The 124,471-nt window shown below is 44.1% G+C and overlaps 2 protein-coding genes and 1 long non-coding RNA gene across 12 annotated transcripts; 2 read left to right on the plus strand and 1 right to left on the minus strand.

Moving 5' to 3' along the window:
- Window positions 1–4,792: 4,792 nt before the first annotated feature.
- Window positions 4,793–28,191, minus strand: TMEM217 (transmembrane protein 217). The gene is made up of 2 exons (XM_086371514.1): window positions 28,112–28,191; window positions 4,793–5,935 (listed from the first exon to the last, which is right to left on the minus strand). The coding sequence occupies exon 2, from the start codon at window positions 5,922–5,924 to the stop codon at window positions 5,346–5,348; it is 579 nt and encodes a 192-aa protein (XP_086227640.1). The 5' UTR covers window positions 5,925–5,935; window positions 28,112–28,191; the 3' UTR covers window positions 4,793–5,345.
- A 125-nt stretch (window positions 28,192–28,316) lies between these two features.
- TBC1D22B (TBC1 domain family member 22B) lies at window positions 28,317–102,357 on the plus strand. 10 transcript variants are annotated; one of them, XM_086371489.1, is made up of 15 exons: window positions 28,317–28,518; window positions 43,753–43,809; window positions 54,926–55,233; window positions 57,474–57,653; window positions 58,203–58,273; window positions 59,636–59,764; window positions 61,353–61,418; window positions 66,176–66,290; window positions 67,860–67,933; window position 68,502; window positions 83,911–84,017; window positions 84,617–84,692; window positions 87,205–87,332; window positions 87,607–87,702; window positions 100,346–101,398. In XM_086371489.1, exons 1-15 carry the CDS (start codon window positions 28,463–28,465, stop codon window positions 100,472–100,474), a joined length of 1,593 nt encoding a protein of 530 aa, XP_086227615.1. In that variant the 5' UTR covers window positions 28,317–28,462; the 3' UTR covers window positions 100,475–101,398. The 10 variants fall into 10 exon arrangements, 9 of the variants coding, with proteins under 9 accessions (XP_086227615.1, XP_086227613.1, XP_086227607.1 ...); XM_086371487.1 differs by lacking the exons at window positions 67,860–67,933; window position 68,502 and adding an exon at window positions 32,578–32,631 and having other exon boundaries at window positions 100,346–102,357; XR_015153139.1 differs by lacking the exons at window positions 67,860–67,933; window position 68,502 and having other exon boundaries at window positions 66,176–66,225; window positions 100,346–102,357.
- A 1,756-nt stretch (window positions 102,358–104,113) lies between these two features.
- Window positions 104,114–111,170, plus strand: LOC147346713 (uncharacterized). The gene is made up of 2 exons (XR_015153151.1): window positions 104,114–104,207; window positions 110,517–111,170. It is a non-coding gene; the product is annotated as an uncharacterized LOC147346713 (long non-coding RNA).
- The last annotated feature ends 13,301 nt before the right edge of the window (window positions 111,171–124,471 follow it).

A 124,471-nucleotide genomic window follows, 5' to 3' on the forward strand; every position in this document is an offset into this window, starting at 1 on the left:
AATAAAAAAAATGAGCAAAAATTTGAACAGACCCTTACCAAAATAGATATAAGGATGTTAAATAAGCACACAAAAAGATGCTCAACATTATTTGTTATTAGAGAGATGCAAGTTAAAAGCACAATGAAATTCCTATTAGAATGGCTAAAATGAAAATCTTACTGTCTGTATCAAGTACTGGCAAGAATGTGGAGAAACTGGAATTCTCATACGCAACCAATGGAAATTTATTAGTAAAACGGTACAACCCCTCTGAAAAAAGAGTGCTAGTTTCTTAAAAAGTTAAAATGATATTTGTGTGCATGCTAAAAAAGATGTCCTTTTCAATATAGAGGAGTGGAATGCAAAAGTAGAAAGTCAAGAAATACCTGGAGTAACAGGCAAATTTGGCCTTGGAGTACAGAATGAAGCAGGGCAAAGGCTAACAGAGTTTTGCCAGAGAACACACTGGTCATAGCAAACACCCTCTTCCAACAACACAAAAGACTCTACACATGGACATCACCAGATGGTCGACACCGAAATCAGATTGATTATATTCTTTGCACCCAAAGATGGGGAAGTTCTATACAGTCAGCCAAAACAAGACTGGGAGCTGACTGTGGCTCAGATCATGAACTCCTTATTGCCAAATTCAGACTTAAATTGAAGAAAGTGGGGAAACCACTAGACCATTCAGGTATGACCTAAATCAAATCCCTTACGATTATACAGTGGAAGTGAGAAATAGATTCAAGGGATTAGATCTGATAGACAGAGTGCCTGAAGAACTATGGATGGAGGTTCATGATATTGTACAGGAGGCAATGATCAAGACCATCCCCAAGAAAAAGAAATGCAAAGAGGCAAAATGGTTATCTGAGGAGGCCTTACAAATAGCTATGAAAAGAAGAGAAGCAAAAGGAAAAGGAGAAAAGGAAAGATACACCTATTTGAATGCAGAGTTCCAAAGAATAGCAAGGACAGATAAGAAAGCCTTCCTCAGTGATCAATGCAAAGAAATAGAGGAAAACAATAGAATGGGAAGGACTAGAGATCTCCTCAAGAAAATTAGAGATACCAAGGAAACTTTTCATGCAAAAATGGGCACAATAAAGGACAGAAATGGTATGAACCTAACAGAAGCAGAAGACATTAAGAATAGGTGGCAAGAATACACAGAACTATACAAAAAAGATCTTCACGACCCAGATTATCATGATGGTGTGATCACTCACCTAGAGCCAGACATCCTGGAATGCAAAGTCAAGTGGGCCTTAGGAAGCATCACTATGAACAAAGCTAGTGGAGGTGATGGAATTCCAGTTGAGCTATTTCACATCCTGAAAGATGATACTGTGAAAGTGCTGCACTCAATACGCCAGCAAATTTGGAAAATTTAGCAGTGGCCACAGGACTGGAAAAGGTCAGTTTTCATTTGATTCCCAAAGAAAGGCAATGCCAAAGAATGCTCAAACTACTGCACAATTCCACTCATCTCACACGCTAGCAGAGTAATGCTCAAAATTCTCCAAGCCAGGCTTCAACAGTACATGAACTGTGAACTTCCAGATGTTCAAGCTGGACTTAGAAAAGGCAGAGGAACCAGAGATCATATTGCCAACATCCACTGGATCATCGAAAAAGCAAAAGAGTTCCAGAAAAACATCTACTTCTGCTTTATTGACTATGCCAAAACCTTTGACTGTGTGGATCACAACTTTGACTGTGGAAAATTCTGAAAAAGATGGGAATATCAGACTACCTAGCCTGCCTCCTGAGAAATCTATGCAGGTCAAGAAGCAACAGTTAGAACTAGACATGGAACAACAGACTGGTTCCAAATCAGGAAAGGAGTATGTCAAGGCTATATACTGTCACCCTGCTTATTTAACTTATATGCAGAGTACATCATGAGAAACGCTGGACTGGATGAAGCACAGCTGGAATCAAGATTGCCGGGAGAAATATCAATAACCTCAGATATGCAGATGACACCACCCTTATGGCAGAAAGTGAAGAAGAACTAAAGAGCCTCTTGATGAAAGTGAAAAAGGAGAGTGAAAAAGTTGGCTTAAAGCTCAACATTCAGAAAATGAAGATCATAGCAGCTGGTCCGATCACTTCATGACAAATAAATTGGGAAACAGTGGAAACAGTGACAGACTTTATTTTTATGAGCTCCAAAATCACTGCAGATGGTGATTGCAGCCATGAAATTAAAAGACACTTGCTTCTTGGAAGAAAAGTTATGACCAACCTAGATAGCATATTCAAAAGCAGAGACATTACTTTGGCAACAAAGGTCCGTCTAGTCAAGGCTATAGTTTTTCCAGTGGTCATGTATGGATGTGAGAGTTGGACTGTGAAGAAGGCTGAGCACCAAAGAATTGATGCTTTGGAACTGTGGTGTTGGAGAAGACTCTTGAGAGTCCCTTGGACTGCAAGGAAATCCAACCAGTCCATCCTAAAGAAGATCAGTCATGAGTGTTCATTGGAAGGACTGATGTTGAAGCTGAAACTCCAATACTTTGGCCACCTGATGGAAAGAACTGACTCATTTGAAAATACCCTGATGCTGGGAAAGATTAAAGGTGGGAGAATGGGACGACAGAGGATGAGATGGTTGGATGGCATCACCAACTCAATGGACATGAGTCTGAGTAAGCTCCGGGAGTTGGTGATGGATAGGGAGGCCTGGTGTGTTGCAGTCCATGGGGTTGCAAACAGTCGGACTTGACTGAGCGACTGAACTGAAGTTGCTTCAGTCTCATCTGACTCCTTGCTACCCTATGGACTGTAACCTGCCAGGCTCCTCTGTCCATGGGATTCTCCAGGCAAGAATACTGGAGTGAGTTGCCATGCCCTCCTCCAGGGGATCTTTTGGACCCAGGGATTGAACCCTCGTCTCTAATATCTCCTGCACCGCCAGAGGGTTCTTTACCACTAGCACCACCTTTACTCAAGATGAACGAAATTTTTAAGTCCACACAAAGTTTTATACACAAGTGTTTATACTGTTCTTATTCTTAATTGCCCCAAATTACAAACCATTCTATGTCCTCCAGTGAGCAAATGGATTAACTGTGGTACATTCTTGCCATGGCATACTACTCAGCAATAAAGAAAGAGCTATAGGGACTTCTCCAGTGGTTCCGGGGCTAAGACTCCAAGCTCCCAATGCTGGGGGCCTGGGTTCCATCCCTGGTCAGGGAATTAGATCCCATATACAGCATCTAAGAGTTCATATGACATAATTAAAGATCCCATATGCCACAACCAAGACTCAGGGCAGCCAAATAAATATTAAAAAAAATAATGAACTAGCAATACACATAATGACATGAACGAATCTTCAAGGGCTTAGGCTGAGCAAAAGAAGTCAGGCAAAAAAGATTATATACTCTATGATTCCATTTATGTAAAGTTCTAGAAAATACAAACTAACATATACAGAAAATCAGCAAATCAGTGCTTTGTGGTGGCAGGGTGGGGGGTGGTAGTACAAGAAGGGGCAGGAGATAAGGATAAAGAGGAAACTTTTGGGGGTGATACACATGTTCATGTATTCAATTATGGTGATGGTTTCACTGGGATATACTTACGCCTAAGCTTATTAAATTGCATTCTTTAAACATGTATTTGTTGTGGTTGCGGTTTAGTCGCTCGGTTGCGTCCGACTCTTTGCGACCCCATGGATTGCAGCCCTCCAGGCTCCTCTGTCCATGGGGATTCTCCAGGCAAGAATACTGGAATGGGTTACCACTTCCTTTTCCAGGGGATCTTCCCAAATCAGGGACTGAACCCAGGTCTCCTGCCCTGCAGGCAGATTCTTTACCATCTAAGCCACCAGGGAAGCCTGTGCTATATATTGTATATCAATTATACCTCAAGAAAGCTATTCAGTTCAGTTCAGTTCAGTTGCTCAGTTGTGTCCAACTCTTTGAGACCCCATGAACTGCAGCACGCCAGGCCTCCCTGTCCATCACCAACTCCCGGAGTCTACCCAAACCCATGTCCATTGAGTCGGTGATGCCATCCAACCATCTCATCTTCTGTCGTCCTCTCTCCTCCTGCTTTCAATCTTTCCCAGCATCAGGGTCTTTTCCAGTGAGTCAGCTCTTCGCATCAGGTGGCCAAGTATTGGAGTTTCAGCTTCAACATCAGTCCTTCCAAGAAAGCTATTAGTAAACCTCTAACATAATGTCAGAGAAGGCGATGGCACCCCACTCCAGTCCTCTTGCCTGAAAAATCCCATGGACAGAGGAGCCTGGTAGGCTGCGGTCCATGGGGTCGCTAAGAGTCAGACATGACTGAGTGATTTCCATTTCAGTTTTAACTTTCACGCATTGGAGAAGGCAATGGCAACCCACTCCAGTGTTCTTGCGTGGAGAATCCCAGGGATGGGGGAGCCTGGTGGGCTGCCATCTTTGGGGTTGCATAGAGTCAGACACGACTGAAGCGACTTAGCAGCAGCAGCAACATAATGTCTATAATGTTTGAAGTAGAGGTTTCCTCAGTGCGTCTTCCATTCTGGCTTAAACTGCTTCTGACATTTCCTGACCCCTGAACTCAAAGTGAAGTTTGTTGATATGTGATCATGTGTAATCTTATACCATCTTATGTGGTTGGCTAATCAATTCATAAACATAAACATGATTTAATCTCTCCCACTAAACTGCAAAATCCTCAAGGTCAGGAATTATATCCTATACTTTTTTGTATCCTCCTGCAGTGGAGAAATACACAGTGTGTCCTGCACAGTGACCGACAGAAGAGTTTAACAAATAGCCTTTGATTAATCACAAGTGCATTTGTGCTCCTTGACAGTTTTTATTGGGGGAGAGGATGGAAGGGTCAAGACAGAAAATAAAGTATGATTTCTCTCTATTTTTATTCTTTTACTTATCTGGAATATAGTATAGATGACACAGGGAGAAAAAGCAGCAAAAAACCACCTCAAGACCCCAATGATATATTTTTTGCTACAACAATCTGAGATATAAATACAGGTTTGCCTATTCTAGGGTTACATCAGAGAGCTGTGAGTTGAAGGCTGATGAAGACACACTAAGATGAAAGGATTGCCAGACAGCAATTCAGCTTCATTTCATCCCTGCCTGTCTTCATTTTGACCAATAAGGTGGTACTGACAGGAAAAGGAAAGAGGAAGTCAAGGAGAACTTGATAAATAACAATGTCCTCTAATTAAACATCCTCTATGAGCAAGGTGTTCCAGAGGCGATGGTAATCCGTTTTCTCACCGTATCTCTCCCAAAAGGGTGGCAGTAGAGTCTCTGCTTGCTGAAAAGTGAATGAGATGGAAAATGAACTACCATGAGACCCTACCGTGGAACAGGGCCATGTTACTCACTGTAGCGGCGGGAAAAGTTGATTATCTTGGATTTCCGTGGCAGGAAGTCTCCATTGCTGGTAGAAATACGTCTGTTGTAGGAGATGATATTGCCCTGGCTTTTATTTTTGTAGATCATGTAGGCGTAAGTGATGACAAAGAACATCCAGAAAGAGTGCATGCATATACGGGACACCAGACCAAACCAGCGCATGACTCTGACCTCCGCAGCGGAAGAATTGTCATTGGTGAGGCACTGTACCACAATGTTTACAGTTTCGTAGAAAAAGATCCAGACGATGTATATCAGCAGGCCCCTGTGCATGTGGGCGTACACTGAGTATAGGAGCAAGCAGCTGACGAGGATGGTGATGAAAGATAGGAGGAAGACGATAGTCAGGCTCCAGCAGATGATGAACACTTTTATCAGGATACTTGTGTTCTTGATCTGTGACATTTGCTCAGTGCAATTGTTTCTCCTTAAGTACTTCTGTTCGAAGATGAGGTACAAGTCCACGGCCGTGATGGTAAAGACCCCTGACAACAGGGAGCCCATTTTGGCGGTCATGCCACACCAGTGCTGCTGCTTCATGCTGAGACTTCCTGTGAAGACAGACAATAGCGGGGCCGGGGATAATTCTGATTCCTGCCAATGTGGTAAATTACCCAGGGCTTCTGCCTCCCTCCCCCAATTCAACTGGAGAAACAATAGAGAGAAATGTGGGCAACCAGGCAGTAACAGTTTAGAGAAGACAGAAGGCTGTTTAAAAGTGTTTGGGAGTTTGAGTGGGGAGGAAGGAAGAGGCAGTCCCAGGCTGGTGGCAGTGAGCAGGTAAATGGAGGAGTGGTCCTCAACCCTGGCTTCCCATTATAATCATTGACAGTCCCCACCCCACACCAGCTAGAACATTCTCTGGGTATGACCCAGATATCAGTATTTTTAAAAACTTCCTAGTGATTTTCATCTGTAGCCAGAATTGGAAAATACTGAATAAGAAAGAAAGAAAGAAAGAATCAGGAGGGTTCAGGATGGGGAACACGTGTATACCTGTGGCGGATTCATTTTGATATTTGGCAAAACTAATACAATTATGTAAAGTTTAAAAATAAAATAAAATTTAAAAAAAGAAAGAAAGAAGAATCAGTCACGTCCAACTCTTTGCAACCCCATGGACTGTACCTGACCAGGCTCCTCCATCCATGGGATTTTCCAGACAAGAATACTGGAGTGGGTTGCCATTTCCTTCTCCAGGGGATCTTCCCGATCCTGGGATCAAATCTGGGTCTCCCGCACTGCAGGCAGACTCTTTACCATCTGAGCCACCAGGGAAGCCTAAAATACTGAATAAAGAAAGTGAAATTGTGCTCTTTCTCTCTTCCGGTTTTGCCCTGGGTTATCATTGCTGCCCCTGAAGGGGAAAATTGGTGCATTGTCCAGACCTTCTGTGCAGGTATCTCAGGAGAAAAGTCAGGGTAGCAGCACAACAGGCTTGCTGGGTGAGTGGATGAAAACAATAGGTTTTGAGTAATCACTCCTCCACTATGTATCAAAACTTGAGGAATACAATGAAAGGTGTACTTTAAGGGAAATTTAAAACCTTAAAATAGAATAGCCTTATCATGGAAAAAGAAAAGACAATAATGAGCTAAGCATTCAACTCAGGGAGTTAGGGGGAAAAAAATCCAACCAATGATAAGAATAAAAAAAGACAGGAGGAAGAAAGCAAATCAATAAAAAGAAAGAAAAGATAAAGTAGAAGGACTTCTGATTGCTAAGGTTAGTGGAGCCAACTTGCTGATTAAAAAAAAACAACCCTAAAAATTGCTGGATCAAATAGTTTTTAAATATTCTTAAAAGTACAGAAGTGCTGACAAGATAGGAAGTAGGAGACAAAAGACTATAGGACTTCAGGAACTGGGACAGGTAAGCAAGCATGAAAGTCAAATTTGCTCTGAGGGTATTTGTCTATCTGTGTGTGCGTGCTTAGTCGCTTCAGTCCTGTCCAACTCTTTGTGATCCCAGGCTTCTCTGTCCATGGAATTCTCCAGACAAGAATACTGGAGTGGGTTTTTATGCCCTCCTCCAGGGATCTTCCCCACCCAGGCATCAAACCCACATCTCTTAAGTCTCATGCATTGGTAGGCAGGTTCTTTACCACTAGCGCCACTTGGGAAGCCCCTTTGCCAATCTGGGCAAACTTGAATTTCATTATGAGAACTCTGCATGGTAACGTGGGATGAAATTAAAGCTCAGGGTCCACCAAGGTGGGGAGTCTATTAGAAGGCCTTCCCGATATTAGTCATGGCCCCAAAGGGTTATGATTACAATAAAGGGGAATCAGAAGTAAACTTGCCCCCATCTTCTCCCAGGAGACTCCAAGGAAAGTTAACTTAGTACTAACTGAACATTTCAGGAGAAAATGCTCCTTGAGACACTGTCGTGTAACTAACTTTTTACAGATTTGTAGCCCAAATTACATGAAGTACTTAAAAAAAACTTTTAAGCAATAAATCTAGTTTAAACTAGTCCTAGGACTTCACTGGTGGTCCAGTGGTTAAGAATTCGCCTGCCAATGCAGGGCATGCAGTTTCAGTCCCTGGTCTGGTAAGATCCCACATGCGGCAGGGCAACTGAGCCCTGCACCACGGCTACTGAGCCAGGGCTCTATGAACCACAAGCGCTGAAGCCTGCGTGTCCCAGAGCCCGTGCTCTGCAACAAGAGAAGCCACTGCAATGAGAAGGCCCCTCTCGCCACAGCTAGAGAAAGCCCGTTCACAGCAACGAAGACCCAGCGCAGCCAAAAATAAAATAAAAAATAAAGCAGTCCTAAACTGGAAGTGTCGCTAAGTGCCTGGGAGAAACGAGCTCACATCCTCTCGGGAGGGATACATCTTTGTGCTGGTCCTTAAAGAATCACCTTAGTAATTCTCCAGGGACAATGACTAGTACATAGTGAAAAATACCTGAGCGTGTAAGGAACGAGGCACTGGGAGAACCAGCAGGAGCAACAGAACTACAAAAATACCACATTATGAAACAAGCATGGTTAGGACATTTTCTGGAATTATTTAATTATTTAAATGTTTAAATTTTATCTGTGGTAAAATACACATAACATAAAACTCACCAGCTTACCCATTTTAAAGTATAAGCTGTTGTTTAGTGGCCAAATCCTGTCTGACTCTTTTGATTCCACGGACTGTAGCCTGCCAGGCTTCTCTGTCTATGGGATTTCCCAGGCACGAATATTGTTATTTCTGCTTAGCTTCTCCATTTACTGCATACTTATCCTTGCCAGGCCTTGGCTTCCACATCTGTTTTGTTTTTGTTTTTTTTTGACTTGCTGCACAACTTGTGGGATCTTAGTTCCCCAACTACAGGGATGGAACCTGTACCCCCTGCAATAGAAGCATGGAGTCCTAACCACTGGACCACCAGGGAATTCCCTCCACATTTTCTTTTTCTTCAGCTGTGGCACACAGCCTGTAGGATCCTAGTTCCCTAACCAGGGATTGAACCCATGCCCCCTGCAATGGGAGCTCAGAGTCTCACCTACTGGATCACCAAAGGAAGTCCCCACATCTTTAAAATTGGGTATACTGGTTACTTTTTTCTCTTTCTGTAATTTTACTAGTTATTACAACAAATTATGGGCTGTCCTGGTGGCTCAGCGGTAGAGAACCTGCCTGCCAATGCAGGAGATGAGGGTTGGACCCCTAGATTGGAAAGGTCCCCTGGAGAAGGAAATGGCAACCCACTCTGGTATCATTGTCTGGGAAATACCATGGACAGAGGAGCCTGGTGGGCTACAGTCCATGGGGTCGCCAAAGCGTCGGACACGACTCAGCAACCAAACAACAACAGCATAACAAATTACTCCAAAACTTAGTAGCATAAGACACATAAGACAACTATTTATTATGCATGTGGATTCTGTCGTGGAGGACTCTGGAGGTTAGCTTAACACTGTACATGATGAGGAATTTGGACGGGACACATCCAGGAGATCTTGTCACCACTCATGAATTTGGGGGACCTCTCTTTGAAGACCCATTCACGTACATGTCTGGCGATTGCTGCCAGCTGTCAGTTGGGGGTCTCTCTGTGTGGATGCATTTGGGTTTCTTCACCTCTTGCTGACTGGCTTCTCCAGAGTGCATGTCCCCAGAAGAGTGAACTAGGGGCAGCTGTATCACCTTGTTTCAGCTTGGCCTTGGAAGTTGCACAGGGTTGCTTCTACTGGACTCTGTTCTTTACTCTTTTTTTGAAGTATAGTTAATTTACAATGTTGTGTTAGTTTCTGGTGTACAGCAAAGTGATTCAGTTATGTGTGTGTGTGTGTATACATTCTCTTTCATATTCTTTTCCATTTTGGTTTATTACAGGATATTGAATAGAGTTCCCTCTGCTATACAGTAGGACCTTGCTTATCCATCCTATATAGAATAATTTATACTGCTCATCCCAAACTCTCAATCCCACTCTCCTCCTCGGCAACCACAAATCTGTTCTCTATGTTCCTGAGTCTGTTTCTGTTTTGTGGCTAGGGTCATTTGTGTCATATTTTAGATTCTACACGTAAGTGATATCAAATGGTATTGTCTTTCTCTGTCTGATAATCTCTAGGTCTATTCATGTAGCTGCAAATGGCATAATTTCATTCTTTTTTATGGCTGAATAGTATTCCATTATATATATATGATATGCATGCATATATCATATATATATATATATATCACATTTTCCTTAGTCAACTGTTGATGGGCATTTAGGTTGTTTCCATGTCTTGGCTATTGTAAATAATGCTGTACTTTATTCTTGTGAATCACCAAGGCTGGGCCATTTTCAGAGGGAGGGGAAATGGATTCTACCTTCTGCGTCAGGAGTGTTAGGGAATTTTCTGAGGTGCAGGGGATTCTTGTTATCTCAGTGGTCAAAATCCAAACTTCCACATTTGCCAGGCTGACCAGGGAAGGAAAAGTGATCATAACAAAGAAATATTCACCAATGAACTGATGTTCCCCTTTTTCCCTTATCACCACAACATTCCTCTAGGCTGAAACTAAGGGCTCTATGTGTACACCAAGCCCATCAAATCAAGTCTTTATTGTTCAGCCTCTCTCTGAGAGCCCAATGTAAATAACTGATGACACAAAGCAAATAATTTGCAAAGCATCATTGCGAGTCTTGCAAGATCTCATGCAGCGATTAAAAATGATGAAGAAAACTGCTCAAATTACATGAAGCCTTTAGCAATCCTGGATATGATAGTTAGTCCAGTGGATAACCAGAAAAGGAAAAAAATCACTAAGAACATAATAGGTACTTCAGTAAAGAACTGTTTGAAGATGAATAAATTGCTACATATTCACACGATGGCATGTTAAGCAGTCATCAAAATGAATTACTGTAGCAACACAGAACAATTGGAATGAATCTTAGTAATGTAATAGCAAATGAAAAAAGTACCAAAAGAAGATATACAGTTAAAAGCAACTATAGGTATGTTATACACACACATACACAATTTTTGGACTCTATATATATATGCGATAAAACTACAAAACTATATAAGGAAAATAAAGGAATGATGAACTTAGGATTCTAAATGACCATCACCTCGGGCCAGGGGAGGAAGTGAAATGGGTTGGGGAGATCATATAGTCAGATCTGATTTACTGACAAGATCCTAATTTTACTTTGGGTAGAGGATTTGAGGGTAAATGTTACTTTACTAAAAATAACTAATATTTTTAAAGTAAATAAAGGAGTTTTGCATGGATCAGTTAGGGCTATGTCATGCACCAAAGATTATGATAAGTCTAACCATGAGCATATGAAGTATGATAAAAAAAAACACTAAATAAAACAAGGATAATAACTGTTTACCTCATAAGGTTGCTGTGAGGCTTAAACGAATTAATATATTTAAAACATTCAGAACAGTGCTTGGAACGTGGTAAGCATTGTACTATGTAAGAGTTTTTGCTATTGTCATTTTTGCTTTATGCCAAGGGGTAACTACTATTTATTATCTATGTAAAACTACTATTTATTATCTATGTAAAACTACTGTTTATTAAGTTGTGTTGCAGAAGATATCATCAGCTTCCTTCCCAATACCCATTTCCTCTTCTTTGCTAACAGAAGTCTATTTTAGGTCAACTAAAGCTTGGACTCTGTCAACCTTGGCCCCAATTCTATGCTGAATTCTCCTCTGCTCAAGCCCTCTTATGAATATGCATGTACCTCCGAGCTTAAAACTTCCCCAATCCACTGTTCAGGGAGACATTGCTTTGGAAAAGATCCCCATTGTTCTTATTTGCTGCCAGTAATAATAAATCCTTCCTTCTCCCTATCTTTGGCTTGGTTGTGTCTATTGGCACCTACCAAGAAGTAAACCCAGTTTTTAGGTAACACTATCTCTACATTTTCTTTCTTCTTAGCTTGAATGTGATATGATGCCTAGAACCTCAGCAGCTATTTTGTTACCATGAGGCAACAGGCATAGGGACAAAAGCAAATATGCTAAGGATGTCAACATTGAGAGAGCATCTTTTTGTATTTTATTGATTACTTCTAAAGTTGAATATTTTTATAGATATCAATATGTGATTTAAAAATCTCTGTCTAGGGACTTCCCTGGTGGCTCAGTGGATAAGAATCTACCTGCCAACCCAGGGGACATGGGTTCAATCCCTGGCCCAGGAAGATTCCACATGCCACGGAGCAATTAAGGCTGTGCTCCACAATTACAAGCCCAAATTCTAGAGCCTGTGAGCCACAGATACTGAAGCCCATGCACCTAGAGCCTGGGCTCTGCATCAAGAGAAACGTTTGCATTGAGAAGCCTGTGCATGACAATGAAGAGTAGCCCCCACTCGCCAAAACTGGAGAAAGCCCTTGCAAAGCAACAAAGACCCAGTGCAGCCAAAAATAAATAAATAAACAAAAAATACAAAAAATCTACATCTAAATAAGTCTAAAACTATCTTCCCTGGCAGTCCATTAGTTAAGACTCTGCATTCCCAATATAGGGGGCATGGGTTTGATCCCTGGTCAAGAAACTAAGACCTTTCATGCAGGTCTTTGGTGCAGCCAAAATAAATAAAAGATAAACAAGTCTAGAATCATTTTGATAAGTAGAAAATAAAAAATACAAAGTGGCAAGAAAGCATGAAGGCATAATTTAATTAATAGTATTTTTCTGTCAGTGATATCTGAAATATTAATGCATCTTGCATTTGATAGTATCTTAGACTTACACAATCATGGTAAGAACTTTAGTTCTTAGTTGGGGAATCTTAGTTCTTAGTTCCCAATTAGGGATTGAACGTTTACCCTTAGCAGTGAAAGCGCAGAGTCCTAACCACTGGGCAGCCAAGGAATTCCCTCAATATTTTTAGTTCTTTTCACAATTCGACTTGTGGTTCCAACAGAGGATGTTGCTACCAGCTCCCATCAGCTGGATCTCTGGCATTATTGAGTTGAGGCAGGGAAATAACTAATAGCAATGAGCACATTATAAAGTGGACTTCCCTGGCAGTCCAGTGGCTAAGACTCTGTGCTCCCAATGCAGGGGGCCCAGGTTTCATCCCTGGCCGGGGAACTAGATCCCACATGCTGCAACTAGGACCCAGTGCAGCCAAATAAATAAAAAAGAAAAAGAAGAGCCCAAGTCACCAACGTCAGTTAAAAGGTTTTGTTTTGTTTTTGATGTGAACCATTAAAAAATATATTTGTTTATTTATTTAGCTGCATCAGATCTTAGCTGCGGCATCTGGAATCTTCGTTGTGTCTTTCAGGGTCCTTTACTGAGACACACGGCCCCAAGAGTTGTGGTGTTCAGGCTCAGCTGCTCCGAAGCACGTGGGATCCTAGCTCCCCGACCAGGGACTGAACCTGAGTCCCCAGCACTGCAAGGATCACCAGGAAGTCCCGGCGGACCATTTTTTTAAAAGTCTTTATTGAACTTGTTACAATAATGCTTCTGTTTTAGGTTTTGGTTTTTTTGGCATGAGTCATTGGGATCTTAGCTCTCTGACCAGGGCCCAAATCTGCACACTCTGTATAGGAAGGGAAGTCCCAGACAGATAGATAGATAGATAGGATAATTGTAAAAATACTAGATATAAGCAAAACACCAAATGCTTGTTACAAATTCACTCTCCCACCAAAAGTAAATGTACATCCCTGGTTTAGAACATATGTGTCATATAATTTTTTTTTTTTGGTTGGCCGTGCCATGCGGCTTGTGGGATCTTAGTTCCCCAATCAGGGATTGGGGAACCTTTACCCTTAGCAGTGAAAGTGCAGAGTCCTAACCACTGGCAGCCAAGGAATTCCTTCAAGAAATTTTTTTTTTTAACACCTCAGTAAAAATGCCTACACCTTATGTGGGGTTTAAAACAGGGGCTGGTGGGTTCAAGTCTCTGTTCTGTGGGCTGTACAAGGCAGCCGCCCACAGCCCCATGATGGCCGTGGGTAAGAGCTTGGCCCCCGTTTCTGGCACCAGGTTCCACCTCTGGATTCTGAGGCATCCCTGAGGGCCAGAGGAGCTCTGGTCATAATGGAGGTTGGATTTCCTCCTAGCCTGGCAGTATCAGGCCAATTTAATTGGATTTTTAAAAAATGAAAATGGATAATTCGCATATATAGGAGCTTGAGTTCTTTGAGATACATCTTATACATTCTCTTGAAAAGAAATCTATCAACTTAAAGGAAAAAAAAGAACTGCTGAGATAGTTTATTAACCCTTCTCACTCCCTCTCCTTTGGCTTTGTATATAAACCACAGGAGGAATTTGTACCATAATCGGACACTCTAGTGCGAGAAAGCAGTTTTATTATTATTATTTTTAAATTATTTACTTGCTTATTTTTGGCTATGCTGGATCTTCATTGCTGTGTGGGCTTTTCTCTAGTCGCGCCAAGCAGGGGCTACTCTCCAGTTGCAGAGCACAGGCTTCTGATTGTGGTGGCTTCTTTTGTTGCGGACGGGCTCTAGGGCTCACAGGCTCAGCAGTTGTCGTTCCCAGGCCCTAGAGCACAGGCTCAATATTTGTGGCGCACAGGCTTAGCTGCTCTGCAGCATGTGGGATCCTCCTGGACCAGGGATCAAACTCATGTCTCTTGCATTGGCAGGCAAATTCTTTACCACTGAACCACCAGGGAAGCCCCCTCTTCTATCTTTTATTTTTTAAAAAATAATATAAAATCGGACTCAGTCGTCTTCCTCAAGGAGTTAGGGGAAAATTCTAACTCCAAGTGTTTTTCTCTCTCCCCTTGATGGAGTCACATTGAATTCCCAGGTTCACCCAATTCTAGAATCTCATGGAAGGGCTCTGGACTTCAGGCTGTGCGGTCAGTCATGTGAGAGTGTGAGAGGCTGGATGCCCTAGCCTCAGTGGTCCGACTGCTCATAGCCCCAAAGGCTGTGGCTCACAACTCAGTCCCCAGCCTGGGGTCCACGCAGCCAACCCATCAATCATCCTGTTGCTACGGGGTCAAACACGGGTCCCAAGGCGGGCAGAACTAGGCACTTCTCCATTCCCCCAGGGTAGGGAAACCCCATTCACAGTAGGAGTCGGAAGTGATTCCCTGCTCGCTCATCTTTTCAGATCTATACCCCGACCCATCCACATAATCAAGATCTTTGCCTTTGAGAGCCTAGATTTTCCAAAACAAAAGTATTTTAACTCTCTAATAGGGGAAGAGATGGGCAGTCCTCTTAAACCTACAAAAGGAAGATGCCTGTCATGCTTTGTGGTAAATCAGTCAACAAACAGGAAACCAGTCCCAGCTATGAATGAGGCGATTCGGACAATAAATCACATTGCTGCTTACAAAGTCCTTACCATCTGACTCCAATCCAATTTTCCAGGAACATCTCTGTGCATTCCTTCCTGTGTATATAATACTCTCATTTCCTCCAATGTCTTTCCTCCCCTTCTCCACCTGGCTCTCTCATACTCATCTCTCAAGGTCATGTGAATCCTCAAGAAGGTGCCAGGGCTCTAGTTTGGCATTTGTGATTCTCTTGACCTTTCTTTTGTGGTAAGAAGTCTCACATCAGTACCACAAGCAGGAGAACGCCAAACTCTCCTCTGCATTTGTCTCTTTCCTAGGAAGGAAACCACTTCCCAGAACCCCCCAGCAGCCTTCTTTTCCTGGCTCACTGGCCAGAGCTGGGTCACATGGTCACCCAACACTGCAGGGGAGGCTGTGGAAATCAGTTTCTGACAAGCTCAGTAGGATTGCCATAACTGGTTAAGAGATATCATGATTCATGCCAACTGGGAACACAGTTGCTCAACCTTTCCAAAAACAATGAATCCCCTTCCCAAGGAAGGAGGAAGGAAATGGCTAATAAAGTCAACCACAGAGATCCTGTTACATTAATTATCCCTTTTTCCTCATTGACATGGGAAGAACTATTATTATTTGTTTTCCCCTTCTTCCACAGAAGCAGGAATTTACACACGGTTGGCCAGAATAAGGTTTGCCTTTCCTGGCCTTCCTGGCAGCTGAGTGTGGCCATATGACCAATTCCTGAGAATAGGCTGAAAGGGGGAGAAATGAATGGGACCAGCTTCCCTGGTGGCTCAGGGGTGAAGAATCCGCCTGCAATGCAGGAGACACAGGTTTGATCCCTGGGTCAGCAAGATCCCCTGGAGGAGGGCATGGCAACCCAGGATTCTTGCCTGGAGAATCCCACAGACAGAGGAGCCTGGAGGGCTACGGTCCATTGAGTGGTGAAGAGTCAAACATAACTAAGCATGCACACACCATGTATTAAGGAGAAAATCTTTTCTTTCCCTCTTCCCAACAGCTGAAATGTGGATGGAGTAGGGGGAGTACAGGGTGACCTTGGGCCAACTGGACAAGGACATGATAAACACAGAAGGGTCTAGGCCTCTGAAGATTCACAGAGCAGGGCTGCCACTCTTACTCAGGCTCCTACGTGACCAAGGGAAACTATAAACTTCTATCATGGTGATGTGTGTGTGTGCACACGTGCACACTCAGTTGTGTCCAACTCTTTGCAACCCCATGGACTGTAGCCTGTCAGGCTCCTCTGTCCATGGAATTCTGCAGGCAAGAATATTGGAGTGGGTAACCATGCCCTCCTCCAGGGGATCTTCCCAACCCAGGGGACGAACCCTTGTCTCTTGCGTCTCCTTCATTGGCAGGTAGGTTCTTTACCAGCTGAGCCACCAGGGAAGCCCTCTGTCATGGTTAAAGCACTGTTAATTTTGCACCCAAACTCATGTCCTAACAAACACAACTGCCTCCAATCCTTTGCCTGTAAGCATGCCAAAGTCTCTTCCAGCTCAAACAATCTCTCCTTTGACCCTGTGTTTCTCTCTCATTTACATTCAGTCTTGGTGTCAGGGCAAGCAACAAATACTGGCTCTTGAGGCTGATTTAAGCAGAAAAGTCATAGCTCATAGATGTGTGCAAAGGGTCAGTTATTTATTGCCACAACAATGCTACATAAATAACCACAAAACCTCAGCGGCTTGTTAACAATGAACAATACTTAGTTCACAAGTCTGTGGGGTTCAGCTTCTCTGGGGCTGGGCTGAGCTGGGCTGATTTCAGCTGGACTTACTTGACATCTGGGGTCAACTGTTGGTTGACTAGACAGTTTTGTTGATTTTGGCTGAGTTCATTCATATGCCTGAGGGTCAACTGGCTGTTGGCTGACTTAGGAAGGCCTCAGCTGGGATAACTCAGAGAGACTTGGCCTAGGTCCATGTGATTCTCATCATCCAACAGGCTAGCCTAGACATGTTGCAATGGCAGAGGCCAGCAGTGAGACTGCTACAGACCGAATGCTTTTGTCCTCCCCAAATTCATATGTTGAAAACCTAATGCCCATTGAGATGGTAATAGATGGTAGGGCCTTTGGGAATTGATTAGGTCAGGAGGGTGGAGCCTTCCTGAATGAACAAGTAGCAGAGAGATCCCTTGCTCCTTCCTCTGTGTGAGAACATGGCAAGAAGTTGGCAGTTTGCAACCTAGAAGACAGCCTTTGCCAAAACCAGGCCATGCTGGCACTCTGATCTTAGACTTCCAGCCTCCAGAAATGTGAGAAATAAATATCTCTTGTTTACAAGCCACTCAGTCTGGAGAATTTTGCTATATAATCGCACACAGACTAAGACAGAGAGCAAGTGCAGCCACATGAATGTCTTCCAAGCTTCTGCTTGTATGCCTGCATGCATGCTAAGTCACTTCAGTCGAGTTCGACTCTTTGCAACCCTATGGACTATAGCCCACCAGGCTCCACTGTCCATGGGAATCTTCAAGCAAAAATACTGGAGTGGATTGCCATTTCCTCCTGCAGGGGATCTTACTGACCCCGGAACTGAACCCAAGTCTCTTACGTCTCCTGCACTGGCCTGCAGGTTCTTTACCACTAGTGCCACATGGGAAGCCCTCTGCTTCTTTAATGCTTGCTAAAATCCCTTGATCACAGCAAGTCACAAGACTCAGTCAAGAGTTAGAATAAGAAGGTCCCACAAGATAACACAGATGCAGGGAAAGGTGAAGAATTGGGGCATTGATACCATCATCTATCGCACCACATTCGGAGGTTTTGCTTACAGGATGGCAGCCAATATCATGCCACAGAGCTGGGCCACTGAAGACTCTGCTGCTGCCAATGATGAGCATCTGATGCTGAAGTTACACTGAGAGGCCTTCTGGCACAAGACTCTAGGTATTGCCGCTGCCAGAGCTTTTCCCTTTAGTTGGATGTTGCTGTCACAACTGGTACTGCTCACCAAGAATGAATTCTCTTGTTCTCGTTTTCCTTTGCATCATAAGCTCCTGATGATTCAAAGTACACTTTGGGAAAATTTCATCAGCAGAGCCTATGACATGTGCACTTGACTTAGTTCACAAGAAAGGATGGGAAAGTAAGTAGCTGCCATTTTACTGGTAGGTGGGCTCTGCTTCCCACAAGGTTTCATAGAGTGAAAAATTCTCCATACATGGGAAAGGTGTTTATATTATAGGCATCTAAAGAACTACAACAGAACAGCAATGATGGCAGGGAGGAAGAGGAGGAAACTAGCCTCTCAATCTCCTCACAGCTAAGCTGTTTTTCATTTGTTTGTTTGTTTTTGCCATACTGCATTGCTTATGGGACCTTAGTTTCTCAACTAGGGACTGAACAAAGTCCCTAGCACTGAGAGTGCTGAGCCCTAACCAGGGGACTGCCAAGGAATTCCCCACAGCTAAGCTTCTTGAAAGGGTACTCCTAGCTCTCTTTCCCCTGCTACTTTTTTTCCATTTCACTCTGTACTAATCAGTTATAGTCACCCTAATGATGCAAAATCCAGTGGTTTACAACCACAAGCATCTATTTTTCTCACTATGCTTCAGGCTGCAGGTCGACCTGGAACAGTTAAATACTCACTGGTAGTAACATAGGTCAGATCAGATCAGTCACTCAGTCGTGTCCGACTCTTTGTGACCCCATGAATCGCAGCACACCAGGCCTCCCTGTCCATCACCAACTCCTGGAGTTCACTCAGACTCACGTCCATCGAGTCAGTGATGCTATCCAGCCATCTCATCCTCTGTCATCCCCTTCTCCTCTTGCCCCCAATCCCTCCCAGCATCAGAGTCTTTTCCAATGAGTCAACTCTTTGCATGAGGTGGCCAAAGTACTGGAGTTTCAGCTTCAGCATCATTCCCTCCAAAGAAATCCCAGGGCTGATCTCCTTCAGAATGGACTGGTTGGATCTCCTTGCAGTCCAAGGGACTCTCAAGAGTCTTCTCCATCACCACAGTTCAAAAGCATCAATTCTTCGGCACTCAGCCTTCTTCACAGTCCAACTCTCATATCCATACATGACCACAGGAAAAACCATAGCCTTGACTAGATGAACCTTTGTTGGCAAAGTAATGTCTCTGCTTTTCAATATGCTATCTAGGTTGGTCATAACTTTTCTTCCAGGGAGTAAGCGTCTTTTAATTTCATGGCTGCAGTCACCATCTGTAGTGATTTTGGAGCCCAGAAAAATAAAGTCTGACACTGTTTTCCCATCTATTTCCCATGAAGTGATGGGACCAGATGCCATGATCTTCGTTTTCTGAATGTTGAGCTTTAAGCCAACTTTTTCACTCTCCACTTTCACTTTCATCAAGAGGCTTTTTAGTTCCTCTTCACTTTCTGCCATAAGGGTGGTGTCATCTGCATATCTGAGGTTATTGATATTTCTCCCAGCAATCTTGATTCCAGTTTGTGTTTCTTCCAGTCCAGCGTTTCTCATGATGTTCTCTGCATATAAGTTAAATAAGCAGGGTGACAATATACAGCCTTGACGAACTCCTTTTCCTATTTGGAACCAGTCTGTTGTTCCATGTCCAGTTCTAACTGTTGCTTCCTGACCTGCATACAAATTTCTCAAGAGGCAGGTCAGGTGGTCTGGTATTCCCATCTCTTTCAGAATTTTCCAGTTTATTGTGATCCACACAGTCAAAGGCTTTGGCATAGTCAATAAAGCAGAAATAGATGTTTTTCTGGAACTCTCTTGCTTTTTCCATGATCCAGCGGATGTTGGCAATTTGATCTCTGGTTCCTCTGCCTTTTCTAAAACCAGCTTGAACATCATGAAGTTCACGGTTCACATATTGCTGAAGCCTGGCTTGGAGAATTTTGAGCATTACTTTAAGAGTGTGTAAGATGAGTGCAACTGTGCGGTAGTTTGAGTATTCTTTGGCATTGCCTTTCTTTGGGAATCAAATGAAAACTGACCTTTTCCAGTCCTGTGGCAACTGCTGAGTTTTCCAAATTTGCTGGCATATTGAGTGCAGCACTTTCACAGCATCATCTTTCAGGATTTGGAATAGCTCAACTGGAATTCCATCACCTCCATTAGCTTTGTTCGTAGTGATGCTTTCTAAGGCCCACTTGACTTCACATTCCAGGATGTCTGGCTCTAGGTCAGTGATCACACCATTGTGATCGTCGTGAAGATCTTTTTTGTACAGTTCTTCTGTGTATTCTTACCATCTCTTCTTAATATGTTCTGCTTCTGTTAGGTCCCTACCATTTCTGTCCTTTATCGAGCCCATCTTTGCATGAAATGTTCCTTTGGTATCTCTAATTTTCTTGAAGAGATCTCTAGTCTTTCCCATTCTGTTGTTTTCCTCCATTTCTTTGCATTGATCGCTGAAGAAGGCTTTCTTATCTCTTCTTGCTATTCTTTGGAGCTCTACATTCAGATGCTTAGATCTTTCCTTTCCTCCTTTGCTTTTCGCTTCTCTTCTTTTCACAGCTATTTGTAAGGCCTCCCCAGACAGCCATTTTGCTTTTTTGCATTTCTTTTCCATGGGGATGGTCTTGATCCCTGTCTCCTGTACAATGTCACGAACCTCAGTCCATAGTTCATCAGGCACTCTATCTATCAGATCTAGGCCCTTAAATCTATTTCTCACTTCCACTGTATAATCATCAGGGATTTGATTTAGGTCATACCTGAATGGTCTAGTGGTTTTCCCTACTTTCTTCAATTTAAGTCTGAATTTGGCAATAAGGAGTTCATGGTCTGAGTCACAGTCAGCTCCTGGTGTTGTTTTTGCTGACTGTATAGAGCTTCTCCATCTTTGGGTGCAAAGAATATAATCAATCTGATTTCGGTGTTGACCATCTGGTGATGTCCATGTATAGAGTCTTCTCTTGTGTTGTTGGAAGAGGGTGTTTGTTATGTCCAGTGCATTTTCTTGGCAAAACTCTATTAGTCTTTGCCCTGCTTCATTCCGTATTCCAAGGCCAAATTTGCCTGTTACTCCAGGTGTTTCTTGACTTCCTACTTTTGCATTCCAGTCCCCTATAGTGAAAAGGACATCTTTTTTGGGTGTTAGTTCTAAAAGGTCTTGTAGGTCTTCATAGCATCATTCAACTTCAGCTTCTTCAGCATTACTGGTTGGGGCATAGACTTGGATTACTGTGATATTGAATGCTTTGCCTTGGAAACGAACAGAGATCATTCTGTCGTTTTTGAGATTGCATCCAAATACTGCATTTCGGACTCTCTTGTTGACCATGATGGCCACTCCATTTCTTCTGAGGGATTCCTGCCTGCAGTAGTAGATATAATGGTCATCTGAGTTAAATTCACCCATTCCAGTCCATTTCAGTTCGCTGATTCCTAGAATGTCGACATTCACTCTTGCCATCTCTTGTTTGACCACTTCCAATTTGCCTTGATTCATGGACCTGACATAGGTAAGTGGAGCTATTTATAAAATGGAATATTATACAGCAGTGAAAATGAGTGAATTACAGCTATAATCTATCAACATGGATAAATCTCAAAACCATCCTGTTGCCTAAAAGAAGCAAGCAACAGGAGAATGAATACCATACAATATCATTAAATCATTAATACAAACAATGCATTATTTAAGGTTACAAAAACAGGTGAAAAATATACATATACAGAGGATGTTTAATACAAAATTCTGCACAGTGGTTACACTTGAAGGCAGGGGAATGCCCAGAGGAAGGGACTCCCAAGAGGTATCTAAGGTACTGGTTATGTCCTGTTGCATAGTGTGGGGAGTGGGGGACGTTCAGGGAAATGTTACCATTATTCATCAAACTATACATATTAGTGTTATACAATCTTTTGTGTATGTGGTATATTTAATATCCCATGAGAAAAACCTACTACTGGTGAGGATGTGAAGCAATGGTAACTCTTACCCATTGCCGTGAGGACCAGTGTAAATTGGAAAAACCATTTTGGAGAGCATTTTTCAGTATCCAGTTAAGTAGAAATTGTGCACATTCTATGATCCAGCATGTTTTTCCTGGGTATCCCTCAGCACCTTAAAGCAGCGGGTTTTCAAACTTTGTGACAACAATCTCTTACTGAGATATATGTTTTACATTACAATCGAGTACACATATACACACATGTGTGTAAGTGTGTAAAAAGTGGAAATAAAAATTTTGCACAGTAATGCCTTTTCCTATTACATGTAACTCTCTGATCTTTTCTAATCCTGTCTATTCTTTTTCTTTTTTCATTGAGATATAATTGACACAACATTGTCAATTTTGTGTATCAGGTATAAATGTCCCCATTTATTCTATTTCATTAAAAGTTCCAACTTCTAAATGTATTTCAATTCACTGTAACAGTTGACAAACTGTCCTTTGAAAAACACCACAGGAGAGAAAATTGTGCACATGGTAATGTGTAGAAGAATGTTAATTGAGCACAGCTCAAAATAGAAATAACTGGCGATGGCAATCGAGGAATATTTACATTATGGAACACAATAGGGCAGTTAAGATGAGCAAACTAGAGCTCCTTGTATCAACAGAATGCACAGTGAAAAAAGCCAGTTGCTGAAGCATATGTACAGTGTGTTGCTATTTATAAAGTTTCAAAACATGAAAAACATGTTGTTTATAGACAGGCTCATATATAGTGAAAGTGTATAACATGGAAGAGAGCGGATTGTGGTTCCCATTGGAGAGAGGGAGGGGGATGGGATCGAGGAGGGGCAAAATGGGGACTTGGAAGGTTTTTTTGTTTCTTAATCTTATTCTTAAATGTTACTTATTCTTTATTCTTTACTGCAAGGTTGGCCAACTGCATCCATAGCCAAATCTGGTACAGTATTTTTGCATGGTCTGTGAACTAAGAATGGTTTTTACAGATTTTAATATTTGGAAAAAATTGAAAGAAGAATATTTTTTAACTTGGGAAAATCAGATAGAATTCCAATTTTTGTAATTACAAATGAAGTTTTATTGGAACACAGCCTTGATAATTTTGCAAAGCTGAAAACTGTTTACAGCCTGGCCCTTTATAGAAAAAGTCTGCTACCCTCTAACGTATTTATTTACTTACTTATATTTTTTTGGCCCACTATGTGGGATGTGGGATCTTAGTTCCTTGACCAGGGATCAAACCCGTACCCACTGCAGTGGAAGCACAGAGCCTTAACCACCGGACTTAACCACTGCCAAGGAAGTCTCAACACCCCCTAATTTATTATATGACGTATATTTTATAATGATAAAAATATGGTAGCATTAGAGAAGAATTCTAGAAAGAAAAAGATGTATAATTCTACTAACAAAAGTTGCTAAAATTTTCCATGTTTTCTTCTACTCTTTGATAAGAGTCAAATGTATTTTTATTGAAATCAGGCAAAGATTTTTTGCATTCTGCCTTTTCCCTGCTGGACATCACTTCATAAACTTTTCTGATGCGCTATGTAGCATGCAAATTTGCACGATTTAATGACATAGCCTGGTTCAAGTCTACAAACCACATGCCATAATTTGTATAACCATCTTCTCATGTTTAAACCTTTGTAATCTTTTGATTTACCCCGTTTGTTATTGGTTACAAGGCAAATAACACCTTTGTGTACAGAGCTTTTCCCCTCCCTCTTTTTAACTGACTTTCTTAGAATAAATTCCTAGGAAAGAAATGTTTTATCTTTCTTCCACCCCTTCAAAGTCTACTCTCTCTTTCTTTACTCCTACAACCTCTTGCTTCTTCAGTCTTTTTGCTTAGCCTTTTGCCTTCCCTGACATAACTGATCTCAGTTGACTCTCTCAGTGGTTGTTTAGGTGCTGAAAAAGCCCTTTTGCTGTTGGATCCCAGTCTGACCTCACCATTCCTTTGGTGGTCCAACTTTCTGCAGTGCTTTGTGAAGTCTGCTTCTTGCTCTCATTTCTTAATTCTCTCAGCACAGGGTCCACTCCACTCCTACACCGAGATTAAAGTCTGCTAGTGATCTCTGGGATTCCCTGGTGGCTCAGATGGTAAAGAGTCTACCTGCAATGTGTGAGACCTGAGTTTGATCCCTGGGTTGGGAAGATCCCCTGGAGAAGGAAATGGCAACCTACTCCAGCATTCTTGCCTGGAAAAATCCCATGGACGGAGGAGCCTGGCAGGCTACTCCATGGGGGACACAAGAGTCAGATCCTTCACTTTCACTTTTTAGTGATCTCTTTGGAACTTAGTCCAAAGGCTTTTTTTTTCTTGATTTTTATCTCCCTATGTAGCTGTTACTCTGAAAGGTCCTTCGGGTCTTTTTCTTTCCCTTCATGTCTCCATTCTCGGTTTAACTCTTCCATGGAACTTCCTCTAAGGATTGAGATAGAATCACCTCTTTTGAGTCCACATGCAACCCAGACATAGCTCATTCCCTTTGCTCCAAACTCTTCTTTGCTCCAATCTAAGTTGTTTTACTCTCTTCTGAATGAAGATGAAGTTAAAGAGGGAACAGTTAAAAACTTGTAGCCAGACAACATTGAGAGTTTTCTACTTACAGTTTCAAAATAATGAATAAATTTTGAAATAAATTTAAGGATCATAGGTCACCCTGTTCCACGAACAAAAGGTCTCCAAAGTGAGGTCTACAAGCATCAGGGTCACCTGGAGGCGGCTGTTGCTGTTGTTCAGCCACTCAGTCATATTCGACTCTTTGCAAACCCATGCACTGCAGCATGCCAGGCTTCCCTGTCTGTCACCATCTCCCAGAGTTTGCTCAAACTCATGTCCATTGAGTCAGTGATGCCATTCAACCGTCTCATCCTCTATCACGTAAGTTCCACCCCAGACCTACTAAATCAGAATCTAGACTTATAACATGATCTCCAGGTGACTCACATGTATATTAAAGTATGAGAGGGACTTCCCTGGTGGTCCAGTGGTTAAGAACCCACCCGCTAATACAGGGGACACAGGTCTGGGAGGATCTTACATGCCATGGGACAGCTAAACCCTTGGGCCACATCTACTGAGCCCGGGCACTCCGGAGCCTGTGCTCTGTAGCAAGAGAAACTACTGCAATGAGAAGCATACACACTGCAACAAAGAGTAGCCCCTGCTGTGCAGCAACGAAGACTCAGCACAACCAAAAATAAATAAATTTTTTAAAAGTATAAGAAGCACCAGTATAACGGACCAGTCAGTGCGTATCACTAAGGGTCTCTACCAAGTGCTCCATGCACCCCTTGGGAACCTCAAACCAATGATTTTCACCTTAAGTTTGGTGTGAGGGTGGTCTTGCTGCCACAGCTATCATCTTTTGATGGACAGGTGGCTAGGTAGATGACCTCCGTCCCTCATCATTTTAGGTACAAGTTCATCCCTCTGAAGCTGCAAAAGGGTTTGAAGAGGACATTCTTTCCCAGGAAAGGAAGGCTGTTTTTCAACAAAGAGCATAAATAAGCTTATAGGCTCTTTGGTAAGGTGGACACACCTGCCAGGGATTGGAAAAATGGTTTCTATCATCTTTTCCAACAAAAAACGCACGTGAACAACATAGAACCAAAAGACAAGAATAGTTTATACTCTTCATTCTCTCATTCAGCAAATATTATGTACCTACTGTGTGCCAAGCACTATTCTAGGCAAGAAGAGCAGAGACAGAACTGACAAAATCCTTGCCTTACATTTACATTCTGGAAATGTGGAATTTACATTCTAGGGGATGGAGATGGACAAGAAACAGGTATAAAATATGGCAGGTAGGGGTAACACTTTAAAGAAAAATAGATATTTGAGAGGAAAGAATCCCAAGCAGAGGCATTGGCTAATGCAAAAGTCTTGAGGTAGGAACATGCTTGGAGTGTTCAACGAACAGCAAAAGCCAGTAAGTGTGGTTGGAGCAGATTAAGCGAGGAAGAGAGTGGAACCAAATCACAGAGAGTCTTTAAGGAGCTGGAATGTTATGCCAAGTGAGACAGAGCCATTGCAGGGTATTGAGCAGAGGAGTGACATAACCTGACTGACCTTCTAACAGGCGCGCTCTCTCCTCCTCTGCTGTGTGGGGAATAGACTCTAAGGGGACGAGAGTGGAAGAGGCCTCCTAGCAGGCTGCTGTAAGGATGTGGTTGGTTTAGATTTGGTTGGTCACAGTGGTGGTGGTGGTGAAAAAAGGCTCAAGGATTTCAGCTTCTTTAACAAAGACAATTTTAAAAGTTATCACTAGACAACTTTTTTTTTTTTTTTAAATCTTGGATGGGAAACTGGCTTAGAAGTAGAAAATAAAAAGTAGGAATATTAATGGCTTCTCAGGGTTGAACAATGTTAATAGCATCCTCTGGGAATCAGTGTTATTTAACATTTCATAAATGATTAAGAAAAAGGAATACTTTGAGACTTTTCTAGGTACACAAATTATACTCTGCTTTCCACATAGTGAAATGTCAAGTCAATTGGGAGTGCCTCTTGGAACATTTCTAAAGCTATATGAGTAGGCTGGAAAGTGGTAGATGACTTGCCATGTGGACAAGTCTAAGGCAGTTCACACAGAAGACAATTCAGGTGACATCTTTAAGACAATGAACTCTGAACTGCCAGCTGCCCCAAGGAAAGGGATCAGAAGCTGCTGTAGGTTATTCCTTCAAGACATCAGTTCTTGAAAAATTCAAAATGCCAGTAAAAGTTCTGGTGGTTTCAGAATAATGACAAAAACATCAGCTTAAACCAAAACCTCAGGAACTCCCTTATGGATCTCAGTATGCAGTGCTAGTCACTGCATCCTGTGAAAAATAACAGCCAAGGAAAAGCCACTAAAATGATTAAAAGGGTAGAGGGACTTTTGTTTGATGGAAGATACGTCTATAAATATGAATAAATATGAATAATGACAAAATAAGATGAACGTCTACATAAACATGAGACGTTCAGAGAAAATTAAAATAGTCCTTTTAATGCAATTTCATGATTGTGAAATTAGGGGACAAAAACAACTTAAAAACGGGGGTAATGTCTATGTAGGAAGAGGCCATTGGCAGGCCTATTTAAAAAGGTCCTTTAGAGGGAGGTGGGAGGGGGGTTTAGGATGGGGAACACATGTACAACTGTTGGGGATCCATGTCAATTATGGCAAAACCACTACAATATTGTAAAGTAATTAGCCTCCAATTAAAATAAATAAATTTATATTTTTTTAAAAAGAGGTCCTTTAGACCTTCCAATATGTGGAAGGACTGTGCTAGCAATAACCAGGAGTGAGGGGTAAGGAACAATCAGCCCACTTCAAGAGTCCTTTGATGGGACAGAAATTATGTGGACTGGGGTGTGCTTCCTGCCCTCCCCGGCCCCTCATCACTGTGGTATACAAGCACAGAAACTCAAAAAGGGCAAAAAACACTGACAAAACTTTCAAAGGATTCAAAATGCTAATTTAAATCTCATTCTGAGTCAAAACTCGATAGAAAATATAATCAAGGGTGAAGATTTATAGTAGATTAGTAAGGGATTAAAGATGTCCATTGGCGGTCTGAATTGGATAGATAAAAGAAGAATATTTCCTGAACAGTTTGTCCACATCTAGGTTCTCTTGGTCAGAAAGTGACGGTTATTGCTTGAAACAGAGATTTGATCATCTGAATTTCAGGCACGGCACAAGTCCTTTCACAGGGATCAATTATCTGAGGAGAGAGAGGCTCTTATGAACCAACCGTTAGTCACGTGTTGTGTTGAACAGTTAGCAACTCTGGACCGTCGGGTCAGTTACTGATTTTCCTCCACCGATTGAAAAAATGGGAGTCCGAACGGAACGAGGGGAGTGGTGGGAAGGATAATAACCAGAGTGTCATTGAATTGGGAGATGTTAAAAACGGGCAGCAACCAATACATGGGCCCTTATATTTAGGTCAAAGATTTATATACATAAATATATATATAAATACATAAAAAATATTTGACTCAAGAACCTCTTTACCCCCAAAGAAAACAGCACCTTCTCCTTCTTCCCATAGGTCCCTTTCTTTACCTGCTTCTTCCCCGGCCCAGGAGAAGGAACTTTCAGCCCCGCCTCCCAGCTCGTCCAAGCTCCGCCTTCTCGGTTCACCTGTGTGCCCAGCCCCTGACGTCACCGTTCGGCTTCAGCGGCCTGCAGGATTCTGGCTCCCGATTGGTCCGTCTCCCACAGCCTGCGCAGCCCACCAATGGCAGCGGCGCTGGGTTGGGGGGTGCCCACATCCAAGATGGCGTCCCCGGGAGCTGGGAGCGGGTGACCGGCAGCAGGGAAGCGGCCTGAGCTGGCCCTGCGATTGCGGGGTCCTGGGGGCATTTCTCTGGGTAGCCCCTGGCCCGCCTACAAGGCCTTCCCCGGGCCGGAGCAATGGCGGCCGAGAATAGCAAGCAGTTTTGGAAGAGGAGCGCCAAGCTGCCGGGGAGGTGAGCCCAGGACGCTGAGAGGAAGAGGAGATTGGACCAAACCCTTCTAAATCCTAAACCCTAAATCCCGCGGGCCTGGGGCGCCAGCGATCCAAGAATGCTGGTTTGGAGAACCTGGGCGTAGGGCGGGGGGCGGGGAGCTGGGACTGCCTGGTGGTGGCAGGACGGCTGTCAGGCAAAGGAGTGGGCGGCGAGCTTTGGAGATGGTTGGGTGTGGGAGCAGACCCGGGTCCGGGGGCGTCGGGCCCTTGAGGGGCTTCCCTCAGCCGGGAGGTGGCCGGAGTTCGCGCATAGGGGACAGTGGAGTTGGGTGAGTAATTAGTGTCGGTTCTGGGTTTGGAAGGCTATCCTCAGAGCTGCTTCTCACTTTACGAAGAACTCCTTCTTGAGGGGGCGGGGGTCTTCATCAAGCACAGGTGGTTGTTTGCACGAGGATGGCCCCTTCACTTGCCCCCCCCCCCCGCACCTCGTACGAATATTCCTCCTGGACTCCTAGAAGGGTTCTGGTGGGAGCTTGAGACCGTCTGCGTGGCGGGGGTGGGGACAAGAAAAGTGAGGGAAATTCTTCAACTCGACCTCACTTTAAGATATCTTGAGTTGGTCCTTTCCCATTAGGAATTATTACAGGGTAACAGAATCGAGATGATTTCTTTAGCATCTTCTAAAGATTTGTCATACCCCAGTGGCCTCTTCTCCTCTGCCTGGTAATGTACTTCTTGTGCAAATGCATTAAATTCTTTCATTCTAGAGTTGTTTAGGTGGAGAACAGATTATTTCTAAGATAATCTCCACTCTCGCCCCACCCCTTTTTGGTATACGTTGAGACTCTTAACAATTGTCCATTCATCAGTCTAGTGTTGGTTTATAGTTTCAATTTGTTTGGGGGTAGTGCTGAGAAGTAAAAGGAGGAGTGTATGTTTCAATCTTAAATTTAAGATTTCGGCCAGCCACAGTCTGTTTGACGATGAAATTCATGATTGATTGTACCCCATGTGCTACCCTTCCTAGTTGATTGATAAGGGGAATAATCCTTTAAACCTGTAGCTTTTTTGGTTTGTTTTATCAGTAGCAAGAGAGAAATCAGGGACAGTGGTGGCTATATAGTGGACTTACTTATTGATAGGATCCTGTTAGACAGTCGGGGATCAGTTTTTCTTAATATAGTAAAAAGTAGGTTAAGGGAATTCATAAATAACTTCAGATTGAAATGTTGTGGAATAACAGTGTTAATGCTAAAGACTTATATGTTTTTAGATAGGCACCACTTCCTGCCTACTGATTCCTTTTCCTTCCTGGTCTAGGGAGCTCTCCAATCTCGCTAACTGCTGTTCTCTGGGGTTTTCCATGGTGAGATCATTAAATTTTGACATCAAAAGTTATAATCAGAATCTATAGAAAAACTGTTAAATCAGGAAGCAGTATTTGATATGTGGGATATGGCATAATCTTTTTGTGCCTACCAACTGCTGGTTGTTACTAACAGTTTTTATTTTCTATATTTCCTCTTTTGGAATGTAGAAGCAGTCATATTTTTTGCAGAGCACTATTTTTTTTGTGAGATAGGAAGAGAAATCTTTTTAGTTTCTTTAAGTTTGTGGCTTCCTTTTTCATTTTGAAGAGGAATACAAAAGGATAGAGGAAAGAACATTTGAATTCTGAAAGCTTTGGATTATTATTGGAGTGTTATCTGTGTGATCAAGGACAATTAATCTCTTTAAGCCTCAGTTTCCTTATCTGTGAAAAGAGGATAAAAATACTTTCTTCAAGATTCCAGTGTGGATTGAATTAAACATCTATTTGTAAAGAACCTAAAACAATGTTTATTTATAGTTGCTCAATAAATACTAATTATTAATATTTCTGTTTATTATTAGAGAAAGTATGCATTTAAAAGAATATTTCTCTGATCCTTATTCCAGTAAGAGGTATTTATGTTCATTGTTTATCTTAAGACATTAAAATGTTGCCATGATTCATAATGGTGTTTAGTACCTTGCTTGTTGAAGAGAAATATTGTTCAACTGTGCGCTTTTAGCAAGGAAGCCCTAGGAGCCCTTGGTTATGGGAGAAAATAAAAATTCTTTTAGAGAGAAAGTCCTTTGATGTAAGGAAAATATTAGTACATTTTTCTCAAGAATAGAACTTTTGCATTTGTACTCTTTCGGTCATAGTGAAGAAAAACTTTGTCTGGGTGGAGAAATGACACAGATAACTGTCTAGGTCCATGGCAACTTAGAAGTGAGACTAGCTTCCTCTTTGCAAATTGAAAGGTAAAAATTCAAAACGATAGCAGATGACTTTCAGTTTCTTTGATCATGATCCAGCAACCTTAATTACAGCAAATAATAGGAATTTTATGTAGTAAAATAGCCTCAAGTTCAAAACGAATTAAACATCCTTTTGTAAAATAACAGCTTTATTGAGATAATTCACATATTATAAAAATTCACCCTTTTGAAGTGTATAATTTGGTGGTATTTAGTACATTCATCTAGAGTATAAATGGTTTTGTGCAACCATCAACACTAATTTCAGAGTATTTTCATCACCCCGAAAAGAAGCCTCATATCCATTAGTAGTCACTCCCCCTTCCCCCCCGCCCACCGCTCTCTGGCCCTTGGCAACCACTGATCTTTTTATTTGTATGGATTTATGTATTCTGAACATTTTGTATAAATGGAATAATATAGTAAGAGGCCTTTTGTGACTGGTTTCTTTTAGATGTAGTGTTTTCAAGGCTTATTCTTGTGGCATGTATCAGTATTTCATTCCTTTTACGGCTGAACAATATTCCTTGTATGTATGTACCTCACTTTGTTTATCCATTCATTAGGTGATGGACGTTAGAGTTGTTTCCACTTTTGGGCTCTTATGAATAAAACTGTGAAATCCGTGTGCAGGTTTTTTGTGTGAAAGTATGTTTTCCACTCCTTTGATTATATGCAGAAGTGGAATTGCTTCATATAGTAATTTTATGGAATTAAACGTCTTTATAAGTGCTCTCAGTTATTCATAAGAGCCCCATGTGCTTAATATTTCAAATGGTCCTTGTGTGGATGCCTAGGAAGACAGGAGGCAGTACGTACCATGTGGTTAAAAATACAGGCTCTGGAAACTTGAAACTAGTAGATAAATAAGTTCTGGAGAGATAATGGACAGCATAGTGATTATAGTCAACAACACTGTATTATAATCTTCAAAGTTGCTAGGATACTAGATCTTAATTGTTCTTACCACAAAGAAGAAATGTTAATTATGTGACATGATAGAAGTGTTAGCCAATGCGACAGTAGTAATCATGTTGCAGTAGAGTTGTCCCTCTGTGTCTGGGGGGAATTGGTTCCAGGACCCCCTTGGATACCAAGATCTGCAGATGTTCAAGTCCTTTATATGAGGTGGTGGTACAGTTGGCCCTCCATATCTATGGATTTTGTATCCATCCACAAATTCAACCAACTGTGGACCAAACTTCAGAGAGAGACTGTAAGTGTACTGAACCAACAGAATGTACATCTTAAACTTACAGAAGATTATGTGTCAATGATATCTCCGAAAAGGGAGAAAAAATGAAAAAGAGTGCAAGCTCTGCAACCTGGTTTCAAATCTCAGCTCTGCCACTTTCTGTGTGACCTTGGGCAAGTTACTTAACCTCTTGGTGCCTTAGTTTCCTCCTGTAAAATGAGGACAGAGTGTCTACCTTATAAGGCTGTTAATGAGAATTAAATGAGGTAATGCATGGCTTCCCTGGTGGCTCAGACGGTAAAGCGTCTGCCTGCAATGCGGAAGACCCGGGTTCTATCCCTGGGTTGGGAAGATCCTCTGGAGAAGGAAACAGCAACCCACTCCAGTATTCTTGCCTGGAAAAATCTCATGGATGGAGCCTGGTAGGCTACAGTCCATGGAGTCGCAAAGAGTTGGGCACAACTGAGCAACTTCACTTCACTTCACTTCAATGCATGGAAAGTACATAGAAGGTACTCAATAACATTAGCCATTATGAAAATGCTAGTTGTGATTACAGTAGCTTCTATTTTTATTTGTTTCTTCTCCTTGCTCTAGTTTCAGAAACTCGAATTGAAGAACTCTGATCAGTGGTGTGTCTGGAGCCCCACAGTGAGTCCTGGGTGGAAAAAATACTGCCTGTTGTTGATTAGGCGGACAGTTTACGGGAGCACGAAAGAGCCTAATGCAGGATCACTGCGACTGTCAGGGGTTCATTAGCAATGAGGAGTATGGTTTTGAGCAGTGCTTCTCAAACTTTAATGAATCACCTGGAAGGGCTTGTTAAAACATAGATTGCCAAGCCCCACTTCCGAGTTTCTAATTCCGTCCATTACAATTGTGCTCATCTCACACGCTAGTAAAGTAATGCTCAAAATTCTCCAAGCCAGGCTTCAGTAATATGTGAACCGTGAACTTCCTGATGTTCAAGCTGTTTTAGAAAAGGCAGAGGAACCAGAGATCAAATTGCCAACATCCACTGGATCATGGAAAAAGCAAGAGAGTTCCAGAAAACCATCTATTTCTACTTTATTGACTATGCCAAAGCCTTTGACTGTGTAGATCACAATAAACTGTGGAAAGTTCTGAAAGAGATGGGAATACCAGACCACCTGACCTGCCTCTTGAGAAATCTGTATGCAGGTCAAGAAGCAACAGTTAGAACTGGACATGGAACAACAGACTGGTTCCAAATAGGAAAAGGAGTTCATCAAGGCTGTATATTGTCACCGTGCTTATTTAACTTCTATGCAGAGTACATCATGAGAAACGCTGGACTGGAAGAAGCACAAGCTGGAATCAAGATTGCTGGGAGAAATATCAGTAACCTCAGATATGCAGATGACACCCCCTTATGGCAGAAAGTGAAGAGGAACTAAAAAGCCTCTTGATGAAAGTGAAAGTGGAGAGTGAAAAAGCTGGCTTAAAGCTCAACATTCAGAAAATGAAGATCATTGGCATCTGGTCCCATCACTTCATGGGAAATAGATTGGGAAATAGTGGAAACAGTGTCAGACTTTATTTTTTGGGCTCCAAAATCACTGCAGATGGTGACTGCAGCCATGAAATTAAAAGACGCTTACTCCTTGGAAGAAAAGTTATGACCAACCTAGATAGCATATTCAAAAGCAGAGACATTACTTTGCCAACTAAGGTCTGTCTAGTCAAGGCTGTGGTTTTTCCTGTAGTCATGTATGGATGTGAGAGTTGGACTGTGAAGAAGGCTGAGCGCCGAAGAATTGATGCTTTTGAAGTGTGGTGTTGGAGAAGACTCTTGAGAGTCCCTTGGACTGCAAGGAGATCCAACCAGTCCATTCTGAAGGAGATTAGCCCTGGGATTTCTTTGGAAGGACTGATGCTAAAGCTGAAATTCCAGTACTTTGGCCACCTCATGTGAAGAGTTGACTCATTGGAAAAGACTCTGATGCTGGGAGGGATTGGGGGCAGGAGGAGAAGGGGACGACAGAGGATGAGATGGCTGGTTGGCATCACTGACTCGATAGACGTGAGTCTGAGTGAACTCCGGGAGTTGGTGATGGACAGGGAGGCCTGGCATGCTGCGATTCATGGGGTTGCAAAGAGTCGGACACGACTGAGCGACTGAACTGAACTGAGGTGGAGCACCAGAAGTGAAGTTTCTGAGGAGTTCCTAAAGGGTACCACTCCTGCTAAGCTGGGAGCTGCACTTTGAGAACCACTGAATAGAGAGCCTTAAATTAGATTGAAAGAAATCTGATTTCTGATGCTGGATGCTTTTCCCCAGTGGATACTGAAAATTTTTTTTTGGCCATACTGTGCGGCCTGTGGGATCAGGGATCAAACTTGTGCCCTCTGCAGTGAAAGCACGGAGTCTTAACCACTGGACTGCCAGGGAAGTCCCTGGATACTGAACAATTAATGCATCTCTGTTTTGCTAATAGCATCTCTCACGTAACACATCCAAGCAGAACTCTTGGATTTCCACATTTGCCCACTCCTGCAAATCTACTCTGTCCAGTCTCACGTAAATAGTCCAGCCATTCACCAAGTCCCTCAGACCAAAAATCCTAATGTCTTTCATTCTCTTTCTCTTCCTGCTACATCCAGTTCATTAGCAGGTTCTGTGTTGGCTTGTCAGAAATATATCCTGAACATGAGCAGTTCTCATCACTTCCACTCCCTACTTTCAGGATCAAACTGAGTCCTCTCTTTCCTGGGCCACTGCTGTACCTTCCTCATTGGTCTCCGTGCTGTGAGTGGGGGCTTCCCTTGTGGCTCAGCTGGTAAAGAATCCACCTGCAATGCGGGAGACCTGGGTTCCATCCCTGGGTTGGGCTGTGAGTGGAGTCGGTGCCCCTTACCCCCGTTGTTCAAATCAGCTGTAGTTAAGAGTCTGCTGCAGTTAGTACAGGGACAGGCCATGAGGTCTTCAACTAGTGTAATGACAATAAAGGACAAGTTTGGGAATATCTATAGGACTTGGTAAATCACTGGATTTGGGGAGTAAGGGAGAAAGGTGGGCTGAAGGGATGTCACCCTCAGGTTTCTGGCGTAGGTGGTCAGGTAAGATTGTGGTATCCTATCCTCAGAAAGAGCCACAGTTTAGGACAACATACTAACTACTCCATGCTCAATTTCCTTATCTATGAAATGATATTTGGATTGAAGGAGCTCTGAGGCTTTTACTGGTTCTGAAGTTGAGTGTTAAACTTGGCAACTCCAACTCCTGTCACTGGATGTTTCTCTTCTGCTCTGTCAGGCACAGAGGTATGATTGATAGGTAAGAATAGCTCAGGGGTGGGCGGGGAGCACTGAAGGTAAGTTTTTCTATCTTGTGCTTTGGAAAGTGGTGAATTTCTGGCCCCACCGCACGTCTGAGTGTCACGAAATTATAGAATGTTATAATTCGACCCTGAGAACACTGCTGACTGAGGAAACTGAGGCCAGAGAGGGAAAGTAGCCCTAAATCACACTGCAAATTTCTTGACCCCTGGTCCGCACTCTGCTGCTGCCTCTCCCTTCCCTCAGTCTCTGCTAAGATTGAAATAACCCTCTGCCCAAGCACCTCATCTGGTTCAAGGATGTAGATGCTTCCAGTGAAAGTATGGATGAGACTTGGAATAGGAGAGACAAATGTGAGCCAAAGCCTGGCTAATTCCCCACAATCTCATCCCCAATCTTTCTGGGAATGGCTTCACCCTCTTTTTAAGGAAAAGTGGGCTTCCCAGGTGGTACTGGTGGTAAAGAACCTGCCTGCCAATGCAGGAGACATAACAGATGGGTGCTCAATCCCTGGGTCAGAAGATCCCCTGGAGGAGGGCATGGCAACCGACTCCAGTATTCTTGCCTGGAGAATCCCATGGACAGAGGAGCCTGATGGGCCATGGTCCATAGGGTTCTAAAGAGTCAGATACAACTGAAGTGACTTAGCACACACGCACGTGTGTTATTAAAGTCAAGGAGCTCTTTTAATATTCAGTGACTCTGAGAAGTGTCTGATTCCTTGAATTACTTAGGAGCCCGTAGATTTTTAACTGAAACCTTCTCTGTCATTTGGTTGTTTTTTGTAACTTTAAAGAATCTGATAGACTCAGTGTAATGGTCCCAGCCTGTCTGGGCAGGTACACTACAACCTATTCTTAGCTTGGAAATGCTTTACTGATTAAGTCAGTGACTAGGAGATACTAAATTATCACCGCAGCAGCATGGATCCCCAGTTCTGGAAGACTTCCATCGAGTGAGCGTGTGACCCTGCGTTGATTGCCAGCGTGTTTGGCTTCAAAGTGGATAGCTCTGTTCCCTTGTTTGCTTTAGCTCCTCTGCCAGCGCTGAACAAACACCTGTTGATCTTTTTTCCTATCAAGCTTTTTGCTCTGTTCCAACTACCCAGCTCTGCCAACACGTTCTGCGGTGTTGGTTTATTGAAGGGAACAATGGAGGTTGACCGAGACTTTTGCTTCATGTTTTCCTTTGTTGTGGCACAGCCCGTGGCCTTCTTTTCTCTGTATATGTGGTTTGGTTTCTCTGAGACACAGTGTGACTGCCTCTTCATTTTTAGGTGTAGCTAGACAGGAGTCAGCTTAAACAGAGGCCTGGGTTCTTCATCGTTCCAGGCTTGACTCACTGAGTATTGTTAAGCGCCTGCTGGTGTGTGTCATGCTCTGCCAGGTGGTGAGGGGACTACAGAAAAGGACATGGCTCCACCACTGCTCTGGAGAATCTGAAAGTACTCGGCAGCTCAGCTTCCCCATGGAGAGGATGCTCAGTGTTATTGTCTTTCTGGTTTTTCCACTTAAGCATATGTTACTTTTGTAATCAGAAAAACCGAAAAGCAGAGCTGGGTGAAAACACACTGTTGAGTGAGAAAAGCAAGATGTAGACCGATATGTACAGTGTGCAGTCTTTCATGTAGAAGTTTTAAAACATAAAAAAAGATATGTAAAAGTATAAAAACAGATGGGAAGGATTTTGTATCCACTTCAGGATAGTGGTTATCTCTTGGGGAGGCAGGGGAACGGGGCTGGGGACTGCAACTGGAACTTCAGAAGTCTCTTTAACACTTTATTTTCTTAAAAAAAGAAAAAGAAATGTGACAGGTGTTAATTATTTGTTAAGTCAGAGTGATGGGTTCGTGGGTGTTTGTTGTATCTTTCTCTATACTTTTCTTTGTTTTTGAAAATGTGAGTTAAATGCCTTTTGCTCTTGTGGTAAAGCAAATGTTTTTTAAATGTGTGTTGGAGAAATCAGCCAGCCAGCCATGAAATTAAATAAGATTTAAAGTAGCATTTATGATTTAGCATCAAAGTAAGTTGTGAATATGGTGTGATGCCATTTATATGAAGTTTTTCAAACATGCAGAACAATACTCTATATTGTTTCACGATACATGCATAGGAAATATAAAAACAAAAATGAGGATGAAAAATTCCAGACTTAGTGGTTTCCTGAGAAGGGTTGTGCTGGGGTTTCAACTCCATAATGTCTTATTTCTCACATAGGTGTTGAGCACCTACCTGGGTATACTTTATATTATGCTCTAAATCTAGTTTGTTTTAAAAATAGTTTATTCTTTAAAAGCAGTGTAAACCTCAATTTCTGTGTTTTAGGGAATCAGCAAAGGCATGGGTTAGTGGATGCTGGGGACAGGCTCAGAGAAAGTCTCATGGGGCACAGGGTGTAGAGTTTGAAGGAATGTTTCAGGATGGATAAGATTTTTTAAATGAGATGGGGAGAAGAGCCCAGCTTAGCGTTTGAGGTTAGGGTGTGTGGAGACCAGCCTGCTCTAGAGTTGAGTTTGGGTCTAGTGGAAGTGTATTGCACAGGTCGATAGGTGAATTATACATGCCCGGAAATTGAGCACCTCAATCACCAGGCTCTTTCAGTTTGTCTTCATTTAGTCATCTGGGCTTCTCTTCCTTTTCTAACTTCTTGCCTCTCCTACTCACATGCTAGTAAGGTAATGCTCAAAATTCTCCAAGCCAGGCTTCAGCAATACGTGAACCATGAACTTCCTGATGTTCAAGCTGGTTTTAGAAAAGGCAGAGGAACCAGAGATCAAATTGCCAACATCCGCTGGATCATGGAAAAAGCAAGAGAGTTCCAGAAAAGCATCTATTTCTGCTTTATTGACTATGCCAAAGCCTTTGACTGTGTGGATCACAATAAACTGTGGGAAATTCTGAAAGAGATGGGAATACCAGACCACCTGACCTGCCTCTTGAGAAATCTGTATGCAGGTCAGGAAGCAAGAGTTAGAACTGGACATGGAACAACAGACTGGTTCCAAATAGGAAAAGGAGTTCATCAAGGCTGTATATTGTCACCCTGCTTATTTAACTTATATGCAGAGAACATCATGAGAAACGCTGGACTGGAAGAAGCACAAGCTGGAATCAAGATTGCTGGGAGAAATATCAGTAACCTCAGATATGCAGATGACACCACCCTTATGGCAGAAAGTGAAGAGGAACTAAAAAGCCTCTTGATGAAAGTGAAAGTGGAGAGTGAAAAAGTTGGCTTAAAGCTCAACATTCAGAAAACTAAGATCATAGCATCTGGTCCCATCACTTCATGGGAAATAGATTGGGAAACAGTGGAAACAGTGTCAGACTTTATTTTTTGGGCTCCAAAATCACTGCAGATGGTGACTGCAGCCATGAAATTAAAAGACGCTTACTCCTTGGAAGGAAAGTTATGACCAACCTAGATAGCATATTCAAAAGCAGAGACAACAAAGGTCCGTCTAGTCAAGGCTATGGTTTTTCCTGTGGTCATGTATGGATGTGAGAGTTGGACTGTGAAGGAGGCTGAGTGCCGAAGAATTGATGCTTTTGAACTGTGGTGTTGGAGAAGACTCGAGAGTCCCTTGGACTGCAAGGAGATCCAACCAGTCCATTCTGAGGGAGATCAGCCCTGGGATGTCTTTGGAAGGACTGATGCTAAAGCTGAAACTCCAGTACTTTGGCCACCTCATGGGAAGAGTTGATTCATTGGAAAAGACTCTGATGCTGGGAGGGATTGGGGGCAGGAGGAGAAGGGGACGACAGAGGATGAGATGGCTGGATGGCATCACCGACTCGATGGACGTGAGTCTGAGTGAACTCCGGGAGTTGGTGATGGATAGGGAGGCCTGGCGTGCTGTGATTCATGGGGTTGCAAGGAGTCGGACACGACTGAGCGACTGAACTGAACTGAAGTGAAACTGATAAATTATCCAGGTGTTTCAGATACAGACACATTATGGTTTAGTTCAGGAATATGTTAATTAAAAATGTTAACAGATACATTATGGTTTTAGTTCAGAAATAAGTCAGTTTAGGCTCTGATACCTTTGCTGATAAAGTCCATCATTTATCTTGACCTTTCTGGCTATGCCAGCACTTGGGGCTGACGTCTTTAAAAAATAGTCTACAGTGATGTTAAGGTCCTTTTCCTAGGTGATTATTAATGGCCTTTAGCTCCTAAACCTGCACCATTAGGATTGCTTTTTTTCTTGCTGTATTACTGGCAGGTGGTAATACTCTTTTATGGAGAGAATCTAAGGATTCTTTCTTATTCTGCTACTCAGTCACCCAGCCCAATTTTCCCATTAATATTTTCCGTCAGAGTTTATTCTCTGATCTTTATATTTTGCTAACATAGAAGCTTATTTACTTAGAGAGTTCAAGTGTACTCATCTTAAGAGTATTTGCAAATGCTGAAATACAAATGGCCCTTTGGGTTTTCTAGTTTGTGCTTTTTGTTTTGTCTAAGTTTTCTCTCTCTAAGCCAGACTTTCCTGTATTCTTTAATCCTTCTTTTCTCTCTTCCTTTCCTTTGCCTGGGAAACTGTAAACACATTCAGGTAGCATTGTTTGTATTTCTGTGGTAGTACATGTGATGGCTTGTTTACAAATTACTTAATAACCTTCCATAGATGTTCAGAAATCTTACTACTAAAAGGGTCAGGGCCCTACTCATAGCTAAAGGTTGATACACAAATATTCTCTTTGGAATCTTAGTAGAAATCAATGTGAAAATGATCAGATTGACTACATTTTTATTTAAAAGCAACTTTAGGATCACATCTTTATGTCAAAGTACTTTATGTCAAAGGTACTTGGTAAACCTACTTGTTCTGTTTTCTAAATGTTAGTAAGAAATAAATTACAAAAATCGGGGGGAGGAAGAAAACCAACATTTCTTAAGCACTGAGTGTGTGCCGGGCAGCATTTACCTCACCACCTGCTATTATTGCTTAACTACCTGTAGGAATTGTGCTGAAGGACCTTTTACACATTATCCCATTTAAACTTCCCAGTGCTCTTAAGATTGCTTAATTTATTTCTTAGAAAGGTGATCGTGTATACAGTACTAATTGAGAAAGGTGTAAGAAGGTTTGCACTGAAAACTTAGTCTCTGCCACAGGGCCCTCCAATCATCAGTCCCACTTCCATACCACTGCTTCTTAGTCTTATGTGTTCTTTCAGAAATGGACTGTAAATACATAAATGCAATCATATGTCAGTACGTGGATATACTTTATTTTAAAGATTTTTACATAAAATGGAATTATTACTGTGCATATAATTCTGCATCTTTTTTTCAGTGTGTGTTTCATGTCAGTGGATATAGAATTACCTCATTCTTTTTAACAGATGTACTGTAGTTGATTTTACCAGTCCCATTGATAATAATCCCTTTTCTTTTAATAGGTAAGTTCGACCCATATGTATTTATTGGAGTGACTGATATATTTAGTTTGAGTTCTATTTTTAATATTTTCTTTTAAAAAACTTTCACTATCAGGACTGTACTTGCTTTGGGAGGTGGGTATATCCTGGTGTAGGTTCTGATGATTTGAAAGAGTTATCTTTTTATTCTAGTGATTGTGTATAACTTTATACCATGTTTCTTCAGATAGTATCTGTTGACTCCCTACCATGAGTAATGATGAAATTAGTACTATTTCCTGCCTCCTTTCCATCTGCTTTTAGTTGATTATAGTTATTTTTCTTAGTTTTATTTTATATCTTTAAACATACCTGTATATTAGGGCATCAAAGAATGAGATGGCTGAATGGCATCACCAATGCAGTGGACATGAACTTGGGCAAACTTCAGGAGATGATGAGGGACAGGGAGGCCTGGCATGCTGCAGTCCCTGGGGTCACAGAGTCAAACATGACTGGGAGACTCAACAACAACAACAACATACCTATATATTACTTGAACTACCAGTTATAAGTGTCTTTTTGAACCTTGTCAGTAAAAGATGAGGAAATCAGTCTACTTATTTGAGTCCACTTCTCCTCCATCCCACTTTAACATTTGCCAGTTACATTATTTTTGCATTCTCTTCTGCAACCAGAAAGCCTCAAATTTAGGGCTCAATCTTTACAAAGTTTTAAAAATTTACATACGTATTTACTTTTGTCCGCACCGGGTCTTGGTTCTACATGGGGCGCTACTCTTTAGCTGTGGTGCAGGGGCTTCCTTTGTTGCAAAGTCCAGGTTCTAGGTGGGCGGGCGGGCTCAGTCGTTGCGATTCCCCAGCTCTGGAGCTTGGGCTCAGTGGTTGTGGCACACGGGCTTAGTTGCGCTGGGGCATGGGGAAGCATGCGGAGTCTTTTCAGAACAGGGATCGAACCCGTGTCCCCTACATTGGCAGGTGGATTCTTGTCCACCACCAGCCTTTTGCCATAGTGTCTCCATTTATTATATTATCAGTTGAAGTTTTTCCTCTAGTAGTTTCTTCAGGAAGGAGTAAAGGAAACCAGGTTCCCTGAGTTCTTACATGCTGAAGCATGCTTTTCTGTTGCCTTTGTACTTAAACCACAGTTTGGCTTAGTATACAGTTATTTCAGGTCACTCTTTTTTTTCGTTTTTTTTTAAACTGAACTACTGTAGAAAAGTACATAAAACAAGTGTGTGGTATGGTAACTTGATAAACTTGATAAATAATCAGAAAGTGAACGCCCCGGAAGCCCCCGTGTCTGTCGTTGATCACACCTCCTTCCTTCTCCCCAAGAGATAACCACATCCTTTCATGCTAATCACTCTGTGCTTCCTTTATTGTGTTACTATATGGATGATCTCCAAGTGATAGAAATCGTTTTGCCAGTTTGTGATGTATGTGTAAATAGAATCATACACTATTTACTGTTTTATCCTTTGCTTGTTTTTTTTGTTCAACATGACATTTGTAAGATCCATTCACATTACTTGCAACCTTACTCCATTTATTTACATTGCTGTAAAGTGTTTTATTATATGAACACATGAAAGTTTATTTCTCTATTGATAGACAGTAGGGTTATTTCTAGTTTGGAGCTAAAAGAATCCATAATGCTATCAGTTCAGTTCAGTCACTCAGTCGTGTCCAACTCTGCGACCCCATAAACTGCAGCGCATCAGGACTCCCTGTCCATCACCAACTCTCCGAGTTTACTCAGACTCATGCCCATTGAGTTGGTGATGCCATCCAACCATCTCATCCTCTGTCATCCCCTTCTCTTTCCACCTTCAATCTTTCCCAGCATCAGGGTCTTTTCAAATGAGGCAGGTCTTCACATCAGGTGGCCAATGTATTGGATTCAGCTTCAACATCAAAGTTTCAGCTTCAACATCATTCCCTCCAATGAACACCCAGGACTGATTTCCTTTAGGATGGACTGGTTGGATCTCCTTGCAGTCCAAGGGACTCTCAAGAGTCTTCTCCAACACCACAGTTCAAAAGCATCAATTCTTCAGCGCTCAGCTTTCTTTATAGTCCAACTCTCACATCCATACATGACTACTGGAAAAACCATAGCCTTGACTAGACTGATCTTTGTTGGCAAAGTAATGTCTCTGCTTTTGAATATGCTGTCTAGGTTTGTCATAGCTTTTCTTCCAAGGAGCAAGCGTCTTTTAATTTTATGGCTGCAGTCACCATCTGCAGTGATTTGGAGCCTTAAAAAATAAAGTCTCTAACTGTTTCCATGGTTTCCCTATCTATTTCCCATGAAGTGATGGAACTGGATGCCATGATCTTATTTTTCTGAATGTTGGGTTTTAAGCCAGTGTTTTCACTCTCCTCTTTCACTTTCATCAAGAGGCTCTTTAGTTCTTCACTTTCTGCCATAAGGGTGGTGTCATCTGCATATATCTGAGATTATGAACACTTTTATATGTTTCCTGATACACATATCTTTGTTTTTCTAAAGACATATATATATATGTATATGTATATGTATGTATCTTTAGTCTTAGAGTATGCATATTTTGTTCTTCCTCAATATAGCCAAACTTTTTCAAAGTGGTTGTATCAGTTTATACCCTTGCCAGCAGTTGTGAGAACCCCTTGGGTCACTCCTCCCTTGATCTGTGGGGCTGCTTCACTGTCGTGTAGTCCAAGTGGTCCTCTGGGGTAGGCGATATTCCAGTTTTACAGATAAGAAAGCATGTTCAGAGTGGTCAGGCCATTTAGTGAAAGTTTATAGTGGATGCCACAACCTGCATTTGAACTGTATTCTGTCCAACTGTAAGCCTTCCCATGCTGCCTGTCCGGATAGAACTTCCTGATAATTGCGTAGGGTGCTGAAACCTCACCAGGGAAGATGATGAACTTTTTTTTTTTAAAGAGTAGGTTGCTGTCCTTTGGCTTGGGCATAGTTGTTCTTGGAGGTCACCTGTTTCTCTCAGTCCCTTCCAACGTTGCGATGCAGGTGGTACTCACCCAATATATCTACCTTCCTGACAACTCGCGTCTTCCTTTTTTTTTCTCGCTTTTAGCATCCAGCCTGTGTATGGAGCACAGCACCCTCCTCTGGACCCTCGGCTCACCAAAAAGTAAGTCAAGATATTTTTCCTCTCATGCATGTACTTCTTCTTAAACCCGTGGAACCCTTCCCTACTTTGTAGAAGTGACAGTTTCTGCTTTGACCTTTTCTAGCTTCTCCCCTGTTCTGTTTTGGATCAGAAGATGAACAGTCTTCTTACTTCTAAGCAGTCTGTTACTACGTGTAAAATTAAGTTACATCAGAGATCTTTTTCTTACGTTGGAAGGTGGTTTATATAGGGTTTGTCTCTGTTCTATGAGAAGGTCTTTATTTGGTAAATATTGTCCTAAAATTGGCTGATTGATGATCTTCTGGCTTCTGGAGACCATGCTTCTAAAGATATAAATAGATAGATAAATAGACCTCCCCTCTTCCTTACTTACTTTCTGAGAACCGGGGCAAATAGAACTTAACTATGGAGCTGGCATTCTTCAGGTCCTTTTTCTCTTTGACACACTCAAGGAAACCCAGCCAGACGGTGGAGTTAAAAGATCCCTGGAGGCTATTTCTTCTAGTAAAATTCTAATTATTTTCAAACACAGAAGAGCCCTAGTTAAATCCCAGATGTGTGGGTGTGTATTCATACCCCCAATTATCACTTTATCCCACCTTTCTCTCATAGGCCATCGTTCAGTCACAATAAGTTTAAACGATGGGTCATCTTCTCACGTGTTCTAAGAACTTTGGCCTCTTTTTGCAGGTTTAATCTTAGAGGCTTACCTCTAGGAAAGCTGTTGTTCATAGTGAAAGCTGAATGATTTAAGAGGTACAAGAGACCTAGATTTCATCCTTCTGGGGCCTGTGTCATAATAGCCACCCTGTCTTCCTTCATAGTCAGTGGGGAAGTAAAGAGAATATACATTAAAGTATTTTGAATACCTAGAAGAATACCTTACAAATATGCATTATCAATATTTTAATATTCTTTTAATAACTTAACTGAATGTGTGGTGAACTTTTCTCTAATTCCACCAACCCATTCTTTTTTCAATTTGGCCGATATGTAGAAGGTATAGTCTTCTGAAATACTGTGAAGCATGACTGCTGTTCATTTCTGTAAAATGCAATTTTGCTTTGTCTTTTTAATCAGAAATTGCCAGTGTAAGCTCTCTGAGGGCTGGGACTTTGTTTGGTTCACCAGTGTGCCTTAACACCTGCTTTTGTTCACCAATGTGCCTTAACACCCAGACAAGCAGAAAAGAAAATTCAGTAAATGTTACTATAAAATGTTTATTGCCCTTATTTTAGGTCCTAAGTTACTAAGTAAATATTTTTGGAAAGAAGGAATGAAATCCCTCCATTTACTTAGTAGATTTTTCTTCAATGTTTCTTAGTATGTATCTTGTATTAGATCTTCTCATGGGGATACATGTTTTCTGTGCTATTTGCGTAATATTTCCATTAAGTATGATGGGTTCTATTTCCCAGTTTTACTCACAGTGGACTGTCTGGTTTGTTGGCCAGTGGGGCAGGCATTGTTAATTACCTACACAGCTGCCTTCCTGGCCCCTGCTTCTTCCTTGCTCAAGACCATAGATTCATTCAGCTCTTGAACAGGCAACAGTGTACTTAGAGTAGGCATCTGGGTTAGTTTAAGCCTTTTATAATAATTCCTTGGTAATACCAGTGACTAATCTGTGATGGGCTCATCTCATTGGTTCTGGCCAGTGAGCTGTAAAAGAAAAGTCTAAAGGAGGGTTTTTAGCAGGATTTTCTTTTCCAATCAGTAAGAGATGATTTTGTGAAGAAAGCCACTTTCTGCCTCCACTCACATTTCCTACTTTTGCATGTGTTAATGTGAAAATAAGGTGCCAAAAACTGTTAACAGTTAACTTGTAACCTGAGGGAAAGACAAGAGAATTGCAGAGACACCAGCTCAGTACCCTGGCGTCACAGTCTTTACAATTTTTTTTTTTTTTTTTAATTTTTAAAAGAAAATCCATCCTGAACCCTCCTCCCTCCTCCCTCCCCATACCATCCCTCTGGGTCGTCCCAGTGCACCAGTCCCAAGCATCCAGCATTGTGCATTGTCTTTACAATTTAAGTGTCTTTACAATTTAAGTGTCAGAGTTGAGTATTCTGTTCCTTTTAGCCAATTCTGTTCACAGCCAGGATTTGTCCGTGTTTGTAGGGCAGTGGGATGTACTATCCTGTTTTATGTTTGGTTCAGAGTCACCATACCTTGCCTGCACCTGTCATCAGCTGAGTTTTCCTTGAATCTGTATTTAGGATGGGTCTTAAAATATCACCATATCCCAAACTGCAAAGGCAAACTTTATACACTCTTGTTTTGCACCTGCTAACAATATAAAACCATGAGTGTTTCCACGGGTCATTCAGCAGAATTGCATTCATGCGACCAGTAGAAGTAGTTATTTAGCTCTGTGATTTGGGAGGAATATAATTGTCACCGAATACACTGCGTCCCCTTTTTTGTGTGCGCACACGGTGGTTTGGTGTTAGCACTCTGCAGTAAGGGACAACATGTAGGTCTGCACTGGACCATTTTACAATTCCAGATTGTTACTATAAAACATTTATTGCCCTTATTTTAGTACCTTTGTTGGGACATTTTTATTACTTTCTCTGATACATGATTATCGTTCCACTTTAGGCCATTAATTACTGAGTGGTTAATCCTCATCACAGCAGAAGCCTTTACGTTATATCTTCAATCATCTAAACTGCACAAGCACAACCAGTTATTCCCCGTCTGTGTATATTGACTTCCATTTGCCAAATTATTGCCATTAGTGATAATACTGCCTGCAATAATTTTTATTGCTCAGATAAAACTAGTCTTAGCGCAGAGTGGCCCCATTGGCCACCTGGTGGTATGACAGGCTTCTAAATTTATTGTTTTCTGAATTGATATCCTAGTTCTGAGTTAGAATCCTAGTTCAAGCGAAGCCCCTCTAGTTATTGATATGACTGGGTTTACCGAATTCCCCACTTGCTTACATCCCTTCAGTTCAGTTCAGTCGCTCAGTCGTGTCCGACTCTTTGCGACCCCATGAATCGCAGCACGCCAAGCCTCCCTGTCCATCACCAACTCCCGGAGTTCACCCAGACTCACATCCATCGAGTCAGTGATGCCATCCAGCCATCTCCTCCTCTGTCGTCCCCTTCTCCTCCTGCCCCCAATCCCTCCCAGCATCAGAATCTTTTCCTATGAGTCAACTCTTCGCATGAGGTGGCCAAAGTACTGGAGTTTCAGCTTTAGTATCATTCCCTCCAAAGAACACCCAGGGCTGATCTCCTTCAGAATGGACCGGTTGGACCTCCTTGCAGTCCAAGGAACTCTCAAGAGTCTTCTCCAACACCACACTTCAAAAGCATCAATTCTTCGGTGCTCAGCCTTCACAGTCCAATTCTCATATTCATACATCACCACAGGAAAAACCATAGCCTTAACTAGACGGACCTTTGTTGGCAAAGTAATGTCTCTGCTTTTGAATATGCTATCTAGGTTGGTCATAACTTTGCTTCCAAGGAGTAATCATCTTTTAATTTCATGGCTGCAGTCACCATCTGCAGTGATTTTGGAGCCCAAAAACAAAGTCTGACACTGTTTCCACTGTTTCCCCATCTATTTGCCATGAAGTGATGGGACCAGATACCATGATCTTCGTTTTCTGAATGTTGAGCTTTAAGCCAACTTTTTCACTCTCCACTTTCATTTTCATCAAGAGGCTTTTGAGTTCCTCTTCACTTTCTGCCATAAGGGTGGTGTCATCTGCATATCTGAGGTTATTGATATTTCTCCTGGCAATCTTGATTCCAGCTTGTGTTTCTTCCAGTCCAGTGTTTCTCATGATGTACTCTGTATATAAGTTAAATAAGCAGGGTGACAATATACAACCTTGACGTACTCCCTTTCCTATTTGGAACCAGTCTGTTGTTCCATGTCCAGTTCTAACTGTTGCTTCCTGACCTGCATACAGATTTCTCAAGAGGCAGGTCAGGTGGTCTGGTATTCCCATCTCTTGAAGAATTTTCCACAGTTTATTGTGATCCACACAGTCAAAGGCTTTGGCATAGTCAATAAAGCAGAAATAGATGCTTTTCTGGAACTCTCTTGCTTTTTCCATGATCCAGCGGATGTTGGCAATTTGATCTCTGGTTCCTCTGCCTTTTCTAAAACCAGCTTGAACATCAGGAAGTTCATGGTTCACGTATTGCTGAAGCCTGGCTTGGAGAATTTTGAGCATTACTTTACTAGCGTGTGAGATGAGTGCAGTTGTGTGGTAGTTTGAGCATTCTTTGGCATTGCCTTTCTTTGGGATTGGAATGAAAACTGCCCTTTTCCAGTCTTGTGGCCACTGCTGAGTTTTCCAAATTTGCTGGCATATTGAGTGCAGCACTTTCACAGCATCATCCTTCAGGATTTGAAACAGCTCAACTGGAATTCCATCACCTCCACTAGCTTTGTTTGTAGTGATGCTTTCTAAGGCCCACTTGACTTCACATTCCAGGATGTTTGGCTCTAGGTCAGTGATCACACCATCGTGATTATCTGGGTCGTGAAGATCTTTTTTGTACAGTTCTTCTGTGTATTCTTGCCATCTCTTCTTAATATCTTCTGCTTCTGTTAGGTCCATACCATTTCTGTCCTTTATCGAGCCCATCTTTGCATAAAATGTTCCCTTGGTATCTCTAATTTTCTTGAAGAGATCTCTAGTCTTTCCCACTCTGTTGTTTTCCTCTATTTCTTTGCATTGATCTCTGAAGAAGGCTTTCTTATCTCTTCTTGCTGTTCTTTGGAACTCTGCATTCAGATGCTTAGATCTTTCCTTTTCTCCTTTGCTTTTCGCTTCTCTTCTTTTCACAGCTATTTGTAAGGCCTCCCCAGACAGCCATTTTGCTTTTTTGCATTTCTTTTCCACCGGGATGGTCTTGATCCCTGTCTCCTGTACAGTGTCACGAACCTCAGTCCATAGTTCATCAGGCACTCTATCTATCAGATCTAGGCCCTTAAATCTATTTCTCACTTCCACTGTATAATCATCAGGGATTTGATTTAGGTCATACCTGAATGATCTAGTGGTTTTCCCTACTTTTTTCAATTTCAGTCTGAATTTGGCAATAAGGAGTTCATGATCTGAGCCACAGTCAGCTCCTGGTCTTGTTTTTGCTGACTGTATAGAGCTTCTCCATCTTTGGGTGCAAAGAATATAATCAATCTGATTTCAGCAGTGTCAAATAAATTTTTGTCATATTTCTACTAAGTAAACAGCCATATCAGTAAAAACAGTATAGTGTTAATGCAATCACAGAGTGAGTGATCTTTTGTTTCTTAACCCCTATAACCTGTAGCCACTCTTCTCCAAAATATCCTGTGGTTTGTGTTACCATTTAACAAGCTGCTGCTGCTGCTGCTGCTGCTGCTGCTGCTAAGTCACTTCAGTTGTGCCCGACTCTGTGCGACCCCATAGATGGCAGCTCACCAGGCCCCGCAGTCCCTGGGGTTCTCTAGGCAAGAACACTGGAGTGGGTTGCCATTTCCTTCTGCAATGCATGAAAGTGAAAAGTGAAAGTGAAGTCGCTCAGTCGTGTCCGACTCTAGCGACCCCATGGACTGCAGCCTACCAGGCTCCTCCATCCATGGGATTTTCTAGGCAAAGTACTGGAGTGGGGTGCCATTGCCTTCTCTGATTTAACAAGCTATTAATCATCAAACAACGGAGTTTCTCTTCGTGAGTCAGTCATTATGTATTTGTGAGTTTTGAGTGTCACTTGCACTTCTTGAATCACTTTTTATGCATCACTTACTAACTGCATGATCTTGGGCAAATTACTCAACTTTTCTGACCCTTAGATTCCTCATTTATGAAGTAGAAATAATAAGGCTCCCCTCACAAAGTTGCTGTGAGGATTAAATGAGGTATCTGTGAAAGTGCTTTTTAAGCTATAATGTGGCATACAGCTGTAAAGAGGTGTTTGTATGAGGCCAGTTTGGTTGTAACTTTGGTGTAGTTCTGTTTAAATAATTTTGGTTAAACTTGAAGCCACACTGTGGCATTATTGTGCCTTGGGTTAGTTATAGGTTAAGTTGGGACCATGTTAAAATGAGGCAGCCTATATGCCAGAGGCATCCCCAGCTAGAATCACCTGGATTCACTTTTTACTGTGACTCCTGGGGTCAAAAGGGAAGAGAGACATTTCTCCTCCAAGAGCCACATCCCCAGATGTGGCTTCTTCCCATTCTGGCTACCAACACACACAGCCTGTTTGATGTAGAGGAGAGTCTCCCTACAGAGTTGGGGCTGCTAGCCATGGGCACGTGGAGATTATAGCTGTGGTGCAATGTGCTCAGTTTGCTTGGTAACTCCTCTTCCCAGGCTGCAGATCCTAGTCGGCCTCATCTTGATTCATCTTTTTAACCCGGTCTTCCAGGCAGGTTGGTTAGAAAGTACAGGTAGACCTGGATTTGGGCCCAGACTTCCCTGCCTGCTCATGTCATAGGAAGCCTCAGTTTCCTCATCTGTCTATAGGAATAATAATAATAGTACCTCCATAGGGTAATGAATGAGCATTAGTAAGAAAAATGGGTATGTATAAACAGTAGTACAGAGCCTGGCACCTGGTGAACAGCCAACAAATGTTAACTACCATGTATATAAGGGCTTCCCTGGTGGCTCAGTGGTAAAGAATCTGCCTGCCACACGGGTTCGATCCCTGGGTCAGGAAGATCCCCTGGAGAAGGAAATGGCAGCCGACTCCAGTATGCTTGCCTGGGAAATCCCACAGACAGAGGAGCCTGGCAGGTACTGTCCACGGGGTCACAAAAAAGAGTTGGATACAACTTAGAGGCTAAACGACAACAGCGGAACCATGTATGTGTGAATTTACATGATTCCCTGCGGAGAACAATGTTAATAAACGTAGGAAAGCGTCGAAGCCTTGAAACCTTGCCATCGTTGTTGCAGGGTTGTACTCTTTCTGCTCCTCTGAGAGGTATCTCTTCACTGGCACGCTCCTCTTTTTTTGTTTGTTTTTGGCTGTGCCACGTGACTGGCAGGATCTTACTTCCCCAACTGGGAGTGAACCCGAGCCCCTGTAGTGGAAGCACAGCGTCCTAACCCCCGGACCACCAAGGAATTCCCTCCTCTTTCATTCTTGAGAGCGGTTCTTACAACCTTATTGTGTCCTCAGACTCCTTCCCCTATAGGTGATGCCAACCCCTTCCTCCGTGAAGGTCTCTTTCCTAAGGACAGAGCTGACTTCTTTAACTGGCTGATGACTTTGAGTTTGGGCTTTTGTGAGGTAGGTATCTCTAATTTCTAGCAGACTGTAAATGGACAGCTTGGACTCTCTCGTGTCTTCTCACCACAGGGAAAGGCAGCCTTTCCTCCCTTTTCTCCTCTCCATTGTGTTGGAGTATTTCTTTCCAATGTCTATTTGCAAAGTGTTCATCTGAATAATTCCAATTCTTATTCTAGTTTACTTATTTTGAACCTTCATCTGCTTCAAAAATATAATGAAATACTTTAAATGCATAAAAAGGTTAATGGAAAAAGATAACAAACACTCATGTACCCACCACTCAGCTAATTTACCTTCTTGTATAGAAAGCTCAGCGTCTGTCAGAACCCAGTGCTCAGCGTGACCCATCTCTTGGTGCCATGTTTTAATCCATTCCAGCGTCTCCCTATTGCTTTACCCAGTGTTAGACTAACCGTATCCAGTCAGTTCTTTGACTTGAATCAAAATTCAGCTTGATTTTGAGCCTCTTGATTCATGGTTATTTAAAGGATTCTTTTTGGCCCATGCAGAGCGGCTTTTGGGATCTTAGTTCCCTAACAGAGATTAGACGTGGGCCCACAGCAGTGAACGTGCCAAGTCCTAACCACTGGACCGCCAGGGAATTCCCTAAAGAATTCTTTTTTTTTTTTTTAGATTTTATTCATTTATTAACACCAAAAGCATTTTGTATTGGGGTATAGCTAGTTAACAATGCTGTGTTAGTTTCAGGTGAACAATGCAGGGACTCAGCCATACATCCCTAAAGAATCCTTAAGACTTCAAGAGGGTATTTAGGAAACACCAACCAGGAGAAAAACAAATAATAACCTCGCCCTCCCAAGCACTTCATATCACTGTTGAATTTGTCATGCGCAGTCTTGAGGTTTGCGTGGTCTCCAAGGAGGAAGACAACAGCCTCCTGTGCTTTTTTCCATTCTTTTTTGATGGCAGCTCTTTCTGACACATCTGCCTGTTTGGTCTTGACAGCGGACGCTCTGAGGTGAGTACTGCAGGCTGTGGATCTGGGTTCCCTTTCACAGAGAAGCCGTCATAGTGACGAGTCCGGAACGTACAGCCTCAGAGGGTCTATAGAGGAGTAATTTGCCTCTCGGTGGATTTCTGATGAGCAGATTTTTGTGCTGCATTGCCGCAGTTTTATTTTTTTTTTCAGTAGGTTTAGAAGTACTCTTTCTTTGGGGATTGATGAGAGCCAACAAAACAACCTTTTCCAGTGATTAATAAAAATAATATGCTCATTGTAGAAAACATGAATAATTCAGAGAAGTATAAAAATTAAGTGTCAACTATCATTCCAGAGCCCAGAGATAAGCAGTGTTAACATTTTTGATGTGTTTTCTTCCTGGTCTTTTCTGTGCACATACTTTTTAAGAAATATAGAGATCATAAAAAATACATAATTTTCGTTCAATTTTCACTTTATTGAGATCACTTTCTAGTGTTATTAAATAGCCTTCACGATGTGATTTTCGGTGGCATCTGGTGGCTGAACTGTAGGATATTTCATCATTTGTAATTTCTAGATGTTTATGTTTGCAGTTTTTAACCAAAATGCATAATACCATTATAGACTGTTTCAGATCACCTTTGTTTGACTCTGATTCTTTTTTTTTCAAACTTTAAACTTTTTATTTTGATTTGGAGTACAGCTGATTAACAGTGTTGTGATAGTTTCAGGTGAACAGCAGAGGGACTCAGCCATCACATACACCTATCCATTCTCCCGCAAACCCCAGCTCCCATCCAGGCTGACGCATAACTCTGAGCAGAGTTCCATATGCTACACAATAGGTCCTTGTCTGATTATTTTCTTATGGTCAGAGGTTATGAGTCATTTTAAGGCTGATGGGGTGTGTATCGCTAGGTTGTTTTCTGAAAGGTGGTGCGACATACACCCCCACCTGTGCTATTAGAGAGCTGGTCTCACTGTACCTGGGTCAGCACCGAGAGGATACGTCCTTGAATCTTTGCTAATTTAGTGGGTGGAAAATGGTTTCTCGTTTCCATCACGTTTGAGCTGTTACATCGTGTAATCTCATGTTATCTCTTGCATCTTGTGTGATGCGTTTTCCTTTACTCTGTGAGGCTAGTGTTTGAAAATATGCCTGTCATATCTTACTCCTTTTTTGGTGTTAATAATAGGGTCATTCCGATGAGCTGTGTGAGTTACCAGTCTTTCTTTATCAATGCTAACAATAGTTATCTTTCAGAATGACTGTTGGACATATCTTGGGAGGTGTCATAGGTATTAGACCAGCCCCTAAAGGGAAGAATATCTCTTGGAAATGGGGGACTTCAGCTCTTCTGGCAGAGCCTGGTTTTTAGACTAGAGTTGCCCTGCCTTGCCAAGGGAAATAGTGAGGCATTTTAATGATGTCGCATTCCAGTCCTCAGGTGTAAATTTACTTGAGGCTGTATTCTTTGATTCCCTACTTGGGGTATGAAGGATGTTAGATAAGACTCAGTTATAGAAACATCCCAACCACACAGTCCCCTGGAACCAGAATAAGGGCCACCAGACCGTAAGAAGTTCACAGAAAGAAGAAAACTTCAGGGGGACTTCCCTGGCGGTTCAGTGGTTAAGACTCCATGCTTCCACTGCAGGGGGCGTGGGTTCAGTTCCTGGTTGGGAAACTAAGATCCTGCATGCCTCATGGCACAGCCGAAAAAAGAGGAAACATTCAGGAAAGTTAGAATGGTCTACCTGGCTCTCAACAAGTTAATTGAGTATTTCCCAAACTCAAGTCATGTACCGTCTTCATGACTTTTTTGCAATACTTTATACTATTATTAAATGCACTTGAAAAAATAAACTTATGTACTCAATTAGATTTACTTTTAAAATAAATCTTACTAGTTCTGTAAGTGGAAAACCAGTATCATTTGCCCAAAATAGAAAATAACCTTAGAAATACAGTGAAACACAAAACAGCCTCATTAATTACATTCTAAGCCAGATCTTCTTGCTTACAAAATGTTGAACCTGAGGCTGCCCTCACTTTGTTAAAAAATAATCCTAAAGACAGAGTGGCGTCAAACTCAGATCCCTCCTCAAAGGCAGCAGGACTTTAACAGAATAAAAAGAGAACAACTTGTTCATTTTGAAACTCAATGTTTAATAATAATACACGTGGGCTACCTAAAATCATCTCCTGTTCTACCAGTAGTTGGTGTCCTGCTCTAGAAGATATTTTAGGATATGGTGCTATAACAGATTAACTCTGAAATCTCAGTGGATTGACACAACAGATGCTTATTTCTCACTCGTGCTTCCAGACCAAGTGAGGGTAAAGTGGGTGTGGAAGGCAGGCTCTGCTCCACATAGTCACTCTGTCATCCAGGCTGAAGGAGATGCCACCACCTGGAGCCTCGCCAGTTATCACGGCAGAATAAGGCTTACAGAGAACTCACACGTAGGACTTCCATGATGGTTCATTGCACTTCTATTGCAGGAGGCACAGGTTCGATCCTTGGCGGGGGAAGTTTTGCATGCCACATTGTTTGGCAAAAAAAAAAAAGGGAGAACTCACACTTGTTCCTTACACTTTGTCTCAGAAGGGACGGCCTCACTTCTCTCCTCAGCCCATTGGCCAGAACCAGTAGCCTCACCTAAGTGCAGGGGCTGGGATGTACAGAGGAGCACGTGGAATGTTTGGAGAGTGATTCTGTCTTTGTTTTATCTGGTACTGCAGCATAATGCTGGTCTAGACGCTTCTAGATAAGGAATGGATGTGGATATTTTTTATTTGAAGAGGGTAATGATTGTGTATGAGATAATTTGTAATACTATTAATAATCTGTTAAGAGAAAGTGGTCGGATATGTCGGACTGTTCCTTGGTTAACAGTGTCTCCTTTCTTAAAGCTTCATTAAAGAACGGTCAAAAGTCAGCACGGTTCCTCTGAAAAATAAGAAGGCCTCCAGTTTTCACGAGTTTGCCCGGAACACCAGTGATGCTTGGGACATTGGTGATGACGAGGAAGAGGACTTTTCATCCCCTGCTTTCCAAACTCTGAACTCAAAAGTTGCTCTGGCGACCGCTGCCCAAGTGCTGGAAAACCACAGCAAGCTGAGGGTGAAACCAGAACGGTCCCAGTCAACGACATCAGATGTACCTGCCAGCTACAAGGTCATAAAGTCCAGCAGTGACGCCCAGCTGTCCAGAAATTCCAGTAAGTCTGTCCAGCTTCCCGCCATAGGCTCAGCCTTTTCAGCAGAGCGCACTTTAAATAAAAACAGGTTCTGGGGGGGCATCCCTTAGATCGTCCACTGGATGATAAATAAGTGAGCTGGAGCCTGAGGGTCCTCAGAGGGCCTCACTGGTCAGGAGCTGTGCTTGCTTCTCCCGCCTGGATGGCTGCCTGGCCCTGGGACCCGGGGCTTCACATCTGACACCCCTGTGTTGCCTGCCCTTCTCTCCTTCCTTTCCCTGTGCTGGGGTCCAGAACACTTATGGTGTGGTTGCTTCACATTTCTTTGGACCTGGTCAAGTTGAAGTGTGTTGACGAAATGTAGTTGAAGTTGTTAGTGGCAGAATTTCAAACATGTTTGGTACCGTTCCTCCATTCTGGGGAAGAGCCCCTAGCAGCAGGTCGTCTCTCTGCTGTTCCTCAGAAACAGAGTCCCTGTGTCACAGCTCCCTGCCTGCCAGGTTAGGGTGAGGCGGGAGGAGATCCCACCTTCTTTTCAGGAAACTGGCACCAGTAACCGGTTGAGATGATGGTGGTTTTATGAGATGCTTGGAGACACCTTAGTGTACTCTTTTTAGTATCCATTGCTATGTCTAATGTTGTCCTAAAGTGTTTTATGGGAGTCAGTCGTTCTGAGCTGGAGGGGGAAGCACCCTCCTGCTGGTGAGAGTTAAATCAGCTGACTGTGGTAAAGGGTGAAAAGGAAGTGGAATGTCAGAGCCCTGGTGCGTGTCCTGGCTCCTGTTCTCAGAGAACAACTTTTACAGTTTCAGACAAGGATGTGCTCTGGAAATGAGGCTGTAAGGCCTGGAAAATCATTTCACGGTCACTTCACATCTCTGATTTGGGCCCCAGTGACGCGCCCAGACAGGCATTCAGTGCCCACTGGCCAGGTGACCACAGTTCCTGGCTGTGGAAAGTGTCTTCACGTGAGACTGAGGGTCTCCGGAGGGTCCCACTGCGAGGGAAGGCCCCACCACGATCCCTGACGAGCTGCCCCTGTGCAGCCAGGACCACCCAGAGCACTCCCGTTACGGGGTTCCCTCCTGTGAGTGTCGGTCAGCCAGTCACTGATAACCGGAAGCGGCCTTCAGTCTCAGCTCTGTAGCGGCGTGTGGTCTGCATTTTCTCAGCCCCATGTCGCACTAGGCATCCAGACCAAGTACCCTGTGGCCGTTGAATCTGTAAACCTCCTAGTGGTGGTTGGTGAGGATTCCCTGTTTAATTCTTGTTGTGCTGACTACTTGTTAAGGCCCAAATATGTAAAGAATGTGAAACAGTCATGAAAGGATGGTCAGAATTTAAAACTGAGTTTTGTTTGGGGGAGTAAAATAAATAAGGGTTTTGGCATCTGACAGACCCAAGATAACTCAGCTCTCCCTTGCAAATTACTTGATCTCTCTGAGCTATAGTTCCCTCAAAATCGTGGTAAATTCCTGCTGTAGTATGTTGTAAGGGTCAAATGAGAGGACGTAGGTAACTGTGACCAGCTCAGTGCCTTAGTGAGCAGTCAGTGAATGTTAGCGCCCTCCTGCTCACTTCTCCTAGCCACCATCTTGTTCAGAAGTGTCTAGAACCAGACATAGAGTTCAGCTTGAGTCCGTGTGCCTGTTATTTCAGTCATATCCCGGCAGAACTAAAAGCCGGTTCATTTTGGTGAGAAATGTCGAAGCACAGAGGACCCGCCTTAGGTCAGAGCCTCTCACGTGTGAGCCAAAAACAGGTGAGAGTTGTACAAGGGGTACTGACCCTCTTAGCCCTCGGAGCAGCCGGCTGGGGCCTGGGGCTTTGGGAGAGCAGCCATCACCTTTTTTTTCGTGATGTGCTTTTACAGTGTCATTTTCCATGTGCTCTGAGACGAGGAAAGGGAAGGCAAATACTGCCTTTGACTACGTTGCCCCCAAACTCACTATTAGACACCCAAGAAAAGTTCCAGGTTGGGATAAAAAGAAAACAATAGATTTTTCCCATGAAGTCACAAAAAATTTGTCAGATTTGCTGCAGTAGCTGGAGTCTCTGCGCAGAAGGTGCCTTGGTATGTATGATAAACACACAGCCCTTCCCCTGAGCGAACGGAGGGCGGCTGGGTGGTGGCCCTGCCCTGGGCGACCTGGCAGCCGCGGCTCTGGAGGAGCCCCGTGCCCAGCAGTCAGGTCTAAGGTGTCTCTGGATCTGCGCTCGTCACACAGCCTGTCCTCTTTCTCTTTCAAACGACCCCTCAGGTGACTCATGCCTGAGGAACCCGCTCCACAAACAGCAGTCACTCCCTCTCCGACCCGTCATCCCGCTCGTCGCCCGCATCTCAGACCAGAACGCTTCTGGGGCACCCCCGATGACCGTCCGGGAGAAAACCCGCCTGGAAAAGTTCCGTCAGCTTCTCTCCAGCCACAACACCGACCTGGGTGAGTCAACCCCGCCTGCCCTTGTGAGCCCCGGGCAAGCTCGGACCTTTCGGTGACTGGAATTCTCAGAGACCCGGAAGCTATTGCTCTTTATTCTTCCTTCTTTTACTTTTCCAGCATCTCCTGATCTGGTGCCCATTGAAGTGACACGCAGGTATCGCAGTCAGAATACATTAACTAGAAATCAGGGGCCAAATTAGGCGGGACTGGACTCCGTGGCCTGTAGAGCCTAGCGCACCCATTCTGGCTTCGGTCTCCTCTACCTCCAGGCGATTCCTCCTGAAATCCACACTTCCTGGTCTTCCTCCCCCCTCTAACTCTAATCTCTGAGCTGACTGGATCACTGCTGCAGAGCTATGACCTTGGCTGCTCAGGGCTGTTGTTTTGGGCTTTTCACCCACGCTTGTCGGTAGCTGGTGGTGGTGGTGGCAGTGGCGATGGCGGTCATCCTCCTGAAACGCTGGGGGGCACCAGGCAGCGCTGGCTGAGGCTCGTTTCTGGGCACCCACGGGAAGGGCTAAGTCCAATCACACCTTCATCTTTTTGCAGATGAACTGAGGAAGTGTAGCTGGCCGGGGGTTCCCAGGGAGGTTCGGCCTGTAACCTGGAGACTCCTGTCGGTGAGTTCTGCCCGCTGGGTAGAGAAGTGCAAGCCTCACACGGCGCCCCTCTTCCTGCGGTGGCTGGTCTGGGCACATCAGTCTTGCCCCGTAGACTTCTCTGGTCCTACCTGATATGGGACTGAAGTCCTGTCTCTGCATAAAGAATCACATCCTTGAGAGTTTGTTCCACTCGTGTAGAAGAGCTTAGGTTTGTGTGGATAGTCCTGATCACGCCTTCTCAGCACTGAGGAGGAGTACAGCGAGGCTGGGTGAGCCATCTCTCCTGTGGCAGGTCCCACTTTCCCTGTGCTTCCCTCCTTTCTCAGTAGTAATGACTAAGGGGGTTGAAACCCACTTCCCAACCGTGAAGAGTTGATAAACGGGCCTCCCTCAGAAGCCTGCACTCGTCCCACACTCACTAAGTCATGGAGCCCTGTGCCAGCCGCTGTGGTAGGAACACTTTGATCTCCTGAGCCCGTAAAATCCATTCATTCATAAGGATTTATTGAGGGCAAGCTGTTTACCGGGCACGATGCCAGGTGCTGTGAGGATGCACAGAGGTGGGCCCAGCACAGCTCCGGCTCACCAGGCACTTGCTCGCTCTGTGGACGTGTCCCTTCCCTGCCTGCGAGAGAACAACTCTTGCTCCTAATCGGCCCCCACCCCCAACTCTCGTAGCCGTGGAGTCACTGCCCCTGCTCCTTCTAAGAAGTCCAAATGCTATTAGAAGTAGCTGCAGTGAGAATGGAAGGGGAACAAGAGATGTCAGAATTGAGAGTGGGATCTAGATCAGGGGTGGCCTGGAGCTGGAGCCAGGAGCGAGGGGCTGCTGCCAGAAGTTCTATGTCTGGACGTTGCAGCTGCTGGGTCACAGATTCCATTCAGCCTCCTAAGCTGGTAATTCTCAACATCACTGCGGGAAAGAATTACGTAACTAGCACAGGCTCACACGGCACGCCACTGAGATGCGCCGTGGAGGCGGCCACCTCTCCGTGACCCTGGGAAGGATTGCCTCTCACACACGCAGCCCCAGGAGTCCTGACTTGGGTCCAGTTCCCTCCCACTGACCTACATTCGCTGCTCTACTGTGCCAACCCCAGAGCTCTGCAGTGCTTCCCAGCAGGACCCACGCCCAGCGTTGCAGGAATACATAACCCCGAGAAACCCGGCTGGGCTTCATCTGCCCACACATGCATCTCATTGAATGAGGACAGGGCAAACCCTGGGTGGCCAAAACCAAAAAGGGATTTACCCTTGTCCTCTTGGCAGCTTTCTTTCCCTTCCTTTGAAAGTTTCAAAGCCACTGTTCAGGCTAAAATAAAGGTTAAGGATTCATCCAGCCAGTGCCTGTCCCCATCTGACAAGTGGTCCTGTGTACAGGGTTATCTCCCAGCAAACACTGAGAGGAGGAAGTTGACCTTGCAGCGGAAGCGGGAGGAGTATTTTGGCTTCATTGAACAGTATTATGACTCTCGAAATGAGGAACATCACCAGGATACCTACAGACAGGTACGTCATCACCTGCTGCCCTTTTGCCCACTAGTCATAATCTTCAGGTGCGGCTCCTGGAAGTGCTCTCGGGGTACAGGTTTGCCACGTCTTCAGGCTACAGTGGTTAGGAATTAAATTTATTCCCAGAACTACATCCTCTCTTTCTAATTCAGTAGCTCTGATTTTAGCCTTCTTTTTTTTTTTTTGGTCTGTGCTATACGGCATGTGAGATCTTAGTCCTCCAACCAGGGATCAAACCCATGCAGCGGAAGCATGGAGTCTTAACCATTGGACCACCATGGAAGTCCCTAGACATTTTCAGTAGATAGATTTTGGGGAGTCCCTGGTCAGTAGCAGTGCTTCTTGGACTTTAATATGCGTAGAAATCACCTAGGATTTTGATAAAATTCTGACTTGGGATTATGGTAAAATGCAGATTCTCATTCAGGACACCTGGGGTGAGCCCTTGGCTTCCAGTGAGCTCCCAGGCGATGCCAGCGCCGCTGGTCCACAGAAAACCCTTGCGAATAGTCAGGGTGGTGGGACAGAAGATGAAGAATGAGTTCGCTCAGTGAGTCCACCCCTCTGGCCTGTGACATCAGTGTGTCCTTCTGACAGCTGCAGTGTCTCTTTGGCTTGTGTGTCTGTCTGTTGGAGCCATAGCCATCAGCAGCCTTAGCCGGAAGAGCCCTGCCATCGCCCATAGCAGTCCACACTGCCTGTGGAAAGGTGGAAGGTGTGAAAAGGAGCCTGATGGTTGCAGAGGGGAAGATACTGGGTGCGCGCAGCTGTCTACAACAGGCCCCAAGAGCAGAAGTAGCCTCAGCTGCTGCTGAGACAGACCTTAGGGTTGTTGCTGTCGTTTAGTCCCTCAGTCGTGTCCCCAACTCTTCATGACTCCATGGACTATAGCCCAACAGGCTCCTCTGTCCATGGGATTTTCCAGGCGAGGATACTGGAGTGAGTTGCCATCTCCTTCTCCAGGAGATCTTCCCAACCCAGGAATTGAACTCATGTCTCCTGCATTGGCAGGCAGGTTCTTTACCTGCTGAGCCACCAGGGAAGCCTTGTGGGTTACTAGACATCGGTAAATCCCAAGGCCAAAACCAGTCATTGTGACGTCTTTGGTAACAGAAACCAGAACTCTCAGTGCCAGGCATTCAGCACCAGCTCCCTGTGGTTCCCTCTCCTGGTACAGTTTTGGAGCTTTCCAAGCTCTTTTAGTTCTTACGGACTGTTGAGGATTAAGAATCTGAAAGAGGCATACACATTTTGATCCTACCTGTTAAATTTAAGTACAGGCCCAGAGTAAAACAGATGGCAGACAATAGGGAAAAGCAGCTGGTTCTGCTAAGTTGTGAAGCCTGTTGCTGTTTGGTGTTAAGTGGTTTGTTCAGGGAGGTTTCATTACTGTTCAGTTAGCTGTTGCTGTCATGGGAATGTATTCCACATGGACAGGTAGGTTTCTAAAGCCTTCTAAAGTTCTTTCTAAAGATAAAATTTGACTCTCATTCTTACTCCCTTTGATTCCCAAATCCTAAGAAAATAACTTCTCAAAAGAACGAACTGGCATTTGTGTTTTTGGATAACGGCTTCTCTTTTTCAGATTCACATTGACATTCCAAGGACGAATCCTCTCATTCCATTGTTCCAGCAGCCTCTTGTACAGGAGGTGAGAGAATTGCTTAACACTGTCGGCCCTCCCCCAACCCCCACACACCTCTGCAGCACTGTCCGTGTGGGTGAGTGCTTGCCCCCGCCTCCAACCTCGGGCAGGTTTATGGCTAATCATGATGGTACCTTGTGTTCGCAGATGGAGCTTTGGTTTTTCAGAGTACTTTCTTGTGGGTTCTCATTCAATCCTCGTAACAAACCTGTGGGTTGAGTAGTGCTTTGAGGGGTTAAGGGACTTGCCCAGACTCAGAGTCCATCTGGTGACTGAGTGAAGACTGGAAGCTGCTAGAATTCCTAGTCCTGTGTTTGCTGTACTTGATAAAGCTGGGAGTAGTGATTTGTGTGTGTGTGGTAACAATATATAACATAAAATTTACTGTTGTAACCATTTATAAGCATATAGTTCGGTGGCATTAAGTACATTCATATTGTTGTTAAGTCATCACCATCATTCATCTCTACAACACTTTTTCATTTTCCCAAACTGAAGCTATGTACCCATGAGGCAATAATTTTCCATTCCCCAGCAGCTGCCATTCTACTTCCTATGTCTATGAGTTTGAATATTCTCAGTTCAGTTCACTTCAGTTGCTCAGTCGTGTCCAACTCTGTGACCCCATGAATCGCAGCATGCCAGGCCTCCCTGTCCATCACCATCTCCCAGAGTTCACTCAAACTCATGTCCATCGAGTCGGTGATGCCATCCAGCCATCTCATCCTCTGTCATCCCCTTTTCCTCCTGCCCCCAATCCCTCCCAGCATCAGAGTCTTTTCCAATGAGTCAGCTCTTCGCATGAGGTGGCCAAAGTACTGGAGTTTCAGCTTTAGCATCATTCCTTCCAAAGAACACCCAGGACTGATCTCCTTTAGGATGGACTGGTTGGATTTCCTTGCAGTCCAAGGGACTCTCAAGAGTCTTCTCCAACACCACACTTCAAAAGCATCAATTCTTCGGCACTCAGCTTTCTTCACAGTCCAACTCTCACATCCATACATGACCACTGGAAAAACCATAGCCTTGACTAGATGGACCTTTGTTGGCAAAGTAATGTCTCTGCTTTTGAATATGCTATCTAGGTTGGTCATAACTTTTCTTCCAAGGAGTAAGCGTCTTTTAATTTCATGGCTGCAGTCACCATCTGCAGTGATTTTGTAGCCCCCAAAAATAAAGTCTGACAGTGTTTCCACTGTTTCCCCATCTGTTTCCCATGAAGTGATGGGACCAGATGCCATGATCTTCGTTTTCTGAATGTTGAGCTTTAAGCCAACTTTTTCCACTCTCCTCTTTCACTTTCATCAAGAGGCTTTTTAGTTCCTCTTCACTTTCTGCCATAAGGGTGGTGTCATCTGCATATCTGAGGTTATTGATATGTCTCCGGGCAATCTTGATTCCAGCTTGTGCTTCTTCCAGCCCAGTGTTTCTCATGATGTACTCTGCATAGAAGTTAAATAAGCAGGGTGACAATATATAGCCTTGACGTATTCCTTTTCCTATTTGGAACCAGTCTGTTGTTCCATGGCTAGTTCTAACTCTTGCTTCCTGAGCTGCATACAGTTTTCTCAAGAGGCAGGTCAGGTGGTCTGGTATTCCCATCTCTTTCAGAATTTTCCACAGTTTATTGTGATCCACACAGTCAAAGGTTTTGGCATAGTCAATAAAGCAGAAATAGATGTTTTTCTGACTATTCTAGGTATGTCAGATAAATGGCATCACACAGTAATTGTCCCTTTGTGACTGGCTTATTTCACTTAGCATAATACCTTCGAGGTTCGTTGATGTTGTCATAATTTCCTTCCTTTTGAAAACTAACTTCTGTTCTATTATATGTATGTGAGACACTGTTGGTCTGCTGTTTGTCAGCGGCCACTGGGGTTGCTTCTACCTTCTGGGTATTGTGAGCAGTGCTGCTGTGAATGCGGGTGTGCAAGTATCTGAGTCCCTATTTTAAGTTCTTTTCAGATACATACCCAGAAGTCAAATTAGTAGTGATACATTGAGACCTAACAGTTTAGCAGTTAGCGAAGCACTTGAAAGGTTTCAGTGGGGCTGTTACGTTTTGACCAAGCAAGAAGTATAAACTCCTCGAGATTAGGGATTTCCTTTACAACTTAATAGTAGCTGGGACTCTGGGTGGAAGTGCTTTTCGAATTACGTTTTCACTCATCCTCATAGTAAAGAATGTGATTTTAAATGCTCAAAATAATTTCTTTTTGACTTTATATTCACAATTCTGTTTAAATGTAGATGTGTCTAATGACGGGATCCCTCATACCTTAGCAGTAGCGTAAAGAAGGTTTTGAGGGTCATGCCATTGTTTTGCCTGTAAGAATCAGCTCAAAGGAAGGTAGAAACCCACTCAGGGTATCTTTGTGTCTCCCTTTCAGTTTCCCTTGGCTCAGCCCTACTTATTCCTCATTTTAACTTGAAGATGTTCAGATCTTTCACCTGTGCCTGCTTCCTTTAAATTCGGAGATAGGGCAAAGTACTTTGTTTAAAAGAATTCTCCAGGCAGTGGAACCGGCATACAGAGAAAGAAACTCAAACTGCGATCTTTCCAGTTTTCCTTGAATCACCTTTCCATCTAGGAGATTACAGTCATCATAAACAGAATAAATTGCCAGCCAGGGAGCAGAGAATTAAGTAACACTGAATATTGAGAGACTTGCTTTACAAACCTGAAAGATACTTGAGAAGAGTGAGAATTACCCACACTAGTAGCAGAGGCATCTCAGAGGTAGAGAGGCTTGTCCCAGACTTTTTCTGTAGTGAAGACTCCATGGTCTCCGCAAGTCATCAGGCGTGGTGCTCTTCCATTTCCATCTCTTTAGCATTTCCACTTGCATGGCGTGAGTATGTCTGCTTGTCCCATCCTTACTAGAGAGGGATTACTGCAGGTCTCCTGCTTCTGAATGGCTAGCTTCCCTGCCCTTACTCACCAGGGATGTGTGTATTTACGAGGAACTGATAGTTTGAAATAGAAGCGCTGATAAGTCCTTCAGAAGGGCTGACCTGGAGGAGCTTCTGATAGAGACATCCAGTCAGACACAGGCCACTGGAGGTGTGAGGAGACAGTGGGCAGGGAACTCTTGAGAGCTTCCTGAACATGGTGGGTCTAGCTTGAGCCCTAGTTTCAAGGGAGGGAGGAGGGCATTTAGCAGCAGAGGAAAGAATGTCAGAGGGGCCCCACTGGAATGTTGGGCCTGACTCAGATGAGGATGCCACGCCCTTCCCCTCAGCCCCAGGGAGCAAGCAGGCCCCTCTAGGGGAGGCAGAGAGGCCAGCTCCTTCCAGACAGGGCCATGCTCACACTGCCTGCTAGGACAGGAGTGTTGACGATGGGAGTCTTTGTCGGCTAGCTTGGCCAGCTAGAAGGCAGACTCAGCACGGGATTTGGGCTGGGAAACATCCTTTGTTGTGTCGCTAGATTCTCCACGTTTCTCCTACACTAGCTAACCAACTCCAAAACCATACAACCATCTCTTTTTCACTTTTCTCCTTGGGATGTTTTTGCTCCCTTGCGCCTGACCTCCGGGAGGCCTCTTTAGTCTGCCTGTAGAGCTGACTGATGGGGCTCCGCAGAGTACAGGTGTGGTGGAGGCCCCCGCATTTCCTGTCCCCCCTGCACGTGGTGATTGTCACCTCTGTCATCCCTCTGGTGTGCTCCAGAGACAGGAGACAGTCCAGTTAGAGCCAGTCTGAGGGATGTGTTGGGCCCAGGAGCTGTGGTCAGCAGGCTGAAGCCAGGATGGGTGCCAGCAGGCTGAGAGGAGACAGGAAGCCCTGAGCGTCTAGTGAAAGCGGACAGGAGGGTAAGAGAAAGGAACGGTCGGGACTCTGTAAAGGGATCCTAAGGGTCTTTTCTTTCTCTCCAGACTAAGCCTCTGGCTTCTTGTGGCTAATATACTTAACCACAGAGGCTTTCCCAGCTGTAGGATTTGGTTCATTTGACTTCCTATCCCCAGCGAACGTCCGGGTTGCATCCTGATATGTGAGACAACTTCCTGCATGTATTATTGTCTGTCACTGGTTCCTAGTCAGGCTGGGTTAGAAGTAAATCCAGATCTAGATTTCTTTCCGTCTCAGCAGGGAGAAAGAAGAGTGTGGTAGAGAAGAGATTTCCTCTCTATGTACTGTAATGAGCAAAAGAGATTTGGAAAATGTATCAGAACTTAGATATTCCGATATCTTGCTCCTGGAAATAGAGAAACAGCATCTACAAATGAGCACGGTGGCCTGAATTAATGACATCCATAGCAACCCTTTCCCTAAGCCACCCATGTCACTCTCCTTTCTGTTTCCCAAAGTCATATCACGATGACTAGATACTAGAAAGAGAAGTAAAGGGCAAGAAGTACCTGTTGTTGTTGTTGTTTTTTAGTTGCTGTGCTAAGTCATATCCGACTCTTTAGCAACCCCATAGACTATAGCCTCACAGGCTCCTCTGCCCATGGGATTTCCCAGGCAAGAATACTGGAGTGGGTTGCCATTCCCTTCTCCAGGGGATCTTCCCAACCCAGGGATCGAACCTGCATTTCCTGCATTGGTGGATGGATTCTTTACCAAACCCTGTTAAAAGCAATTTGTATCTTCAAAACTTTCTGTATTTACAGACTTCCTTTGTCCCACAGTAATTTTTAAATTTTTCCTGCAAATTCTGCGGCAGTGCTGAGTTAAATTGTGAGGGCGGTAAACGGAGGGAGGGAGAGTATCCTCATGATTTAATGTCCTGACATCTTTCTTTCTCATTTTCCTAGATCTTCGAAAGAATTCTATTTATTTGGGCCATCCGACACCCTGCCAGTGGGTATGTCCAGGGAATTAATGACCTGGTCACTCCGTTCTTTGTCGTCTTCCTCTCAGAATATGTGGGTAAGAAGCATGAGTACCAAGTTGAGCAAGCTATTGCTCTTTTTTTATCTGTGGTCTATTTGTTTTTCCCAAGAGTGCAGCCAGTGGGCACATCTTGCTAAAAAAAGAGATAGTGGCTTTAGAATACACAGCTGAACCTGTTTTAACAGCAACAGCAGCCTGGAATTTATCCCTCGAGATGGTCACAGATCTCACCTAAAAGACCTGCTTTGCCACAAGAACGGCCAAGTTGACATATTTATGTTCTACCATAAACAGATGGTTTGATGTTTTATCTGAGGTTCTTTTAGGATTATTTTGAACTTGGCTGTAACACAGGCCCTCATCTGTGAAAGCTGGAATTTCAGATTATACATCAGGCTTCCATGTTTTAGTTCTCATGCCGTATCTTAGAACAGGGTACGGGCCTGCAGAGGAGGCAGGGTGGTGCCAGGTTCCAGCTCACGTGGGAGGTGATGAAATGGGCCAAGGAGAGCTCCAGGACCTTGGTTTCTCCCACTTCTTTCTTCACCCCTTACCTCACTGGGTTCTTGTCACTTTTTTTTTTTATAAGGAAGATGGTTCTTTTTAAAAAGTTCATTAATTTATGGCTGCACTGGGCCTGCATTGCTGCTTGTGCGCTTTCTCTCATTGCAGCAAGTGGGGCTACTGTCCAGTTGCGCTGCACAGGCTTCTCACTTCAGAAGCTTGTGTTGTTGCAGAGCACGGGCTCTCGAGCACGAGGAGCTTCAGTAGTTGTGGCGTGTGGACTCAGCATGCGGCTCGTGGGCTCTAGAGCGCAGGCTCAGCAGTTGTGGCTCATGGGCTGAGTTGCCCCATGGCACGTGGAATCTTCCAGGACCAGGAATCAAATGCATGTCCCCTCCAGTGGCAGGTAGATTCTTAACCGCTGGACCATCATGGAAGTCCCTGGCAGTTAGGTTTTCTTACAGTGCCAGCCACACTACTCTGGCCATGCCTGAATCAGGCAGTCTCAAAAGGCATTGAGGATTCTCTGCTTCTCCTGTTGGATTAAGATTCCCTTCATCTCTTGTTGTTTTGAAGAAAGTTTTCTATTTTGTCTCAGGTTCAAAGGATTTGTTAACAAAAGAAGCCACTCGTTATATTCAAATAAACAATATCAGTATTTATTAGGCTTCCCTGGTAGCTCAGCTGGTAAAGATTCCGCCTGCAATGCAGGAGACCCTGGTTTGATTCCTGGGGCGGGAAGATCCCCTGGAGAAGGGTTAGGCTACCTACACCAGTATTCTTGGGCTTCCCTGGTGTTTCAGCTGGTAAAGAATCTGCCTGCAATGAGGGAGGCCTGGGTTCAATCCCTGGGTTGGGAAGATCCCCTGGAGAAGGGAACGGTTACCCACTCCAGTATTCTGGCCTGGAGAATTCCATGAACTGTATAGTCCATGAGGTTGCAAAGAGTCGGACATGACTGAATGCCTTTCACTCTCAATATTTATTAGAGAATTATGTCACTTACTTTCAATATTCTAACATTAAAAGAAAAGAGAAATAGAAACAGCAGAGGATACATCATCAAATTGAGTTTTGACCAACATCCATAAACTCAAACAGCCCTGGAAATCCTGTGTCACAGCACATCTGGAGTCCCAATTTGGCAAAGGTCCAGGCAGCATATCCCCTCCACGGTGAGACTTCAAAAATTGCAGTTCGGGGTTCCGCTTATAATCCCAGGATGCAAACTGATATCATCAATCTGTGAACAAATTGCAGCTCTTATTTCATTTTAATGCTGTTTGTTTTGTCATGTAAAACTTGGAATGTCATTAAGCCTGGGGCTTGGTTGGCCAGACCCCTCCCATGGGCTCAACAGTCTCAAAATTCAGCCCCTATCTTATCTCTGGTGCTGCCAGGCTTGCACTCACAGCAAGCAGTCAGGGCTGTGTCCAGGCAGGATAGACGCAAGGTCAGAGGCCTGCTCTGCTTTGTTTCTGAAGCCAAACAGGACTGTTTAATTTCCCTAACACTTGTGCTTCAAGAGTCACAGGAAAACCCATCTGTCATATGGCCTGATGTTTTTGTTCTCTTAGTCAGTCAAAGAGAAGTTCATGTGGGAATCAGAACGTGGGAAAGGATGTTAGGAAACTATCCGTCTCCTCTGCCCCTTTTCTTGCCTCATTAGTGGCAGGGCTGGGACTAGAACCCTTCTCTTCAGGCCCTGGGGGTGGTAGGTAATGAGATGATGCCATCGCAGAGGGTAGGTCAGTCATGAGAAGGGGCTGGCGTGGAGCCCCTTGGAGTGGGGGGCATGAGAGATGTCTCACTTGATCCTTCCCTTGCAGGTTTTCCGGTGGGACCAAAGGGATGGTGTTTTGGTCTTTCATGAGGCAGCTTTTTTTTTGTTTTGTTTTTATGACTCGAAAAAGAAGGCAACCAAATAATGTCATTCCTTGTTTCCCTTAAGTGACAGCAACCAGGGCAGAACTGGGAGTAAGGGTGGAAAGTCACACTCTTGTCCACACTGTTAAGTGACCTTAAGCAAAAGCATATAAATAAAGCTTTTGCTGGAGAACTTTTATTTTCCCCCCTTATCAATTGATCAGTTTTTGCAAGTGCCTTCATTCTGTGTGTTTAACTTAATTACAAAGAGCAGTGCAGCTGATGCTTTGGGATTTGATTCTTGCAGGAGTTCTTTTCTGAAATGGTATTAAAGGATGAGCCTTGTCGTCGTTGTTTAGTTGCTAAGTCGTGTCCGGACTCCTTTGTGACCCCATGGATTGTAGCTCACCAGTCTCTTCTGTCCATGGGATTTTCTACTGGAGTGGGTTGCCATTTCCTTCTCCAGGGAATCTTCCTGACCCAGCAGTTGAACCCAAGTCTCCTGCATTGGCGGATGGAGTCCTTACCACTGAACCAGCAGGGGAGCCCAAGGTTGAGCCCAGGAAGATATTATTAATCCATTCATTAATCTACATTTGAGATCTAAGTGCTGGCATGCAGCCAGTTATTATGCCAGTTTAGGAAATCCTCAGCAGCTGCGGTTCTAGTTGGGTGTTAATTATCTTGTGAGCTGTCATTTGTTCTTTTTGTCCCCGATTCTCCTCCACCTTCTGTAGGCATCCATCCCGTTACTACCCTAACACCGTCAGCCCCACCGTGCACTGCGCCTTTCTCTGATCGATATGACTGCATTCTGATCTGGGTGTTTGCTTTGTCAGCCCCACCTGCTGACCATTGCTCGCCCACAGCATTTACACAGCACAGTGTGGGCTTCTCTGTCCCTCCTCAGCAAGGAGGCCTTTCTGAGTAAGGCTGCAGTCAGCCTCACCTCTGCAGCAGCCTTCAGATGGGTCTTTGGTACCTCCTCCCAGAGCTAGGAAAGCATTTCCTAGCTAGGCCCATTCATGTTTTATGAAAGTTTTAATTATGTTACATTTCTAAACATATGTAAAAGTAGAAAAAAATAATACCATAAATCCTCATGCACTTGCCACCCAACTTCACACCTCTGTCAATTCTTTACTCGCTTATCTTTGTGAGTAAGCAGATCTCAATGTAAAGCAATGTATAATTTCATCCATAAATATTTCCATATGTGTCAGTTGAAGATCATGATTAAAGAAACTCACAGCCACAATGTAATTATTATGTCTAAGAAGTTATAATAGTTCCTTAATATAGTCTGATATACAGCAGTATTCAAATTTTCTAGATTCCCATAAATATATTTAACATTTTGTTTGAATCAAGGTTCAGATCAGGTCCACACATTCTACTGGTTTGTTGATATGTCTCTTAAGTCTCAATCTATCAATTCCCATCCATCTTTCTTATTTTCCCAGTTTTCAAACTGGGACTTTGCCATGCCAACCAGTAATATTACCATAATTTTTAAAACACTTGACCATTTGCAAAGTACTTTGACCTTATTTCCTTTAGTAACCCCCAGTATCTCTTTAAAGTAGATATATAAACCCATTTTACAAGTGAGAAATCGAAGACAGAGATTTAATGAGCTTCCCGAACTCAAACCTCCATCTTTTGACCTGAATGCTTGTGCTCTTGGGGTTCCCTGGAGGCCCAGCGGTAAAGAATCCACCTGCATTCCTGGAGACGTGGGTTCCATCCCTGGGTTGGGAAGATCTGGAGAAGGGAAAGGTGACCCACTCCAGTATCCTGGCCTGGAGACCCCCATGGGCTCCATCGTCCATGGGTCGCAGAGTCAGACACGACTGAGCGGCTTTCACTTTCACTTGTGCTCTTTATATGACTTGGTGGCGTTGCAGTCTAGATGGATCTTCTCCATTCTCTGCTGCAAAGCAGATTTCTTGTTACTCCTTGCCTCAAACAAAAAACCAAAATAAGCAACAGATTACAGTAGAAGTACTTGCTTGTTTAAAAAACAAGATCAAAACAATAAAGAAGTGTTGTTACCTCACCCCTACCCTCCACCACAAGAGATAACACCCTTTGATGTGTATTTTTCCAACCCTTTTCCTGTGTGAGAACAGACCTCCATGTGTTATTTTTCTTTGTTTTGCCCAGAAAAATAGAATCGGACTATCCATACTCTTCTCAGTCTTTCTTGCTTTCACTCACAAGTATCTGGCCAGCTTTCCAGGTTCAGACATACAGGTCTGTGTCGTCATTTTCAGCAATTCCATCTATTTTCATTTAGCTTTACTATAGTGTAGTGAACAGTTCTTTTATAGTAGGGCATTTAAGTGATCTATAATTTTTAGCCATTATAGATAACATTTTAATGAATATCCTTATGCATATTTTCTTATCCTTTGTCTTGAAATACATGATTTTCTGAAAGAGCATCCATAGAAGTGAAACTGCTAGTCCTAAAAGCAGGCCAAATAGATACTACTGCCTTACACTGCAGAGAGGCTTATGGCATCTTGTGCTCCAGCCACTGATGCTTAGGTGCGCTTTTCTTCACATCCTTGTTAGCAAGTCTAATTGTGTTTCACCAGTCTGGCAGACAAACCGCGGTTTGTGTTTCAGTTTTATTGCCACTTACTCATCAGCGAGGTGGTTTATCTTTTCTTTTGTGTATTAGCGTTTGTTTGTCATCTGCTTGTTCAGATATTTACACTTTTTTTTTTCTTCTGTTTTTCTGTTGGTCTCGTTTTTTAAGAGCTTTATGTGGATTAGATATACTCATTTTTCATCTGCTGTGTGTTGCTAGTATTCAACCTTTTTTGACACACCCACTCCATGGGAATTCTTTATGGTTCAACCTAGTATTTTTTTCTCTCCCAGACCATCATCTATCTTTTCAGCTTTTATTATGTCTCCTTATATAGCTCTTCCTAATTTCTTTTTTTTTCCTAGTTTTTATGTAGTCAAATCTGCCCATTCAGATTTAGGTGTCCATTCAGGTGTTTATTGAGCTCCTACTCTATGCCAGAGGATAGAGTGAGTAAGGTAACAGGTGTGCTCCCCCTTGTGGAGCATCCCATCTAGTGGGGACTTGAGGGGCTCACAAAGAAGTAGGTCATTGCAAAGCAGGACACAAAGGAAATACCTCCTCCTCTGTGGTTTCTAGATTTCGTATATTGCTTAGGAAGTTTTACCTTCCCCACCTCAATGTTACAAAGATGCTCTTCCATGTTTTCTTTTAGTACACTTGTGGCTCTGATTTTACATTTAGATTTTTAAATTCTATTCGTAAAATTTATTTTCTTTTACAGTGGGGTTGATATTTAAAGTTATTATTCCAACTGGATACTTCATTATTTATCACTGTTTATATGTAGTACATACTTTCTTCACTGGTGTGAAATCTCTCTTCATAATATAGTATAAATTCCTTTATTTACATGGTTTTGCTTATTTCTATTCCATTTATCTCCATTTCTATGCATCTTCCCAGGTGGCTCAGTGGTAAAGAATCTGCCTGCCAAAGCAGGAGACTCGAAAGATTCAGGTTCAATCCCTGAGTCAGGAAGACCCCCTGGAGTAGGAAATTGCAACCCACTCCGATATTCTTGCCTGAAAAATTCCATGGACAGCTGACAGGCTGCAGTCCATGGGGTCACAAAGAGTCAGACACGAATGAGTGCGCGCGCGTGCGCACACACACACACACGTACTATGCATGTACCACACAACTTGGATATTTGAGCTTTAGAGGGTGTTTTATTATTATTTCAGGGCTGGTCTCTTTCATCATCCTTTTTAAAAAATTGTCTTGACTCTTCTTCCGGATAAACTTGCCAGGTTCAGGAAATAGGGAACCTACCTACTTCAGGAAGTAAGAAGAATTTTTATTGGAGGTGCAGTAATTTTACAAATTAGTTTTGTGGGGTTTCTTTGATAGCAGCTTACTGAGATGTCATTCATATATAATTCACCCATTTAACATGTACAATTCAGTAATTTTTAGTATATTTATAGAGTTTATAACCATCACCACAGTCAATTTTAGAACATTTTCATCAACCCCAAAAGAAACTCTGTACCCTATATCCATCAGTACCAAGCCCCCCCACCCCCTCTATTCCTACCTGCTCTTGCTTTCTGTCTCTATTATTTGCCTTTTCTGGACATTTCATAAAAATGGAATCCTCTGATATGTGTATCTTTTGTGTCTAGTTTCTCTTATTTAGCTTGCTCTTGAGATTCATCCAGGTTGTAGCCTGTGTCAGTGCTTCGCTCCTTTTTATGGTCAAATAAGTATTCCATTGTATGAACATACCACATTTTATTTATTGGTTCATCAGTTGCTGGATATAAATTAAGCTTCAAAGAAACAAGGCATACAGACTTCTCTCCAGCCTCAAGGCCTTTCCTGAACACAGACTCAACATTGTTTGTGGCCTCCAAGAACAGTTCTCTTGTCTGAGTAACAATGCTGCTTTGCTCCCTTTCTCTAATAGTGCCGTATCCTAGGAAGGCAGCTGCTGTGAAAAGAGTTTTGTTATGACTGTCTCTACTACGGGAGGCCTCTGGGATCCTTCACCCGGGGAACAGGCCAGGCCAGTGGCCTTGTCATCCCAGGCAGGTGTCCCCAGGCAGCCTCGCCCACCGCCTCATCTCCCTGAGCTGTAGCACGGAGGATGTCCCCTAGTAGAGCTGTGGGACCCACAGGACCTTGTTTGGCCTGGCTCCTATCTCCTCTGCTATCTGTTCTCTATTACTTTTAAAAAACATTTTTGAAAATATGTATTTATTTATTTTTTGCCGCATCAGGCTCTAGAGCACACAGGCTCCATAGCTGAGGCGCACGGGCTTAGTTGCCCGCAACGCGTGAAATCTTAGCTCCCTGACCAGGGATCATGCTCATCCCCTGCGTTGAAAGGCAGATTTTTAACCACTGGACCACAAGGGAAGTCCCTATTCTCCATTACTTTTATAAAGTAGCACCTGAGCTTGCTTCATGCTTCATATCATGTTTGTTGTAAAATAGCTGAAAATGGGGAGATCCGGTGACTGCCCTCTGTTGAGAGAATTTTTCTGTACCTAACTTAGCGCCCACTCCCCCTCAGTTCCCGATTTTTTTTTTTTTTGCCGAAACCCGCAGCTCACATTGAAGTGGGTCCTCTGTGGATAAGCCGGCTGTGTCTGGGCCCAGCGGTGATAGTGCTGGAGGCTCACCCTCGGGGAATCACAGTCTCTGGACTGTGACCCCTGAGACAGTGAAATACCTCCGGACTCTCTCAAATCCTTTCGGACTTAGATGGCAGTATTGATCTAATTCAGAATATAATGTAATTGATAATATAGTCATCACCAAAATAAGCTGCATAACAGCAACTGTGTTCTGAATGAGGAGTTGTCTGGAAGAGAGGGATCCATGACATGTCCTATTTTCAAAAGAAGAGCAATGCCTGGTGATTTCTTTCATTGCAAAATGAAACAGTAACGAATAACTCTCCCCCTTCTCCTCTGCATGAGGTAGTATAGCAGGATTTTCATTTCAGGTTTTACTAAGAAGCACAGTAGCAATTGAAGTCCCAGAAGGGAAGTCTTAAAATCTCTGACGCATGTTCCCTGCATGACATTTATGCTCAGATATGTCACAGGTAACGCTCAAAACCCTTCAAGCTAGTCTTCAACAGTACGTGAACTGAGGACTTCAGATGTACAAGCTGGATTTAGAAAACGCAGAGGAACCAGAGATCAAATTGCCAGCGTCTATTGGAACATAGAAAAAGCAAGGGGATTCCAAATAAACATCTGCTTCATTGACTATACTAAACCCTGTGACTATGTGGATCACAACAAACTGTGGAAAATTCTTAAAGAGCTGGAAATACCAGACCACCTTACCTGTCTCCTGAGAAACTTGTATTCAGGTCAAGAAGCAGCAGTTAGAACCAGACGTGGATCGGCAGACTGGTTCAAAATTGGGAAAGGAGTACAACTAGGCTATATATTATCACCCTGCTTATTTAACTTCTATGCAGAATATATCATGCAAAATGCTGGGCTGGAAGACTCACAGCTGGAATCAAGATTACTGGGAGAAATATCAATAACCTCAGATGTGCAGATGATACCACCCTAATGGCAGAAAGCAAAGAGGAACTAAAGAGCCTCTTGATGAGGGCGGAATAGGAGAGTGAAAAAAACTGGTTTAAAATTCAACATTCAAAAAACTAGGATCATGGCATCCAGTCCCATCACTTCATGACAAATAGATGGAGATAAAGTGGAAAAAGTAACAGATTTTATTTTTCTTGGGCTCCACAATCACTGTGGATGGTGACTGCAGCCACAAAATTGAAAGATCCTTGCTCCTTGGAAGAAAAGCCATGACAAACCTGGATAGCGTATTAAAAAGTTAGAGACATCACTTTGCCCACAGAACTCAAAGCTGTAGTTAATCTAGGAGTTATGGACAGATGTTAAGTATTGGACCATAAAGAAGGCCGAACTGTGGTGTTGGAGGAGACTCTTGAGAGTCCCGTGGACTGCAAGGAGATCCAACCAGTCCATCCTAAAGAAACTCAGTCCTGAATATGCATTGGAAGGACTGATGCTGAAGCTGAAGCTCCAGTACTTTGGCCACCTGATGTGAAGAACCATCTCATTGGAAAAGACCCTGATGCTGGGAAAGGTTGAGGGCCAGAGAAGGGGGCGGCAGAAGATGAGAAAGTTGGATGGCATCACTCAATGGACATGAGTTTGAGCAAACTCTGGGAAATAGGGAAGCCTGATGTGCCATATAGTTCATGGGGTCACAAAGAGTCAGACATGACTTAGTGACTGAACAACAATGACATGGCATAAATGACCGATTTGGATTAGCTTGGCTACTTTGACAGGGAGCCCCAAGTACCAGTACTGTAAGCAAGAGAGAAAAGTTTATTTCTCCCACATTAAAAGTCAGGAGGTGAGCAGTCCAAGGCTCCATGATATTAGGGATTCAGCCTCTCTCTGTTGTCCTGCCATTCTCAGTGTGTGTTTTCCTACTCATGATCCAAGATAGCTGCTTGTTCTCTAGCCATCACATCTATATTCTAGCCAGTATGGAGAGGGAAAGGAAGAAAGACATACTCTTTCCATTGGAAGGCACTTCCCAAGTACATAACACTTGGTTTTGAATCTCTCATCTGAATTTAAACTTAACGGCGTTTCCCATCGGCAGGTGAGCCTGGAAAACAGTCTATCCCAGGTGACCAGTACCCTTAAGGGTCCTTTCATTGAGGAGGAAGTGGTAGTAGCTATTTATGGACAACAACATCTTTGCTATCCTTTGGCTCCTCAAACTCAGCGTTTGACTAATTCCTCTTCTCCCTATGCCCAGCCACCCTTTTCTCTCAGTCACCAACATTTCCTGTCTCTTAAGTCAGAAATGCTACGTGTGTGCGTGCATAGTCAGTCGTGTCCGACTCTTTGCAACCCCATGGACTATAGCCTGCCAGACTCAATCCTTGGAATTTTCCAGGCAAGAATACTAGAGTGGGTTGCCATTTCCTACTCCAGGGGATCTTCCCCACCCAGGGACCAAACGCGTATTTCTCATGTCTCCTGCATTGGCAGGCAGGTTCTTCACCACTAGCGCTGCCTGGGAAGCCCAAAAATGCTAAGAATTGTTTGTATTAATAATTCTTTTTTCTCATTCTTTCATATCTGATCAGTTACAAAGCTCTGATGGTTTCATGTTCTAACTATTTCTTGAATCGCTTTCTCTCTCCATTCCTCCTATGACTACTCTAGCTCAGGCCTGGATTGCTGAAATGGCCAAGTATGTTTTCCCATCTCTGGTTTTTATCCCCTTCAAAACCATCTTTCACACCATTTAAACACAGACATGCCTGTTCAGCCCCCCTGCTTAAATCCCTTCACTAGCATCTCATCACCTACAGTTTAAAATGTCCAGATTCCCGGGAGTTCCCTGGTGGCCTAGTGGTTAGGACTCGAGGCTTTCACTGCCATGGCCTGGGTTCAGTCCCTGGTCAGGGAACCAAGATCCCCACAAGCCACACAGCACAGACGAAAAAGTCCACATTCTGTAGCTTGCTGTGCAAGGCCCTGTGTCCTCTGCTTCTGCCTCACCTCTTAAAGGCAGAAATCCAAAACTGACGTCTTTAACCTGAAGCCTTGTCCTGTACCACTTCTTTATCCCTGGGCTAATCCATGTGCATTCCTTAAGGCTCCCCTTCCTCCTGGAAGCCTGCCCTGAGACCTCCTCCCTCCCTCCTCCCACCACCTCCCAGCGGCACTCTCTCCATAACTATGCATTTCCCCCTTGAAGGGCTCTAGGACACCAGCTACTGTGTGTTCCATCCTGCCATCTGCCACTGGTCTTTATGATTCTTTGAGGCCAGAGACTATTTGAAACATCTTAACATTCCCAGTGCTTTCATTTTGGTGTCCATAAATTCCACATGTGTCTAGATGAAGAGTGAGTGCCGACTGTCTGCAGCCCCATGGACTATAGCCCGCCAGGCTTCTCTGTCCATGGACTTTCCAGGGAGGAATACTGGAGCGAGTTGCCATTCCCTACTCCAGGGGATCTTCCCAACCTGGGGATCAAACCCGGGGATCAAACCCGTGTCTCTAGTGTCTCCTGCATTGGCAGGCAGATTCTTTAGCACTGAACGAATGAGAGAATGAAAATTTCATAGTGGTTTAAGATATTCAGGAAATAGTACAGCTTTGCTGGCCTTGGCCACTGGAGGGCAGTGAATCACAGCATTTTGATACTGTGCTGATTTAGCCAAAAGTTCTTCTCTCTTTTTCGTAAGGGATAGAGATGGAGCATCATCACTTATTCAGCAGTTACTTATTGATTCTTACAGCGTACCAGGCACTGCTCTAGTCACAGGGGATATGACCATAAACAAAGTGGACAGAAATCCCTGCCTATCCTTCTAGATGTTTATTCACAGAAAATAAAAGCATATAGTCCTTCTCACACACACAAGGGCAACTATGGATGTTTTACTGACTTCTGACACCTCAGTTAGTTTTGCCTGTCTCTAAACTTTATATAAATTGAGTCATTAGAAAAGAATATTCCACCTTTCATTCTCCTGCTCTGGGTTTGGAGGGACCTGGGGAGTGGGGCTGATGCTGAATTTTTAGCCCTCATCCTGTCTGGCACTTTACCCCTTTCCTCAAGGTGCCTCTTGGCCCCGTCTTCATAGACGAAACAGCCTTGTATGTGCTAAGAAATTTGAGGCTCTTTCCAGCAACAGACATATGTGGAGACGCCCAGTCAGAGTGCTGAGCAGGGTTACTTTCAGTGGGCAGTTGAGAGCAGTGTGAGAGTTTGGTGGGATGTCCAGGGCTGGATTTCCTCCCATGAAGAGGTAAGCTCTCCAAGGGCAAACTGTGGCTTGCCATCTCCCTGGCGGTGAGCCAGGTGACGTGTGCACTTGCTGTCTCTTTTATCTGACCGAAGCATAAATGAGACACCATGACAGGAGAAATTGAGGTAGCCAACATAGTCAAGATGTTTGAGCCTAGATGAGGAACCTGTGGGCAGCTGACCACGAGTCCAAACCCTGGACTTCCCAGGGCCTGTGGCATATGAGTCTTGGGGACGTGCTGCCTGGCTCTGTGGGTGGTCTTTGGGCAGGTCCTAGAAGATGAAGGTGAAGTGTGTGCTGGACCTGCCCCCTCCCTTGCCCCTCTAACATGAATACTCATACAGTTTGGGTTCCTGTAATCCAGGCATCAAGAGGCTGATTTAACCAGCAGCCGTTCAATTCAGTTCAGTTCAGTTCAGTCGCTCAGTCGTGTCTGACTCTTTGCGACCCCATGAATCGCAGCACGCCAGGCCTCCCTGTCCATCACCATCTCCCGGAGTTCACTCAAACTCACGTCCATCGAGTCGGTGATGCCATCCAGCCATCTTATCCTCTGTCGTCCCCTTTTCCTCCTGCCCCCAATCCCTCCCAGCATCAGAGTCTTTTCCAATGAGTCAACTCTTCACATGAGGTGGCCAAAGTACTGGAGTTTCAGCTTTAGCATCATTCCTTCCAAAGAACACCCAGGGCTGATCTCCTTTAGAATGGACTGGTTGGATCTCCTTGCAGTCCAAGGGACTCTCAAGAGTCTTCTCCAACACCACAGTTCAAAAGCATAAATTCTTCGGCACTCAGCCTTCTTCACAGTCCAACTCTCACATCCATACATGACTACTGGAAAAACCATAGCCTTGACTAGACGGACCTTTGTTGGCAAAGTAATGTCTCTGCTTTTGAATATGCTATTTAGGTTGGTCATAACTTTCCTTCCAAGGAATAAGTGTCTTTTAATTTCATGGCTGCAGTCACCATCTGCAGTGATTTTGGAGCCCAAAAAAATAAAGTCTGACACTTTCCACTGTTTCCCCATCTGTTTGCCATGAAGTGATGGGACCAGATGCCATGATGTTTGTTTTCTGAATGTTGAGCTTTAAGCCAACTTTTTCACTCTCCTCTTCTCTTAACTTTCTGCCATAAGGGTGGTGTCATCTGCATATCTGAGGTTATTGATATTTCTCCCGGCAATCTTGATTCCAGCTTGTGCTTCTTCCAGCCCAGCGTTTCTCATAATGTACTTTGGATGTAAGTTAAATAAGCAGCAGCCATTAGTGTTCATTAAATAAAAGTAGAAGTAATACAAGAACCTCAGAAAAGTAGAGTCGGTTTGGTGGTGTGTTGGTTTTTAAAATTCGTTTTAGCCAGGTACCTCATGCTGAGCAGTGGATGGCCAGAGATGGTTCTGGGTTAATTGACCGGCACTGTGTTGGGGAGGGCTCTGTCGTCAGCTGCTTCTCTGTCTTAGAAATAGCGTTTCTCCTCTCACAGTCTGAAACAGGGTTCTCCTGAAACAGACCCACCTGCTCCTGTGGGTTTCTGCTCTGTAGAAACCTCTTCCCTCTCCTCACTGTCCTTTCTTTGTCAAGTGGTTTGACTTTGCTGGGTTTAACCGAGGGGTCCCTCCGCCTTGTCCATACTTGGCTCTGGTGGCCTTGTCACAGATACTTGCCTGAAAAATGCCAGATGAGTAATACCCAACAAGTTTCTATAGCACTGAACCCCTTTAAAATTATTACATTCAGGTGATTGGATGAATTCCTTGGAACTCTTCTTAAAACTGTGTTTTTCTGGATGAAAGATTTAATTCCTGTTTTATGAGGTTCTTTAGATGTATGGCTGAAAAGATTTATTTTTTTCCTTTTCTCAAGCAGTTTACTTTTGTGGTCAGAAAATATTATGTAAGCTCTTCTCATAAGTCCAGTTAAAAAAAACAGACAGGAATCAGGTAAGCCAGAGGCTTTGGAAAATAGAAGGGCTGTCTGTAGTCTGGTGCCTTGAATCTCCTTGTGTCTGCGGGTTGGGCTGGTTGATTCCTACCCAACAGATCACAAAATCTAGCAATTGCCCTGTGATCACAGATGCTTTCTGGGAAATGCCTCGAGCACTGAGTGGACAAGTTACTCTTTCCAGTTTTAGTAAAACCAGTTCTTCCCGAAGCTGTTGGGGAGTGTTTGAGGCACAGGTGAGGCTAGTTTTAGGCCCGAGATCTGGAGTTCTGAGAAAAATGAACACTTGACTGGGGCCACCACTCAGGTACATTTATCGGGTAATAACGCTGGGCTTGACAGCATGTTCTTGTCAAGCCTAGAGTGGGCAATTCGATTTTTATAAAGAGCTGTTGGGTTTCCTCTTTTTGGATGCTTTGCCGCTTAAAACAGCCATAAAATATCCCTTAAAAATCTCATTCCCTCCAGTCCGAGTCCTGGCTGCTGAATGCTCCATAATGACAACCAGAGACGCTGCCCTCATCTGAGACGGCATTGCTGGCGTGGCTTCCCATTCCAGCTTCAATTATATGTTGAGTTTTCTCAAGTGGGATGTTTAATGATCCTTCTGAACAGACTGTTGATGCTGAATGAAGCCCTTCCCGAGAGCATGTGGGCCTCCCTTTCTCTGCTGCTTTTTGCTGGTGCACTTAGCTCACAGTTTTTGACTGAATGTGTGAATTTTATCGTCCCAGCAGGCAGAACACTAGAACTAAACCCTCCTCCCACTCTCTGAAGTGCTGGTGAGCTCCCCTGTTGTCTGTGAAAGCCAAGAGCTAACAGGCAGGTGGGGCGTGAGGGCAGAACATGGGCAAAGGACAGCTCCCAGTTCGCAAGGCCCCAAGAGAGGGTTCAGCGTCCTCTGTTGACCCCCTTCTCCCGAGGACAGCTAGGGTTGGGAATGGCACAGTTACTGAGAGCAGGTTCTTATCAATTTGAACCTCATGTTTTTCGATTTTCTTCCTTAAGAGCCAGAGGTAGAAATGGAAAGCTTTGAAATTTGTCTTTTATTTTTAAGGTACGTTTGGAATTAGGTTAGGTTTGGCTGCAAATAGCAGAGATCTAAAATAACAGAGGCTTTAATAACAGTAATACTTAACATTTGTGTAATGCTTATTTTATCCCAGGCACTGTTCGTACTTTTCATGTATTGACTTGTTTAATCCTTACAATGTGCCCCACTGGTGGTAGGATGTTACCTCCTTCAGAGAGGAGGCGTTGAGGCTCAGGAAGCAAAGTCATTTGCCCAGAGTCACAGAGCTTGTGACAGGGCCAGGATTTTAGCTGCACAATCTGGCTTCAGAGTCTATGCTCCTGACCGCTGACTGTTCTGACAAAAAGGCCGCAGGTCACTGGGGCTCATGTGGCAGCCTGCTCCCCATCGTACTCAGGGAGCCTGGCGCTCTCTCCCAGTTACTCTGCTGTGTGTGGTTCCCATTTCCAGTGACATTTCTGCTGCAGTGTTCTGAAATGCCCAGGTAGGACAAGACCCTTCAGATTATCGTGGAGCTTGGGATCTTCATTTGTGAAACACGTACAAATAGTGGGAGAGCTTTTATCTCGAGCCTTCCTTATGGGCTTCATTTTTTTTTTTTCTTTCAGAGGAAGGGAAGCTACTGCCCAGGCTGGTTAGTGTGATCCGCCACACTCACTAAAGGGGAGAGTCCACGTGGTTCCCTAGTGCACTGCTGGGAGTCTGCTCCTGGAGAGTGGTCTGCTGGTACCTGTGGTTAGGTCCTTTGGCCCACAGCAGTTCTCGTGTGGTTCCTCCAGCCATTATTTGTGGTAGTGGGTGTTGGGGGCCCCTGGGTATCCATCCTTGATGGGGAACAGATAGGTAAAGAGGTGATGGCCTGTGTGGGTCAGTGAACTGGAGGTCTGAACAGCAACACAGAAGGATCTTAGAAATGCGAGATGAAGCAAAAAGAAAAAGGAAGATTCTGAGCTGGGTCTTGGAGCCCAGTATCACTTGATTAAATTAATAGTATACATCTGGTCACCCCCCACTCTGGCAAAACACCCACTACATAAATGGTTAAGTTAGAAAAAAAGAAAGATGGTATTTCGTGGAAGGATTTTTTTGTGTGGTTTCTCAAATAGACCTTTATATATTATCTGAAGTCTTCATTTCTGCAGGCTTAGTGTTTTACAAAATCTTGTTCTCTTTTTGGTAGTAAAAGGCAGGTGTAGTCCATGGTAGCTCCTTTTTGCTAGAATCATGTGCATTTTTTCTTGACCAAAAGTTATATTTACTGTAGAAATTTTGAATAGTAAGGCTTAAAGAAAATAAAAATTCTTTATCCCTACTACCTTGGGAATAAGCACTGTAAACCCTTGTGATATATTTTGTTTTTCCTCTGTGCTTATACAAACACATAAATATTGTATGTACAGTAGTTGAGAATAAACCATAAATAACTTTGTACTTTACTCCTCTCCCTCAACGCTGTGACATGCTTCCCCATGTCATTACAAATTCCTAATAAACCTCACCTAAAATTAACTATATCATGCCTACCGTGTGCCAGGGTCTGCTGTCGATGCTTTACTTGTATTAACTGTGGAGTTTTTACACTGTTGCCAGGCTCATACTTTTTCTGACAAAGCACCCCGCCCTCCCCAAAAGCGTTTTTACAGCCCTTGAGGTCCATTAGAAAAACACTGTTATATAGGATGAGAATCGGAGAGTTGTCCCACAACATCCTGAGAAGGTCCAGTTGTAAGTCTCGATAGAGTGATAATTCTCATAAAGGAAAGGTCTGGATTCTAAATACATTCTGTCATATACCTGTGTCTCGCGGCACCAGGGTCTGCAGTGAACATGCTGTTTTCAAACAGGGCTCCAAGGAGAGAGGCTGCCTTTGACACAGAGCGCAAGGGCCCGAACGTCTCCGTGTGTGGCCTCTGATGGGCATGCCAGGGGCCTGTGGCTTGAGGTGGCCTGTCTTGTCCACCTTGTCTCCCGCAGGAAGGGAACATCACACATTCCTTCTTCTAGAAGACTCCTGTGTTCTTCCTTCTTGCATCTCAGACCAGTCGGACAACCTCTCACTCTTGTCCCTTAGTGTGGGGTTTCCAAGACTCGCTCATAGGCAGGCCTCTTTAAAAGAGCTGCCAAGGCTAAAGAAACTGGGGGAGTGCTGAGTAAGCCAGATGAAGGAGATTTTCTTAATGCAGAATTCCTAATAACTTCTCGAATCCTTTTATGAGTCTCCAAGATGAGGATATATAATGCAGCGTTTCTCTGCTGTGTTTGTCCATGGAACCTTTTTTACTTGAGTATCCTATAGGATGGAGGTTTTTGCAGAACCCAGCTTGATAACTGCCAGCTTGGTTGAGATGAAATCCTGGAAGCTTTCATGGGTTTGGGCCATCTTCCTTCACACAACTCATCCTCACTTCTGAGGCTTGAGGCCCTGGGTCTGCCTGGTCAGAACGGGGGGATTCTGTCTTTAAAAGGACCTGTCGGGGTTCCCTGATCCCAGTTGTTCTCACTGCCTGTAAGAGTGAGTGTGTTAGTTTACTGAATTTCTGAAATGAAAGAATTTTTCCAGACTGCCTCCAGGGGGCTGGATATAGCTCATTGAACATGAAGCCTGAAGTTTTTTTGGTTTTTTTTTCCTCAAACTAAATGAAAAATGCAGTGGAAGAGAAAGATGTGTTGGACCCAGCCAACCCGGTGTGAGAAATGGCCTGTTCAGTGTTGTCATGAGATTCTCGAGCACCTTCCTGGGACACTCCTGCCTACCTGGCAAGGGGACGGTGGTGGGCAGGCCCCTGTTCCTTGGCCTCACATGAGCCTGGCTCCCCCTGGGCCTTAAGGACCCCGTTGAAGATACTAGACTCTGTCTTTCTCTATCCATTTTTTTAGAGAAAACCTCTGGACTTTCTTCACCTTTTGTTTTACAGAAGAGGATGTGGAGAACTTTGATGTGACCAATTTGTCTCAGGACATGCTGCGAAGCATAGAAGCCGACAGCTTTTGGTGCATGAGCAAGCTGCTGGACGGGATCCAGGTGAGCGACTCTGCCCATTCGGGATGCCCTGCTTGGGGCTCCCTTTGGGTTCCTTGTTGCTCTTCTGGATCAGACAGCCTCCGAACTCCGGCCCCAGCATGGCTCCCCCCCTTTCGGTCCATCCATCTTTACTTCATTCGTTAGTTTTACAGCTTTCAAAAGGCAGTGATCCTAGACGACTTCCCTGGCAGCCCAGTGGTTAGGACTCTGTGTTTTCACTCCTGAGGACACGGGTTTGATCCCTAGTTGGGGAACTAAATCCCGAAAGTTGTGCTGTGCAGCAAAAAAAAAAAAAAAAAAAAAAAACAGGCAATGGTCTAATGTCCCCTGGAGTCTAGGGGAGTCCCCATGTTGCTCTGCCTTTCTCATTAGGCCCTGTCCCCCCATTCTGCTGTGCTCCCAGCCATGCAGTTTGCCTCCAAAGCACATGCCTTTCCCCCACACTCTGCTGTTCTCTGAGATTCCTTTGTTCCCCACAACACTGGCAGCAGCTCTGGAGAAACACCTTCTGCTTTGAAACATGTTTCAGTGACCATGGGGGAGGGGTGGCCCGATGGTGTGACATTCCCTGCTCGGCCTGAGTTCTGTGTCGTTTGCAGGATAACTACACCTTTGCACAACCAGGGATCCAGAAGAAGGTCAAGGCGCTGGAAGAGCTTGTCAGTCGGATCGATGGTAGGTTCAGAGGAAGAACTCTCTAGCAGTGTGATTCTGACACAAGTGTGAATCACACAGAGTGTGATTATGCTGGTGCGGGGTGGGTGGGGGGTGTCTCCTCAGCCCCTGTCCTGGCCGTGACCCCTTCCAGTTCATTCGGTTCTGTTGGCAATGCTGGCATCCTTCCACATCTCACCGGGAAGGTGAGGCGAGAACTCTGCTGTTAGGTCACATTCTTTTCTCGCCTTTGTTTCCGGTCACCAGGTTCTGCCAATCCTCCTTCAGCATCTCTCCTCAAATTCACCCTTTTGTTCTTCATGGCCCTAGCCACAGCTCTGGTCCAGCCATGCTTGAGTTTCTGCAGCTTCCTCCTAGAAGCACTCGCCTCCTCCATCCTCGTCTCTCTTGCACACATCTGTCACACACCTCCGTCTTTCCAGAGCTCTGTTCCGGTCACATCCCGCTTCTGCCCCGAACCCACCTGTGTTCTCTGTTGCTTTTAGCATCAAGTCTGTAGTCTGACTGTGTCCTTCCCGCTGTGATGTGACTCAGGATTTCTGGGCTCGATGCAGGGTCCTCAGGTATGCCTGATACCCCAGCAGGACATCCCATAGCTCCCTGTGACCCGTCTGGGTGGGGAGCAGGAGTTGTAGCTTCCTGAAGCAGAATGTCTTTGAGGAACAGGAGCCCTGCAGTAAGTCTTTGGCCCCACCATGGGATCCTGGAGTGTTAGAACTGAAGGCAAGTCAGGAAGCCCTGCTGTTGACTAATGAGGAACCTGAGGCCCAGGGAGAGAAGCTGAGATTAAGTTTCATGCAGATCGCGCACAGGTCTAACAGCAAGGTCTTCTGTTAAGTGGAATGTCCAGCACCAGTTAATTCTATCAGTTGCGACACAACTAATCAGTCCCATTAACTGGTTTTCCATCATGGATTTTCCTGCTTCACCAGCGCATTCCTCGTCCCTCCCTCCCCCCATCCCTCATATGGAGATTGCATATCTTTCTCCTTTCCCAGATTCTTTTCCCTTGAAAACCTTCCCTGATTTGTTCCACTCACTCCAGCTCCCTTTTACAACTTAGGGTTTCAGTCCCTGGAGTTTATTTGATTATTTGCTGCTGTTTCCCCATGCATTGCATGTGGGATGCTTTTAGCTCTCTGCCTCATTGCCTGGCCCAGCGGTCAGCGCCATGCCGGGCCCACACCCCGCGCTCCTGTCTCCCTCGCTTGGCTCCTGGGATGGGGCGAGTGCTGAGCTGTCTGACAGGGGCTGGCTTCCAGAGGGCCTGTGCTGTAGTTGTTTCCACTGTCTGGTCTGGCCTTTTTTCCCCCTCTTCTGCCATCAAAAATATCTGATTAAAAAAAAGGCATAGTATGTTAGGATATAGTGTATTTTTAAATGTATATGTCTTAGTGCTTTGAATTATAGAAGTAATACTCACTGCAAAAATTTAGACAATTCCAAAAAAACCCCAAAAGTAAAAATCCTTCCCCTTCTTTAAATTCTGCTCCCTAGATATAACCATTATTGATAGTTACTGTCTCAAAAGCTGTAATATTTTCCACATGAGGGTGCTGTTGTAGACACTTTTATTTTCTCATTTTATTCGCCCCCAGATTGACTGAGGTTTGAATAAGTGTCCCCATTTATAGATTAGGAAATTGAGGAGGATAGTGATTAAAAAACAAACAAACAAACAAATCCTATCAAGCAGTATCTGAAGGGCTGCCATATGGAACAGGGGGCAGGTGTGTTTGGGTTGCTCCAGAACACCACGCCCACACCATGGGGTGGGAGTTGCGGGGGGAGCTGGTGTCTGTTGAATGCGGTGAAGCACTTTCTGGTGAATCACTTAATCAGTGGGAGAGGCTGCCCTTGAGTGGAGTCGGTGAACCTCTTTCCCCGGCTGTTTAAGTCCCTGCTGGCTGCCATCTGTCAGAGATGCTGAAGAGGAATCCTCACCGGTGGGAGGATGGCCAAGGTGACCCATACAGTTCTTTTCCATTGCGTCTCCTTCTGTGATGTGTAACAAGGTCAGGCAGCCAAGTGAGCCTTATGTCTCCCTCACTTGATGGCTCGAGCAGTCCTGCAAAGGAAGAAAGGCCCCCAGAACGTCGCTGTGGGATGTCCAAATAGTTCTCCTACGTGCAGGGCTGAGCTAACCAAGCAGCGGTGCTGTGAGGTGGTGGGATCCAACACCGGACAGTCAGGTGCGGGTTTGGCTTCCCCAGGGGGAGGAGCTGAAAAGAAATGGAAACTGGGACTTCCCTGGTGGTCCAACGGTTAAGAATCTGCCTTGGAATGCAAGGGACATGGGTTCAATCCCTGGTCAGGGAACTAAGATCCCTCATGCCACAGAGCAACCAAGCCTAAGCGCCACGACGAAAGATCCCACATGACGCAGTGAAGATCCAACACAGCTATATAAACAAATTAAAAAAGGAAACAGAAGCTGCCTTTTTGGTTTATGTGAGTCAGGGTCCGATCCCCTAGGTTGTGCTCAGGGGGCCAATGACCCTTTCTGTTTTAGAGCAGGTACATAATCACTTCAGGAGGTACGAGGTGGAATACCTACAGTTTGCCTTCCGTTGGATGAACAACCTGCTGATGCGAGAGCTTCCCCTGCGCTGCACCATCCGCCTGTGGGACACATACCAGGTATGGGAAGACCTCCCCCTCAACAAACACATGCCAGGCTGTCCCTGAGGCACCCGGCTCCCTGCCTGCTGCACCCACTCGGAAGTCCTCCCCACCTCCTTTCTGCCTCTGTGTCTGCCTTGTCCTCGAGGGCAGGGCCTCTGTGCACCCAGCCATGGAGGGGGTGCTGCTCTGTTTGCCCCCCGCGCAGAAGGATGGGTCTGAGAGGGCTGGAGCCACCTTCTCATCAGGGCTTGGAGACCTAACTCTTTCTGGTTTTTTACCCCCTTCCCAGTCTGAACCAGAAGGGTTCTCCCACTTTCATCTCTACGTGTGTGCAGCTTTCTTGATCAAGTGGAGGAAAGAGATCCTGGATGAGGAGGACTTTCAGGTGAGAGGCCTGAGCTCAGCCTGTGCTGGGGATGAGCATCAGAGTGGGCATTATCCCACTCATGGGGCTGTGCAAGGAGAAGGTGCCCCAGCAGGCACCTGGCTGGGAAGAGCAAAGGTGAGGGGATGTTCAGAAGAGGGTGCCCCTCCCAGGTAGCAGGAAGCTCTGGGGGCCCAGAGTTCTTCAGTGTGAAAGGGTCTTAGCACCGGAAGGGCTGCAGAGCACCTGGGCAGGTCTAAGAGGCCTTCCTGTCATTCGCTGACAAGCATTTATTGAATGCCTGCAGTGGGCTCAGCGCCACTGAGGGAGTAAGACATATAGAAAGTAGAATAGAGAGCTCTGTTCTTGTAGAGCTTACATTCTAGTTGGGGAGAGACATAGTAAACAAAAGCAGTGTAAATTAAAAAGAATATTAGAGGATGATAATTTTTTTTTTAAGGTGGATACTTTTTTTTTTTTTAAAGGATAAAAGGATTACTAGGTGGTAGGGAAGGGACAGGTTGCAGTTTCAAATAAAGTAGTCAGGATAGGCTCACTGAGAAGGTGACATGAGCAAAGGCTGGGAGAAGGTGAGGGAGCCACGTGGACATCTGGGGATCCGTGGGGAGAGCGTCCAGGCAGCAGGAGCAGCCATGCACAGGCAGTAAGGTTGCAGTGTGCCTGAGCTATCTGTGGAACCATGACGGTGGTCAGTGTTCCTGGAGCAGAGTGGCCCAAGGAAAGAGTTAGAAAGAGGCCCGAGAAGTCACAGGAGACTCAGGTCATGGCAGCTTGTAGCCAGAGTCAGGACTTTGGCTTTTACTCCGAGTGGAAGAGGATCCAGGAGAGGGTCTTGTGCAGAAGAGGGGCATCATCTGACTTACAGTTTCAGGGGACCCCACTAGTGTGGACTTGAGGTGGGGCCAGTGGATGCTGGGGCCCACCCCGGAGGCTACACAAGGGTGGCCTGGCCCTGGATGGGGGAGTGGAGATGTGACAAGTGGCCAGGTCTTGGATGCACCTTGTAAGCAGAGCCAACAGGAATTTCTGAGAAATCAGATATAGAGTCTACCAAAAGGGATGAGTCAGGGTGATTCCACAGTTTGCAAGAAGGCTATAGGAGGAACCGGTTTGTGGAGGAAGATCAGGAGTTCGTTTGGGGGCATGATGAATTTTAAACACCGTTAGACATCCAAATGGAGAGATAGAGTAGGGAGATAAATCCTGTGAGTCTGGGCTTGAAAGAGACAGGAGTCCGGACTGGACATGTATGTTTAGGAGCCTCTGGCTAGATGGTCCTTGAAGCCGGGTCCCTGAATGAAATCCAAAGGAGGTGGGAGTGAACAGAGGAGACACGAGAGCCAGGCCTGAGCCCTGGTGCCCCCCCCCCCCCGCCCACCATGGGAGGTCAAGGAGGAGAGGTGGTCGGGCAAGGAGAGAGAGGGGGTGATCAGTGGGAGTGTAGTGTCCTGGAGCCCGAGGTAGGGATGCGAGGAAGACCGAAGAGGTGGTGGAAGCCCGCCAGCTGCTGCGGGGGCCCAGGAGCGGGGGACAGGGCGTGGGGACTGAGGGGAGAGGCTGCTGGGCTCTGCCGTCTGCAGAGAGGAGGGCCAGGGGGCACTTGACAGTCATAATCTCTCGGGGTGGCAGCAGTGGGCTTTTGTTTTTCTGCTTTGTACATTGCTGAACTGAGGGGTTTGGGGGTGTTTTTGTTTTAATGGGCATATATTCCTTTTAAAAATGCGAGGGGGGGGAAAGCCAGAGAAGGTTGGGTATTTTTCTAAGTTCTAACTAATACGTGGGCGTTCTCAGGAACAGCAGCCTCTCCATGTGACCCCCAGGCAGGCCCACTCTGTAATTGGTGTTAGGTGGTTAAAGCACAAGAAACTTGCCCCGCAAATAGGTAGAAAGACAGGACCCGACTTGCCCAAGGAAGGGCTTTGGGAGAGAAAGGGAGGAGTGGGCCTCTGCGGGTAGGTGCCAGGGCAGCGGGCAACGCACTGAGCCTTCTGCCAGCTAGAAGCATGTGTGGCACCAGGGATGAACAGGGGCTGGGCTGGGCACCCGCTGGGCGAGCTGTCAGTTTCGATACTGTGGTTGAAGTGCCGCAGCTATCGGGAGCCCGCAGTCTAGTTTGGTTTATCATGAGCCAGGCTCAGAGGGCCTTGTCACATGCGATAGAAGCACTTCCCAGATTAGCTCAGGGGGAGTGGAGGTGACTCCTGGAATGGTGCATAGCAATTCACAACATCGACAGTATAGGACCATAGTCTGCGACTTTAAAACTATGTTAGACACGGAGATGTCCTGTGTTGGGCAGCACATTCGATTATCTGATGGATCTGAGGCCTTTCTGCAGTAACCCACAGAATGACAATGGACTTTTCGTTGACTCATTAACACCTCAGCTGGTCCTCCTCAGTAGAGGAATCTCCCCTCTTTCCTTGAGACAAAACGGAGTGGGTGATTAAACAATAATCTGCAGAGTTCCCCGCAACTCCACAGATCTACAATTCTATGAATAATGAAAGAAGGGCGCCTGGCTGTGCTTGGGTAGGCCAGTGGCGTCCCGTAGGAGACACAGCAAGGGCAGGAGAACATTGTGTGGTGTTGGGAGATACGGGCCTGTGACCTCTGCAGAGAAAGACGGCCCACACTGCCCAAAGAAGAACCAGGTGAAGTGGCTGCAGAAATAAATGAGTTTGTGGCAGTTTCAGCAGACCAGGCATTTATCACCCTTAAAGAGCAGGGAAGGGGAGCCAGCTGTTAAGGGAGCCAGTGGAGCATATATCAGGGGAACCAGCGACCCCCACCCCTTTCTAAAGTTGGGGACTACGCAGAACAGTCCAGTGGTTAAGCCACAGTCTCTGGGACGTCTGCCTGGGGTCAAATCCTAGCTCTGCCATTTTTCTAGGTCTGCAACCTTCATCTGACTAACTTAGCCCTGTAAGTTTTCTTACCTGTAAAATGGGATGAGAGTACTTACCTTCTAGAGCTGGTAATGAGGATTATACAAATTGCTGCACTTGAAGCTGTCAGAATGGTATACTTAGCCTGTGGCCTTCAAAGCAGTGAGCTTATTAATCCTAATATTATTAGTTCCTGCAGTGTACTCTGAGTCTGGGAAGTGGTGAAATGAAGATAGCTTCAGGAACCCAAGTCTTTTAGTGACTTTTAACTTACCTGAGTAAACCCTGATAGGCTATTCCTGGGTAAGACCAAGCTGGATGACCAAATGGGGCTGGAGAGGAGGTGTTCAGAGGGTGCAGGGGCAAAGGGCGCCACTGGCCTACCCAGCCATGGTGAGCCCCCAGAGGGAAGGACACCTGCTTCTCCCTGGCCGAGCAGTAGTCTGGGGTCATGCTGCCTGGGGTGGAGGACTGAAAACGGACACAGGAGGATCACTCCAAGAGGCTTCCTTGCAGAGACCTCTGAGCAAGGGAACCTCAAGCGTGTCTGTGCACAGGGGCCATAGGGGCAGAATGGCCCAGTCCTCTGGGCTGTGGGCCGCTTGAAACTGGGGCTTCCGGCAGAGCTGGGCCAAGGCCCTTTCCTGGTAGAAGGGCCTTCAGCGATTCTGGCCCTCAGCCTGGGCTGGCTGAATAGAATAATGATGATAATGTCCAGTTGCATTTTATGAAATTTTCTATAGGTCACACAGTCAAGTATTGGCGGTTTAATAAGGTTCAATCTAATAATAGAGACTTCACAGCACTTTTAATGTAGCAGGCACTATTCTGAGTGCTTCTCTGTGTTAGCTCATTGCAACCATCCCACAAGAAAAGTTGTAATAACTACCCCTATTTCACAAATAGGGAAACTGAGTCATGGTGAGTATGACTTCAGTGTGTGCCTAGTCACACCTGAGATGAAGTGACTAAGCCAAGGTCACCTGGGGGAGTCAAGTACAGGGTTGACTCAAATGGTGGAGACCCAGCAGCTGGGCTCTGGGCATGGACTGTGCATCCTGCTGCTCCCTCAGGGCCTGGCCAGGGACCTCGTGGGCCACTGGAGCTGTTTACATCCTCCTCCCCCTCCTCCGTTATTATGGAGGTAATGATTTCCTAGATACATTATTTAATGCAAGTCAGAGAGTAACCTAAAAATTCCCCTTTGGGAAAAGCAGCATCTCTGGGAGTCCAGGAGAGCACGGGACCTCACAGAGATGTCAGGGCAGGTGCTGACAAGCCCTCAGATGGCTCAGAAGTGATCTTCAGAAGCCCCATGCAGGGAGCTCCAAGACTAATAACCAGAGTTCCTTTAAATACATAAAAAGGGAACTGGCAGAGGAGTTGGTGGGACCTGCTGATGACTCTTAAACCAGAGGAGCAGCTGGTCTCAATCCTTTGCTTTCATCTTATAGAAGAAAACCTTGGAGAGATTCCCACCCTGAAAGTGACTTTTGCAGGAGACAGGTCAGAGTTGTTAAATGAAATAGTGCTAAGCCCGTGGGCTGTTCCAGGCCTGGATACCCCAACTAAGAGTAAATAAAGCCCTTGAACCAGATGGCATCCACCCACCACTTCTGTGGGAACTCAAGGGTGGGATTGTGGAACATTGCCCAAACACAGGCCCCACTTTCAGAGAATCCAGTAAATTGCCAGTTTGAATCATCCCCAGAAAGTGCCCAGATTTTAGTACCCTGGGAACTCAAGATGTTCCACCCAGAGCAGGCAGGTGTGAGAAAGGACGCAATTCCTCGACATGGAAACAAAGCAAACATCGGAGCGGGACTTGACTTTCTCTAGAGCGGGTCCTGTACTAAACGTCCTGTAGGGGGAGTCCTGTACTAAACGTCCTCTAGGGGGAGTCCTGTACTGAACGTCCTAGGTACTTTTGACGCCGGGAAACCTATGAATAAATGTGACGCTGAAAAAGTTTACATAACAAGAACATGTGTTTGAAAGTTTTTATTGAGACCCAGGGAATTGTTTCACTGATACTCAAAACAAGAGGGATTTGTTTCAGAACACTTACTTAGGGAGCCGCATGAGTGTGGGTGGCTGCAATATTCCTTTGGACCTCCATACAGCAGTGCGGCCTCGGCAGAACCAGAGCCCGCATCCGGCGGCCTCACCGACAAGGCCACCCTCAGCTGCTGCTGCGACCCAGATCCCAGCAGGGAGGATTTCCTGCGAATTAGGGATCCTATGGAGAAGGCAGTGGCACCCCACTCCAGTACTCTTGCCTGGAGAATCCCATGGACGGAGGAGCCTGGTAGGCTGCAGTCCATGGAGTCGCTAAGAGTCGGACACGACTGAGCGACTTCACTTTCACTTTCCACTTTCCTGCATTGGAGAAGGAAATGGCAACCCACTCCAGTGTTCTTCCTGGAGAATCCCGAGGACAGAGGAGCCTGGTGGGCTGCAGTCTCTGGGGTCGCACAGAGTCGGACATGACTGAAGCGACTTGGCAGCAGCAGCAGCAGGGATCATAAGAAGTCATTGGATTTTTGTGCTAGAATTCTTAGAATGAGACTACTCCCAGAATTAGGTTTTCCCACTAGGGAATTTTCACTGTTCTTGGCTTAGGAAGGTAAAAACGACACCCAGAAGATAAGGGAAAGGACTTCCCTGGTGGTCCAGTGGTAAAGATTCCACACTTCCACTGCTGGGGGCATGGGTTTGATCCCTGGTTGGGGAAGATCCACATGCTACATGGTGTGGCCAAAAATAAAAGCTGCATCATGGGCCATCTCCAGAAAAGCTGCCCTTGAACTGACACACAATTGGAGCGCTGAAGACACTGGGACCAGAGTTACCACAGTGGTGATTCAGGCCCTCAGGGATTTGGTCACATTGAAATTGCTATTCCTGACGTTCACGGGGCTTGTAAAATGTTTGAAAAACTGGGAGTCCAGTGTGTAGAGAAACCTGATGATGGTAAAATGAAAGGCCTGGCATTTATTCACAATCCTGATGGCTTCTGGAATGAAATTTTGAATCCTAACAAAATGATGACTGTTACTTCTGTAAGAATGCTGATTTGAGATTTCAGCAAAAGCATTGTGGAAGGTAAAACAGGAAACCCTGTGATTCAAGATACTCAGGTAACAGACGCATCCAGGACTGATGGATCCTTGTCGCAATTCAGATTATTCTTAAGTCCGTTTCCCTTTCCTGTTTCAGCTGTTTTTCACCCAACTGTTCAGTCATCCTAGTTTTAAAGTAGTGCTTTGTCTTATGTCCTTGACAATAGTTGTATAACTTTACTTTTTTAGGCAGTAATTATAACAATTCCCTTCAGAGGCTGCATGTTGCTTCTGTCTCCTTACGAGCTACAAGTCTACAAGTCTGCCTTTGAGTCACCATTTTTAGAAAAAGGAAAAAAAAAGCACTTAACATGTTTTTGTCATGGTTACCTTCTGGGGTTTCAGTTCCTCAGATGTGATTTTTCACAATGAGAAGTAAAGAACCCTAAGCACGTGCACACACACACACAGAAAACTTATGTGACTAGGAAAGTATTTTTCAGGTCAGTTCAGTCGCTCAGTTGTGTCCAACTCTTTGCGACCCCATGAATTGCAGCACGCCAGGCCTCCCTGTCCATCACCAATTCCCGGAGTTCACTCAAACTCACGTCCATCGAGTCGGTGATGCCATCCAGCCATCTCATCCTCTGTCGTCCCCTCCTCCTCCTGCCCCCAATCCCTCCCAGCATCAGAGTCTTCCAATGAGTCCACTCTTCCCATGAGGTGGCCAAAGTACTGGAGTTTCAGCTTTAGCATCATTCCTTCCAAAGAACACCCAGGACTGATCTCCTTTAAAATGGACTGGTTGGATCTCCTTGCAGTCCAAGGGACTCTCAAGAGTCTTCTCCAACACCACACTTCAAAAGCATCAATTCTTCGGCACTCAGCTTTCTTCACAGTCCAACTCTCACATCCATACATGACTACTGGAAAAACCATAGCCTTGACTAGACGGACCTTTGTTGGCAAAGTAATGTCTCTGCTTTTGAATATGCTATCTAGGTTGGTCATAACTTTTCTTCCAGGGAGTAAGCGTCTTTTAATTTCATGGCTGCAGTCACCATCTGCAGTGATTTTGGAGCCCAGAAAAATAAAGTCTGACAGTGTTTCCACTGTTTCCCCATCTGTTTGCCATGAAGTGATGGGACCAGATGCCATGATCTTTGTTTTCTGAATGTTGAGCTTTAAGCCAACTTTTTCACTCTCCTCTTTCACTTTCATCAAGAGGCTTTTTAGTTCCTCTTCACTTTCTGCCATAAGGGTGGTGTCATCTGCATATCTGAGGTTATTGATATTTCTCCTGGCAATCTTGATTCCAGCTTGTGCTTCTTCCAGCCCAGCATTTCTCATGATGTACTCTGCATAGAAGTTAAATAAGCAGGGTGACAATATACAGCCTTGACGTACTCCTTTTCCTATTTGGAACCAGTCTGTTGTTCCATGTCCAGTTCTAACCATTGCTTCCTGATCTGCATATCCCAGGTTCAAATCCTAGCCCAGCACTACTCTGTGATCCTATGCAAGTTTCTTAACTCCTCACCCTCACTTTTTTCCGTATGTGAAGTGGGCGTAAGAAGATGTGCCTCGTAGAGTTGATATGGGGCTTAAATGTGCTAGAGTACAAGTGAAGACCCCCATTTGGTGAGTAGCAAGTGCTCAGGAAATGGTAATGACCACCACAGTGGTGATTATCCCTGATGGTCCCCCTCTTGTTCTTCAGTTCTTCCATCTGTTGGACATTCTCTAATGAGTTTCCCCTGCACGTTTTCTTGCCAAGGACTTTGCTTATGACCTGCTACCCCTTCTCCTTCGGCCCCTTGTCTGATGGTTGTCTTCCCCACCCCCTCACACGTGACTCATTCTTCCTCTTCTTCTTCCTTTGGAATCTGGATTCTCAACATTTTCCAGCCATTTCGAGCTTGTCTTCTCTGAGAGCCATTGCCTCTTCTCGTTCACTTGGAATCACTCTCAGCTACTTGCCCCATAAGCTGTCTTCTCACACCTGCAGTGTTTCACCTGACTGTGTATTAATGCTTAGTACTCCCATGAACTGGCTTTGTAACACATATTCAGTTGTTCCCCACCTCACCAGTGTATCTTCTCTATCCCCTTGATTAACGTACCTGATTTGTAATTGACAGCATCTTTTCCCACCCGTGATAATTCAGTTTCTACTTCTTTATCCCTGATTTGCCAATGCATGGACAGGCCTCCCGTTTTTACAGCGCTGTGTGTGGGTGGTGCAGTTCCTGGGTACGGCCACCAGGTGGCAGAATGATTCCTCCCACCTAAGCCTCAACTGTTGGTGGGAGAGGTAGTAGGAAGCTGACATGTTCAAGGGTAGAATTATTTCAGGACTTCTGGAAGGTTTCTAGCAAGACTAGAAAAACTGGAAATTACAGGTAGATTCTCTCCTAGAAAAAAATATTCTCTTCTAGACACATCAACTGTTGGTTGTTTTTGCTTATAAGTTTTTCAAGTGTATGTAACCATTATAGAATCTGCCTGCAGTGCAGGAGACCCAGGTTTGATCCTGGGGTCAGGAAGATCTCCTGGAGAAGGGCATGGATACCCACTCCATTGTTCTCGTTTGGAGAATTCCATGGACAAAGGAGCCTGGTGGGGTCCTCCAGGTGGAATCCACAGGGTCGCAAAGAGTCAGACATGACTGAGTGACTAACAGAAACCATTATAGAAAAATTAGAAAATACCAATAAGAAAAAAGAAGGTACTTGAAATCTTACCATACAAAGGTGATATATCTCCTTCCAGACATTTTGCCATGCACATTTATGTGAATAAATACATATTGTCTGTACATAACCCTTAATGGAAATATTCTGTATATCGGGTTGGCCATAAAGTTTGTTTGGATTTTCCTTTCTTTTTTTTTTAAGGTTTTTACTTATTTGACACGTACACACCACTGTATTTCATTTATTTATTTTTGGCTATGCTGGGTCTTCGTTGCCACACTCGCGGCTCTAGTTGTGGAGAGCGGGGGCATCTCTCTAGTTGCTGTGCGTAGGCTTCTAATTGTGGTGTCTTCTCTTGCTGCAGAGCACAGGCTCTAGGCGTAGGGCTTCAGCAGTTGCAGCTCAAGGGCCCATCACGTGTGGCTCTCGGGTCCTAGAGCGTGCAGCCTTCAGTACTTGCGGCGTTCAGGTTTAGTTGGCTCCACAGCATGTGGAATCTCTTTCTGGAACGGGGATCAAACCCATGTCCCCGGCACTGGCAGGCGGATTCCCATCATCCACTGCACCACCAGGGAAGTCCTGTTCAGGTTTTTCTATATGATGTTGTGAAGTATGTTGTTTCTGTAACCTCTTTTTATCATTGGTATGAAATATAGTAGATGTTCCATAATGTCAGAATGCATAGATGTGTATAATTTTTCCCATTTTTGTATTTTTCACACATTACATGAGTACATGCTCATATAAAAACTGTGAAAGCATTAATAACTTGAGTGCAGGGTATTCCATTTTACAGATTTATCTTTGTTTTTTGCTTTTTTTTTTTGGTCACACTGTGCAGCTTGCTCTATCTGATCAGTTCTCTGATCAGGGATCAAACTGTGCACTCAACAGCTAAAGCATAAAGTCCTCACCACTGGATTGCCAGGGAATTCCCTTGACTTGTGGCTTTCAGTTTGATTCTCGGGTTTGGAAATCCAGGGACAGTGTTTACAATTAGCCAAGATTGTTGAATGAGAGTATTAAGCCCTGGTAGAGATCCAGGGACAGGAGATTTTTTTCCTGGATGAGTCTTAGGTACCTTTAAAGTGTTCATGCCCTTTGACACAGTAATTTTATTCCTAGGAATTTAGCCCAAGGAAATAATCTAAAATACGGCTTTATGCACAAGGCTGTTCATTATAATTTCATTATAGTGAAAAACCAGAAATGATTAAATGCTCAAAACAGGAAGATACTGAGTAAATTAGGATACTTCTGCATCATAGAAAATTCTTTGACCGTTGAAAATGTCTAAAAGGAGTTTTTAATATTAGAGGAAATGCTTATATTAAGTGCTAAACAGATTCAAAAGTATTTAGAGAAAATGTTTCATCTATGTAAAAATGTACAGAAAAAGGACTGGAAGGAAATATGCCAAAATGTTTAAAAGTAGCTTCCTCTTGATTATGAAGTTAAGGGTGGTTTATTTTGTGCTCTCTTACTTTCAACAGAGTAAACAAATGTCCAGGAAAATGTGTATTACTAGGGGGAAAACGTTCTGTAACATAAGTAGTATACAAAGACTTTATTGTAATAATTGAAAATGAGGAGAAATATTATGAGAGAAAGCAAAAGTTCTCGAATCCTCAAAGGTAACCAGTGTTAACAGTTTCACCACCTAGCCTTTTAAAAATTTTACATACATACATACATATACAAATATATAGTTGTGTTTTCTCTTTTACCTAAGTGGGATCATAACTTTTTCTGTAACTTGCTTGTTTTCGCCCCTAAAAACGTCTTTGATATCTTTTTACCTTGACACATGTAGTCCTGCTTCTTTTTATAGGTGCTGGTTGTATTTCATAAGTTGGACAGTCGTTTTCTCTAAGTTCCCGGTATTGACAGGCACCTCCTTCATGTCCTTTTCCCATTTTTGAAGCAATGGTGCGGTGCTGACCCTTGTGCAGGAGTGCAAATGTTTCCCAAGAAGTACTAAGAAGTTAAGTTGGATCAGTGACCATGTGTACTTTTTTCCCCTTTGTTTTTTTGTTCTGTTTTGTGGGAGAGGGGTATTGTTTGGTTGGGGTTTTTTGTGTTTTTTTTTTGGCCACACTGTGCAGCTTACAGGATCTTAGTTCCCCAACCAGGGCTAGAACCCAGGCCCTGGAAGTGTAAGCACTGAGTCTAACCACTGAGCTGCCAGGGAAGTCCCTGCATCTCTGGTTTTTGACAGATGTGGCCTGAGTTTGTTAAGATGATATAAACTTGTCTCCTGAAACCAAGGCCAGAGAATAACAGTGGCTTAAAACAAAGTAGTTGTTTGCTTCTCTTCCATTAAGAGGCTGAGTGTAAGAGTCCAGGGCTAACGTGGCCCCAGGGTGGCAAGGACTCAGATTTCTTCTCTCTCGTTGTTCTGCCGTCTTCAACACACAGCTTTATTCTTAGGGTCTAAGATGACTGCTTCAAACTCCTCCATTCATCACCATTTTCTAGGAAGGGGAGGAGTAGTTTAGGGCAGAACCCAGGAGTCACACTGCCCCCCCAGATTGGCCAGAACTTATCATACTGGCCATACACAGCAGTGATGTTCCCGTGTATCTCTGTGCCCAGCTCAACTTCTGTTACTAAAGGAAGAAATGTTGTAAAAGATACGCAAGACCTCTTCACTAAGAACTATGAGACATTGCTAGCGGGCACGCATCGGCCAGCGGCAGGGTTACAGCGTGTTGATGGGCCTCTGGCATCTTGTACATTACCTGTTTGCACCCGCTTTTTTTTTTTTTTTTCCATTTAGTGGTTTTCCTTTTCTTCTTACTGATTTGTAGGTACTTCCTTTTTATTGTAGATGTTAACCTTTTGTCTTTTAAAAGTGTTATCAGTATTTTCCTGTAGTCAGTTTTCTTGTATTTTAACCTTGTTTTTGTGCCTTGATATAATGAGGTTTCAAAACTGTATCAAATCTGTCAGTCTCTTTCTGGGTTTTGTCTTGCCACTGTTTCTTTTATAATCAGAAAAATAAGATCCAGTTCAGAAAGAGAGTTGGAGAAAGAACACAAAGTGGCAGCAAAGGCAAGGGTAACTAAATTATAGAGATAACCTAAGATTTCACATTCACTCTTTATTCTAATATCCTCTGTAATAGGCCATCTCCGTGGAGCTGATTGAGGGAGCTGGGCTTTGAAAACTCAATAGGATTTAGATAGGTAGAGGAGCAAAAGAGGAGGTGTTCCAAGCAAGAGGAACAACCTAAATTAAACCCTGGAGGCACAGGTAAATGTGGCTGAAGTGGACCCGGCTGGATGAGGCTCAGACCTTGGGAGTAGTGGGAAATAAGCTGGACAGGTAGGTTGAGGACAGTCTTTAGGGAACAGAGCAGAGGATAAATACAGTGATTAACAAGCAAACATTGGGATTAGGAGAAAGACTGTCCAGTGCAAAAAGGTTCATAGCAGTCTTCCCCATGAAGGTTTTTTTTTTTTTTTCCTTAAAGGAAATAAATGAAGTATCTAATAAAAGGGAACTGTTTTAGTAAATTAGAGTATAGCCACAGGATGGAGTACTAACATTGAGAATAATCATTTTTTGAAGGCTGTGCAGAAAAACACAAAAATTACAGTAAAAAAGGATGATTAAAAAGCATGTAAAATCATAATTATGATTATAGCTATTTAAGAAATGTGCATGTGAAAAAAAGACAGGAATACTTTGAAATTAAGAGAGGTATATTTGGATGAGTGATTATTTTTCTCCTTTAAAAATGCTTATTTATTGTTGTCATTCTCTATTTATAATATTTCTAAAGAGGCAGGTGTTAGTGGATCAGAGACTCAGCAGAGGCTTTTCAAGGCTTCCTGAAGGAGAACTAGGGCCAAGGGCCGTGTGCCGCATGGGAGGAGGGAGGCCAGACCCTGGGGATGTGTGACCCAGGAGGGGCTCCATTCCACGGCCTTCGGGTCCCTTGGTCAGTAGTCCCGAGGTGATCAAATGATAAAAGTCCTTTCTTGCATTCCAGGGTCTCCTCATGCTGCTGCAAAACCTACCTACGATACACTGGGGCAACGAAGAGATTGGGCTGCTCCTCGCCGAGGCCTATAGACTCAAGTACATGTTCGCCGACGCCCCCAATCACTACCGCCGATAGGTGCTGTCTCTCCAGGGGGACCCAGACCGCCCCCCATCTCTGATGGCAATCTGATCACTGTGGCCACTGTGCGAGCCGTGGACTCCGGCCAGGAACCACTCCTGCTGTAAAAAGCTCACATCCGCCGCCCAGGTCTTAACTTTCTGGCGTGCCTGTCCACCACTCCATGTCTCTGGACGGGTCTCCTGGACCGCTATCAGTATTCCATGAAACGTGGATGGGCTCAGCTCTGGGAGAGGACAGAAAAGGAGGTACAGGGTTGTCTGCCCCTTTAAGAGAAACCGGAGGGAAGAAGGGGAAGGCTCAGGGTCTCAACTCACATTGCCCTACGTGGACTGGCTGTCTCTTGCCTCCCAGCCCCAACTGACACCGTTGCTTTTTTTGTGACATAGTTTGATTTGATCATAGGTCAAAAATGCCTTATGTTTTCAAAAGACTCCTGTCCCCTCCCCTCTACCCCCAACTCCTAGCCCTTCCCCTTCTGCCCAAGTCTGAGCCAGTGAGGGGCAACTTCCTAGGAGCTTTATTCTCAGTCAGAGGAGGCACTGATGCTTATAACTCTGGGGAGAGACCTACACCCAAGGGCTAGGAATTTTATTTTTCCTTTTCTCACACAGATGTCTGTACGTGTGCCTGCGTCTGTGTGTGTATGTAGGTGTACACACCCATCAGCATTTAGTTACACGTCCGAATGTCCAAATGTGTCTGGACCAGCCCTGTCAAACAGCCAGCTGGGAAGGGCCCCAGTGACCAAGTATACACGCATCCCTTGAGAAGGATCAGGTCAGGGGAGGGAAAAGGGGCTTATCACCTCTCCGAACCCCCCAACTTTTTCCGTGATGACCCACTCCAAGATATTATTATGTGTAAATTGTGTTATTATGTATATGGGTAAAGATGTATAAATATGTCTTCTTTGTAGCAGATATGATTTTTATATTTATAACGTGCATCAACATGTGAAAGCAATCTAGGTCACTAGCACAGATGAAGTTGCCAGGCAGGTGGCGCCTCCAGGTTGGTTCCTAGGCGCGCCTCCTGTGAGGGAAGTGAACGGGCGTCGGCCAGAGTGAGCACAGCCGACAGCTGGAGCTGCTCTGATGAGCATCAGTGTCTCCGAGTTTTTCCTCCCCGCCTCACGCCCCCCAGGCCCAGGCCCCCGTGGCGCATTTGCCCTGTTCCTTCCCCGTCTTCAGCAGTCAGAGCTCCCCTTCCTTCACCGCAGCTGCTCCCCCTGCCCCCAGGGACAGGGCTGCAGAGGCAGAAGCCCCTCTGCAGGTTTCTGGCCCCCTGCCTTTCCCCTGGGATTGGGGGAGGGCTTTGGTTTTCACGTTTTTTACAAGGCAGCATGGTATTCAAGATAAGCTGTGACTGACTGTCAGTGCCAAGGGAGAGGGGTTTCCTGTGTGTTCCTGGGCCCTGGGGCTCTTCCCAGAGAGAGGCATTTGTTGTCCCCTCCACTGTCACCATCACACCCCACGCAGCTCACCAGACGGCTGACCTGTGTTGGATGCCGGGTGTTCAGCAGTGAAGAGGTGGAGGGGGAGGCGGCAGGCAGCCGGCACCCTCTGGGGAAGCCGGGTGCTGTCCCCTGTCGGGGAGGCCCTGAGTCTCCCAGTGGCGCCCACGGCGCCGGCATCTTACATTTCTCACCGGGAGCCGTTTCTCAGGCATTCTTTCCAGCCCTCTCCTGCTCCCCGTCCGTGTGCCTCAATAGCCTCCTTCACAGAGTGAGAGGGCTGTGGTCCTCCCTCGACCGGACTAATTAAAGAAAGACACTTGTGTTCCCAAGTGGTGGTTTTATTTTTTTAGTTTTTATGTTTGTATGGGAAATTGTGGATAAAGTGAAAGAACTGTAAATAAATAGTGTATTTCCTCCTCCACTGCTGATTTTTCTGCCATGGATTTGCGTAACCCCGAACCTAAAGTCTCCTTTTCTCGGGCTCTTCGTGCTAATGCCTGTAAGCATGGGGGATGAGCTTTCTGTAGGGCAGGCACAGGATCGACAGGAGGACGGGAGGCAGCCTCAGAGGATGTTGGTAAACACTTGCGAGCACCTCCTCTGTGCAGATACTGTGGACACAAACAAGTCACGTGATTCGTGATTCTTCATTGCTCATGTGTATAGGGCACCTTGCCGTGTGCAAAGCACTGTGAAAAGCACTTGAGGTTTATTTCATTTATGCAAAAAGGAGTATATAGTCTAATGGAGGTTAGAAAATGGACGGGAAGTTCAGCACTAGATGAAAGCCTGGAGACATCTAGTTCAACACCCTCATTGTTCACAGAGGAAAACCCACCCAGGCCAAGGCCAAGGAGGGGTCATCAAGAGCAAGAACTAGAGGACAGGCCTTCCACAGCCTGGCCCTTCACTTAGGTTTTGGTTTGGGGTTATTTTGTTTGGGTTGGGTTTTTTTGAGGTTTTGGTGGTGGTAGTTAGTTTTTCTCTTGGTAACCTTACTGTGAAATGTCTTAAGAAAGACAGCTGACTGCATTTTTCTTCTACAAAGAATGGACTGGAATGGTAATTTCTCCACCAAGAACATCTCCCTAGGATTCGTTGGAGAGTGTTTCTTGGTTTCAGTCATTAGGAGCTACATTAGGATCAAATTCAGCTACACATAACAGAAACCAAAAACAACAGCTGGGTTCACACAGCATGGGGATTTACTTCTCGCTACCACGAGTGTCCAAAAGTAGGCAACTCAGGGCTGGTATGATGAGTCTGTTTCACAAAGTCTTTAGGAACCTGGACTCCTCCAGGTCTTCTTGGCCAAGGTGGTAGCTAGCACTCCAGCTACTATATCCATTTTCCAAGCAACAAGATGGATTAAAGAAAGGAGACAAGAAAAAGTGCAGGGAAATGTGTGAGCAGTATTTTATATAAGGTTCCTGAAGGCCACTCCATAATATCTCCTCTTGCAACTCACAGGCTAGGACTTAGTCCTGAGGTTGGGGGATTAGTCTATTCCAGGAGACTGTATGCCTGGCTCAGAATCAGGATTCGAAACTATGGAGGAAGGGAAGAACAGATGGCATTATTTACAATAAGAACTTGTGAAAATGGAGACCAGACTTTCTGATAAGCATATGGGTATAGGGGATGGATCTGACTGAAACTCAAGTGATTGTTCATGCTCAGACTTAGAATTTAACTTTTTTCATAAAATGTGGACGGTATTTCTATATGATATTATTTGGACTGAGGTCATTCATTGTTCCTGAGGCTGGTAGAGAAAATAACTGACCTAGACTTGGCTTCATTCAAGAATTCTGTTTTTCATTGATGTAGAAAGTTAAGCATTTTCTGAAATATGTTTAATCATGGTTAGGAAATTGGTGAAAACTTTTCACTCGAATCTTGGCATTCTCTGACCTGCAGTTTATCTGTTCTTTCTGCGATCAGAACCTCTACCGTTCCACTTAACTAGGCCCTATTTCTGTTTTTATTCATCCATGAGGGGAGGAGAGTGGCACAGATTCCTCAGCTAGTTACCTTGTTGCTCCTAGAGGCGTGAATCTCATGTTAAGGGTTTGGCTTGTCTTGGATTGGACTTTGCACGTCAGATACTGCTTTGTAAAGCTTCAAGGATTGGAGTCAGAACCTAAGGCCCAGTAACTGAGCCCTTCATACCTCTCCTCAGGACTTCCAGTTCTCCCTTCCTGGTTGGAGACCATTTGAAAGCTGCTGCAGACGCCAAGAAGTCAATTTATTAGACTCACGATGAAAAAGGTGAGATTCACACAGGATCAGAGAACATCCAGCATGTTGTAAGTGACCACAGTCTTCTGAGCCTGTGCCAGCTTGCCAGGATAGCTGCAGCTAGAGCCTATCAGAGCATCTCCTTATTTTGGCAAAGGCTGAATTAGAATTCTTAGAAGCAAGGAGAATCCATGTTGATTTTGATTCAGCAGGTGATCTGTGAGCTGTGGCTTCTGAGTGATGAATGTGAAAGTCCCCTCTTGAACTGATAGCTGGAGGTGGGGAATCTGGAAGCCAGACCCTGAGACCCCGCTACTTGCTCTGAGGATACCAAGCCTGTCTCTATAATGACCCTAACACACCTGTCCTACCCCACCTAGCTGTCCGAGAGAGGAGAACCCAGACCTTCTCTTCAAGCCACTGGTCTCCATCCTTCTCCATCCCTTTAACCTGTATTTAATGTGGGATTCTTAAAGACAGGATGTAGTTGGGCCTTGATCTCCAGTGTACTCTGACAGTCTCTTGATTTGATGCATTTGGGCCATTTACAAATGATATCGATGGGGTTGGCTTTAAGATCTATCATTTTATTGTTTTCTGTTTGTTCTCTTTGTTTTTTGTTTCTGTCTCTCCCCTTTCCTGCCACTTTTGGGTTATTTGAATATTTTTTAGTATTTCACTGTAATATGTCTATTCACTTTTGGTTATATCTCTGTTTTTTAAGACATTGCTCTCAGGATTATAATACACTAACTCCCTACAGTTAATATTTTATCACTTCGAGTAAAATGTAGATGCCTCTCAACCATATATTCTTCCCCTTTTATGTTAGAGTTGTTATGTAAATTATGTCAGGATACATTGAAAACCTTACCAGACACTGTTACAATTTTTGCTTTTAATAGTTACACATATTTTAAAGAACTTAAGAGGAGATATTTACATTTATGTTCTTCCTTGATTGCTTCTGTTCCAAGTTTCCCTCTGCTATTACTTCCCTTCAGCCTGAAAAACTCCCTTGAGCACTTCTCTTAGAGGAAGTGTGTAGTCCTCTTAGTTTTCCTTCATCTGAAAATTGACTTTATTTTGCTTTCATTCCTGAATTTGTTCTCTCTAGATATAGTTATTTTCTTTCAGCACTTTAATGATGTCCCACTGTCTTCTCACTTCTACAGTTTCTGATGAGAGATCCATAGCAGTTGAAATCATTGTTCTATATCTAAATAATTTTTTATCAGATTGGTTTTTTTTTTTTTAATTGTAGTAAAAGGTGCATACACATATTATAAAATTTGCCATCTTAATCGTTTCTGGGAAATGAGCTGGCAGTCTAGCAGTTAAAACTGCCAGGACCTGGGTTCAATCCCTGCTCAGGGAATTAAGATCCTACAAACCACGCGCATGGCTATATATATATAGTAGTGGTGTTGTTTAGTCACTAAGTCCTGTCTAACTCTTTGCAACCCCGTGGACTGTAACCCACTAGGCTCCTCTGTCCATGGGATTTCCCAGGCAAGAATACTGGAGTGGGTTGCCATTTCCTTCTCCAGGGGTGTGTGTGTATGTATGTGTGTGTATTGTAGTGTTAAGTATATTCACACTGTTGTACAATCATCACCACCATCCATCTCCAGAACACTTTTCATCTTGACCTGAAACTTATTAATAGCTCCATATTTCCCCCTCTGCCCAGCCCCTAGAAACCACCATTCTACTTTCTGTCTCTATGAATTTGACCACTTTAGGTGCATCATATAAGTAGAATCATATGGTACTTGTCTCTTTGTGACTGGCTTATTTGACTTAACATAAGGTCCTCAAGGTTCATTCATGTTGTAGCATATGTTGCTGCTGCTGCTGCTGCTACTAAGTTGCTTCAGTCGTGTCCGACTCTGTGTGACCCCATAGACGGCAGCCCACCAGGCTCCCCCGTCTCTGGGATTCTCCAGGCAAGAACACTGGAGTGGGTTGCCGTTTCCTTCTCCAGTGCATGGAAGTGAAAAGTGAAAGTGAAGTCGCTCAGTCATGTCCGAATCTTAGTGACCCCATGGACTGCAGCCCACCAGGCTCCTCCGTCCATGGGATTTTCCAGGCAAGAGTACTGGAGTGAGGTGCCATTGCCTTCTCCGAGCATATGTTAGACTTCCCTTTTCAAGGCTGAGTAGTCCATTACATGCATATATTTTGTTTTTCCATTCATCACCAGTTGGCTTCCTTTTTTGTGTGTGTGGCTATTGTGAATATTCTGCTATGAATATGAGTATATAAATATCTCTTTGATACCCTGCTTTCAATTATTTGGGGTATATACCCAGAAGTAGAATTGACAGATCATATAGTAATTCTGTTTTTAATTATCTGAGGAACCACCATATTGTTTTGTTTCTGAGAGTGCTTTTAAGATATTTTTTCTTTCCTTTGGGTTTAATTATGTGTCTGACTGGGTCATTTTGTTTCTTTGGTTTTTGGAGGGTTTATTTGTTTGGTTGGCATTTATCCTGTTTGGGATTCACTGAATTTCTTGAATCTGTACATCTTTTAGTTCTAATGAGGTGACTAATTTCTAATTTTTTCTAATTTTTGCCACACCATGTAGCATTTAGTTCCCTGATCAGGGATTGAACCTGTGCCCCCTGTAGTGGAAGCACAGAGTCTTAACCACTGGACCTCCAAGGAAGTCCCAAGAATCTGTAATCTTATCTTTCACCAAAATTGAGAATCTTTCAGCTACATCTTAATTTTTTTTTTTTCCTGCACCAATCTCTTACTCATCCCCTGGGATTCTAAAGAATGTTGGACCCACAGTCCCTAATACTCTTATTCATTCAGTTCAGTTCAGTTCAGTTGATCAATTGTGTCTGACTCTTTGCGACCCCATGAATCGCAGCACGCCAGCCTCCCTCTTTTAATCTTTTTTTCCGCCTTTCTGTTCTTCAGACTGGATAGTTTCTCTTCTTCAAGTTCATTGACTCCTCTTACGTCACCTCCATTCTGCTATTAAACCCATACAGTGAATATTAATTTCAGATATTGTGGTTTTGGGTTCTAAAACCCAAATTCATGAACCCAATCATTTCATAATTCATTTCATTTCATAATTCATTTCTTAATTTTTTTTTATGTCGAGCAATTTTGGATTGTATCCTGGACATTTTGAGTACCGTGTATGAGACTCTGTTATTGTCATTAGTCACTAAGTCGTGTTCAATTCCTTGCCCGCCAGACTCTTTGTCCATGGGATTTCCCAGGCAAGAATACTGAAGTAGTTGCCATTTCCTTCTCCAGGGGATCTTCCCAACCCAGAGACTGAACCCACGTCTCCTGCATTGCAGGCGGATTCTTTACCGCTGAGCTACTGAATGAGACTCTGGGTCTTATTAAAAATCCAGCTCTCTTCCTGTTTTGTTCTTTATTGTTTTTGGCTGCACTGTGAGGCTTTTGAAATCTTAGTTCTCAGACCAGGGATTAAACCTGGTGAAAAACGCAGAGTCCTAATCACTGGACCACAAGGGAGTTCCATCCTCCTGTTTTTATAAGTAAAGTTTTGTTGGAACACAACCCTGCCTGTTTATTTACATTACCTATGGCTGCTTTGGCATAGCAACAGCAGAGTTGAGTAGTTGTGATAGACTGTATGATTCACAAAGCCTAAACTATGTAATATCTGTCCCTTTATGGAAACAGTGTGCTGACCCCTGCTCTAGAAAACGTTGATTTTGTTTTGTTTTAGCAGGCAATCAATCCAGTTAAGTTCAAACTGCAAGTTCTGTCTCTGTTTCTGTGGGCTGTCGTTCCAGTGTCATTTCAGTTTTTCAGACGCTTTGCTCGGCTGTTTAGGATTTCTTCTGATGATGCAAAAGTTGTGCCAGTTCACACACAGAATTAGGGGAGCCCCCTTCTCTAGCTGGCCCCTCTCTGGGACTCTCCCTGTCCTCTTCGGCTCACCAAGGCTTCATTTCCCAGTCCGTTAACCAGAATGACAGTGTTTCTCTGTAAATGTCAGCTGCCCACACTGCTGCCACCACTGCTCCAGAATTGAGGGCCACCCTTGGGGCTGGTCCAGGAGAGAGAGAGAGAAGTTTTAATGAGAATTCTGACTTGGAATGACCCTTTTCCCAAGTCTGGTCAGAGAGACAGGGTTTGTGAAAGAAATAAGTATTTGGTCTCTGCCTCCGGTTCCTGCCACAGAGCTCCTAAAGTCATTTAATTTTTTGAGAGATAGGGGTGTGTATAGTCAAGGCTATGGTTTTTCCACTAGTCGTTTATGGATGTGAAAGTTGAACCGTAAAGAAGACTGAACCCAAAGAATTGATCCTTTCGAACTGTGTTGCTGGAGAAGACTCTTGGGAGTCCCTTAGACAGCAAGAAGATCAAACCAGTCAATCCTAAAGGGAATCAACCCTGAATATTCATTGGAAGGACTGATGCTGAAGCTGAATCTCCAATACTTTGGCTACCTGATGAGCTGACTCGTTGGAAAATACCCTGATGCTGGGAAAGATTGAAGGCGAAAGGAGAAGGGGATGACAGAGGATGAGATGGTTATTGGATAGCATCACTGACTCAATGGACGTGAATTTGAGCTAACTCTGTGAGATAGTAGAGGACTGAGGAGTCTGGAAGGCTATAGTCCATTGGGTCTCAATGAGTCAGGCATGACTTAGCAACCCAAAAACAACAAGGGGTGTTAGGATTATCTTTTTTCCTGACATTTGATCTTGACCTCCTAGTTTCTGATGCAGATCTCCTAAATCCCTTGGGATTTCCTGAGTGGTAAGAGCATCTTTTGTTCTAATGAAGTGACTCTTGGTGGGCTTCTGAATAGATTCAGGATGGGGGCCTGGTCACAAGAAAGGTTATATCATGATTAGAAGCTTGGAAACTTTCAGCCTCACCACCCATCCTCTGGGGAAGAGAGGAAGATTGGGGATTGAATTAATGATCAATTATGATGGCTCAGAGGTTAAAGCGTCTGCCTGCAATGTGGGGGACCTGGGTTCGAGCCCTGGTCGGGAAGATCCCCTGGAGAAGGAAATGGCAACCGACTCCAGTATTCTTGCCTGGAAAATCCCATGGACAGAGGAGCCTGGTAGGCTGCAGTCCATGGGGTCGCAAAGAGCCAGGCACTACTGAGCGACTTCACTTTCACTTTCACTATGCCTATGTGATAAAGCCTTCATAAAAAATCCTTACCAAAGAGGATCAGAGAAATTCCAGTTGAACACGTCCATGTGCTGGTAGAGTGGTGCTCCCCAACTTCACAGGGACAGAAATTGCTCCATTCAGCTCCCTTCTTTCCAGACTTCCATTTATGTGCCTCTTCATCTGGCTGTTACTTTATAATAAACCAGTAAAGGTAAGTAAGTGTTTCCTTGAGCTCTGTTTTCTTGAATTTCTGATATAGCAAATTATCAAACCTGAGGAAGAGGTGGGTTATGGGAACCCCTGATTGGTAGCTAGTTATTCAGAAGTAAAGATGGTATCCTGAGACGTGTGACTGGCATCTGAAACGGACAACCTTGTGGGAATAAGCCCTGAATCTTTGAGGTCTGCATTAACTCCAGGTAGTTAGTGTCAGAACCGAACTGCAGGACACCCAGTTGGTGTCTGGACAGTTAAGAGAAATGGTTGGTGTGGAAAAAAACCCCACACACGTCTGGTGTCAGAAGTAAAGCTGTGAGAAGAGTAGAAGAAACAAGAGTTGTTTTCTTGTAGGTTTCTCTTGAAGTTTTTGCTGACTCTGCTACTGTGAACTCCCCTACAGAGGGCCTACTCTCTGGTCAAAGCTGTGAAAGAAAAAAGGAAAAAAATTTTGAGACACCCAATACAGATAGCTTCTCCAAGCTCCCCAATTTGCTTGCTTGTTTACTTTGCACAGTTATCAGGTAGTTGTACTTTGTCCAGAATATTTAGTTGTAACTGTTGGCAGAGAGACTACAGTGGGCTTATTCCATCTTGTCCAGAACCAAAAACCCTTCCAACCTGTAGTGAAAAAAAAAAAAAACAAAAAACCGACAACACATTTTACGTTAAGACCCATATAGATACATACACAAATATGAGCAACATCTCACAAACAGCACCTGCCCTCACTATTTGTGATGGCCTCTGACCTGTTCTATTGTATTCCATTTTTCAAAAATAGTGGTCAAGAGTCTTTGTTGTTCAGTCACCTAGTCCGGTCCGACTCCTTGAAACCCCATGGACTGCAGCACACCAGGCCTCCCTGTCTCTCACCATCTCCCAAAGTTTGCCCAAGTTCATGTCCATTCATGTGATGCCATCTAGCCATCTCATCCTCTGATGCCCTTTTCTCCTTCTGCCCTCAATCTTTCCCAGCCTCAAGGACTTTTCCAGTGAGTCAGCTGTTCGCATCAGATGACCAAAATACTGGAGCTTCAGCATCAGTCCTTCCAATGAGTATCCAGAGTTGATTTCCCTCAAGATTGACTGGTTTGATCTTGCTGTCCAAGGGACAGGAGTCTTCTCCAGCACCACAGTTCAAAGGCATGAATTCTTTGGCACTCTGCCTTCTTTGCGGTCCAGCTCTCACAACCACACATGACCACTGGGAAGACCGTAGCCTTGACTATATGGATCTTGGTCGGCAGACTAATGTCTTTACTTTTCAACACACTGTCTAGGTTTGTCATAGCTTTCCTGCCAAGAAGCAATCATCTTCTGATTTCATGGCTGCAGTCACCATCCACAGTGATTTTAGAGTCCAAAAAGAGGAAATCTGTCACTATGTCCATCTTTTCCCCCTATACTTGCCATGAAGTAATGGGGCTGGATGCCATGATCTTTAGTTTTTTTTAATACTTAGTTTTAAAAGATTCATTACTGAGTGTTAACCTGTTTGAAAAACACAACTCCAAATATTATGGAAATAGAGAAGGCTGCTACTAGCTGTAATAAATGTAACCACATTTCAATAAGTCCTGAATAATATATACTAGAGCTGATAGTGCAATAAATTTATGAGTCCAAAAACATGTGATGAAAATTGCATTATTACCTTGGTTTGTAGAACTCAAGCTTCTGCAAATGATGAACAGCCCCACTCTCACCCCTTTCCTCAACCCTGGACAAAGGTGCACTAAGTTACGAGTCTTCATGATTTTTGTAGTCCCAGAGTAGCCAACTTACAGTGATTTGATTCAATGGTAAGTCACCCCAGGCCTGATTTTATATTAGATGCTTGATACCATGTATTACTTCCAAAAATAAATACTCTGAAGCCAACTCTGCAATGAGAGGAAAACAAGGCAGTAATTATTGATACCTGATTCTCACTGCCTTCTTTCCTTCTCTCTTTCCTACCTCCTCACTCCCCTTTAATAGAATCAGATGGGTAATAAATATTTGAACCAGGTTGTAGATGCTTAAAGAAACAGCCAGGGCCCAAACAAAAAAGGAAGAAGTTTGTTTCCTACAGTACTAATTTCAAGTACCTCCAAATCATCCACCCTAATTCCTGATTACAGATAACTGCAGAATATAATAAATTCAGTGACTCCTGAGTACTTCCAAAATATAATAAACTTGATTAAAGGTTTTAGACATGTAACTGTATACTTGAAACCCCATGTTTACATAAAATAGCACTTAATAAACAAGCCATCCTAAGCAGATGGTGCCTTTCCCCCTCCTCGCCTACTTCGGGTTTTCTAAAAAGTTCCCTTTCAAAAATAAAAGATATCTTCCCTTGATTTTTTCAGCATTGAGTCTTCCATTTTGGAGATGGGCAGAGAAGAGATGATGGGAGGATAAATGAATAAGAAAAAAGTAGAATTAAAGAGAATGTAGAGCTGTCAGCCCCACCTCTCCACCCTTGCCTCCCAACCCCCAGAGACAAAGGCTGGATCACCCCATCTGGGGCCTTAACTCTCCAACAGTCACACCCTGAATTCCTCCAAGTCTAGGAGAACCAATTGTGCATTCACTGTTCACCCCATCCCCAAGGTGACCAAATGTAGCAGTCTATTGAAAAATTGACCTGTTTCTGGAAACTGGCTGATTAACCAGGGACTACATTTTCCAGCCTTCCTTGGATGTAGATGGTGTCATGTGACTAGTTCTCTCCAGTAAAATACGTGTCCCTTTTGAGATAAGACAATTAAGCAGGTGTGCCTTCTCCATTTTTCCTCCCCTGTTTTGCTTTCTGGATGCAAACGAACCCAAGCCCTGGGGAATAGAGAAGCCACAGAATAGAAGTAGTTGGAGTTCCTGGGTGATTTAATGGAAGGCTGTCCACCAATCAGAAACACTGCACTGAATAATTATTTGAGTAAAAAATAACCTTTACTGTGTAGAGCCACTGAAATTTGGAGTTTGTACATTACAGCAGCAAGCATTACCCTAACTAGTATATGAAGCAGTGCGTGTGTGGTAAGTCTCTTCAGTCATGTCTGGCTCTCTGTGACCCGATGGACCATAGCCTGCCAGGCTGCTCTGTTCATGGATTTCTCCAGGCAAGAATACTGGAGTCGGTTGCCGTGCCCTCCTCCAGGGGATCTTCTGGACCCAGGGATTGAACTTGTATCTATTATATCTCCTGCATTGGCAGGCAGATTCTTTACCACTAGTGCCACCTGGGAAGCCTGTATAAAGCAGACAATTCTCTGAAGGTAGCCCTCACACACCCTTCCTGTTCCAATTTTTTAAAACTGTATAACAAACTATGCCAAAACTAAATGGCTTAACACAACCATTGGATTATGCTCACAAACTCTGTAGGTCAGGAACTCAAATAGGGCACGGCGGGGATGGTTTAAATCTACTCCATGATGTCTAAAACAAGACTGGAAGCAGGCTGTGGCTCAGATCATGAACTCCTTATTGCCAAATTCAGACTGAAATTGAAGAAAGTAGGGAAAACCACTAGACCATTCAGGTATGACCTAAATCAAATCCCTTATGATTATACAGTGGAAATGAGAAATAGATTCAAGGAATTAGATCTGATAGAGTGCCTGAAGAACTATGGACAGAGGTTTGTGACATTGTACAGGAGGCCGTGATCAAGACCATCCCCAAGAAAAAGAAAGGCAAAATGGTTGCCCCAGGAGGTCTTACAAATAGCTGAGAAAAGAAGAGGAACTAAAGGCAAAGGAGAAAAGGAAAGATATACCCATCTGAATGCAGAGTTCCAAAGAATAGCAAGGAGAAATAAGAAAGCCTTCCTCAGTGATCAATGCAAACAAAAAGAAGAAAACAATAGAATGGGAAAGATGAGATCTTTTCAAGAGAATTAGAGATAGCAAGGGAACATTTCATGCAAATATGGGCACAATAAAGGACAGAAGTGGTGTGGACCTAACAGAAGCAGAAGATATTAAGAAGAGGTAGCAATAATACACAGAAGAGCTATACAGAAAAGGTCTTAATGACCCAGATAGCCACAACGGTGGAGCCAGACATCCTGGAATGCAAAGTCAAGTGGGCCTCAGGAAGCGTCACAATGAACAAAGCTAGTGGAAGTGATGGAATTCCCTCTGAGCTATTTCACATCCTAAAAGATGATGCTATTAAAGTGCTGCACTCAATATGGCAACAAATTTGGAAAACTCAGCAGTGGCCACAGGACTGGAAAAGGTCAGTTTTCATTACAGTCCCAAAGAAAGGCAATACCAAAGAACTACCACACAATTGCACTCATGTCAGTTCAGTTCAGTCACTCAGTCATGTCCGACTGTTTGCGACCCCATGGACGGCAGCATGCCAGGCCTCCCTGTCCATCACCAACTCTCAGAGTTTACTCAAACTCATGTCCATTGAGTCAGTGATGCCATCCAACCATCTCATCCTTTGTTGTCCCCTTCTCCTCCTGCCCTCAATCTTTCCCAGCATCAGGGTCTTTTCCAGTGAGTCAGTTCTTTGCATCAGGTAACCAAATTATTGGAGTTTCAGCTTCAGCATAAGTCCTTCCAATGAACATTCAGGATTGATTTCCTTTAGGATGGACTGGTTGGATCTCCTGGCAGTCCTAGGGACCCTCAAGTGTCTTCTCAAGCACCACAGTTCAAAAAGCATCACTTCTCTGGCACTCAGCTTTCTTTATAGTCCAACTCTCACATCCACACATGACTACTGGAAAACCTATAGCCTTGACTAGACAGACCTTTGTTGGCAAAGTAATGTCTCTGCTTTTTAATAAGCTGTCTAGGTTGGTCATAGCTTTTCTTCCAAGGAGCAAGTGTCTTTAATTTCATGGCTGCAGTCACATCTGCAGTGATTTTGGAGCCCAGGAAAATAGTCTGCCACTGTTTCCACCATTTCTCCATCTATTGGCCATGAAGTGATGGGACCAGATGCCATGATCTTCGTTTTCTGAATGTTGAACTTTAAGCCAACTTTTTCACTCTCCTCTTTCACTTTCATCAAGAGGCTTTTTAGTTCTTCTTCACTTTCTGCTGTAAGGGTGGTGTCATCTGCATATCTGAGGTTATTGATATTTTTCTCAGCAATCTTGATTCCAGCTTATGCTTCATCCAACCCAGCGTTTCTCATGATGTACTCTGCATAGAAGTTAAATAAGCAGGGTGACAATATACAGTCTTGATGTACACCTTTTCCTATTTGGAACCAGTCTGTTGTTCCATGTCCAATTCTAACTGTTGCTTCCTGACTTGCATACACATTTCTCAAGAGGCAGGTCAGGTGGTCTGGTATTCCCATCTCTTTCAGAATTTTCCACAGTTTGTTGTAATCCACACAAAGGCTTTGGCATAGTCAATAAAGCAGAAATAGATGTTTTTCTGGAACTTTCTAGCTTTTTTGATGATCCAGTGGATGTTGGCAATTTGATCTCTGGTTCCTCTGCCTTTTCTAAAACCAGCTTGAACATCTGGAAGTTCACAGTTTACGTATTGCTGAAGCCTGGCTTGGAGAATTTTAAGCATTACTTTACTAGCGTGTGAGATGAGTGCAATTGTGCAGTAGTTTGAGCATTCTTTGGCATTGCCTTTCTTAGGGATTGGAATGAAAATTGACCTTTTCCAGTCCTGTGGCCACTGCTGAGTTTTCCAAATTTGCTGGCATATTGAGTGCAGCATTTTCACAACATCATCTTTTAGGATCATCTCATCTCACAGGCTAGCAAAGTAATGCTCAAAAATCACCAAGCTAGGCTTCAACCGTACGTGAACCAAGAACTTCCAGATGTTCAAGCTGGATTTAGAAATGGCAGAGAAACCAGAGATCAAATTGCCAACATCCATTGGATCATAGAAAAAGCAAGAGAGTTCCAGAAAAACATCTATTTCTGCTTCACTATGCCAAAGCCTTTGACTATGTGGATCACAACAAACTGGAAAATTCTTAAAGAGAAGGGAATACCAGACCCCTTTACCTGCCTCCTGAGAAATCTGTATGCAGGTCAAGAAGCAACAATTAGAACTGGACATGGAACAACAGACTGGTTCAAAATTGGGAAAGGAGTATGTCAAGGCTGTATATTGTCATCCTGCATATTTAACTTAGATGCAGAGTACATCATGCAAAATGCCAGGCTGGATGAAGCACAAGCTGGAATCAAGATTGCTGAGAAAAATATCAGTAACCTCAGATATGCAGATGACACCACCCTTACAGCAGAAAGTGAAGAGGAACTAAAGAGCCTCTTGATGAAAGTGAAAGAGGAGAGTGAAAAAGTTGGCTTAAAGCTCAACATTCAGAAAACGAAGATCATGGCATCTGGTCCCATCACTTCATGGCCAATAGATGGAGAAATGGTGGAAACAGTGACAGACTTTATTTTCTTGGGCTCCAAAATCACTGCAGATGTGACTGCAGCCATGAAATTAAAGACACTTGCTCCTTGGAAGAAAAGCTATGACCAACCTAGACAGCTTATTAAAAAGCAGAGACATTACTTTGCCAACAAAGGTCTGTCTAGTCAAGGCTATAGTTTTTCCAGTAGTCATGTATGGATGTGAGAAAAAAGAAAGTGAAGTCGCTCAGTCATGTCCGACTCTTTGCGACCCCATGGACTGTAGCCTACCAGGTTCCTCCGTCCATGGGATTTTCCAGGCAAGAGTACTGGAATGGGTTGCTATTTCCTTCTCCAGGGAATCTTCCCGACCCAAGGATCGAACCCGGGTCTCCCTCATTGCAGGCTTACGTTTTACCATCTGAGCCACCAGGGAAGTCACATGGATGTGAGAGTTGGACTATAAAGAAAGCTGAGCACCGAAGAATTGATGCTTTTGAACTGTGCAGTTGGAGAAGACTCTTGCGGGTCCCTTGGACTACAAGGAGATCCAACCAGTCAATCCTAAAGAAGATCAGTCCTGAATGTTCATTGGAAGGACTGATGTTGAAGCTGAAACTCCAATACTTTGGCCAAATACCCTGATGCTGGACAAGATTGAAGGCAGGAGGAGAAGGGGTCAACAGAGGATGAGATGATTGAATGGCATCACTGACTTGATGAAAAAGAGTTTGAGCAAGCTCTGGGAGTTGGTGAGGGACAGGGAAGCCTGTTGTGCTGCAGTCCATAGGGTTGCAAAGAGTCGAACATGACTGAGCGACTGAACTAACTGAACTGACTGACTGACCATGACGTCTGGGGCCTCAGCAGAATGACTCAAAGACTGGTATCCTCTAGGGGGTACCTTTAATCCTGTGGCTGGCATATTAGTTGGGACCTCAGCCTATTGGCCAGAACATGTACATGTGACCTTATCAGGTGACCTCTCCACTTCCTCACAGTTGACTGGATTCTAAGAGCATCCCAGAAAGCCAGGTGGAAGCTGTATCACCTTTGATGGCATAGCATTACTTCTGCTGGAGTCACATACCCACCAGATTCAAGGGAAGGAAATAGAGATGCCATCTTGCAATGTGAGGAATGTCAATATCACATTGTGAAAGTGCAGGGCATGGGCGATCTTGTTGCAATCATCTTGGAAAACAATCTGCTGCGTTTTTTCTCCATATTTCTCCCCTCCTTTTCCCGTTCTTCTTCCTGCCCTGTGCTTCCTCTTCTTGTCATTTTCCTTTCCCACTCCCCAAACCTCTCCTTTGCCAACTCTAACATTCTTCTGCTCTGTTCAATTAGCATTAATTGGATGTACGTAATGAGACAGGTGTTAGATCCACAGATACAGATAACACCCTACTTCCTTATCTGCATCCTGCTCTCTTGCTCTCTCCATTTCTCCCTCTTGGGATGAGTATAAGGCAAAATTTCTTACCCTTACCACTATTGACATTTTGGACTAGATAATTCTTATTGTGGGGACTATCTTGTGATTTGTAGGGTGTTTTGATTCCTGGGTCGGGAAGATCCTCTGGAGAAGAGATAGGCTACCCACTCCAGTATTCTGGGGCTTCCTCCGGGGCTCAGCTGGTAAAGAATCCACCTGCAATGTGAAAGACCTGGGTTTGATCCCTGGGTTGGGAAGATCCCCTAGAGAAGGGAACAGCTACCCACTCCAGTATTCTGGCCTGGAGAATTCAATGGACTGTAGTCCTTGGGGTCACAAAGAGTCAGACACAACTGAGCCACTTTCATTTTCACTTCACAGGAGAAGTGGAGTTAATAAAGTCCTCAAATCTTAGAAGACAGTAACTCCAAAGTGTTTTCACCATGCACTCTTAGTATCAGAACAAGGTCTGAGCATACAATCTGACATATGAATATTTACTTATTCATGTAAAGTCTACACATATTCCCTACGTTCTTTTATGTAAGTAAAAAGTATTCACAAAAGTGGACATTTAAAATATTTATTGATTTTTGGCTGTGCTGGGTCTTTGTTGCTGTACGTGCAAGCTTTCTCTAGTTGCGGCAAGAGGGAGCTACTCTTGGTTATGGTACATAAGCTTCTTATTGCGGTGGCTTCTCTTTTTGCAGAGCACAGGCCCTAGGTGCACTGGCTTCAGTAGTTGAGGCTCACTGGCTAGAGTGTGGGCTCAGAAGTTGTGACACAAGGGTTTACTTGCCCCAAACTATGGGATCTTCCCAGCCCAGGGATACAACCTGTGCCTTCTGCATTGGTAGGCGGATTCTTAACCTCTGGGCCACCAGGAAGTCCCCCAAGTGGACATTTTTAAAAGAACAGGATAAAATCCTAATTAGATATCCTGATATATTCTTTCCACAAGCAAATGGGCTCGTCTTGTGCGCTCCCTGAGATATGGACATCCCACCTTAGAGACCGCTGCTGGACTGTAATGAATGCAGCTTTGGGGCTAGATAGATCCAATCTCACAGCCCTGGCTTCAGTCCCCTGTGCTGCCATTTATTAGTAGAGTTTCACTCATTGATTCAATAAAAATGCCAGGAATGCAATGGAAAACAAGACATAACCCCTCAAGAAGCTCATGGTAATGAGATCGAGGGCAACCCAGGAGCCCCAGGTTCCTCACAGGTAAATGGATGCAGGATGGTAAATGAGAATCAAGTAAGATAATATACAAAAATCATGTAATAGGTACTCAAAAATGTACCTACTGATTCATTGCAAGGCCATCTGTGATAGTGAAAGAACTGAAAAGAACCCAAGTGTCTATCAGTAAGGGACTGGTTCAATAAACAGTGGTGTATCTGCACAGTGGAGGAGCACACATCTGTAAAGGGGAAGGAGGACTATATGCATATGCTGCTATGGAGTGATGGCTGTGATACGTTGTTAAATAAGACAAGTAAGGCGCAGGCATGGGAGAAGGTTGACTGCATAAAACAAGGGAGATCTTTTTAGGGTGATGAAACTATTCTCTGTGATGCTATGCATGACACTAGACATTGCCAAAACCTGTAGAACTTTGCATTCAAAAGAGTGAACCTTTGAATATATATAAATTAAAAAAAATCATTTAGGCGGTCGAGGATTTCAGATAGAATGCTGCTGCTGCTGCTGCTAAGTCACTTCAGTCGTGTCTGACTCTGTGCGACCCCATAGACGGCAGCCCACCAGGCTCCTCCGTCGATGGGGTTTTCCAGGCAAGAGTACTGGAGTGGGTTGCCATTGCCTTCTCCATCAGATAGAATGCAGATGGTGGCAAAAGAATCTAACTGTATGAAACAGTCTCTCTGAAGGGGGTGGGGGAAAAGGGTGCTGACCTAAGTAACTTTGGAAATGAGTTAAGTCTTTGAGACTAAAGGCAAAAGACCTGCATGTAAGTTGTATAGTGTAACTGATAAAGTTGTTTTCCGTGGGTGTATGGGTTTACAATTTTGAAACCACTGTACGTGTATACTGGAACTGATGATTAAGTAAATGGATGGCACATGGTGGGAGCCAGGCTTCTCACTTTTGGAGTAGTGGAAGGTCACAGGTAAGCAAGAATGATCCAGCAGTAATGCATTAGCATTGTAAGACATCAATATGCACATGTTTAACTCACAGATGGAGATATATATGTATGTTTATGTTTATATGTATGTTTGTGTTTATATGCATTTTTATGTGTATACTTATGTTATTACATAGACACACAGCATACATGCTTGCATTCATACATATTCATTGATATAGGGATATAAGTGAAAGTGGCTCAGTCGTGTCTGACTCTTTGCGACCCCTTGGACTATACAGTCCATGGAAATCCCAGGCCAGAATACTGGAGTGGGTAGCTTTTCCCTTCTCCAGGGGATCTTCCCAACCCACAGATCTTACCCAGGTCTCCCACATTGCAGGCAGATTCTTTACCAGCTGAGCCACAAGGAAAGCCCAAGAATACTGGAGTAGGTAGCCCATCCCTTCTCCAGGGGATCTTCCTGACCCAGGAATTGAACCTGGGTCTCCTGCATTGCAGGCAGATTCTTTACCAACTGAGTTATCAGGGAAGCCCATATGGATATAAAAGGGTTAGTATTCACATGTATGGCTTCCCAGGACATATACTCATTGCTCTGCCAGTTGAGAGAACCTAGAAGCCAAGAACATCCCAGTAGCAATGAGCATACCTGGCGCCTAGATCCTGGTTTCTAACACCATTTTCCAATAAAAGGAACCAGCACTCCTTGGGGAAATGGCTCATACCAGGTTGAGAGCATCTTACACTAGGAAGTCAAGTGCTCAGTAAAACACAATGATGGAAGTATGCCAAAGGAACAATGTAGCCAGTAGAAAGAGCTCTCAACAGCCAAAGTGGGAACAGTTTGAGTAACAAAGTGGTATTGGATTATAGCACAAAGTATAAAATAAGTATTCATGAGTTCATACTGATGTCAAAAATTACTTGATAAATAAGTAGGGGAGAAGAGACAAATTTCTCTTGCAGAAGAATTCCAAGTAATTTATGTGGATACCATGCCCTTAAGGAAGTGGAGCGTAACTCTCAATGCATGTGTGGGTTTTGCAATGATTTCCTTCCAAAGAACATGGGTATAGAAAAGAAAGGCAAGAGTAACTTCACAGTAGAGAAACGTGACAAACACCACCTCAGCCAGGTGATCAAGATTAACATCAATAGTAATAATTCACGTTGATAGCATGTACCCTTAAGGTGCTATGAGAACGGCAACTTATCTCTGTGGTCATCCCCCCCAAAACCTATTACCCCAGTCTAATCATGAGAAAAATATCAGCCAAGTCCCAGGTGAGAAATAGCCTACAAAATATCTAGCCAATATTCCTGGAAACTGTCAAATTCATCAAAAATAGGGAAAGTCCAAGAAACTGTCACAGCCAAGAAGAGCCTAAGGAGACATGATAACTAAATGTCAGGCTGGCCTTCAGGTGCACTTGCTGTTCCTGGGACAGAACACTAAGATGAGAAGGGGGGACAGACACTCATTCAAAGCTTAGGGAGGCATCTCCATGAGTGCAGGTGCAGCTCCCACCAATTTTCCTGACTCAAAGGCACACAGACAAAATGTTCCAGGCTGGGACTGAAACCTAGTTAGGAAACCAGTTTCTGGAAATAGACCCGAACTGGCAGCCTCCACCACTATGTAATTTGTTACTCTGGGAAGATTATTAAGCCTCTCTGTGCCCCTTTTCTCATCATTCCTAAAGTAGAAATTATAATTGTAGCCACCATCATTATATTGTTTATGAGAAGCAAACAGGATAAAGTGCATAGGGTGCTTGGCCTAGAACTTGACACTTAGCTCTCAATAAATATTATTGTTGTTGTTCAGTCACCCAGCCCTGTCTAACACTTTGTGACCCCATGGACTACAGCACACCAGGCCTCCCTGTCCCTCACCATCTCCTGAAGTTTGCCCAAGTTCATGTCCACTGCATCAGTGATGCCATTTAGCCATCTCATCCTGTGATGCCATCTTCAGTCTTCTTCTCAATCTTTCCCAGCATCAGGGGCTTTCCCAATGAGTTGGCTGTTTGCATCAGATGACCCAAATACTGGAGCTTCAGCTTCAGCATCAGTCAGTCCTTTCAACAAGTATTTGGGCCTGATTTCCCTCAAGATTGACTGGTTTGATCTCCTTGCTGTCCAAGAGACTCTCAAGAGCCTTCTCCAGCACCACAGTTTGAAAGCATCAAATCTTTGGCATTCTGCCTTCTTTACAGTCCAGTTCTCACAACCGTATGTGACCACTGGGAAGACCACAGCCTTGACTATACAGACTTCTGTCAGCAGAGTAATGTCTCTGCTTTTCAACACACTGTCTAGATTTGTCATAGCCTTCCTGCCAAGAAGCAAATGTCTTCTGATTTCATGGCTACAGTCACTATCCACAGTGATTTTAGAACCCAAGAAGAGGAAATCTGTCACTACTTCCACCTTTTCCCCCTCTATTTGCCATGAAGTAATGGGGCCAGACGCCATGATTTTCATTTTTTAAATATTTAGTTGTAAGCCAGCTCTTTCACTCTCCTCCACCATCATCAAGAGGCTCCTTAGTTCCTCTTCACTTTCTGCCATTAGAGTGGTATCATCTGCATATCTGAGGTTGTTGATGTTTCTCCCACCTATCTTGATTCCAGCTTCTAACTCATCCAGCCCAGCATTTCTCATGATGTGCTCAGTGTATAGATTAAACAAACAGGCTAACAGCAGACAGCCCTGTTGTACTCCTTTCTCAATCTTGAACCAATCAGTTGTTCCATACAGGGTTCTAACTGTTGCTTCTTGACCCACATACAGGTTTCTCAGGAGACATGTAAGATGGTCGGGTATCCCCATCTCTCTAAGAGCTTTCCACAGTTTATTATGATCCACACAGTCAAAGGCTTTAGCGTAGTTGATGAAACAGAGGTAGATGTTTTTCTGGAATTCCCTAGCTTTCTCTATGATCCAGAGAATGTTGGTAATTTGATCTCTAGTTCCTTCACTGCCTTGTCATGGTGAAAGGGCTTGCCATAACTCAATGAACCTATGAGCCATGCTGTGTAGGACTACCCAAGATGGACAGGTCCCAGAGGAGAGTTCTGACAAAATATGATCCACTGGAGGAGAGAAAGGCAAACTACCCCAGTATACTTGCCATGAGAATCTCATGGACTGTATAAAAGGCCAATAAATGTTAGCCATTTATTATCTCATTTTGTATGATTCATTATTTAGTATATATATTTTCTGCCAACAGAATTTAAGAAAATTGTTAACCACATACCGAAAAATTAAAAGACGAAAGAGGGCATTGAGTTATTAACAGACATAGTTACTACAGGGAGCAGTTACAAGACTATGCTGGAGAATCAAAGGAAAGAGTCTAAAGTTGTTTGTTTTTTAATTAATAGCTTTGTTGAGGATAATTCATAAAATTCATACATTGGTGGATAAAGAAGATGTATATATATACAATAGAATATTACTAAGGCATAAAATGGAGAAGGAAATGGCAACCCACTCCAGTATTCTTGCCTGGAGAATCCCATGGATGGAGAAGCCTGGTAGGCTGCAGTCCATGGGGTCGCACAGAGTCGGACACAACTGAAGCGACTTGGCAACGGCAGCAAGGCATAAAAAGAATGAAATAATGCCATTTGCAGCAACATGGTGAAACTAGAGATTATCATATTAAGTGAAGTAAGTCAGAAAGAGACAAATACCATATGATATCACTTTTATTGGAATCTAAAAAAAACACACAAATGTTTACAAAACAGAAACAGACTCACAGACTTAGAAAACAAACTTATGGTTACCAAAGGGGAAGGGTAGGGAGAGAGAGAAATTAGAAGTTTGGGATGTGCAACTGCAAACTACTGCTGCTGCTGCTGCTAAGTCACTTCAGTCATGTCTGACTCTGTGCGACCCTGTAGACAGCAGCCCACCAAGGCTCCCCCATCCCTGGGATTCTCCAGGCAAGAACACTGGAGTGGGTTGCCATTTCCTTCTCCAATGCATGAAAGTGAAAATGAAGGTGAAGTCGCTCAGTCGTGTCTGACTCTGTGCGACCCCATGGACTGCAGTCCACCAGGCTCCTGCGTCCATGGGATTTTCCAGGCAAGAGTACCGGAGTGGGGTGCCATTGCATTCTATGCAAACTACTATATATAGAATAAATCACATGGTCCTACTGTATAGCACAAGAATCTATATTCAGTATCCTGTGATAAATCATAATGGGAAAGAATATATATGTATAACTGAGTCACTTTGCTGTGCAGCAGAAATTAACACAATATTGTGAATCTATATATCAATAAAATTTTTTAAAAAATCCATCAGAAATGCATGCTTCAAGGATTTTGCAGTAAATTTATACTCATCACTACAATCCAGTTTCATTTTCACTTATTTACTTATTTTTAATTGAAATATAACTGATGTACGATATTATGTTCCAGTGTATACCACAATCCAGTTTTAGAACAATTCTATCACCTCCGAAAATTCTCTCAAGTCTATTTGCATTCAGCCCTCTGGCTTCCACACTTAGCAGCAGGTAACTGCTTTCTGCCTGGATAGATTTGCCTAATAAAGTCTAAGTTTTTTTTATACTTTTTTTTTTTTTTTGCGGGGGGGGCGGGGGCGGGGAGAGTGGCGGGGGAAGGGTGAGTCGCCCGGCTACACTTGCAGGATTTTTTTTTTTTTGGCAGGATCTTGATTCCCCAACGAGAGACTGAACTGCGCTACCCTGTGTCAGTGGAAGTGAGGAGTCCTAACCACTATGCTGCCAAGGGTTTCCTTTTTTTTTTTTTTTTTTTTTTCAGTCTAAGTTAAAAAAAATAAAGGAGATGGTGCAAAAGAGGTGCTATTTAAAGCAACTTTGATTTAAAACATCACAAGTTAAAAGTTGTTTAATAGTAGGTCATACTTTTAAATAAAGTTATAAAGCAAAATTTTTAAAAAGGAAGGAAAGTGAGAAGAGACTCCAGTTTGTGGAGGCTAAGACTGGGGTAAGGGTTCTACAAAGGGTGGTCAAGGTG

This window comes from Bos grunniens, chromosome 23 (genome assembly GCF_055505025.1).
Source record: "Bos grunniens cultivar Pamir isolate PY7600 chromosome 23, Bosgru_T2T1.0, whole genome shotgun sequence".
In the NCBI taxonomy this organism is placed as follows: Eukaryota; Metazoa; Chordata; class Mammalia; order Artiodactyla; family Bovidae; genus Bos; species Bos grunniens.

Excerpts from the sequence above, each read along its gene's own strand:
- TMEM217 (XM_086371514.1), bottom strand. The coding sequence starts at position 5,924 with ATGAAGCAGCAGCACTGGTGTGGCATGACCGCCAAAATGGGCTCCCTG.
- TBC1D22B (XM_086371489.1), top strand. The coding sequence starts at position 28,463 with ATGGCGGCCGAGAATAGCAAGCAGTTTTGGAAGAGGAGCGCCAAGCTG. Across the intron at positions 57,654-58,202 it reads CAGCCACAACACCGACCTGG|ATGAACTGAGGAAGTGTAGC; the intron begins GTGAGTCAACCC and ends ATCTTTTTGCAG. Across the intron at positions 87,703-100,345 it reads TGGATGAGGAGGACTTTCAG|GGTCTCCTCATGCTGCTGCA; the intron begins GTGAGAGGCCTG and ends CTTGCATTCCAG.